This window comes from Panthera onca, chromosome C1 (genome assembly GCF_046562875.1).
Source record: "Panthera onca isolate mPanOnc1 chromosome C1, mPanOnc1 haplotype 2, whole genome shotgun sequence".
NCBI classification, from domain to species: Eukaryota; Metazoa; Chordata; class Mammalia; order Carnivora; family Felidae; genus Panthera; species Panthera onca.
This window is the reverse complement of record NC_138346.1, coordinates 126,356,579-126,500,757: the sequence shown is the minus strand read 5'-3', so window position 1 is coordinate 126,500,757 and position 144,179 is coordinate 126,356,579. Positions and strand designations below refer to the sequence as shown.

The 144,179-nt window shown below is 39.8% G+C and overlaps 1 protein-coding gene and 1 long non-coding RNA gene across 6 annotated transcripts; one reads left to right on the top strand and one right to left on the bottom strand.

Annotated features, from left to right (window-relative positions):
* Window positions 1–51,105: 51,105 nt before the first annotated feature.
* LOC132673790 (uncharacterized) lies at window positions 51,106–64,476 on the bottom strand. 2 transcript variants are annotated; one of them, XR_009608202.2, is made up of 5 exons: window positions 64,391–64,476; window positions 54,497–54,574; window positions 54,198–54,353; window positions 51,792–51,945; window positions 51,106–51,192 (listed from the first exon to the last, which is right to left on the bottom strand). It is a non-coding gene; the product is annotated as an uncharacterized LOC132673790 (long non-coding RNA). The 2 variants fall into 2 exon arrangements; XR_009608201.2 differs by having other exon boundaries at window positions 54,497–54,579; window positions 64,391–64,460.
* A 91-nt stretch (window positions 64,477–64,567) lies between these two features.
* On the top strand, window positions 64,568–143,575 carry RAP1A (RAP1A, member of RAS oncogene family). 4 transcript variants are annotated; one of them, XM_078451560.1, is made up of 8 exons: window positions 64,568–64,672; window positions 122,832–122,915; window positions 127,165–127,233; window positions 130,346–130,402; window positions 132,720–132,860; window positions 134,467–134,610; window positions 139,377–139,492; window positions 142,878–143,575. In XM_078451560.1, exons 2-7 carry the CDS (start codon window positions 122,859–122,861, stop codon window positions 139,461–139,463), a joined length of 555 nt encoding a protein of 184 aa, XP_078307686.1. In that variant the 5' UTR covers window positions 64,568–64,672; window positions 122,832–122,858; the 3' UTR covers window positions 139,464–139,492; window positions 142,878–143,575. The 4 variants fall into 4 exon arrangements, with proteins under 4 accessions (XP_078307686.1, XP_060482599.1, XP_060482598.1 ...); XM_060626616.2 differs by lacking the exon at window positions 64,568–64,672 and adding an exon at window positions 72,320–72,413 and having other exon boundaries at window positions 122,832–122,862; XM_060626615.2 differs by lacking the exon at window positions 64,568–64,672 and adding an exon at window positions 72,320–72,413.
* The last annotated feature ends 604 nt before the right edge of the window (window positions 143,576–144,179 follow it).

Sequence of the window (144,179 nt, the reverse complement as noted above, 5' to 3'; positions counted from 1 at the left end):
ATCTAGTCCCAAAGCCAAGAGCACACTGTATATACTGTATGTTAGCTAACTTGACAATAAATTATTTTTTTAATAAATTTGAAAATTATACATTTTGTATTTGTTTTCCTGCAGATAATTTGCCGCATTTTGATAACATTGACTATTTAGCCAAAAAAAAATTAAAAAGGCAAATTTGCCATTTTTCCTCAAATATCAGGGTCCCGTTCCTAACTTATCTTTGTCAATGAAATTATTCTCTTAGTTACCCAGATGTGAAACCTGAAGGGAATTCATTCATTTTTGATTCATTCCGTTTTAAAAACGGAGCTCAAGGGCACCTGGGTGGCTCAATTGGTGAAGCATCCCACTTCGGCTCAGGTCATGATCTCACGGTTCGTGGGTTCGGGCCCCGCATTGGTCTCTGTGCTGACAGCTCAGAGCCTGAAGCCTGCTTTGGATTCTGTGTCTCCGTCTCTCCCTGCCCCTCCCCCACTCACGTTCTGTCCCTCTCTCTCTCTCAAAAATAAACATAAATTTTTAAAAAAATAAAAATAAAAATAGGGGCGCCTGGGTGGCTTGGTCGGTTAAGCATCCGACTTCGGCTCAGGTCATGATCTCACGGTCTGTGAGTTCGAGCCCCGCGTCGGGCTCTGTGCTGACGGCTCAGAGCCTGGAGCCTGTTTCAGATTCTGTGTCTCCCTCTCTCTCTGCTCCTCCCCTGTTCATGCTCTGTCTCTCTCTGTCTCAAAAATAAATAAATGTTAAAAAAAAAATAAAAAAATAAAAATAAAAATGGAGCTCAAATCCACATAACATAAAATCTAGCATTTTACCAATTTTAAAGTAAATAATGTAGTAACTTTCTGTATATTCACCATGTTGTACACCATCACCACTATCTCATTCCTGAACATTTCCAACTCCCTAAAAAGAAATCATGTACTTCTCAATTCCCTCCTTCCCCCATTCCCTTGCAACTTTATTATTACCTATTATTAACTAGTTAACTATTATTAACTATTTAACTATTAATCTTTATTCTGTCTCTATAGAGTTGACTATTCTGGACATTTCTTTAAATGGAATAATAGAATACGTGATCTTTCATGTCTGAATTCTTTCACTTAGTATTATGTTTTCAAGGTTCATCCATGTTATAGCATGTATTCACACTTCCTTTTTCATGGCTGCATAATATTCCACTGATGGCTGGCGAGACCACACTTGGTTATTCACATTTTTGTACATCACTATCCATTTTCAGAATTCTTTTCATCTTCTAAAACTGAAATTCACAACCACTGAACAATAACTTTTCTCTCCTCTAGCAATCACCATTGTACTTTCTGCATCCATGAATTTGACTACTCTAGGTACCTCATATAAGTGGAATCATAGAGCCTTTTTCCTTCTATGACTGGTTTATTTCACTCAGCACAATGTCCTAAAATTTCATCCATGTTGTAACTTGTGTCAGAATTTCCTTCCTTTTTAAGACTGAAAAATATTCCATTACATGTATGTACCACACCTTTTTTATCCATCTGTCGATGGATGCTTGAGTTGCTTCCGCCTTTAGGTTATCGTAAATAATACTGCCATGACCATGGGTGTACAAATATTTGTTTGAGTTCCTACTTTCAGTTCTTGGGGGGTTTATATCCAGAAGTGAAATTACTGGATCATAGGGTAATTCCGTTTTGAATTTTTGAAGAACCACTATACAGTTTTCCATAGCTGCTGCACCATTTTGCATTCCCACCAACAGCGCACAAGAGTTTCGACTTCTCCCTGTCCTCACCAACACTTGTTACCTTCTGTTGTTCTGCTTGGTTTTGGCTTTCTTTTTGGAACTAGCCATACTAGTAGGTTTGAAGTGAAGTAATGCCATCTTAACAATAGTCCATCCCTAAGTATTTTAATATTTTTGATGGCATTGTACATGGAATTGTTTTTTCAATGGTTTTTCATCTTTATTTATTTTTGAGAGACAGACAGAGTGTGAGTGGGGGAGGAACAGAGAGAAAGGGAGACACAGAATCCGAAGCTGGCTCCAGGCTCCGAGCTGTCAGCACAGAGCCCGACGCGGGGCCCAAACTCACCGACTGTGAGATCATGACCTGAGTCAAAGTCGGACACTTAACTAAGCCTCTCACACACCCTTGGAATTGTTTTTTTTTCATTTCATTTTTGGATTGCTCATTGTTAGCGTATAGAAATACAACTGATTTTTATATATTGATCTCATAGCCCTCAAGGTTGCTGAATTTGTTTACTAGTTCTACATGTGTGTATCTACGTGTATTATGTGTATACCCCATCTGTAAAATGGGATGATAAAACTACCTGTTGTTATGAGGATTAAATGAGTTAACACTTGTCCAGTGATAAGTATTGGCATATAATAAACATATAATAAACTGGCATATAATAAACACTAAAAAACTATTAGACACTAAACATTTATTAGACAGTAAATATTGAAGTCCTATTATATATTTATCTGTAGGACTTGTACAGTGAACAAGACTGACAACAGTCAGTCAACGCGGACTGCTTTAACAAATTACCATAGACTGAGGGGCTTAAATTGCAAACATTTATTTCTCACAGTTCTGGAGGCTGGCAAGCCCAAGATCAGGGTGCCAGCAGATTCAGCGTCTGTTGAAGACGGTCTTTTTGGTTTGCACATGGCCTCCTTCTGTATCCTCACGTGGCGGAGAGAGATCATCGTCTTCTGATCAGATCTTCTGATCACACATTGGAGATTAGAGCTTCAACATGTGACTTTGGTGGGCGGGAGGGATCAACATTAATAGCAACAGGTAAGAGTCCTGATCTCATAGAACTTACACGAAATATCCCAAACCCTTTGTACCCAGATTGTTATTTTTCAGATGATTTCTGCTAGGAACCAATTTTTCATGGGTTTCTCATGTTGCTTCCTTTCTTGCAAGCCTCAAGAGGTACAGATGGCTTGATTTTCCGACTGTCTCCCTCTAGAGCAGAGAATGGGTTTGTGTATCGTCTAGCATAATAAAGATAATATCTGCCCCCCTGCCCCCAGACAAAAGTCAGGCAAGGGTTCTTGAAGACCACTGTAAAAGATTTGAGTTCCTCAGGCTTGGAGTTCCTCAGTCATGGCGTATATAGCATTCACTCTGCATCACCTCTATGGGACCTGAGGAGCAAAGAGAATGGATGTACAACTGAAACTCATGCTGCTCTCTGTGCCATGGCTAAGAAAGTCATTTGTCTCTGCTCAGGAGTCTGGTGTCTTCTGCCAGCATCTTTGCAAGGGGCTAACTTTTTTCATTGTGGGTAGGGTAAAATGTCAAACTCTTCACAGCTTTTGAGAACTTCCATCCAGTATGCCGTTACAAGGCATACTTCCTTAAACTCAATTTCTACTTAGTACCTCTACAGTTCTTTTTCTTTTTCTGGCTTTTAGGCTCCTCCATACCTCTCCAACTAAATTGTCCATCTCTTCCTGAAGAAGACCTACTTCATAGGCCAGGAATTTCAAACACGTATTACCATGCTCATTTCTACTTCTTCTTCTTTTTTTTAATGTTTATTCATTTCTGAACGACAGAGAGAGACAGAGCACAAGCAGGGGTAGGGTGGAGAGAGAGGGGGACACAGAATCTGAAGCAGGCTCCAGGCTCCAGGCTCCAGGCTCTGAGTGGTCAGCCCAGAGCCCAACACAGGACTTGAACTCAAGAACTACAAGATCACGACCTGAGCCGAAGTCACCTAACCCACTGAGCCACCCAGGCGCCCTGCTCGTTTCTACTTCTGACGTGGGGTTCATATTTCCTCCACTTTGGAATTTCTTCCCCATTCCCTTTCCTCCTACTTAGTCTACTCAAATCCATTTCTCAAGACCTGTTTCAAGTCCAAAACCAGTGGGAAACATCCCCATTGATCATCCTTTCTGTGAACATCTATAGTACTTAAGAATCTGTACACATAACATAGAATTTGAGTATATATTATTTTCTAATACTGTTTTCTAGAGGTTCTACATGGGCATGCATTGCCTCCTCATTCTGACTGTGAGCAGGAAGCTGGGCACAAAGCAGAAATTGAGTGTGATTGACCGCAGTGGTAAGTGCATGTGCACTGAAGGCAGAATCCCAGATCAAAATATCTATGTATTGACTTTGTGACCTTGGGCATAATGCTTAACTTTTCTATGCCTCAGTTTCTTCATCTCTAAAATGGGAATAATGAGGGGTGCCTGGGTGGCTCAGTCGGTTAAATATTGACTCTTGATCTCAGCTCAGGTCTTGATCTCAGGGTGGTGAGTTCAGGCCCCATGTTGGGCTCTGTGCTGGGTGTAAAGCCTACTTTTAAATAAATAAATATATATGTATATATATGTATACATATATACATATACATATGTACATATATATATATATGTAAAATGGTAATAATGATCATGGTAACACTATCTCATAGAATTGCTGTGAGAATTAACATAATACACCTAAAACATCCATCAAAGATCAAGTTAGAAACATCACAGAATTTAGCACTATGGAAGCCCATGGAAATACATAGTGTTACAGAGGGTTTCACATCTGAAAACCCTTTCTGCTGTAAACCAACAGGTAAAATTTAACAAGCCTTCTGTTTCACAAGAAAATAAAGATATTCAAAGGTCAAAGGTGAAACCACAGCACAACCCCAAAGAAGAGGGTTAATGTTAAAGCAAGGGGCTATTCTAGAGCATTTGCTGAGACACAGCAATGTCTAGATTACTATCTAAAGCATTTGTTTTAGTGGCCACTTGGAGGCAGCACCATAAGTCTGGAGTCCAAGTGAGTTCAGGGGTAAGATTAGAGACCCAAACATTTATCCAGAAGTTACAAAGGATTACACACTCAGTGAATAGTTCAAAGAGATGAACAGATACCTCTCAAAAGAATATAGTGAAAAATAATAATATCAGTCATGGTACTTGGTACAGGATCCAAAGTCTCTTTTGTGAATTTTTAACCACATGTGAGACCTCAGATAAGTTGGGGGCCTAAATTCAGATTTCCTTTATGTTCCAAAAAAAAATCAAAAACTTAGTCAAAGAGGTCCAATATTGGTAGTACTCTGGCAAAAACAACCACAAATTCTCTCTACTCAGACCTCTAAGAACTCCCACAAAGTTCCAAAGAATGTTAGCTCACAATCAAAAATCACAAAATACATGAGGACATAAAATTCCCTGAGTGAGAGACACAGAAATAATGTATAAGGGAAAAATTACCTTCCAAGTTTTTAAGTATAGATATTAATGGTTACAGAATATTAAGTAAGTATGTATAGTATGTTTACAAAATAAGACCATTAATTGAAAGTATAAGAAACTAAAAATGACCATACATATGTGAAAAAGAACTAAAGAGATATTCTAAAAATGTAATAACTGAGTTTAAAACTCAGTGGACAGGGGCACCTGGGTGGCTCAATGGGCTAAGCGTCCAACTCTTGATTTCAGCTCAGGTCATTATGTCATGCTTTGTGAGTTTGAGCCCCTCATCGGGTTCTATGCTGATACCATGGAGTTTGCTTGGGATTCTTTTTCTCCCTCTGTCTTTGTCCCTCCCCTGCTTGCTCTCACACACACACACTCTCTCTCTCAAAAATAAATAAATTTGTTTAAAAAAACCTCAGTGGACAGATTAAATAGTAAAGTGACCCAGAAGAAGAATTCATAAATTGAAAAACAAAGCTGAAGAAAGTGTACAGACTTAATATCACAAAGATAATGGAGACAAAGATTAAGGAACATGAAGGCCAAACTCCGTGTCTATTGAACTTTCCAAAAGAGAGACTAAGAAGAAAGGAGGGACAATAATACAAGAGATAATGCTCTTTTCAACAAGTGGTGTTGGGCAAACTGGATATTTCACACGCAAAAAAATGAAGTTGGACTCTTATCTTATACCATATGCAAAAATTAACTCAAAATGTATCAAAAACCTAAACTGAAGAGCTAAAAGTATAAAACTCTTAGAGGAAAACACATGGGAAAATCTTCATGCCATAGGATTTGGCGATGATTTCATGGATATGACACCAAAAACAGGTAACAAAAGAAAAAACAAATTGGACTATCTAAAAATTCTAAACTTTTGTGCATCCAAGGATACTATCAACAGAGTAAAAAGGCAACCCATGGAATAAGAGAAAATATTTGCAAATCATATATCCAATAAAGAATATCTGGGAATGCAAGCTGGTGCAGCCACTCTGGAAAACAGTATGGAGGTTCCTTAAAAAACTGAAAATAGAACTAGCTATGACCCAGCGATTGCACTACGAGGCATTTATCCACAGCATACAGGTGTGCTGTTTCGAAGGGATACATGCACTCCCATGTTTATAGCAGCACTATCAACAATAGCCAAAGTATGGAAAGGGCCCAAATGTCCATCGAAGGATGAATGGATAAAGAAGATGTGATATATATATATATATATATATATATATATATATATATACACACACACACAATGGAGTATTATTTGGCAATCAAAAAGAATGCAATCTTGCCATTTGCAACTACGTGGATGGAACTGGAGGGTATTATGCTAAGTGAAATTAGTCAGTCAGAAAAAGACAAAAATCATATGACTTCACTCATATGAGGACTTTAAGAGACAAAACAGATGAACATAAGGGAAGGGAAACAAAAATAATATGGGGACAGGGAGGGGGACAAAACAGAAGAGACTCATAAATATGGAGAACAAACAGAGGGTTACTGGAGGGGTTGTGTGGGGGGTGGTGTGCTAAATGGGTAAGGGGCATTAAGGAATCTACTCTTGAAATCACTGTTGCACTATATGCTGACTAATTTGGATGTAAATTTTGAAAAATAAAAAATTAAATTAAAAAAATAATTTTAAGTCAAACACACCATAAACTAAAAAAAAAAAAAAAAAGAATTAATATCTAAAATAGATAAGGAACTCCTACAACTCAGCAACAAAAAAACAACCCACTATTAGAAAATGGACAAAGAACTCAAATAGACACTTGTCCAAAGATGCACAATGGCCAATAAGCATATGAAAAGATGGTCGATATCATTAATCATTTGGAAAATGCAAATCAAAAGCATAATGAGATAACACATCAGACCCATTAGAATGGCTATTTTCAAAAAAGAAAACCAAACCAGACAGAAAATAGCAAGTGTTGAGGAGAATGTGGAAAAATTGGAATCTTTGCTCATTGCTGGTAGAAATGTAATATGGTGTAGCCACTATGGAAAACAGTATGGTGGTTCCTTGAAAAATCAAAAATAGAATTCTATGATCCAGCAATTCCACGTCTGGGTATATAGTGAAGGAATTGAAAGTAGGCACTCAAACAGATATCTGTCTGCCCATGTTCATAGCAGCATTATTCACAGTAACCCAAAGATGGAAATACAATCCAAGTGCCCATCAATGGATGAATGGATAAATAAGATGTGGCATATCCAGACAATGGAACATTATTTAGCCCTAAAAATGAAGGAAATTCTGACACATGCTACAATATGAATGAACTTGAGGACATTATGCAAAGTGACATAAGGCAGTCCTGGAAGGACAAATACTGCATGATCACACTTATATGAGGTACCTAGAGCAGTCACATTCATAGGGACGGAAAGTAGAATCGTGATCGTGAGGGGCTGGGGGAAGGAAGAGTTAGGGTTTAATGGGTACAGAATTTCAGTTTTAACAAATAAAAGATGTTCTGGAGCTGGGTGGTGGTTATGGTCATGCAACAATGTGAATGTACTTAATGCTGCTGAAATATACACTTAAAAATGGTTAAAATGGGGGTGCCTGGGTGGCTCGGTCGGTTAAGCAACTGACTTTTGATTTCGGCGCAGCTCAGAGTTGGGCTCTGCGTTGGCAGTGTGGAGCCTGCTTGGGATTCTCTTTCTTTTACTCTCTCTCTGCCCCTCCCCCACTCACTCTTTCTCTTTCAAAAGAAATAAATAAACTTTAAAAAATGGTTAAAAATGTAAACTTTGTTTTGTATATTTTACCACAACTTTTTGATTTACTTTATTTTATTTTATTTTATTTTATTTTATCTTTTGAGAAAGAAAGAGAGAGAGAGCAGGGGAGGGGCTGAAGGGGGGGAGAAAGAGAGAGAGAGAGAGAGAGAGAGAGAATCTGAAGCAGGCTCCATATTCATTGCAGAGCCCGATGTGAGTCTCAATCTCACGACCCTGGGATCATGACCTGAGCCAAAATCAGGAGTCTGAGGCTCAACTGACTGAGCCACCCAGGCACTTCCACAACTTTTTAAACTTGACAAAATGATAGCAGTTCATTTTCCAAAACTGATAAAAGACACAAATGTTCAATTAAGGAATTACATGAATCCCTTGTAAAAGAAATACAAATCTAGACACAGGTGAAGTAAAACCGCAGATTAACAAAGAGACGATGTTAAGACTAGTCACAGCACAAAGATATCACCTACAGAGGAATGATATTTACCCTGACAACTGATTTCTCAACACCGTGATGAAAGCCAAGACAGAGAAGTGTGAGGTCTTGCAAAGACTGAGAGGAAAAATAATTCTACCTAACAATGTATGCTTTATTTTTTAAATGTTACAAAAGTAGGACAAATATACCCCATGTCATTCTGTACATAACCGTGAAAACAGCACAGTTAGCATTTCGGTACAGTTGGTTTTGTGTCTGACTTCTGCACCAGAACATAAGGTCGAGAACTGTGTCTTCTGTTAGATTTCGAGAACATAGCACAGAGCTCGGTAGCTTAAAGACTGTTGACTGAGTGGGATAAATTAAATAGATAGCCAAATAAAATGCTAATCATTTTTGGTGATGTACAATAAGACATCTACATTTGTGTCCATTAAATTCTTTGAACAAAATCAAGACACGTGGTCTGAATATGGGGCAGAGGATTTAAAACGGGAAAATACCCTCAAAACTATGCTGCCTTGTGTTCATGTTCCATGACCATACCACCAAGGGAGCCTCTCAGGACTAACATCACCAATCTCCCCTTCCTCTACCCAAACCTACTGCTGTAGTTCAAGTGAAATTTATCAGTTGTCTACCCAAGAAAATCAATTACATTTATGTTACCACTTAAGTCTCTGCCTGGGACAGGAAGCCATACTCTTTCCGTTCCTATTGATACAGGCTGGGAGCTTAAAGCCAAAAATGGCCTTGAGTCACTGTTTGCTTCATTTGCTTTACTTCTAGTTCTCAATCAAGCATTTTGGGAAAACCCATTCTAGTGCCTAGCGTACTGCTAGCTGCTGTTGTCCAGGGAGTACAATTAATTGGGCTCTTAGTGGGTACTAGGTACTGTGTTAAGAACGTTAGATGCATTATCTCTTAATTCTCACGACGATGCTTCACAAATGGCACCGTGATGTCAATATTGTGGGAGATGAGGAGATTAAAGCTTAAAGAGATTGCATAATCTACCCAAAGCCTTACACAGCAAATAAGGCTGAGATTTAAACCCAGGACTGAATGACTCTGAAGTCTGTGTTCTTAACAACAAGCAGCTTATGGTGCATCCGGGGAGATAAGAAACTCACATATGAAATCATTGGAAAACAGTATTTGTTCAAACGCCAAACGTAGCTCCTTAAATCACAGATTATGGTGGTTCTCCAAGGCCACATCGAATTTGTTTTTGTAAACCCCGAGGGACAGTCAAGAGGAAAGGGCCTGAGTTTTACAACAAAATAAAAGTTTACAAGAGCCCTGAGTCATATACAACCAATAAACTCAATGATTGAACATGTGGGGTGGGCAGACAAGAGAACTCAGGAGAAAATGCCCACAGTGCTAATAACCTGTATTTCTCAGAGAACTAACAGCTCACAGAAGAGCACTTTCACAGAGATCATGGCACGTCTTCACAACAACCCCGGGAGATACAACTTACCTCCATTTCACAAGTGATGACAAAGTGTTGAGTGAGTGGCCTGCCCCACATCACCGAGTCATGTTCCAGACTGCCCCTATGCAGACTGAGACCTAGATCTTTGTCCCAGACCTTACATTTTCTGATCGGCCTCATTGCCATTCAGGAGGGCAGCCTGACATCCATTCTGCCTGCTTTCCCCAGAAGCTTCCCTACCTGGTGCCTTTCTGTTCCATGCATCCTGCAGGATCTCTTCCATCAGTCCAGCTGGTGGTCTCCTTTACCAACTGCAGTGGAAGCTTCCAACAATCACATTCCACCCATCCAGCCCTTCTGCCTGTGGAGGATCAGGGGTCCCTTGGTTCTGGGGGCAGAGACTCAGACATACTTGTGAAGCCCTCAGCCTCCTAGAACTTATGATTTCCCTTTTTTTTCCCACAGCAACTGTTACAGCCATCAACCAAGGAAAAGCTGGTTGTTAGGTAACTTTCTAACAGACATTTTGAAACTTGGAAGTGGGAGAAATATTGAAATTTCTGGAACTCTGCTCCTGTGTGCCTAGTTATCTTTTCCCTTTGCCTAAGTTCCCCTACAATAGTCTAACCTTCTTGCAGTCCCTAAATATTTATTGAGCTCCTATGGGGTGCCAGAGACTCTTCTAGGTTCTGGAAATGCATCACTGAGCAACACAGGAAAGCACCCGTTCTCATGAAACTTGCACTCTGGTCGGGAGCATCAGATTAATTAAGCTGATAACATGCGAGGTGGTGATGGGCACTGTCGTAAAAAATAAAGTTCAGGAGTTAGAAAATGACTCGCAGAATGGAGCCCATTATTTTTTATTTGAGAGAGAGAGAGAGGGCGCAAGTGAGCGAGGGGCAGAGAGAGACGGGGAGAGAGAGAATCCCATGAGGAGCAGAGAGAGAGAGAGAGAAGTAGGGCTCATCTGAAACAGGGCTTGTGCTCACCCAATGCGGGACTCGAACTCACAAACCGTGAGATCATGACCTGAGCTGAAGTCAGATGCCTAACTTACTGAACCACCCAGGTGCCCCCGCCTTTTTTTTTATTTTTTAAGTTTATTTATTTATTTTGAGAGAGAGAGAGAGAGAGCTGGGGAATCCCAAGCAGGCTCCACACTGCCAGCTCAGAGCCTGCTGTGGGGCTTGAACTCAATGTACCATGAGATCTAGAGACACTTAACTGACTGAGCTACTCAGGCACCGCCCACCTTTCTTTTTTTTTAAGTCTATTTACTTAGAGAGAGACAAGGAGAGAGAAAGCGAGCTGAGGAGAGGCAGAGAGAGGGGCAGAGAGAGGGAGAGAGAGAATCCCAAGCAGACTCCATCCACCCTGCCAGCATGAGCCTGATGTGGGGCTTGAACTCATGTACCGTGAGATCACTCCCTGAGCCGAAATCTTGAGTCTGACGCTTAACTGGCTGAGCCACCCAGGTGCCCTGGGGCCTATTTTTGAAAGGTTGGCCAGAAAAAGCAGCTTTACCAAGGCGCTTACATACAACAAGGTAGCAAATAAAGTTGATTGGCTCTGCCGGGGAAAGGCTGTTCAGGCTCAGGGCACACGGCACTGAGTGCCTGAGCTCAGCACAAACACGGGGCCTCCATGGAATGGCAAAGAGCCAGCGTGGCTGCAGCAGGGCAAACAAGGGGAGGGTGGTAGGAGGTGAGACGTGAGAGCAAGTCGGGGAGCAGATTTTGTGGTGCTTGGAAGGCCCAGAGAAGATTGTTGCTGTTCAGGCCTCCAACCTCGTTCAAACAAACAAACCCAGCCGCCGTTTGAGGCCAGGATTGCTGGGTGCTGAAAATTCAAAGATGAATAAGACAGAGATCCAACTGGCAAGAGGCGTGGAGTCTGAAGAAAAGCAGAGACAAGCAAGCAGGCAACTATATCACAGGGCAATAAGTGCTCTGATGGGGTGAAGCGCAAAATCCTGTAGCAACACGGGGAGGGCACCCAGTGCACCTGGGGATGCCCGAGAGAGTGGCATCCAGGTTGTGCCGTCCAGTACAGCGGCCACTAGCCACATGGGATTCCCGAGCACTCGAAGTGTGACTAGCATGACCGAGGAAATGAATGTTCAAATGTGCTTAATTTTAATGAATTTGAACTTGAAAACCGAAGCGGTGGGAAATAGTGTCCCATCAAACACAGCTCGGGTGTTTTGGTGGGACTACAATTCCGCACTTGCTGTTCCGTCACGTAAGCTATGATTGTGCCGGAAGGTTCGTGTACTTTCAGCTTCTTACAACGTGGCTACCAGAAAATTTACAATTAACATGTGGCTCCTGTAGCGTTCGTGTTGGATGGCGCAAATCTAAACTGAACGTGGAAGGGATGAGTCAGCGCAAAGTAGAGGGAGCAGCCTCCAGGCAGAGAGCCTACGTGTGCCAAAGCCCAGATGGTAGTGAGAGCTTGGCACCTTCGAGGAATTACAAGTAACTCACTGAGATGAGCCGCGAGATGCCAGCAAAGAGCGGGGGAGACAGGAAGGGAAGGTAAGCAGCGGCCAGGTCCTGAGGGATTTGTGTACCACACAATCTGAGCTCCATCTTGAGTGTAATAGGGAGCTATAGAGGGATCCGGGCACGGGAGCTGCCTGACCGGCTTGGAATTGTTGAAAAGGTCACTCTGGCTCTCATGTGAGGGATGGATTGAAGGGGGCAAGAAGGGAAGGGAAAAGACCAGTTAGCGCCAGTTGCAAAAACCAGGCTGGAGACCAAGGCAGTGACAGGGAGGCAAAAAGAGAAGTGGGCTAACGTGGGACATTAACAAGAGGTCAGGTTGGCTAGACTTTCCATCGAGCGAGTCTGAGGGGTCAATGACTACTGCCCTCAAAGCAGAGGGTCCAGACAAATGACCGAGCTCCTGAAGTACAAGGTCTGACCCTTGTGGCTGCTTCCTCTCTCCACCAAGATTATGAGTAATAGTTGGTGGGAAGAAAACTGTCCGGGAATTGTACTCGGGGCATCTTATTTTATCTTTAATTAATGGATTTCTGGAAGTCTGTATATTCCATGCTGCCAGGCACACAGCTCGAGTATTTTTATTTCCTTCGATCAAAAGATGGCCGAGTGACAAGATTATATCTCTCAAAAATCGTCTTGGAAAGAGACGTGTATTTGAGGTGCTTCCCTCCTTTTCAGTGGCAAACAAGGAAGGGAAAAAATATTAAATACAGCAGAGTGCCACCCCTCACCTTAGCAACCCAGGAACATACCCAGGTTTTGTGGAGCCCAAAATTTATATAGATTTTTTTGAGGGGTGGGATCTTTTTAAAGAAAAGAGTACTAACTTGTGACTTCAAAATTTCCAGGTAGGTCCTCCAGCAAATGAGGGGCCCTGATGCTTAAGCTTCATGAGCACATAAATCTGCCTCAGTATCAACAACTTTAAGATGCCATTTTGTTTATCCACCAGACGTTTATCAAATACCTAATGCGTTATGGGCATTGAGCAGGGTGCTGGGGCTATAAACAGACTGAGATGAGACATAGGCCCTGCCCTCAAGAACTCTACCCGTTAGCGGAGGAGAGAGTTAAACAGGTCACTGTGGCAGTGCATCAGGAAAAAGTAAAGATAAAATGTCTGTCTACGGGGTATCGTGGGTACAGAGAAAAGAGGCACCTGACTCACCTGAGGGAAGAGTGGTCTAGTGTCTTCCTGAGAGGTATGGGTAATGCTTTAAGTTCCATGAAGCTGCAAAATTTGTCAACCAAAAGTAAAAGGGCCTTGAATGGCAAACTCAGTTCTTGCTAAAAGACTCGTCACTGCCGAGATGAACGGCTTATTAATAACTTGAGATCCTCCCCCAAGGCAAAATGACAACCTTGTTATGAACTGAACTGTGTCCTCCCAAAATCTATGTGTTGAAGCCCTAACCCTCAACTGTGACTATATTTGGAAATAGGGCCTTTAAGGAGGTAATTAAGGTTTAATGAGGTCAAAAGCATCAGGCCCTGATCTGATAGGACTGATGTTCTTATAAGGAAGAGACACCAACAAAAGGAAAAAGGAAAAATAATTTTTTTAAGATTTTTAAATTTTTAACAAATGTTTATTTATTTATTTGAGAGAAAAAAAGAGAGACAGAGAGAGCATGCGCGAACAAGTGGGGGACAGGCAGAGAGAGGGAGGAGAGACAGAATCCAAAGCAGGCTCCAGGCTCTGAGCTGTCAGCACAGAGCCCGACGTGGGGCTCAAACCCACAAACTGTGAGATCGTCACCTGAGCTGAAGTCAGATGCTCAACCCACTGAGCCACCCAGGTGCCTCCAAAATAAATTAATTCAAAAAGAAAAAAAAATAATGGGGCGCCTGGGTGGCTCAGTCTGTTAAGCATTCAACTTCGGCTCAGGTTGTGATCTCACAGTTCGTGGGTTCGAGCCCCGTTTCAGGCTCTGTGCTGACAACTCAGAGCCTGGAGCCCGCTTTGGATTCTGTGTCTCCCTCTCTCTGCCCCTCCCTTGCTCATGCTCTGTCTCTCTCTGTCTCTCAAAAATAAATAAACATTAAAAACATTTTTTAAAAATAACAACAAAGAGTAAGAATTTTTTTAAAAGAAGATTAAATAATTAAACAAAAACGTTAAAAAAAAAAAGAGACACCAGGTATATTTCTTTCTCTTTCTCTCTCTCCTCCTTACCTCCTTTTTTCTTCCCCTCCTTCCCTGGCAAGCCAGGAAGAGAGGCCTCATCAGAAACTACATTTTCCTCTACCTTGTTCCTGAACATATAGCCTTCATAAATGGGAGAAAATAAGTTTCTGGTGTTGAAGCCGCCCAGCCTTTGGGCAGAACTTTGTTACAGGAGCCTGAACAGGCAAGACAGACGCCTAGAGCAATGTGGTCAGTTTCTCACTAGGCCGGGTCCCGGGGTGGGAGAACCACTTGGTACCCCTCACCTCCATGGGCTCTCTCCTCTATTCCTTCTTCCAGACGTCTTAGCCCCTCTGCGGTTTTAGAATCATCCCCCAGGGGTCGTGTTCATAGCTAGCAAATGATTCTCTGTTCCTGGATTGAGGAGGTAGCTAATATTGCTGAACAAGTCCTCGTGATACTTAGAAATAGGCCAGGTTGGCCACTGTCTAGGGTACAAGACCCCAGGCAGATCAAGTCCTGATTCTGAACTGTAAAATGAGGGCTGGGCTAAGTCACCCCTAAGCTCCCAGATTCTAAGCTATATATTTCCAGGGTCCACTTTCAAGGGAGTTTGAGGACTGAAATGTCCCCAGAGTCCCACAGAAAGGAATCATCCTCTAAGAGGGGGATGTGCTTCTGGCCAAGAGGCCCCCAGCAGTCTTCAAATCAGCCTTGGGTGCACAGGTGACTGTACCACCTACGCAAAAGTCTTGGAGTTCGCTGCTTTTTGTCACTTTTGGATCCATGAATGTATTTTGGGAGGTGGGAATTCAGAGGTCTCTCTGGAAGGTTCTGATCAACAAGAAATATTAGAGTCTTTTCCCAATTAGACAAGGAGACTCTGTGATGCTTCTTCCACTTGGAAAAAATAAAAATAAAAACCAAGCATAAAATGTCAGGGAGGAAACTGCTTGAGGCCTATGTCCTGAGCATTGATGTGGGGAAGCTTCTTAGTCTCCCAGAGGACATGCCAACATTTGCAACCCAGCCTTCATTTTGGCATGGAGACTCAAATGCTCTATGAGCAAACAATGGCTAGCCCCTGGCCCTCGCACCATGACAGCACTGTGTCTGGTCAGTGTGGCAGGCCTTGGGAGGCAGGCTGTGACACCGAGGGTCTCTGAGGCCATGTGGAGGGAGGGGCCATCTCTTGTCCCTTGCTCTTCTCTCATAGCCCTATAGTTGAGCGTGTTAGAATGCATAGAAACGGAAATCATCTGGAAGTCAGAAGGGACTCCAAGGTCAAATGAAGACCTATTGAGTTATAACAGTTCACTTGTTGGGCACTTATCAAAATGGCTTTGAATTGTGCATTTTTTCATGTGCCTCTGAACTCCCAATTGATTGTCAACTCAAAAAGCCATCTATTGCTTTCGTGTCTCTTCCTTGGTGCTTAGTATGTTCATTGCTGAACGATGGTTCCTGATACCAAATGTGTGGGAGTTTTCCCATGGTGCTCCAATTCTTCAGCACCAACTGGGTGTCCAACGACTCAGTTCTGACACTAACTCCTGCAGTTAGCGTCAGACCCCACCAGTTAAGGGCACAGCCCCCCAAGTCTGCCTCCATTGCAGATGCCAGCCACGAATGGGGTGCTCAGGCTACCCAAGCTTATGCTTAGCTAGCTGCAAGTTCAGAGGTTCCCACAAGCCCCTTCCCCAGTTCCACAACTGGCTAGAACAACTCCTAGAATTCAGGAAAGCACTCTGCTTACATTTATCAGTTTATTACAAAGGATATAACTCAGGAGTAGCCGAATGGAAGACACTCATAAGGCAAGGTACGAGGTGTGGGGGCGGAGAGTGCATGGAACTTGAAGGCTTCTTTGGACACACCACCCTCCCAACACAACAGCATGCTCACCAACCTGGAAGTCCCCTGGGTCCCCTCGTTCAAGACTTTTTATAGCCCATCTCCAGCCTTCCTCTCTCCCTGAAGGTCAGAGAATAGGGCTGAAACTTCAGTGTTTCTGGGGACCAACCTCCACCTTGAAGTTACCACGAGGTCCCACCCTGTAGAGTTCCATTGGCAAAAAACACAGGTGTGGTCAAAAGGGACCCTTTGTGACTAACAGAAGACATTCCTATCACTATGGGAATTCCAAGGGTTTTAGGAATCTGAGACAAAGACTCAATATGTTTTTATCATACCACAACTGCACACAGTAGGCTCTTAGTTAAACACGTATCAGTTGGTTAATTCCTTGACTAACTTGGAACGCAAGAAGCATAACTAGGGATGAAAGATAATAGCAGACCCCCATTTTTGTGACAGTTCCAATTCTTCTGCCTGTCCCAATTCCACTTATAACCTTGAATTTGTTGAAAGAATAGATGACCGGGGCGCTTGGGTGGCTCGGTTGGTTGAGCGTTCGACTTCGGCTCAGGTCATGATCTCTCGGTTTGTGAGCTCAAGCCCCACGTCTGGCTCTGTGCTGACTGCTCGGAGCCTGAGCCTGCTTCCGATTCTGTGTCTCCCTCTCTCTCTGCCCCTCCCCTGCTAACGGTCTGTCCCTCAATAATAAATAAATGTTAAAAAAAATTAAAAACAAAAAAATAATAGATAACCTAGCATTCCTTGTGGCTATTCTTTTGTTGTCGAAAAGCTGAAATTTATATTTAGGAGTTTTGCTAGGTTTAATTAAGAGGCTGCCCGACCATTCTTTACTCCCTGACCCCTTCACTGAAGCCCTAAACCCGAACAGGATGACAAAAAGCAGAGGCTGGACCACAGGGTGCTTAGCACCTCTGCGGCACGCAGGCCTGCCACTGCCAGACACAGGGGCTTTCCAGAAGCCGCATCTACACGGGTCTCAAAGGGTCAGTGAGCAGAAGATACACCAGCACCAGGGAAGAGGCAGAGCAGGTCGTCAGGGCCGTGCTGAGGCCATCAGTTACGCAACAGGATTTGGCTGCCTTTCGGAAGCTGCCTTCTGCACATTCCAAGGGCTCTACCGTCAGACGGCAGAGCAGGCCCCGTTGTCTCCAAGAAGGCCGACTCAGAGAGGACATCCCCGGCCCCCACAACGCACTGCTGTTGGAGTTCCACACGTGCTATGGACTGAAACGAAACTGAAATTATCCAAGGGGGGCTGTGGGCAATTTGGAACTCGGGAATTCCTGAGGCCTCAGCTGACGAACCTGAAGAGATTACTTTGTTGTAATTCCCAGAGCCCACGCTTCCGTCGAGAATAGTGACGCTGAGATGGTCCGTGTATCCCCTGGGTTCAGTTCCCATCTGAGGAGGGAGTGGGCTGCCCCAGATGGTTTCCACTTGGCCAGTAGGGGGCGGCCTGGGTGACACTGAGGCTTCATTGGCCCATCGGTCCTTCTCCATTTGGAAACTGGGTTCTAACATGTGACGTCTTCTCCTTCCTCATCCTCTGTCCTAGCAGGGCACCAGTCGGGGAATAGCAGGGTGACCAACTATGGTGGTTTGCCTGACATGGAAGAGGTTCCTGGGACACAGGACTGCTGAAACCAGGGAAGTCCTAGTCTCAGACAAACTGGGATGAGTTGGTCACCCTGAGAAATGGCCAGGACTGACCGGAAACAAGTACAGTCCCAGGTAGGTGGTTACAGGGTCGATTCAGAACCTGGTTTTGTTTGGAAGGTGACTATATTATTCACTTAAATTTGGTGATAAATAATGATGTGAAACTACACAAAAAAAACGGATCTCTGCAGTCACAGGAGAGTAACCATATAGACTCTAGGATAGAAAATAATCCAGGAAAATGTAAAGTTTATGAGACCAACACCTGTGGTTTCTGTATCCAAATCACATACTACAATGCATAGCTCATGGTAAATATCCAGTAAATATTTGCTACATAAATGAGTAAACAAATCCATGAGTAAACAAAAAATTCCACTGCTGGCTCCATCATCACTAGCTGTGTGACATTAATCAGTTAAGGAACTGTTTAAGCCTCTGTTTCTTCATCTGTAAAATGGGGATGATAATAATTAGCCACTTTATAGCTGTTATGATCTGAACAGCATCCTTCCAAAATTTATACTTTGGGGTCCCAGCCCCTAATACCTCAAAATGTCACCACATTTTGAGATAAGGTCTTTAAAGAGGTAATCAAGTTAAAATGAAGCCATTAGGGTGGGCCCCAATCCAATCTGATTTATAAGAAGAGGAAATTTGAACACACAGAGAGACACCGGACACACACAGAGGCAAGACTGTATGAAGACACAGTGAGAAGATGGCCGTCTGCAAGCCAAGGAGAGAGATTGCAGAAGAAACCAAATCTGCTGACCCCTAGATCTTGGACTTCTGGCCTCCAGAGCTGTGGGAAAATAAATTTTTGTTGTGTGAGCTACCCAGCCTGTGGCACTTTGTTATGGCAGCCTGATAAAAATGAATGCAACAATAATTAAACAAAATAACACATGTAGGTCATCTAGCCCATGAATGCTCGGTAAATACCTCTTGTTTTTATTCCTACTTGCTACTAATAAGAATATCTGTGCAGGACACTGGAAAAGTATATAATACGCACAAAAATATACAAAAAGGATAAGCAGAGTTATTGTCCACACTGGGGGGGGGGGTGGTCTTGGGGGACAGTGGAAATGGACCCTGCCCTGTATACTGACCACCGTGCTGGGATCACAGGAGAATCTCTGTCAGTAAACAACACTGAAGCCCAGAGCTTCTCAAACCTCAAGGTGCACATGAATCTCACCTGCGGATCTTGTCAAAATGCAGATTCTGATGGTGTGTCTGCGTGGGACCAGCAAGCCTACATTTCTAACAAGCTCCAAGCTGATTCCCGTGCTCCTGGTTAGGGGCCCACACCGGGCAACACTGAGGAAATACCCTGCTTAGTCCCAAGGGGAGTTATAAACTATTCGGATGCAACTTCGGCTCAGGTCATGATCTCCCGGTCCGTGAATTGGAGCCCCGCATTGGGCTCTGTGCCCACAGCTCAAAACCTAGAGCCTGCTTCACATGCTGTGTCTCCCTCTCTCTCTCTGCCCCTTCCCCTCTCCCCCCATCAAAAATAAATAAACGTTAAAAAAATAAACTATTCAGATGCACAAGACACAAAACAAAATATATCAAGTGACTTGACAATCCTCGCTAAATTGTATCCTGTATCTATACAATGAACAGAGTTCAGAGTACCCTTTAAGTAGACATATAATCCGGGGCCATCGAGGTAAGGTGCTCAAGCCAGTGATGTTATTTGGAGAATTCCCGGAGGAAGACGAGAAGGCACTTGATTCAGCAGGGGAAATGAAAGCATTCTCTGTAGGGAAACCTCTCTGGGCTAACGCAACCTTTTCTAGTCCAAGCTAGGTTGTATTCAGCTCTTTATTTCCCCATCCAAATAAGGACAGAAGTGGCATTTCGCTGCTCCTTTGAAGGGGTGAGGAGAGGAAGGCGTGGGTGTGTTTATGGCACTGTTTGCTACCAACCAAGCTAATGTTTGGTTTCCTTATCTGTGGAGAGTGTAATGGATGCTGGTGCCAGCTTGGAGGCCACCTGATCTCAATCAGACACTAAAGTCATTAACAAAGCTACCAGGAGGTAAGCGTCCCTGTGGACCCGCAGCCAGCGCTCTGGGAAGAGGGCGCATGTAGGAGGAAGAGCAGACTCGGCCTTGGGGGCCTAGGGAACCTGAGATGAACGTCTCTGATAGATGTTCTTCTGGGCTTGCTTCTCCTGTTGTGCCCCGAGCAGTCCCTTCCAGGTCCCCACCACACCCAGGTCAGATCTTCCTTGTCTCTGGAGACCCACAAGCATTCCTGGGTCGAGCAGGTGTGGATCCAGCAACTCAGGGAAGCTTTTCTAGAGTTGAATGTGCAGAGGGGAGTTTAAGGAGTAGCAGAAATCTCAGCCCCTGAAAATTCGGATTAATCAGGTAACATCAGGGTGTGCTTCTGCAGGAATCCGCGTTTCTGATAAGATGAGTGGTCAAGACGACCCTGACGGTAATTTCTCCCTGCATAGGCTTTTGAGGACTTCATTCAAACCATCAGATCAAGTACATTCTTGTGTTTAGACCAGGAGCTTGGTTTTTGGAAGCTTCCTAGCTGCGTTTTCAGGTCACTTCACCTCATTAAAGTCTCAATTTCTCATATTTACAAAATAATGGTACTTATTTCCAAGTAAATCATGCACGAAATGGGAGATAACGCATGTACAGTGTTTAACTGTTGTTATAACTTCTTTCTTTATTGCACTGAAGCACATGTTTCCATGTTTCCATGTTTCCAGTTGTTACCATGATGCAATCGCAAGCCCCATAAAGGCAGTGTGGGCTGTGGCTTTTGTCCCTTCCCTCCTCTCATCCTGAAGTCTACTGTGCTTCTCAGATAAAATTTAAAGGAGCCTCTCCTATATGCCAAAAAAAAAAAAGACAGAGTCCTTGCCCTGAGGGAATACAGTCTCTTCGAAGGAGACAGATGACTCGACAAAGACGTATAATCAGGTATCGAGTATTTGCCCTGACAAATGTCTAAATGGGCAAAGAGCGACAAAGCAGAGCGTGTTTACTTTTAGTTTCGAAGAGACAAGAAAGAGTTGAGGAGCTTCTGGGTTGATGAACATGAAATCTGGGGAGGGTGATGCCCTCTCCCCATTCGTTGGCCTCCACATCTCTGCCATCTGGCTGCTCATAAACCAGTTATCTAGACTACTGGCTCTCTCTCCTTTACAAGTGCCTGCCCGGCCCCTGAAGTCTTGGCCTTGCAGGCCGCTAGGCTCCAGCGGAAGCCATGCCCACATCGCGTGATCTGGAACAAACTAATAATTTATGTTCACTGCACAAACCACTACAACCACAACTGTGTTATGGATCCATTGCACTTTTTATCATCAACCTGCACCAATCAAGAAAGAAAATCAAACTGGCCTGGCCTCTCAGGGACAAGCTTGTGCACCAGCATCCACTGCAGTGCTATGGGCAGGGGAGGGTCTGAAGGCCAATCTTCTCTCTCTCTCTTTTTTTTTATGGGGGGAAGGGGCAGAGAGAGGTGGACAGAGAATCCAAGGCGGGCCCTGTGCTAACCGAAGCGAGTCCAATGCAGGGCCCGAACCCATGAACTGTGAGATCATAACCTGAGCCAAATGTTGATGCTCAACTGACTGAGCCACCGAGGGGTCCCCAATCTTCTCTCTTTAACAACAATAAAGGAAGGTATGGAGGGTCCCACCAGCCACATCAGAACTCCTAGAGAGGTTGATTGAGTGGAACTCCACAAACATTAATTTGAACTCCTATCACAGGCAAGAAGGCACGAAGCCACTACTAAAATTACAAAACCAGAGAAGAATCCCATCTAGCAGGCAAAATGACCCAGCACACAGATAAAATAAAGCTGAGAAAGGGACATGCTTTAAAAAAAAAAAAATACGTTTCTCTAGTATCCCAAAAGAAAAAAAAAAATGGTACAGAGTAGACATTTAAACCAAGTTTTGAGAAATAAGAATTGATTGGCCATGTGTCCCAGAGTATACGTCTCTGTGTGGCCTTGTGTATGGGCACAGGATGGAAAGGAAGAGGTACAGGGTCAGTCACCAGACAGAGGGAGTTATCCTATGCAGAAACACGCAACTGCCTGCCTTGTTCAGGGATCTGGAAGAGGTTTGGAGTGGTCAGAGCATGTTTTGTAGGGGGAGGTGGAAGAGGATAAACTTACATAACTGGATCAAGACCCAATCACAGGGGACCTTGGAAGCCATGCTGAGAGGTTTGGACCTGACCACGAGGGCAATGAACAGCCAGTAGAGAGGAGTCGTATGATGAGATATGCCTGTAAGAGTGTTTCAGCAAAACTTTTTTCTTTAGTTGCAAAACTAATTTCTTTTCAATGGGAAAAAAATTAGAGAACACCAGAAAAAGATCATTTATAAATCCCACCATACATATACAACTCTTAGTTTTCTGGAATGTGTCTTCCAGAAGAAAATAACCAGAGAAAGGGAACTAACACGTAGTGAGTACCTAGTACACACAGAGTGCTTTACAGAGGTTATCTCATTTAATGTAATACTAAGGTTCCCCATTCCATGTAGGCAATAGCCAGAGGGTTCTGGGCAGGGCAGAGGCGGGAGAGGAACTGACTCAGCCTTGCATGACTAGGTCACCTAAGATGAACATCTTTATGAAAGCCCCCAGTATCTGCATCACCAGGGTCTAGTGCTCACACGGTGCTCCACTGGGCAGATGAGATGGGTAATGGGAAGATGGGAAGAGAAGCAACTTTGGAAATGGGAGATAGGATAAGTTCTCTTTGAGATGTTTATGAAACACACACACACACACACACACACACACACACACACACACGCACACACAGGAGAGAAAGCTGATTTGAAACTAAATGTTTTGGAGTCAATGTTATCTTAGAATGAAAGCCTTGAGAGAGAAGGGAGAAGACCAAGAACAGAGCCCTGGGGAATGACAGACCTTAAGGGGCAGAGCAAGGGAGACTCCAATAAGGTTTGTGACAGAGAGTCAAAAAAGAACCAGGAAAGAGGGGTGCCTGGGTGACTCAGTCAGTTAAGCATCTGACTTCAGCTCAGGTCATGATCTCACAGTTCATGGGTTCAAGCCCCACATCGAGCTCTGTGCTGATAGCTCAGAGCCTGGAGCCTGCTTCACATTCTGTGTCTCCCTGTCTCTCTCTGCCTCTCCCCCACTCACACTCTGTCTTTCTCAAAAATAAATAAATAAACATTTTTTTTTTTTTTTAAAGCAGGAAAGAAAGACATTCTGGAACTTATCAAGTGTCAGATGTCATAGAGGCCAAGCAAGATGAGCCAGGGAAAGAGAATACAGAGTTTAGCCTTTTATCAGCAGGAGCATTGCCAGAGCGCTTCACAGAGGAAGGTGAGGGAAGCCTGGCTGCAGCAGGTGAAAGACTGGATGGAAAGGGACAGTGAATGCAGGCTCTGCTTTTGGAGAGTTTGACTGTGAAAGGAGAGCGTTTGGGGTTTGATTCATTTGTTTTGTTTTGAGAGACTGGAGAAAATATATATTTATGAGAGAAAGGGGCCAGTAGAGGCTAAATACAGAGCCAAGAATGGGGGGATGATAACCAGGGGGGCAAAGTTCTAGAGCAACTTTTCTCAACCAAAGGCAGTCAACATCTGGAGACGTTTTGGGTTGTCACATCTGGGTTGGGGAGTTGTTAGTAGCTTCCAGTGAGCAGGGGTCACAGATGCTACTCAACATCCTGTAATGCACAGACAGCACCCCCCCCACCGCCGCCCCAAAGAAGAAGGGTGTGGCCCAATGTCAACAGTGTCTAAGAAACCCTATTCTAAAGGAAAAACAAGGGGCGCCTGGGTGGCTCAGCCGGTTAAGCATCTGACTTCGGCTCAGGTCATGATCTCCCGTTCATGGGTTCTAGCCCCGCATCAGGCTCTGTGTTGACAGCTCAGAGCCTGGAGCCTGCTTCGGATTCTGTGTCTCCCTCTCTCTGCCCCTCCCCTGTTTGCACTCTGTCTTTCTCTTTCTCAAAAATAAATAAAACATTTAAAAAAATGTAAAAAAATAAAGGAAAAATAAAACATCAAGACAGAAGTGATAGGATTAGTGTCCATAAGATACCATTAAATAAATATACAAATAAATAAATAAACAAATTAAAAATTCCATCTGGAAACCCTATAATTTAAGCATGGCATGAAGAATTTGAATACTATGTAGATATTACAGACTGAGAGATAAGACACAGACATCTCCAAAGTTTTGAATAAAATGATGCTGGAGTATTAAGGAATGCTTGGCAAGTGGGCATGGCAGAAGGAAATTGATATTTATTGAGTGTCTTCTGTATGCCAAGCATTGTATATAGTTCTGTGAATTAATTCACTGCAGTCCAGTGAGCAAGGTATTAGCTCCATAAGCTGAGGAAGAAACACACTACGAAGGTCAAGTCAACTTGTCCAAGGTCACCCATCTAGTGAAAAATGGTTCTAAGATTTAAATCCAGGTATGTCTTACTCTGAAGTCCAAGTACTCTCCACTATGCTGTGCTGTCTTCACACTATAACCAAATCAAGTGATGTCTCAATCTTGAAGGATAAGTAAGAATTTGCCAAAGAGGGGAGAGGTGAGGAATAGGGCCACTCTAGGTGTTGTGGAGCACGTGTAAAGGCCCTGTGGTGTGAAACAGCCTAGCTAGCTTGTGAGGCTATGTGACTGAAACAATTGGTACCCACCCAGGGCAGGGGCGGGGGTGGAATCCAGCACCAAGCAGTAGATGAGTAGTGTGGCCACCATATAGCTAAGTCTTTTCTAGAAGTCAGCAGTTTTCAGTTTTAGCCTTTCCTGAACGTACTCAGCCACCTAGAGCCTCCTTATCCTCTGTTTTACATGGTTTTCCTTTTACCCAGTATTAAAATTTCCATATTCCAAGCACAGAGGTGTCTAAATATTGGTTTAGGGTTTAGAAAATCTTTCCCTTTTCTATGACAGCAAACACGAGCTATGTAACTTACAACTCCCTTGACTGAGACTCATTTTACAAGGCAAAATGAGTTATAGATTAATTTGGGAATATTTAAGCACCTGTTAAACAGCAGTGGGCACACAATTGCCCAGAACATAAAACCAGGGCTGTCAGGGAGCAGCGCTAGCTTGTTAACTATAATGCCAGATAAATGTCATCCTCTGCTCAGGCTTTTTAATAGTTTCTTAAAAAATAAAAATAAGAAGTACTCAGTTGTACTTCCTAAGGCATTTCCTGTTTACAGGGTGTATATTCTAACAGCTGTGTTAGAAAGTGTGACCTAAGGGCCTTTGGATCAAATCGTCCTTTGAAGCTACTAGGTGCCAAGCTAGGGGATTACTCCCACCCAGGCCGGAGCTGGGTCTCCTGGTCCTGATCCTGGTTGTTCTGGTTTCCCAACTCCTACATCCATACAGTCCTGTGTTGACTGCAAGGGGATGAAGGGTTCATGGAGGTCTGGAGTCCACCCTGATTTCATGGAATGTGTCATTTAATTGGGAACACAGGACAGAATGATTTTCACAAAGGATTTTGCAGGGATTCCTGTACTCCCTGGTCACAGAGCAGAGGTTGCCAGGCATAGATGGCCGCTGGTTTTCTACACTCTCCACTCAACCTACCCCCAACTTATTTCACTGCTTTGGAAGAGTGCAAAAGGGCAGAATAAGTCCAAGGCTGCTGGACATATGCCCAATTATTCTTTGGGACAAGGGGTCATCCCCTGATGGTGATAAGTTTGTACATGCTTACAAAACAGACAAACAAAAACCTTGTTTTTAAGTACAGTCAACTTAAACACAATTATTCACTTCTTGGCCACCGAATTTTAGTCCACTAAATTCACTAACATTTCAATATATTAAAAAATACCCAGCCAGCCCAAAAGAGGTGACTCTCATTTCATACAGAAAAAGATGAATGCAAGAAGATGTTCATCACAGCATTATTTGCCATAGCAAAAACCTGAAAACACCCTAACTTACAGCCACAGGAGAATGGATCAAATTTTGAAAGTATGATATGTACACAGGAAGATATTCTGCAAATATTAATAACTACGCTTAAGAGAGCTGAATAAGAAAATGCTTACATAATAATGTTGAATGAGCAAAATAAACTACGTGACTATATATACGATGGATAGTTTAGCTGGGAAGAGGATGCACAAAGGATTGGATCCATTTCCATTGGTTCTTACAGACACTTGCCAGGGAACAGTGCAGGAGATAAATTCATGGTCGTGGGCTTCTCCGCCATGTGATGTAAGCCCTGCAAAATGAACAACCCATTCTTTCGTTCTCTCTGGAAAGTCATCCAGTGCCATGTACCTTAAAGTTGAAGTAGATGTTGATGACCATCAGGACGTTGCTTCAGGGTGTTGAGTCATTGCAAGCCAACCTTCCAATGGTTGGCTTTTCAAAAGGGCCAAAGGTGGGTGAAATTTTCTGGAGCTAGTATGGAAAAACTTGAAGCAGCCATTAATGAGTTAATCTAATCATGTTTTCTGAAAAAAGCATAACTGACCATCAGCTGTTGAAAGTTTATAATTTTTATTGACAAAAAAAAAGATCAGAAAGATGTGTAACAAGATACACTATGGATCAGTTTTACTATCAGAAAAGAGCAAATCTCTCCTACGTTGGAAACACTTAGAGATAAAAGGATCCTGAAAGAGGGGAGAAGAGAGGAATAAGGTCTCTCAGAGCTAGTTTACATTCCTCTAATGCCTTTAGAGCGATTCGTTTATAAATAGGAAATAATTTATAACTGACTAGCGTGGGTAATGACCAGAATGCCATTATTTAGTAAGAACAAAAAGAGTAGCAGCTATTAGAACCAAAGTAAAAAAACCAAAAAACAAATTTGAGTCTTCTTCAGTTAAGATACTGGACCTGAGAAGATGAACTCCAGCTGCTCACCATAAAATTCTCAGCACGAGAGTCTGCAGCTTTCCACTGCAGACTAGAAAATTGAGTATCTTTGATCTTTATTTTCCCACTCTGCTGTATTTGCTTACTAATACTAGGAGTTGAGACCAGTAAACAAAGAGCTTGCTTCTACGATACTATGGGCCAGAAGGAAAGGGGTAGGAAGAGCTACCCATCTCTAGTTACTGCATGGTGGTTCTATCCACCATTGTTCTTGTCTTGATCCTCCCTTTCAAGTTCAGACACCTGCTTTCCGTAACTATCCAGCCCCAGGGGAGCTGGGGTTTTCGGTATTGAAAAAATATTTATCACATCCAATAATAGATTGCTGTCTGTATCTATTTTTAAAACTGCCTTAGGTGTCTTGGAAACTTCTCAAAAGAAAGGAAAAGGACACTGAAAGTGTATGCTCTGTGAAATATTAAAGCTCTGAAGCCAGAAGGCCCGCGATTAAGGAGATAAAATAGATATAGATGATGGGTATACATCAGAAGCATGTTGTCAAAGATTAGTAGTTACTAAAAGTTCCTAAACCTGATTAACACCCTTCCAGTAGGGAAAAAAAAAAATCGAAATCTGAGGATTTTTAATAGAGATCTGGGCCATTAAGCCATTATGTAATTTTTATCTTTTCTTGCTCCTTTTACCAGAAAGCACAGCGATATCCTCTGCAGTAAGTACATTCCCTCTGCCTCTAACGTGCTATGGTGTACAATCCTAAGCCAACCGCCTATCTCTTCAGACTCAGTTTCCTCATTGGGAAAGGAGGGAGTTAGTTGGGTCTGCCATTCTACGTTTTCCCAAAAGAAAATGTTTAGAGAGTTCTAGGACATGAATTATCCTATATCACCCATTCTAAGACACATTTAATTGCAAGAGACACCCTTAGTTTATTTATCACTAAGAGAAAACAAAATCCTGCCAACTCCATTATGACACGATGCCTTACCCATAACCTCCTGACCCAGGGATTAGTCACACCAGCCTCTCACAGTTTTAAAACATGAGACAATTCTCCTTGCCTTCAATTACATTGCTTGGCTTTTCTTAGGCACTTACTTTGGGTATATATCGGTAACAAACATAACGCATTTTTTTCAACCTGTTTGTGGGTATTTCTTCTTTTGTGGGTCCCATAAAATATCTGTCTATTGTCTCTTTTGCAGTTATATGTGGAATTGTGGTAATTTCTCCAATAATAAATATCTACTTCACCAATATCAGATTCATGCCCCACTATTTCCACGCCTTCTTCGAGTATGATAACTTTTCATTTCAATGCCAAATGATAGTGTAAGTTTTGTAATTTAAGCAGCAACTAAGCTCAACGTGTTATTACCAACAGTGTACTTAACGCGATTGAAGTAATGACCGCATGAACAGCTATAACTCAGTGTGAGCCTGGGCAGACCATGCCCGCTGCATCACGACTGCCGCCTGGATGACCTCATCGTAGACAAGTATTCCAACTGATTTCAGAGATCTTTAAAAATAGTGGGGTGGAGTGGGATGTGTGTTTCAGAACCAATGAATTGAGATATGCCTTGTTCACAGTCAGGGATGGGGATTTGGGCCATAGTGAATGTTCAATGAATATTTTCAGGTTGTTGAAGGACGGGAACGAAAGGGTAGGATGAATGAAAGAATGAGTGAACAGACAGACAAGCAGCTAACTAGGCGTGCTGGAAAGACAGCTCACGGCCTTCTTTCAGACTTTCTTATTTGGTGGCAAACTACCCTGCAGGCTTGGATCACCAGGGTCAGCTGGAATCAGGAGTCTCCCTTCACCTAGGACTTGGCATCTGGTTCTCGTTCCTCTTATCCTTCCCCACCACCTCTTACGCCCCCGTCAAACCATGAGACTCCAATGTCCATGTGGAAGACTCATGTCGCAAGGTCTTACGTTGCCCTGATTCTTCAACGCCAGTGGCCTTGACCTCTGATCCTCTCCAGCGGCCCACTGCCAGCCCTCTTACCCTTGCCCTTGTACTTCAACCATTCTAGAACATTGTGGCCTTGATTGTTGCCATCCTGCCTTTTGCACTGGGGCACCCAGGAGGCTACAAGCCACCACGCAGGTTCATTTGCTCCAGCTTCAGGTGGCGCTCAAGTTTCTGCCGTTTCCCCCTTTGCCCTCAAACCCCCGACGCCTCCACTTTCAGCACATCATCTTGCTTCCTACTCCACGAGAAAATGAAAGCCAGAAGGTTGGAACCCCCTGAGCTCCCTTCCCGGTGCCTACACACGAAAAACTCTGACTTGATCTTTTCCTCCTCTCCTGTTCCAGGGTGACTTTTTTCTCCAGTTCAAGGCTAATCCCTTCATCTGGCCTCTGCCTCCTCCTCAGGAAGCTCTTGCTCTATTAATTCTCCCATCTATCTCCTTTACTCCAAGCCTCCCTTCACTTGATCTTTCCTGACAGCATGTAAATATTTTCACCTCTACTCTGCCCTTCCATACCAACGCTCTCTCACTCTCCTCCTAGCAACATCCCTTTCCTTCTCCTTCAGAGTCAAGATTGTAGAGGCTAGCCCATGATCGTGGTCTCCGCATTCGGCTCCCATTCCCTTGAAGGTCTACTTCAACCTGGCGCACATCCTCAGCATGCCAGTAAAATTGTTCTCCAAGGTTATTAGTGGCTTCTGTGTGGCCCGTCAGCATCTCACTTTGTCTCCCTACAACACTTAATGCTGTATAATCTCCTTCCTGGATGTGGCTTCCCTCTTTGGTTTCTGTGATACCATTCTGTCCCTTTTCACATCTTCCTTCTGTGTATTCTTTGACCAGAGAGAAGAAGGCTCTGTCTTAAGGCTTTTGCTCTCCCACTCTACATATGAACTCTCCTTGGTGATCTTCAATCAAATATCCAGCTTCAGCTTCCACATACGACCTCAGCCCCAAATCTTTCCCAAATATGTCAAACTCAAACTTCTGTCCACATAGACGACAACAGGCTCCAATCAAACCCATCATCTTCCCCCATAAACCTGCTTCTCTTTCTGCCTCAGTGATCAACATCACCATCCACACAGTTGTCAAGCTTGAAATGTGGCCGTCCCCTTGTTCTCGTCCCTCTCTTCTCACCTGCACATCTGATCAGTTACTTAGGCTTCTAGAGCCTTCTTCTACCATCTCGTGAATCCACTCCCACTGCTTTTACTTTAGGGAGGGCTTCATCATCTGTCACTTGGATCATTATAGTGGTCTGCTAATTTCTTCTTCTCCAATATACCTGCCACATTACTGCCAGAATAATCTTTCTAAAATGCAAATCAGATCATATTATTTCCCCACTTAGAATGCTTTGATGGCTCCCCAGTAGCTTTCAAGATAAAATTAAAACCTCTTAAACACCTAATCCTTCATAATTTGCCTCTGCCCACATGTTTGGCCCTTATTCCACTAAGTGCCCTAAGTGCCCTTCTTTCTTCTAATCAAACTTGACTATCTGCACAGGATGTTTCATGCCCCTGGGCCTCCTCCTCAGATGCTCTCCTACGCTTTCCTCCTTGGTCCAGCTAACAAAACTGTTAAATATCCTTCTCGACTATCTCCTGCTCTAAGAAGCCCTCTGTAACTCCCCGATTAGCTGCTGCTCCCCTGTTCCACAAGAACATCACCTCTATCATCATTGCTGGTGGTTTCATATGTCAGGTCCTAGAAAACATTCTCCAGGAAGGCAAAGACCATGTATTATTTGGCTTAAGCTGTTATAAATATTAGTAGAAGGAAATGAATGAACAAAGAAATCACTGAGCCTTCAAGTCCAAAAACAAGTTCAAGTGAATAAAAAGTTGTTTCCTACTCAAGACAGGGGACAAAGCGTAGATAAATTAAGTAGCGATAACATTGGAAGAATTATGGGAAAAAGCACTACAAGGGAGCCTGGATGGCTCAGTTGGTTAAGCATCTGACTTTTGATTTCGCCTCAGGTCATGATGTCACGGTTCGTGAGTTTGAGCCCCACTTCAGGCTCTGCACTGACAGGCAGAGCCTGCTTGGGATTTTCTGTTTCTCTCTCTCTCTGCTTCTCTCTCTCTTTCTGTCTCTCTCCCTCTCTCAAAAATTAATAAACATTTTTAAAAAAGAAAAAAAAGCACTACATTAAATTAGAGATCTTCATATGCTTATATATATCTTTCTCTAAAATGTACCATTCCCTTAAATAAGTGTTAAAGCAGTTATGATTAATGTTTTGGTGTCTTACTGACATCCTAATTTTTTAAGTGAAAAAAATCCTAATTCATTAGGAAAATACCTTACACTGAACTCTCAAGGGAATAAATCCAAGTGGAGCCTAAGTACCCGAAACACAAATCCAGGCACCACCAGATACCTCAGGCAACTTCCGTTTTGCCATCCAACACTTCAACTTGGATTTAAATAGCTCCAGGATCTCTTCCCAACCTATTTCCCACCACTCCTCTGTATTCAACCCATATTCTGCTCAAATTGCACTTCTAAATTTCAATGCTTCATATTTTCTCATTGCTGTATCTCTTCTACCTGGGCCTTAACTCCCTCCACCAAGAATCTCTTTGCTCCAGAGCACCCGGGTGGCTCAGTTGGTTAAGCTTAGGATGTTGGCTCAAGGTCACGATCTCATGTTTCATGGGTTCCAGCCCCGCATCAGGTTCTCTGCTGACAAAACAGAGCCCACTTCAGATTCTCTGTCTCCCTCTCTCTCTGACCCTCCCCCCCCTTTCTGTGCCCTCCCCCCATCAAAAATAAATAAACATTAAAAAAAAAATCTCTTTGCTCCACTTCCAACTGTTTAAATATTAAGTGCAGCTTCGGGTGTGAACGCTTCTCTGATTCTTTTTGGAGAGATTAATTTCTTTTTTCTCAGGAGTCTCATGCCCTTGTGTACCTATTAGTATATCTGATTTAACTTTTTAAAATTTTGTATAGCAAAAATTATAATAAATCCTCATACATGGTTTTATATTGACATTTTTGTTTATCTAACATTTTTCAACCTTTTAAAGACAGTACAGATATAACTCTTTTGATGACATATTTTAAGCAAATACATTTTAAATACAGAGAACAATACCATACTCTATCCACATTGATACATGATAGTTCTAACTCATGCATGTTAACTGGTGTATATTATTCCCTTGTATAAATATTCCACAATCTATGCAGCTAGCCTCTTCCAAGTTGTTGCTACTGTGAAACAAGAGACATACTTGGACATGATCTCTCTTGCGTACGTCAGAGAGGTTTCCCAGGATTCCCTCCTATGAATCATATTCTTATGAATGGGCAGTTAGATTACACACATCTTCAACTCTACCAGCTCTCACCCTCACCTCTCTGCAGTGTGAGGCACCTGTGAACAGAAGGAAGTCCCAAAGGGTAGGCTAATAACCGGTGAGACAGAATGGAGAGCCCAGAAACAGTCCCAAACATACATGGAAATTTGCCCTATGACAAGTGGGTGGCATTACACATCAGCCAAGATACGGACTGATAGTTGGTGTCCACGCAGAAAAATAAAAGAAAATCACAGTTACCGCACACCATGTACGATAACTAATTCTAGGTGGATTAGACTCCTAAACATCAAAGACAAACTTCAAAACTTCAAGAAGCTTGGGTGGCTCAGTCGGTTAAGCATCTGTCTTGGGCTCAGGTCATGATCTCACAGTTCGTGAGTTCAAGCCCCACATCGGGCTCGGTGCTGTCAGTGCAGACCCCACTTCAGGTCCTCTGTCCCCCTCTCTCTGTCCCTCCCCCACTTGTGTGCACATGCTCTCTCTCTCTCTCTCAAAAAAAAAAAAAAATTAAACTTTAAGAAGAAAATATGGGAGAATATTTTTATGATCTTGGGAAAGGAAATGACTTATAAAATAAGATACAAAAAGCACAAGTCATAAACGTCCAGATTGATACATTTCATTATATTAAAATTAAAACTTCCACAACAAAAAGGCTCAACATGAACAGTCAACCCAGCAGCTAGCAGTGTATATTTATAATGTATACAGCCCTCCTAAAATTAGCATTATAAATAACATAACCCACAAATTACTGAGAAGAAGACCACTCAACAGGAGAAAAATGGGCCAAAGATATGAACAGATACAGAAAGGAACACTAAGACTGGTGAATAAACGTAAGGGAAAATGGTCAGGCGTATTAGAAATCAGAGATAAATTAATGCAACCAGGTGTCATTTTACACCTGTCAGATGAGTAAAATTAAGAAAAAAATGTCTGAGTGCTGGTGAGGATGTGGGAGCACGTATGCTTACTGCTTTTGTGTCTCCCTCTCCTACTAGAATGCAAGCTCCAGAGAGCAGGGACTTCCTTCAGTTCACAGGTGCCTCGAGCAGTGCTGCACTGCAGAGAGGTGAGGGCAAGAACTGGTAGAGTTGAAATGCCTGTAATCTAACTGTCCATTCGTAAGAATATGATTCACGGGAGGGAATCCTGGGAAACCTCTCTGATGGGTGCAGGAGAGATCAAGTATCTTGTACTGATTTATACTAACTTGATATGTGGTAGGGCACGTTCCCCCAAACTTGTATTTCTTCACAATTGTATTGCTTTTTTATGGCCTTCTGAATGTACTACCTTCCAAATTTATATTGCGCTTGTCCAGCAACACCCAAAAACCACAATAAAACAAAACAAAACAAAACAAAACAACACTTGCAGATTTTGATTGGAATTGCACTGAACTCATAAATTACCTTGTGAAGAGATAACATCTTTTTTTTTTAAAGTAGGCTTCATGCCCAGCATGGAGCCCAATGCAGGTCTTGAAACCATGACCCTGAGATCAAGACCTGAGCTGAGATCAAGAGTCCGACACTCAACTGAATGAGCTACTCAGGTGCCCCTGAAGTGACACCTTATTGATTCTTACTTTCACAAAATATAGTACCTCTCAGTAATTATTTAGATTCTTTTATGTAGAAAACCAATATGGTTTTATAGTTGTTTCCATGATTGTCTTAAACATCTTTAGAGTCTTTTTTTTTTTTTTAATTTTTGCTGCTAGGGAACATCATTTTTTAATTACAGTTTCTAATGATTTGTTTCTCTTACATAAGAACGCAGTTGATTTTTGCATTTTGATTTTTCCTCTATGGATTTTGCTGCATTCTCTTATTTTAATAGTTTGTAGATGGTCTTGAATTTCCTGTGTTATTAAATATATTGTGAATAACAATGATTTGTTTCTTCTTTCCAAATCCTTACACATTTAATTTCTTTTCATCTTGGGGTTGCTTGCTCGGCCCTCCAGTACTCAATTTAATAGAAGCAGTGATGGTAGACATGTTTCTCTTAATCCTGACTTCAAAGGGAATTTTTCCAAAAAACATTATTGTTTGCAATACATTTTGGGTGAACACCATTTACCAAGTTAAAGAAGTTCCTTCCATGATAAATTTGCTAAGAATTTCTATCATGAATTAAATTTTATCAAATGTTCTCTCCGTATCCATTGAGATGATGATTTGTTTTTTTCCCTTTTAATATATGTGTATTGAATTATATTAGCAACTTTTTAAATGTTCTAGTTTTGTGTTCTGTGATATACCCCAACCGAGTATAAATATTAGTTCCAATGCATTGATGAATTTAATTTTCTATTATATTACTTGGGATTTTTACATCTGCATTTATGAGAGATTATAATTTCCCTTTTCTATCTATCCTTATCTGGTGTTGATATCAAAATTCTATCAGCACCATAAAATGAGTTGTGGTCATCCTTTCTTTTTCTGTTCTCTGAAATAGACTGCATGGGATTATGTTTTTCTTTTTCTCAAGTGACAAATCTCTGTCAGATTTGTTTATAAACTACTCTGGCCCTTGTGTATTTTGTTTCATTTCTGTAGGTAGATTTTAAACTACCAATTCAACTTTGTAAAAATAGCTATAGCTCTCTAAGTAGATTTTCGATTTCCTCTTGAGTTAGTTTTGGTAGGTTTCATTTTTCTAGGGAACTGGACATTTCATATAAGTTTTCAAATTTCATTGCATGAAGTTTTAACATTCTCTTATGTTTTTTTAAATTCTACTATATATGTAGGGATAAGAAAACATGAACTTTTCTTGATCATTTTCATTGTAACTTTGTTTTCTATTTAATTTCTCCTCTGTATTACTTCTTTTCTGCTACACTCTTTTGTGTGTATGCCATTGTTTCTTTTATCAGTGTCCTGAGGTGGACACATGGCTCATTAATTTCTAGACTTTTTTCTTTTCTAAAGAAGCATCTTAAAGCTTTTTTAAGTTTCTCTCTATAATTTCTCTGCAGCTTTTGCCACATCAAACATGTTTTAATTATATTTTATTTAGCTTCTATGTTATCCAATCCTAGTTATATATAAGAACATATAAATGTAGTTATTTTTTTCTTTGAACCATCAGTTATGATTTATTCCTAACGTTATTTAGAAGTATTTTTAAATTTCCTAATTTATGGAAATCAACATTAGGGGTTTTTAAAGTAAGTTTTCTTTGGGGTGCCTGGGTGGCTCAGTAGGTTAAGCGTCTGACTTCGGCTCAGGTCATGATCTTGCGGTCCGTGAGTTCGAGCCCCGCGTTGGGCTCTGTGCTGACCGCTCAGAGCCTGGAGCCTGTTTCAGATTCTGTGTCTCCCTCTCTTTGATCCTCCCCCATTCATGCTCTGTCTCTCTCTGTCTCAAAAATAAATAAACGTTAAAAAAATTTTTTTAAAGTAAGTTTTCTTATAACTCAGAGGACGTGACCTATGGGATACTGATTTATTGTCGTCTGGGCTGAGACAGATGGCTGCAATGTGCCATCAAAGACCCGCATCCTTCCATCTTTCTGTTTTGTCATCCTAATACATGGCTTCCATCACATACTTTCTTTGTATTTGTCACAGGAAATGGTTTGCATGTAGCAGCCGTTGGTACAACCTACTGTTGAAACATACAATCCTGCATGAGAAGCAATAAACAGCCCAGACTGAATAATCATGAGATATGTCTTGAAACCCACGAAATGGTCCTCTTTCTATTCTCATCAGCTTCTTCCTGTCAGATAAGAGTTCAGAATCCTGTTCTGGAATTGCCCATCAGAAACCTGGGCTCTGTCCCATGCCCCAGTTCTGGACCTCAAGGACTGCCTCCGACATAAGGCATCTAGGAAATATTTGTCGAAGTAAAGAATGCATAATTTAAAAGGAATGAATACTCTCAGTATGCTAATCTTGCAAGCCCCAAACTGGAAACGGATGGTAAATGTCACAAACAGCAATTCAATACTCCTGCTAAAGAGACTGGAACTAGAACATAACTGGCCTATGGAACAAGCAGAAGCACCATGTACTGCATAGTCTGGAGGGGGAACAACTTAAGGAAAATTCATTTCTAAACAACTTTCTGGAAACCTCTCAGGCAAATATATTCATGAATCTTCTGGCTGACCTGTCACACGTGATTGTTTCATTGTTCACAACATAAGCAGCGTCTGTCTACTCAGGACAGCCGAGACTCCACATGCCGGATGTCGTCCACAAAGCAAACCTAGATAATTGAGCCAAAGGCACATGGATACGGGGGAGTGGGAGACTGACGTTAAGGGAAAATGGTTTGGATTGTATTTTGCAGATGGTGTTGGGCTGTCCCTTAACTGCACTCTTCCTTCCACCTTGCGTCCGAGTCAACACAGCTAGGGTGTGGTCGCTCATAAATATTCCCAAAGAGCAATGACGATTCTTTTGGATTCCTGACCAAGCCATCTCTGCTGTGGGAGAACTATGGGGTGTGTGTGCAGGCCTCTCAATGAAGTTTTAATCAAAGCACTGTTTCCTTCCCATTGTTGCTCTTGGAATGGCCTTGTTCTCTGAGTCCGGGCTCTGACCACGGCACCTCCGCTGAATTTTTCCATAGCAGTTTTGGATTTCTGCCCCACCCCCCTCCGCACTGCACACCCCCATTTCCTCTCTTCTCTGTTTTGGCTCTGTGTGGTTCTTGGTAAAGTAGCTGAAAAGTAACAAACCCGAAATACCTAAGTCGCAAATGAGTCACCACCCTTCAACGGCAGAGCTCTGAAGATCAGTGGGTATGCCAGGGGATAAATAACAGAGAAGGTGGCTGCCCAGAGAAAGAGAGAGGGAGAAAAATAGAAACAAAATGAACAAGTTGGCAGAAGTGGCTGACAGCAGCTGAGTGGGTGGAGCAGGCGGGGAATTTGGTTGGCTTGCAAAGGTGACATCAGCACTGTGGCTTGTCACACCCTGGCTGACTCAGGCTAAGTGCAGGCCCCTCAGGAACTGCTAACACTGAGCTGTCTAGTAAAACTCAGCTGGACCAGTCACCTGACCGCTCTGCTCTTCTGTTTACAAGCTCTGGGTCCCAGGGCTGTGGAATTCTCGGTTCAGGTTGCTGCAAGGCTGCTAATCAGGGACACAAGGATGTTGCTCCGCGGCCATTCCCTCTCTGGTCATGTGGTATCTGGGTGACAAAAGTCAGGCTGTAGCTTAAATGACTTCTTTGTACTTTCGGTTTGTTGGGAGTTTTTAGAATGCGTCATTTTCCTAAGACCTGATCTTGAAGCATCATAGTGGAGCTGGATGCCAGCCTAAGGCTAAGGCTGCGGGCAGGTCGGGAGTGACGTTTGGGAAGTGGGGGAGGGTCGGGGGGGGGGGTGAACATGGTGGCTAACCAAGGCGGTGGCTCTGCTGTGGCATCCAAGAACACTGCCCCATCGGGATGGGCTTGGCTGAGAAGCCACTGGGTGTGTGTCCGGATTAGGACACAACTCCTACTTTTTACACTTTTCTAAGTGAAACAAGAGTAGAGTAGGCTGAGCCCTTGGAACATGTCTAATGGTCTGGTTTCATGGGGATCTGCCTGGCCAGCCCTCAAGTCCCTCTTGAAGACTTTTAGACTGTCACAAGAGACCAGAAAGAAAAACCACGTGCGCAAGGAACAAGGGCCAAGAGTCACGTAGTCCTGTTAATGTGGTATGGCTGCCGGGAGAATCTTCTGGAAAAAGAAAAAAAAATTATAAAATGTCCCCTGAGATAGGCTGTCACAGATCATGGGGATGACAGTATTTGCTCACAAGCTGTCTGGTTCTCATTTTAGGACAAAACCAGGAAGTTTGAGGACTAGCTTAAAAACAGAGGAAAACAAAATAAGTTGATCTGGGTTTTTAAGCCTGCAGGCACGTTCTGCTTCAGTTGGTCCCACAGTGGGGGCTGGTGTCAGCCTTTGGTTTCATCTCCCACAGCCCCCACCCCCCCACCCCTATCCCGCATAAGTGCATAGCCAGATGCCGTCACTTGGAAAGAGCAAAGCTTGATGTCAAGAGGAAGTGGGGCGACTTAAAACTAACAAGGCTTAGCAGCTAGAGAGAAAACGACTACAGCGCCTGTAAAGAAAGATGAGAATTCAAGACTTGAACAGGGCAAACTTTTTGATCCCAATTAAGTCCCTAAAAACTACCGCCTCTGCTCACTTTGACCTTCATTCGGTTGAGCCAACCAGTGAATTACTGCATATCCTCCTTGGAAATGATGCTTACAAATCATCTCAGGTCAGTCCATATTCTTGGCCTCAAAAGTCTTCAAAATGTTTTTTTAAGAGGATGTAAACAGGGGTGCCTCACTGGTTCAGTCAGTTGAGCGTCTGACTCTCGATTTCCACTCAGATCATGATCCCACAGTCGTGGGATCGAGCCCCACATCGGGCTCCACACATAGTGTGGAGTCTGCTTGGGATTCTCTCTCTCCCCCTGCTCATGTGCTCTCTCTCTCTCTCTCTCTAAAAATAAAATAAAATAAAATAATAAAATAAAATAAAATAAAATAAAATAAAATAAAATGGAATAAAATAATAAAATAAAATAATGATATAAACAATATATGCTTGTTATAAAAATAAACGTAGTAACAAAAAATTAGCCATAGTTCCAACACTCAAATGTTAAAGTGTTTCCTTCTAGTCTTTTTTTTTAAATTTTAATGTTTGTTTATTTTTGAGAGAGAGACAGAGTATGAGTGGGGGAGGGACAGAGAGAGAGAGAGAGAGAGAGAGAGTGCGAAGCAGGCTCCAGGCTCTGAGTTGTCAGCACAGAGCCCAAAGCGGGACTGGAACTCGTGAGCCTTGAGATCATGACCTGAAGTGAAGTCAGATGCTTAACTGACTGAACCACCCAGGCACCTCTCCTTCCAGTCTTTTTATAGGTGTAGATTTATTCTTTTAACAGTTACTCTCCTTCTATATACAGAATTTTGTACACTGTTTTTGTTAAATATATCTCACTGTTTTTTCCTGCTATCATATGGAAATTATGTTATTATTATTATTTTATAATAGTTCTGTTATGACTAATATTATTCATTGTTTAAATAATTTTCCTTTATGTATATAGAATTAACATAATCTATAGAGTTAACTTAATCATCTCGTCTGTTTTAGACATTATATTTGTTTCCTTTTTTTTTTTTTTTAATGCTTTTATTTATTTTTGAGAGAGAGAGAGACAGAGCACAAGCAGAGTAGGGGCAGAGAGAGAGGGACACACAGAATCCGAAGCAGGATCCAGGCTCTGAGCTGTCAGCACAGAGCCCGGTGCGGGGCTCGGACCCATGAACCGTGAGATCATGACCTGAGCCGACGTCGGATGCTTAACCGACTGAGCCACCCAGGGGCCCCTATTCGTTTCTTATTTTTAAGACTCTAAGTCTTGGGCGCCTGGGAGGCTCAGTTGGTTAAGCAGCAAACTTGGGCTCAGGTCACGGTCTTGCGGTTCATGAATTTGAGCCCCGTGTTGGGCTCTGTGCTGACAGCTCGGAGCCTGGAGCCTGCTTCCAATTCTGTGTCCCCCCTTTCTCCGCCCCACCCCTGCTTGTGGTCTGTCTCTGTCTTTCAAAAAATGAATAAACATTTAGGGGCACCTGGGTGGCTCAGTTCGTTGAGCGTCCGACTTCAGCTCAGGTCATGATCTCACATTCTGTGAGTTTGAGCCCCACGTCGGGCTCTGTGCTGACAGCTGAGAGCCTGAAGCCTGCTTCAGATTCTGTGTCTGCCCCCGCTCCGCACCCCCTCCCCACCCCCGCTCGTGCTCTGTCTCTCTCTGTCTCAAAAATAAATAGAAACATTTTTTAAAATACTTTTTTAATGAATAAACATTTAAAAAAAATTTTAAAGACTCTCAGGCTTTATTTAACTAATGTAAAAAATTTGGAGACTTTCACATCAGCCCATCAGGTAAATCCTACCAGGATCTGCATCTGTAACCTGAGAGCTTGAAGCACCTATAGGACACAGACAATCAGAGAGGGCTGCCAGTGGACCTCATGGGGGATCTAGCCCCTCTTGGGCTGTAAGAACCATGGATTTCTGGTACAGGGTCTTGAAGGACATAGAAATTGCTTAAGGCAATGTCACTAGCATCTACCTCTGTATTTCCCCGCCAAACGTGGCCACAAATTCCATCTCCAGCCCCACATTTTCAAGCATCCTGGGGATAGTAAAAAACACTTTCAGTGAGTGAAAAGAACTGTAAAATAGAGGACAGGGGCTACACTTAATGTGACAAAGCTGAGGATCTCATTTTTTAAAAATTTTTAAAAATGTTTTTATTTTTAAAAAATGTTTATTTATGTTTGAGAGAGACAGAGCAGGGGAGGGACAGAGAAAGAAGAAGAGACAGAATCCAAAGCAGGCTCCATGCTGTCAGCACAAAGCCCCATGTGGGGCTCGACCCCACAAACTATGAGATTCTGACCTGAGCTGAAGTTGGCCGCTTAACCAACTGAGCCACCCAGGCACCCCAAAGATCTCATTTTAAAACGTAAAGTATCTTACTGTCTCTCATTCTGATTTCTTGCTGGAGCATGCTGATTTCTTTTGGGCTCCTCTGGTCGGGTCATTTGCTAGAAAGGTATGGCTTGAGCTACAGAATGAGGGCAACAGAAGCAGAAAGGGTTGGCACCAGTCAGGATGGCAGCGTCAGCTATGGATATAATTTTATCATTTACCAAATAGCTCACGGTTGTGTATGGTTGTCATTAAATATTTCATGCAAATGCTGTGCTCTTTCAAAGGCGAGACCTGTGTCACATAGAATATAGTTTCCAAGCATCATGGAGGAGAATGTTTCACATACCAAGCATTTCTTAGTGATTATTTAAGAATGTGAACCATCCTGAGTTGAGTGCTATTTTTTCCCATTTTGCATGAGGCAATTAAACTACAGAAAAAGTGAAATCAATAAGTCTCCCAAGGGGAAATGGTTAATAAACGTTTGAGCCAGGATTAGAACCCAGGGCTAACTTCAAAGCCTGTGGGGTCTTTGTACTATATCACGCCACCTCTCTTAAACCTAATAGATAAACATGCTTGTAATAAAAGATGAGCTCATACTCATAGATTAAAGGTGGGGCTTTCTCTGAGTTCTGGAAGTCATCATTATGGGCAGGTAGGATCCTTCGTACCATTTTCTTGAGGCCCTAAGGATAATCTGTGAAGACTAGGAGTCAGCCAAATCAACTGTGGATAAGGAGCTCTTCCATGAGGTGGTTTTAATGAGCCTGTGGAGGCTCTGACAACAGGAGCCCACGAGGAGTGCCCACCTCCCATTTTTCCCAAGGGGAGTCCTTGTGACACATGGTGGTTGATGAAAATGAAAACAATTCGTTTAATGTGTTTTTTAATCCCTGTACAATAGAATGATTAGGTCATAGTGTGTTTTCCCACTGGACTTGAGTTTTGTGAAGTCAAAGACCATACTTATCTTCTTCATTGCTACATTCTCACTCCTAATACCCTGTTTTATCCATAGTAGATGCTCAATAAAATTTGTTAAATGAATGAATGAAAATAGTATCTTACCAAGTCTGTGCCAAAGGTGTGGACCGGAGTTAAGTATGGTCATGATCAACTCCCTGGGTATAGATGTGTTTCTCAGGATGTATAGTTTGAATCAAGGTGGTCCAAAGCAGGGTTGGTCAGGGAGTGTGTGCAATCAGCTTCTATTTAAAAAAATTTCAAAAAAAATTTTTTTAACGTTTATTCATTTTTTGAGAGACAGAGCACAAACAGGAGTGGGGCAGAGGGAGAGGGAGACACAGAATCTGAAGCAGGCTCCAGGCTCTGAGCTGTCAGCACAGAGCCCGATGCAGGGCTCAGACTCACAGACTGTGAGATCATGACCTGAGCCAAAGTCAGATGCTTAACCGACTGAGCCACCCAGGTGCACCCCCCAAAAAAATTTTTTAAGGTTTATTTATTGTTGAGAGAGAGAGAGAGAGACAGAGCATGAGCAGAAGACGGCCAGAGAGAGAGGGAGACAGAACCCAAAGCAGGCTCCAGGCTCTGAGCTGTCAGCACAGAGCCTGACATGGGGTTCAAACTCACGAGCCGCGAGATCATGACCTGAGCCGAAGTGGGACGCTCAACTGACTGAGCCACCCAGGTGCCCCAATCAGCTTCTATTTTTTAAATATCCATAATAAATTCTTGGTTGGGAAGCAGGTAGCCATCTGACTTGGGAAGTGAAGAGTTTCCTTTTTCCCCTGTTCTTACAGCATGGAGGAATAAACTTACTCTTTTTCTCTTCTCCTCGATTCTTCAATCAAACTGGATTTATGCTAGGCTTAGGAAGAGAATCCCTCCTGCAGAGAATGCTTACAGCATCCTGCTTGTTCCCCAAAGGGAAAATTTTGGCTGAAAGAATACATTAAGCCCCATCATTAAGCAATTAATATTGTGCCCAAGAAACAAAAAGCAAGAGCATTACAAGTGGATTTTGTCATAATCCTACATCTCCCAAACGTGTAAACTCCAGGAAAGTCCAGATCCCCAGCAGGAACCCATCTGCTATATTTCTGGTGTGATACTCTTCTGTTTATATTTGCTCATTTCTCTCACAGAGTGCCAGGAAAGAAAAAGTGATATTTAAAAAATTCATCTGCTAGTATTTATGCAAACACATTTCTCTCCAAGTGTGGGTTGAGCAGTGTGAACGAAGCAGATGCAAATGTCTCCAATGGACCACAATGTCACTTTAATGAAGAGAAGAGAGAAATATATATGCCTGGCAGATTTAAAGATCAGAAGACAGGAACTGTCCTCTGACCAGCCACCCTCGATGGGGAGGAGTTGTGGGACTTGAGCCCCAGATTTGGGGGCTCATTTGAATCTGTCAATGAATCTGTGGAACGTCTCTGAGCTAGCCAGTTAGGAGATTATAAAAGCTTAAGATGCCTGGTTGAGGGTGTAACAGTAAACAATTATAAGACACCATGTCACTGACATAAGGATAAAGGAGAAGAAACTTTGGTTAAGCCTCAATTATGTGCCAAACTTTTTGCTGGGCGTTTCACGCACATTATTTTGTTTAATTCTGACCGCTCTTCTATGATACCATCATCCTCGTTTTTCAGAACCAGCATCACAGCAGCCAAATAATTTGCTCGACAGGCTCTTTTGAAAATCAATGCTCTTTCCCCTATATCATACATAAGAAACTTATAAGGCTTCAAATCCAATGTTACATGTGTTTGTTGTCTAAATAGCTAACATTTGCTGAGTGCTTTTTAAAAAAATATTTATGTATTTTGAGAGAGAGAGAGAGCGTGCGCACGTGCACAGGCCCGAGTGGGGGAGGGGCAGAGAGCGAAGAGAGAGAGAATCTCAGGCTCCTCTGTGCTGTCAGAGCAGAGCCCAGTGCAGGGCAGGATCCCATGAAGCAAGGTCAAAATCAAGAGTCAGACGCTTTGCCGGCTGAGCCACCCAGATGCCCCTGTAGAGGGCTTTCTATGAGATAGGCAGAAGTCTAAGTTCTTTATATGTGTTAACTTTGTAACCGTCCTATGAGGTAGATATAGCTATTATCTATCCCTCATTTTAAGGATGGGGAAACCGAGTTTCCATACAAATAAAGTCACCCAAGGCACAAGGAAATAGCAGAACCCAGTCTGGACTCCAAGCCCACACATTTAAGCCACACATGTACTCCACTGCCTCTCCTCTGAGGAGTCCTTCTAAGCACCTTCTAGAATCCCACTCTCCCCTTCAACCACCCCAAGCCTATGCTGATCTGGTGGAGACAATATTCAGCAAACACAGTATTTTGATTCCTCTTAATCCCTCTTACAGCTCGTATCCCAGAGGCCCGCCTGGAGGTGTCATACTTCAAGCAGGTCAGGATGGTTACAAGCTTGAAAAACCCTAGATGATCTACACTCTTTAGAAGTCCAACAACCAAGCACTATGATTTTAGAGTTTCCTCCTTAGTATAAAGAGAAGATTCCTCTGTTTGTGATGGGGGCCGGCAGGCCTCCTCTTCCAGCCCGATGCTAGGAGGAGAGGCTGGCTGCAGGCTAGGCCCAGAGTCCCCTCGTCCTTGCCTGGCTTCTCCTATCCAGGTCTCTGCCTGAAGGAGAATGAGATAAATTAGAAGAATCAAGGCAGGAGAGCTCTTTCCCATTCCCTGTGAAAGCCCTTGTTAGGGCGCCATGTTTAAAAGGGTAGAGCAGTGAGGAGAGGGAGCCAGGGGCCTGGTCTCAGAACCAAAAGTACCACTTACAGAGAAGCAAGCACAAGAAGGGAAGAAACTGAGACTGCGCCTTAACCCAGAGGTACCGAGTTAGGCCTAAAGGAGCTGCTTAAATCATTGAATGACTAAATTTTAAAACCTATTGAACTAAAATTAGTTTTTCCCTCCAGCTACCCAGCAGGTGTAGGATCATAAGGGATATCAGAGTGATTCAGAGAGAAAAGAAACTATGTGTTCTTTACACATCTGAGTGGAGTGAGTAATTGTGAATCCTGGTTTACACATGAAAGGGTAAGCAGATGTGAGTTTCAGCAGTCAAAGTCAAAAGCGGAGGCTCCCATGGCTTCACTCCCTCCCTCCTCCACAGTGGAGTAGGGTGCAATCCCCAGGACCTTTCTTTGAAGACCTGGTCTCTCCCCAGTGAGGTCTACATACTTATATTTAGACAATGTGAGAACACGTTCAATGGGGAGCCTGGCTGCCCCAGTCGGTACAGTATTCTACTCTTGATCTTGGGGCCGTGGATTGGAGCCCCACGCTGGGTATAGATTAAAAAAAAAAAAGAACACGCTCACTAACCTCAACCACCGTGTTCAGTGTGGGTAAACTGCCTGCCTGCCTGCCTGCCTGTCTCTGGTGAGTCGGTGATGACGGTGGCATCCTCTGGGTCCAAAAAGTAGAATTGTAGCCACTTTCTATTGCCTGTGGCTGTCCAGGACACTGACCACCAGAGAGTGGTAACCCACAGCTGAGAATGAAGATCTGGGTCTCCAGGCATCCATCATTCCCATCACAAGAGGAAGGTGCTAGAGGTCCCCTGAGGAGAAGGAAGGAGAGGAACAAGGCTGCAGTGAGAGGGATCAGCCTCAGCAGGCCTCTAAAGGGTTAACGCATCTGTGGGTAAAGGGACCCAGTGCTCTGTGTGGCAGAAGCCTGCCGTTACTCTATAAATGGAAAATGAGAGAAGAAGCCTCTTCTTCTCCATGTGCAGGAGTGACAATTCCTATCTCTGTACAAGCTTTCCTGAAAACAGGCTGCAGAAAGTGTAGTTGATAGGTGCCCAGGTTGGAGAGCTCAAATCCCGGTTTTGTCACTTCCTTCCTGTGTAACCTTGGGCAAGTTACTTAACCTCTCTGTAACTTCCATCTGTACTTTCATCTGTAAAATGGAGAAACTAATAGTACCTTCCTTATAGGATTGTTAGAGGAATAAATAACACATATAAAGCCTAAGGAACAGTTCTTGTCACATAGTAAGCCCTCATTCAATTTGGCTTGATTACTTTTATGACAAGGGTATAAAAAGTATCCTTTTGCAGGTCCTTCCAGTTTAAGGTATCCCTAAAGGTGCTGAAAAGTGACCAGGGGTAAACTCCAATAAGATTTTTCACCAAACAAGTCATCGAGTGTCTCCCTCCATAGGCCAGTGACCTTCAGAGGGACCTGTACTCCACACCCTCGTGTGGCCTTCAGTCAAAGAGGGTTTCAAAATGAGTTTGACATCCTGACCCTTCCTGTCATTGGACATTCTGATAACCATGTTGTGCAAGAAGACAGTACCAGGCTACTGTCCTTTTCCTGTTGAAGGCTGAGTTCAGGATCAGGTCAGTCTTCGTCCAAAACGGGCACATCAGCGACACAATACCCACCGAGGGAATGTGGAGTCAGGAAGCCCTGGGTTTTCAATTCTGGCCTCATGGCTTCCTAACTACAAGAGCCCAAGAGAGTTGTCTTTCGGAAGGGGGATAATAATACCTACAAAGTAGGGTATCGTGAGGGAGAATTAGATTCTTTATATAACGTGACCAGCCTAGAGTTGGCACTCAGTAAGCGTCAGTTCCCACTTCCTCTCGCCCTGTTTCCTCCTGGGGAGGGAGCAGTCATCAAATAATGCGGCAGTTTATTTTTCTCCCACTTATCAGAGGCGAGAGATCGTGAAGATGGGAGGAAAACATGCACCCATTGTTCTAATCTTTTCTACCTGGTGAAAACTGTCCATCCGTCTCTTCCAGCCCTTAACAAAAATGATCGAAGTTCAGCCGATCCTGAATTTATCTACCTACTCTAAGACCTCTTGAGCAACCTAGGAAAAAGTGTCCTGTTGATCTCTATCGAAGGTGGAAACAAATCAGGTCTCAAGAAAATTGACCCCAGGGGCACCTGGGTGGCTCAGTCGGTTAAGCGTCTGACTTCAACTCAGGTCATGATCTCGCAGTTCGTGGGTTCGAGTCCCACATCAGGCTCTGTGCTCAGAGCCTGGAGCCTGCTTCGGATTCTGTCTCTCCCTCTCTCTCTGCCCCTACCCCGCTCACACTCTGTCTCTCAAAAATAATAAATAAACATTAAAAATTAAAAAAGAAAAAGAAAAAGAAAATTGACCCCCATATGGCCCCTCCGAAAGTTTGCAGGATGTGTGCAACATCCAAGGGGGCGGGACAAGGGAGGCCAAGGGTCAGGCCCGGCCACGGCGCTGTGATGCTACATCAGCAAGGGAGGAGGTCATACAAGTCCTGCTAGCTTATTACTAGAGTTTGAAGGGCAAAGATGAGTCTGCCGCCAGTCCCCTCGAGCTACATTAATTCACAATCACAGAGCTCAGATCCACTCAAGCACCCAACTGCCAAACTCACCTATGCTTCACCCCTACGGTCACACCTGCTCCATTTTCTTCAACTGCCAGAGAACTTTTCTGAGGTGGAGCAGAGGCCAAGGACCTGGGGCCTCTGGGATGGGAGTCTTCTTTGCTGCTGACACATACACGAGCTGACATGGAGAAGTGCAGCTGCTGAGTCCAGAAGCCACTTCCCAGAGATGACAGAGGGACCCAGTGCTGGGTTCCTGGAATACCTCTGATTTGGTCCAGAACCTCGAAGCCTTCCGTGCCTGTTTCCCAGCATGTGTGGGAAGGGTAATGACAGCCAAGGCAAATTGCTACCTACTACCCCACCTGTCATCACTCGAAGTTTGAAGAACTTGACCAACTTCAGACTGCTGTGGAGATTAATGAGTATTTACCATGTATTTAGAGATAAAAGGTACCAAAATTACCTTGCAGGGCGGAGGCAAGCAGTAGGGTGTTAGCTAGGCTGTAGTGAAGATTTGACAGACTGTTCCTTTAGCTTGTAAATGGAACTCTAATTTTTGTTAAGGTAGAACATTTTAGATAACAATTGTTTTATTTGTTTATTTTTTCCTTTGCGAGATACTTCAACCTCACTCCTTCCAAGTCCGAGGCTGAACGGTTGTGTTGGAACACCAAACCCGCTCCTCCCAGGTGACTGGTTCAGGACTGAAATTTAAAAAATAGTGAACATCTTTTCAATTCTTCTTCATACCATGCCTGCTAAAGAGATAGTACCTAGCTCCTTCCTCCCTGCCTCTCTTGCTTCCTTCCTTCCTCCCTCCCTCTTTTCTTTTCCTTTCAAAAAAATTTTTTAATGTTTATTTATTTTTGAGAGACAGAGAGAGACAGAGCACAAGTGGGGGAGGGGCAGAGAGAGAGGGAGACACAGAATCCGAATTAGGCTCCAGGCTGTCAGCACAGAGCCCAATGTGGGACTTGAACTTGTGAACCACAAGATCATGACCTGAACTGAAGTCGGACTCTTAAGAAACTGAGTCACCCAGGTGCCCCTCCTTTTCTAAGTAGGCTTCATGCCCAGGGCCCAACACAGGGCTTCAACTCGCGACCCTGAGATCAAGACCTGAGCTGAAATAAACACTCAGATGTTTATCCAAGCCCCCCAGGCACCCCTTAGCGTCTCTTTCTTTTCTTTCCTTCTCTTTCTAACAAAACGAGTAAATATTTCATGGTTGAGACTCTATTCAGCTTTTGCTCCTGTTCAGCTTTTGCCCCAAAAGCTGTCTTTGCTTTTTTCAGACGAGCTTCATTTCACGCTCATTTTGGAAATGCAGATGTTTATTTGCTCCTGGGCCACTTCTTCCTTGCCTCTCTACTCAAACTTCAAGAACACAAAGGAAAAGATCGCAACGATCGTTTGTAATCGGCCGTCCCAAACCTCTGATGTAAGTAAGAGAGGGCAAAGCAGGCTAGAGTAGGCCTCGGCTGCTCTGCTCACAAGAGCCGTGTGAAAAGGAGGAAGTGGGAAGAGGCCCGGTGGCTGTGGTGCAGGCCATCAGCAAAGTCAGCACCTACAGACTGATGAAGACAGCAGAGGAACCTGTGCCTGGTGCCCCACAGTGAAACTGCCTATCAGTCGGTATCAGGGGCCGTCGAGGCCAATTCCTGCACACCGTCTGCACTCCTCGCTGCTGTCAGTGACACAGACATCCTTTGAAGCCGGGAGGCTGCTTCCCGTGGGCCTAAAGTCTCTGCCTCATGCTCTTGTCCACGTTCTCCCTCGGCACCGGGCTTGACTCCAAATTCTTCTTGGAGGTCCCTGCTCCATGCTGGTGCTTCTCGAAATCAATTCCCAGTGGCCAGAGTGTCCAAGGTTTAAAATGAAAATCAAATGAAAGCAAAATCATCAAAACAAATACAAATGAGTCCCCACTCCTGACATAATTTTGATTTCTGGATGTGTTTACAATGCTACAGTTCCTACCTACTTCCCATCTTGCACTGACACTTGCTGCCTCTGGCCCTTTTCCTTCTTCCTCCTTTTGGGCCAAGCCATTGACAACCATTCCACAAAATGGTTGAGCAGTGAAGTCCCTGTCTCATATAAACTTATCCCTAAATCAAGTGTAGTTAAAACAATCTTGGGCTCTTTATCAAAAGTGGTCAGCAATGTGCTTTGAAACATCCAGGCCTGTCACCTCTCTGAACAGACCTAGGGTCATTTTCTGACTCATTAACCTCTCTGACTCTGGTTTTCATGCTGTTAGGCTACCTTGGGGTTAGTTGTGAGACAAAGAGCTACTGACAGAGGTTCGAGTTAGTAGCGATAATACTCCATTAAACCTCAGACGGACGGCTGACGTGGTTTCTTACCTGCCGGAAATCAGCAAACATGGGAGTGGAGTGATTTCCAAGACTCAAGATCTGCTGAGTGGTCGTCATAGCTAACAGCTAACAGAGGAAGGGGACACCCAAAATAAGCCTATCCAGTGAAGTGTTGGGCACAGTTGGCCTACTGAGGATGGTGGTTTGCACATCTTTGTATTTTTGCCATCATTTGGGCAGGATAAACATCCCCAAGGGTCCGTTTACCCCAAATGGCCACCACTTACCAATGCAAAAACAAACAAACTTAAGTTTGTTTATTGAGAAGAAAACCAAAGCTTTGAGAGAGGATAGGGACAATGTCTTTGGATCCCCAGGACCTAATGGCTTCAAAATATAATTATTGAGGTCATTGATTATTCTGAGGGTTAATCATACATGATTCTCCATCCTTTCAGTCTTGGAACTGTCTGTCTCAGAGAGCAACTCTCTGTCTCAGAGTATAGCCAGGTAACAGATTATGGGTCGATCAAATTCTCCATTTTTACAAAACCTGGAAGGAGGAGAAGAGGAATAGGAGCCCGAGCCTCACCAATGCTGAGAATTAATTAATTGATTCGTTCATTGATGTGTTTTAAAGATGTTTCCCTCTAAAATTCAGTGGGGGGGATGGGAGGGGGAAGGCAGGTCCAAAGTGGTCACCAAGATGGCCAGAAACCCAAATACTGTTACAGGCAAAGGTCTCAGTACAAGAGCAAAGAAAATCAGACAGTAGGATTGGACTGTGTGTTTCTGAGGTCATGTCAGCAGTCTCCTGGGCCACAGCTTTCGCTTGCTCAGAATGCAATTTGTTCAGGCAGTGCAGCTGGGGGCAGCAGGGCTAAAACATTGGCTGGCGAGAGAAAATCAAAATAATCCCCATTAAGTTCCCATTATCTTAAAAATTAGAAACCCTAATGAGAGGCTTCCAGAGCAAGCAGAGCAGCAGGGGGGCACCTCTGATGAACGCTGTCCTCTGTGAGGATGTCACTGTCACCGTGGGCAGGCTGAGTGCCTGAGTGCCTGGGAGCAGTTTCCCTGGAAGCAGCCAAGACGGATTGGGCACCCCCAGGACTCAGATGTCATGAAAAGACAGAGAAGCAGCCCAGAAGCGAGGCCAGCACTCGGAAGGAGAGACCCGTGGCCTGAGGCGTGATTGTCTTTAACCCTGAATTTGGTCAACTTGTTCTTCAGACACTGAACATATTTAACTTGGAAGGTCCCAGATTCTAAGTGTGGTGCCCTCTAAAGGCAGGTAAAATGCCCCGTGGAGGTTCTGAACCTGTGATCTCATCAGGTTTCAGGTAGAGGAGCCTCTGATAAGAAGGTAGCTGGGATGCCTACTCCCCTGGCAGTGAGCAACTGGGGACACACTCTACTTACAGGCCTGGCCAATGGCCTCCAGTGTTTTCCGTCTAAAGGCTACATCTCCTCACCAGCTCTGCAACACATCTTGACGCCACGCGGTCCAGTAGTACCACATCATCTGGTGGCACTGGGCCAGGAGCGTGCCCAGATCGCTCAGCACCATACAGGGAGTCTACAGGGCCCGCGGGCTCCCTCCCCCGCACTCCTACTGGAGCACAGGAGATTATCAGGCGGCGAGTCATGGTGTTGTTATTATTACCCTGATGTGTAATAAATCTACATGGTGCAATAAATTAAGGCAAGGCTCTGTTCTCACTTTACATACTGCCAATAGTTTTATTGTAACAGCTTGAAGATGTGAGTTTTCCTTTTTAGGCAGAGCAGAGGAAGCTGTGAAATCTGAAGAGAGAACAAAAGGAGATGAACGTAGTTTGCAAAGACAGGTATTGTACCCCAGCCGGCTCATCAGGACATCCAACACCTAACATTTTTGTGCTGAATGGTATCGGGGGAACTTGGAAGCCTTACAATGCCCCAAAGAATTCATTTGAATTCATTTTCATATCAATGTATCTGCATTCTGCAGCGCTGACTTCTCTAACAAGACTTACAGCACTTTCTTTCAGCGGTGAACCTGAGCTGATTATAAGATCACAAATTGGTTCTGGAACTCATTAAAATCAGCAAATGAACATTAGCGAGATAGCTGCATGGGCTGAAATTGTGATAATCTGTTCATTTTGGCAATGACAGCTCAGGGGATGAAGAGAGGGGAGGTGAGACCCTACAACTCCCCTCCCCCACTCCCCCTTTCCCCCAGGAAGATTATGATTCATTTCAGACCCCTGTCCAGAGATGTACATGCTCTGGCTTTTCTTCCTTTACACCGAGCACCTCTGTTCTATAGGAGGCAAGGGAAGGCCTCGAGAAATGCTTCCCCTCTACCCTTTGCCAAGTTCAAAGCTCAGGCAAGGCCGTCAGCCACGTCCCCAGCATACCTGACACTTAACGAATTTTGTAGGCATCCTGTTCTTTGCTAGCAAATTGTCAGCTATGAGATTTCTTAACACTCTGGTTCCACAGCCTTCCTTTTATCTTCTTCCTCTCAGGTCTCACTGTCTGTGCTTTATGTGTCATTGTATCCCCTGAAAGCTTAATAACATAGTTGATACTTAATATATAAATGTTTATGAACTGACTTTCAAAGTAGTCATCTAGCTCATTCTACAACTTCCAGCATCGTTGCCCTACTTTGCCATCATGTATTGCCCTGCAAAGCCATGGACTCCTTACCACCTTCCAGTCCATAAACAACTACTTCCCTTGGTAATCCCCTTGACAAAACCCTAAGTTCACCCCTCTCTCCTCCTTAGAAAAGCCCATACTCCTTCAGTCAGCAGCAAACGCAAAGACAGGAAATTTCACTCTCTGAGTTTGGATGTTCTCATGAATTCTATTTTTCTCTCCTAGGTTTTTCCCCTAAGACGTTCTACCTCTGGTTAATCTGCAAAAGCCTAATCAGTACACACTCTGGAAAAGCTGAGGTCATAATTTCTGAATCTGGTTTGCATTTGGGATTTGCTTCTGAAACTCAAAATTAATATTGTAAATTTACTGGAAGTGTGTTTTCTGCTTTCTGGCCTCAAACTAATATTTTTTCACACACAAACATCAGTATCTGGCTCAACCTAGTTATTAAATGAAAAAGAAATTTCCAACTCCTTCCCTGACCTTTCCCTGTCTCACCACTGCCTGCCTCCAACACACACACACGCGCGCGCACACACACACACACACACACACACACACACACACACACAGAGTTACTGTCAATGGGAAAGATGCAGTCCTTGCTTGAATTCCCCTTAGGTTGTATCATTGTTTAGAAATTATTGGTTCTCATCCAGAAGCAGACATGGACAAAGTAAGGAGTTACTGTTTTAGCTCAGCCATATAAAGTAGCACAAACCCCAGGCTTCAGTCTTTCTGTGTTCAGTGTTCTGAACTTTCTGTGTTCTGGTGTTCAATCTTCCTTGTAATGAATAAGCAGATTCATGTTAAGAATACTTACGGAGTACTTCTGTTATTCCTAGTACCGTATTGTCCATTACGTTATCTCATTTAACTTGATTCTTGCCTTTTAAGGTGTATTGATGTTTTCATTTTATAAATGAGGAAGCAAATGTTCAAAAGTACCAGGCGACTCGTGTTGAGTGGTAGAACCAGATTTTTGGATACTAAGTCTACTATTGTAGTAATATTTCTGCTTGTCTGATTCTCAACTTTGTGCTAACAGAATCCTGTTATATGCAAGAACTGTAACTCCATACGAAGTGGCTGCTCTTAAGCAACCTACAGAGCACAGAAATCCCATTACAGCAAATACCCTTCTGACAAAACCCCATGCTAGAGCTGGTATTGGCTCCTGAGTTTCACCTAGTAAATACTCAAGTAGTACTTTGCGAAAGTTTCAACACATTTCTCAGAGGAAATTTGGCCTTTAGGACATCTTTAAGATTGGGCTGATGTGTTAGGCCACCAGGGAAAAACAGGAAACCTGATGATAAGATGTTGGTTGTGTGCTCCTTTATGCGATAGATAGCGGTCCTAAAAGTTATACTAATTTCATTGGCTGTAAACAAAATTGAAAATAACGTGAAAATAGGAGACAAAACCATCTCCACCTAGGTTTTTTTGTAAAAGGTACTTGGAATCATAATGTCAACTGAAGAAAACATTTGGAGGTAGTAAATAACCACTTATGCTTCCTACAAAAGTAGCTGGTATTTTTATCAGCATTCACTATGTGTCAGTTACCATTATGAATTTTTATGTATTATTTAATCTTCACAACAATTCAATGAGGTAAATGCTGTTTTCGTTTTATACACAGAGAAACCGAGGCTCAGAGAGGTTAAGTAACATGACCAAGGTCACGTAGCGGATGAGCGGCAGGACCAGATTTTGAACTTACACAGTATGGTTCCACAGTCTACATGTTTAATCACACTTTGAGTTGCAAGATAAAATACAGAATGTCCTGAATTTCAGATAAACAAACCCCAAATATTGCATGGAACATAGTTATACTAAAAACATGTTTGTTTATATGAAATTCAAATTTAACCGGACATCTTGTCTTTTCACTCGCTAAATCTAGCAAACCTAACCACACTATCCTGCCTTCTATAAATTCTGTATATATTCAGGTTGCCTAATTCAGTGGTTTACATGTGCTTGAGTTTTATTACAGAATAAATAATGTTAACTCATATCCACAAAGCTAGGGCAAGCCCTCCTGGATTCCTTTTCCCTCCACTTACTGAAGGCTGGGGACCGTCTTTTCCTTGATAGTGCAGTTAAGTGCAAGCTTTTCTCTTCTGATAAGAAAAAACTTGGCTTACCGTTGGCGCATTCTGGCCTCCTGCCTACATTGGGCTTTCCCTTCAGTGGCCAGCAGTGTCCTCCCTGGTGTTCATCCGTATCCAATTTCCTTGCTGCAGAAATCCTTGATTCTTCCTAGGAGTTACAGTGCCGCATGGCTGAGTAGCTGCTTCCTTCTAGATGACGGTGTTCCCAGAAGGAAATGGAAAAGAATGAGCTGGCTACAACTTAGCAGGAAGGGACCCTGCAGATAAAGTCTGTGGCATAAAACATATAAGTAGGCAATACACACATCACCGAGCAAACAGCTCTTGCTTACCTGTGTGTGCACTCTCCACTAGGATGTACTTCATGCATTTCAGGACACGCACCTGCCTTCTTTTACCGCCCGAGCAACCTGTGCTGCAGAAATAGAAACTGCATCTAATGGCCACATAAAAGACAAGTGTCCCATGGCACCTGGGTGGCTCAGTTGGTTAAGCATCTGACTCTTGGTTTCAGCTCAGGTCATGATCTCGTGGTTTCGTGAGTTTGAGCCCCACGTCAGGCTCTGCAATGACAGCGCAAAGCCTGCTTGGGATTCTCTGTCTCCCTTTCTCTCTCTGCCCCTCCTCCACGCTTGCTGTCTCTGTCTCTCTCAAAATAAATAAACTTAAAAAAATTTTTTAAAAAGACAAATGTCCTCCAAAGTACTAAAAAGCAAATATAAGGGAACTTGGAATTAGCTGATGTTCATTATCTTTTAATAATGTGAATAATTGAAAAGCGACCATCTATTTACAAGCCTGGATAGTTACAGAATCACCTTCATAGTCAATATTTTTTAAATCTTTCAAGCAGCATGAATTTTTATGAGCCCAAGATGAAATGATAGATAATATTTCTTATAACATAAAGCAGCATTTTGTCATTATGTGACAGGCTCTGTGAAAACCACTGTACATGTCTGACCACATAATTTTTACCAAAACCCTGTGAAATTCTGTACTTTTATTATATCACAGATAAGAACACTGAGGCTGCCAGAGGTTTAGCAACTTGCCCAAGTTTGCACAGTCGGTAAGTGGTAGAACCTGTGTTTAAACACAAGAAGTCTCACTCCAGAAACCATATATTTAATTCCTGAACAATGATGCCTCCACAGCATAAGATCAGGAGATATAGCTTCTGTGGTGAAAAGCAGTTTTGTGTGTTTTGTTTTGTTATTTCACATCTGTTGTTAACTCTTTTATTCCAAAGGCGTGAAGTGTTCTCTTTCCAAAAAAGTAAAGAATATCCAGGAGGAGAAGAAGGTGGGTGACAAATAGCCAAACTGGTTAGGATTAAATAGATGATTAAATCCCTAGAAACATGCAATCTACTAAGACTAACTTATGAAGAAATAGGAAATCTGAACAGACCAATTACCAATAAGCAGGTTGAATCGGTAATCAAAAACCTCCCAATGTACAAAAGTCCAGTACCAGATGGCTTCACTGGTGAATTCTACCAAACATTCAAAGAAGAATACCAATCCTTCTTAAACTCTTCCAAAAAAAAAAAAAAAATAGAAGAGGGGAATACTTCCAAACTCATTTTCCAAGGCTGGAATTACCCTGATACCAAGACCAGACAAGGATGCCACAGGAAAAAAAATTACAGTCCAATATCCCTGATGGATACAGTAAAAATCCTTAACAAAATATTAGCAAACTGAATTCAACAATATATTAAAAGGATCATACACCATAATCAAGTGGGATTTATTCCAGGGATGCAAGGATGGTTCAACATCTGCAAATCAGTTAATGTCATACACCACATGAGCAAAATGAAGAATAAAAATCATATGATCATCTCAACAGATGCAGAAAAAGTCTTTGACAGTATTCGACATCCATTTATGAGAAAAACAAAGAGGGTATAGAGAGAACAGAGGGAACAGACCCTTACATAAAGCCTACATAGGACAACCCCAAAGCTAATATCATACTCAATAGTAAAAATCTGAAAGCTTTTCCTCGAAGATTAGGCATAAGAAAGAAAGAAAGAAAAGGCATCCAAACTAAAAAGGAAGAAGTAAAACAGTCACTATTTGCAGATGACATGATATTATATAAAAAAAAAAAAACCCTAAAGACTCTATTGAAAAAGTATTAGAGTAAATGAACTAGATAATACCGCAGGATACAAAATTGATGCACATGCACCAAAATTTCCACACTAACAATAAACTCTAAGAAAGAGAAATTAAGAAAACAATCCCATTTACAATCCCCCCCCATTAGGGAAAAACATAAGAGTGGCAATAATTTTCTAAAATCTGACACCAAAAATAAGAGCAACAAAAGCAAAAATAAACAAATGGGACTACATCAAACTAAAACAACTCTGCACAGAAAAGGAAACCATCAACAAAATAAGAAGGCAACCTACTTACTGGGAGAAAAGATTTGCAAGTCCTATATCTGAAAGAGGTTATTATCAAAAGTGTATAAAGAACTCAAATAATTCAATAGCCAAAAAAAAAAAGAAAAAAAAAAGAAGCAAATAAACAAACCAAACAACCCCCCCAAAATGGACAGAAGATCCAAAGAAGGCATGCAGCTGGCCAACAGGTACGTGAAAAAATGCTCCACATCACTCATCATCAGGGAAATGCAGATCAGAACCACCATGAGATACCACCTCACACCTGTCAGAATGGCTAGCATAACAACAACAACAAACAACAGGTGTTGGGGAGGATATGGAAAAAAGGGAATCTTGTGCACTGTTGGTGAGAATGTAAATTTGTGCAACCACTATGGGAAACTGTATGAAGGTTCCTCAAAAAATGAAAAACAGAACTACATATGATCCAGTAATTCCAATTCTGGGTATTTATCCAAAGACAATGAAAACCTAACTCAAAAGGATACCTGCACCCCCACGTTCATTGCAGCACTATTTATCATAGCCAAATATGGAAACAACTTACATGTCCGTGGATGGATGAATGGATGAAGAAATAGAGATATATACACACACATATACATGTAAAATAAGTCAGACAGAGAAACACAAATATCATAAAATGTCTCTTATATTTGGAATCTAAAAACCAAAACCAAACCAAAATAAACTCTAAGCTCATAGAAACAGAGAACAAATCGGTGATTGCCAGAGGTGGGGGTGGGAGGGGAGGAAAAATGGGTGAAGAGGGTCAAAAGTTTAAAAAAAAAAGTTGGATGCTTTATAACTAGTATCCAGCTCATACCACGTGACTCACCACACAAGGCAGTCGGGCAACACCTGAACTGATTTCTGCCCTGCTCAACTGGACAAGCCTACTGATTGCTTCTTGTATGTCACAGCGATGTCAAGTTGCCACAAGGGATTCTAAATGCTCACTCTCATTTTCTGTCATTAAGGCCAACTGGTGCTAAGATCTGAATGCTTGTATCCACCCCCCAATCTATATGTTGAAATCCTAACCCCCAAAGATGATGGTGTTAGGAGGTGGGGACTTGGAAGGTGCTTAGGTCATAAGAGTGGAATTTCATGAATGGTACTAGTGCCCTTGTAAAAAAAGGTTCCAGAGAGATCCTAGTCCCATCCACCAGGTGAGGACACAGCAAGGAGGCACCACTATAAACCAGAAAGCAGGCTCTAACCAGAACGTGACCTTGCTGACACTTTGATCTCGGACTTGCAGCCTCCAGAACGTGAGAAATAAATTTGTTGCTTATAAGCTATGCAGCCTGTGGTATTTTGTTGCAACAGCCCAAAATGGGCTAAGGCACCTGGCAATAAAAAAATTCATGGACCAGTACCAGTCTTTGAACCATACTCTGAATAGCACTAATATAGAAAAGATCAGCTTAGCATGTAATTAATTAAAATATAAAAATATGCTAATGAATTAGATGGTTGGCTTATATTCTCTCCCCAGCCCTCTCTCCACAACACACACACACACACACACACACACACATTTATTGAGAACCTACAATATGCCTGGTACATTTTGGGCTCTGGGAATATAGTAATGAACAAAACGGATCAAGTCTGTGCCCTCGGGGAACTTATATTCTAATTCAACCAATGTTTTGACACCGAAAGATCTGGGTTCCAGTTTGAGATCTTGCCAATGAATAGCTCGGCTTCTGTGCAGTTCATTTAATCCCTTTGAGCAAGTTTTCCCCTCTGCAAAATGAGACTTAAACCTACTTTAATGATATTTGTTTGTAGGATTAAGTTAGGCACTGTGGTGTCATTTTGAAAACTGTAAAATGGTATACCAATGCCCGGTCACTTATATCTGTAGCAACAAGCATAAAGTAGCAAGCACTCAGTTAAAACTTGTTGAATAAATGTGTGTAAGGTCCTATATGTGTGAGGTATGTTTTTTTGTGTAAAATATGCCTGCTTTTCAAATCCTTTAAACCACCGCACCAACAAGAAAAGTGTATTAGGTATTGCAGGATTTAGCATATGTAATTCTGTTGGGTTACAGGTTCCCAGGAATCCTGGTCTAAAAATACATTTTCTAAACATTTATTGGATGGAAGCCTCTTCTTACTGATTTGTATCACAATCTGAATGCTTCTTAAAGACGTCTTCCATAAATTGACCCTAGGAGTTGCTAACTATGCTGGCCCTGCCAGTTCTAAGTGTGCTGACGACGCTCCCTAGGATTACAAAATAGAACTGAGTTGTAAAAGCACCCTAAGTTTGGAAAGCACTTGGAAGAAATTCTCAGCAAACAGTAGCATGAAAACAAACACAGTCCACTTCTCTTCAAAAGTTTGAATCTCATGTTAGGAAATGTCATGGTTATGTGTTTGCTTTTGTTTTAATTTTAAGGTCAGTTCATCGAGTCCAATGATGAAAGCGATCAAAAGAATATTCTCCTGAAAATTACCTTTTCTTAGAAAAACAGAAAGGCAAATCAATACCCTGTCAGCACAGCGTAGACACAGATGTTGTGGCAGTCAAGTTCAGCAGACAGAAGAGTCCATTTGCTGGTCGAGGTAGGGGGTTGTGGTAAGACTGTCCTCATCACTCAGCCCCAAGTCATCCAACTCCTGGGACAAAGACTCATCTACCTCCACGTTGTTTCCAGAATGCTCTAGAAACTGGCTACCAGATGTGTCATGATTATGATCTATTTCAAATACCTGTTTCTCAGGTTTTTTCCTGCTTGTTCTTCTTCTTTCATTCATTTCTTCTTAATTTCCCAGAGTTCTGCCCCAAACCTGGCGCTCTGACCTAATGAATTCTCAATTGTAACAGAAGTGCCATGGAATGATTGTGGGTTTTTTTGGTTTCTTCTGCTTCTTTTCCGTTTTGTTTCTCCGAGGGTATAACAACATTCTCTCTAGGGGTTAGTGATAGTACTCGCAGTCAGGGAGAGGCATAAATTCGCTTCACTTTCCATGAAAGCGTGTAATTCAATGCAGTGGCTAATTGAGGATTACCTCATACATATAAGGTGCAAGACTGACAAGGGGACACTAACGTGATTAAAACACAGTGATTGGCAAGGAGGGAAATGTAGTGACGGGAATAAAATGAAAACACAATACATACGACAAGGCAGCTTGCAGGTGCCACAGGTGAGGTGAAAACAGAAACTGTGGGATTTCAGAGGAGAGGAAAAATCAGAAAAGGTTCCAGGTAGCTGCTGCAATTTGAGACAGGCCTCCAAGGATTTCAACAGATGTGGGGGCTGGAAGAGGGAATGGGGGGCACTATTCCAGGCAGAGACAATTTAAGCAAACAGGTTGGCTCCTCTGTAAAAAGTTGGTAGGAATTACAGCCAGTAGTTCCATTTTGCTTGAGGAACAGCTCTTTCTAAATAAGGGTGCCGTGCAAGGGAAGGCTGGAAAAGTGGGATGGACGCACATCACGGGGCAAATGCCAGTTTGAAATTGACAGAGAAATAGCAATAATTTTAAAAATAGGGTGGGGTCACAATGTGGCCACCGTTTAGAGAGGTGGCTCTGGCAAGAACACATGACAGATGGCAGGGGAAGTAACTAAGCAGGAGACCAAAGAGGAGACTATGGGAAAAGTCTGGACTAGAGGTAATCAGGCATGGCAGCAGAGGTGGAGAGAAGCAGAAGAGACACTGTGGGGCGCCTGGGTGGCTCAGTCAGTTAAGCGCTCAACTTGGGCTCAGGTCATGATCCCACAGTTTGTGAGTTCGAGCCCTGCGTCAGGCTCTGTGCTGACAGCTCAGAGCCTGGAGCCTGCTTCGGATTCTGTGTCGCCCTTTCTTTCTGTGCCTCCCCCACCCCCACCGCTCATGCTCTGTCTCTCTCTCTCAAAAATAAATAAACATTAAAAAACAATTTAAAAAAATAAAAAGAAGAGACATTGTGTAGGAAGGACCTCTACCCATCTGTCCAATACAGTATCCCCCAGGTATATGTGCCTCGTTAAGCCTAATTTAAATCCGTTAAAGTTAAATAAGATTTAAAATCCAATTCCTCAGTCATGTTAGCCACATCTCAAGTGCTCGATAGCCACATTGGCTGCTGTACCAGACTATGTAGATAAAGAACATGGCATAATGTTCTATCGGATGGCACAGATTGCTACACTTTGGGGACTAACTGGACACAGGGATGGGGAAGATTAAAGGCAGCTGAGGCTTGGCAGTTGAGTAACTGAAAAAGATAGTGTCATAAGCAGAAAAGGGGATATCAGGAGGAAAGATGTCACTTGGTTTCTGTCAAACACCAGGCAGAATAAAATGTCTACACAAATGCGTGGGTGTCCTCGGTGAAAAAAAAAGGCAGGTAAAGCAAAGCACCCAGTCGGCTCCCCAAAGGCTTGTAAAGGGACCTGGCAGAATCCAGGTGGCTTATTCCCTGCTGTGCTCAGTTTCTCCCCAGCTTGTGCAGCTCCCTCAACCTGCTCCCAACCAATGGCTCAAGTGTGCTGCCACAGGGCAAGAACCCGAGGGCCTTGCTGGTTCTTCGGTTCCAAGGCTCCTCCCTGAGCCTATTTTTTCCTCATAGATACCTTCACTTCCTCTTTCCCAACCCCCTCACTCACCCTTCCCCATGCTTGATCCTTGGAAAGTCCCCTTTCCTCACTTATTTCACTGTTTCCTCTTTCTCACAGGGACCACCAAACCCTTGACCCCACTGTTGTATTATTTGCCTCTCTTCCCTCCCAGTGTAGGTTCCAAGGGGCTATCACTACAACCACTCCCTGGTGTAGACTTCCTCACCTTCTCATTGACTTTCATCAGCAAACCCAGCCCTGGTCAAATTCAACTCTCCTTCAATCCCTCAAGCAATGGAATGTGGCTGGAGAGAACCATACAACTTTGCCTAATGGTCTCACTTTGAATATAGGACCACCAGCTCAAGAGGGTCCTCCTCAGTGTTGTCTACACCACACTTCTCTAGTAACTCTTCAATGCTTCAAGAGAAGTCTTGCTCACCTTCTTTTAGCTCCTTAAATAGCCAATAGCCCCTCCCCATTCACAGTTTTTATCGCATAAAGGAAAGCATATAGCCCAGATCTATCTCATCAGATCCAGTGAGGTAGCTAGCACATACAGTACTCAATGTAAACTGGGAAAATATACACACTGTGTGTGTGTGTGTGTGTGTGTGTGTGTGTGTGTAGGAGGGTGGGTCAAATTGCTAAAAGGCACCACCCCCTCCAGCTGGAGTAATTAGAAGAGGTGCCCCTCCCCACCCCTGCTTCCTCCAGATGGGTATGGCCTCATAGCTGCTTGGTTGGCAGTACAGGGGCTGCGTGTTAGCTTCCACCTGTCCCCTTCTGCTCTGCAGTGGCCTAAGCATGCCATCACCAAATGGACTACTTAACCTACCTGCATTTGCACCCACAGACTTTGCCTTCTCTCCAAAAATAGTGTGTGAACATACAGTCCTTATTCCTACCCGAGGCCATGCCCTTCACTAGGACATCATTGCTTCTCTTCTTGAGGACAATCTTTCTCCACTTGTCTCCTATCTTCTGTGCTATCATATTTATCTCTCTAAAGGATCGTTCCTCCCATCTTAAAATACTCTCCCTTGATCCCAAATACCCCTGGGGTACTGCCCTTTTCTCAGTTGCCCTTGACAGCAAAGCTCTTCAAGAGCTGTTTAGACTTGCTATACACACTCTCTCTTCCTCACTTCTCATTCTCTTGTTCACACACCCTAATCAGACTTTCTCCCCTGTGAACCATTGAAACTGCTTTCATCAAGGACATTAGTAACCCTCATCCGGCCAAATCCAGTGTTCAAACTCTGTCCTCAGCTTATTTATTTCAGCAGTATTTGATAAGAGTGATGACTCTCACCTTCCAGAAACAATTCTCTTATCTTCCATCACTCACCCTTTCCTGGTATTCCTCTGATCTGACTGGTAGCCCTTCCTCCTTTTCTACTTAATCTCCAAGTGTTGGATTCCTCTTAGTCCTCTCCTCCAGTACTCTCCCTCCCTAAGTGCTTTTATGTAGACTTAAGGCTTAAAAAGCATCTATGCTGATGAATCCCAAATATATATCCAATTGTTGTACTCAATATTCCATGTGGGTGCATAACAAGCACTTCATGTAACATGTACAAAACAGAACTCCTGATTTCCCCCATCCCCAAATTTCTCCTGTTGAGTCTTCCCCATCTTATTAAATGGCACCACCATTAACCCATCCTTCAGGCCTTGAACCTAGGAATCATCCATGATGTTTGTTCCTTCACACACTCTCTGCCAAATCCACTCCAAAATATATCTGAAAAGCCTTCTCACCGTTTCTCTGCTGCCATACAAGTTACCTACCACCACCAACATCCTTAGGGGTCTTCCTGCAGACATTTGTGCTTCCCTATTGTGTATTTTACACATATTAGCAAGAATAACTTTAAAAACATTTTTTTAAGGTTATTTATTTGAGAGAGAGCTCCAGTACTTGTGAGTGGGGGAAGGGCAGAGAAAGAGAGAATCCTAAGTAGGCTCCACGCCATCAGTGAAGAGCCCAACTTGGGGCTCGATCTTAACAACCGGGAGATCATGAGCTGAGCCAAGATCAACAGTGGATGCTTAACCGACTGAGCCATCCAGGCGCCCGAAGAATACTTTAAAAAAAATTTTTTTTTAACGTTTATTTATTTTTGAGACAGAGAGAGACAGAGCATGAACAGGGAAGGGGCAGAGGGAGAGGGAGACACAGAATCTGAAACAGGCTCCAGGCTCTGAGCTGTCGGCACAGAGCCCGACACGGGCTTGAATTCACAGACCGTGAGATCATGACCTGAGCCAAAGTCGGAGGCTTAACCGACCGAGCCACCCAGGCGCCCCCCAAGAATACTTTTTTTTTTTTTAACGTTTTTATTTTTGAGACAAAGAGAGACAAAGCATGAACGGGGGAGGGTCAGAGAGAGGGAGACACAGAATCCGAAACAGGCTCCAGGCTCTGAGCTGTCAGCACAGAGCCCGACGCGGGGCTCGAACTCACGGACCGTGAGATCATGACCTGAGCCAAAGTAGTCTGCTTAACCGACTGAGCCACCCAGGCGCCCCAAGAATACTTTTTAAAACGTGAATCAGATGTGGTCATTCCTCTGCTCATCCTCCCATGGTTTTCAGTTGCTCTTATAACAACTCACAAGGCTCCATAGGATCTGGTCCTTCTAAACCTCTCTCAACTTAACTATTGCTACTCTCTGGCCAGCTGGTTCCATTTAGCCACACTGGCCTTTTGCTGTTCCTGTAACCTACCAGGTGTATTCCCAACTCTGAGTTTATGGCTGATTGTCTTTCAGCATGAAAAGGCTGTTTCCCTCACACCTCCACACTCATTTGCTAGGCTCATTCCTTCATATCCTATGTATATGACAGGTGCTCAAAGGTCTCCTCTGTGGGGCAGTATCTGGCCAGCAATAAAGTCATTCCATTCCTGGTTTTATTTGTCTTCACACTACATAATACGGATTGAAATTTTTGTTTAGTTTGTTGTCTGTCTCCACTCTCCCAACCCAGTAGAATCAAGCTTCACAAGGGCCTTTGCTTGCCTAGGGCATTATCCCTTGCGCCTAGACAGTGCCTGGCACTTACTAGGTGCTCAGTTAGTACTTGTTGAATGGTTGCATTCCCTTCCAAATTCTATTCCTCCTGAATCGTCGGACTCTCCTTCATTCTGTTTCCCGCCTTTCGCAACCTCCTACTCAGCTCTTCACAATACCCCAACACCTCGTTCCTCCCCATGATCCTCAGCTCTCACCACGCTCCTCTGCGCGGCTCCTTTAAGCGGACTCCGGAAAGCCGTGGGGAAGGCGGGGCCAAAGTCTAGCTGACGGCGACTCGGAGGGGCGGGGTGGAACTGGGGGCGGGGTCAGCGTGCTGCGTGCGTGCGCGTTCTGGAGGCGCCGCCGCCGCCGCCGCCGCCGCTCTCGAGGCTGCTGCCGCCGCTGCCGCCGTCGCCGCGCAGAGCCGGAGCAGGAGCCACGGCCGAGGAGAGGGAGGAGGTGGAGGAGGAGGTGGAGGAGGCGCCGGACCGGGGGGGTGAGTGAGGGGCGGGGAGCCCAGCCGGCCCCAGAGGGAGCGGGGGACGCGGGTCGGCCGAGCCTGGGCTGAGGTGGCTCATGTCGCCGGTCAGTCCCCTGGCTCCCCCTTCCTCCTCCGCGTTCCCTCGGTGTCCGGGGCGGCGGCCCGGGGGCCTGGCCGGCGGGAGGGGCCGGGGCTCCGGGAGGCCCTGCCGCCGCCGCCGGGGCCAGAGCCAACCACGCCCGCGGACCGAGCCGGTCGACTGTGGCGGGGCCTGCGGGAGACGGACGGGAGGGGCCCGGGCCGGGTGTGGGAGAGAAAGAGGACATTGTGTCCCCCACCCTCCAACTCCCCGAGGTGTCATGGCACAAGCCCATTTCCCTCGCCATCTCCTCGGACACAGTGCCCTCGCCACTCACTGCCCGAGAGATGCAGAAGCTTGGACATCGCTACCTTTTCCCTCTTCGTGCATGTCCCCAGACTAGGGTCAGACCTTCCCTCCAACCCAGCTCTCCCCTTGGGGGGCACGCGAAGAGGGGGCTGGAGGGTTAGGTGAATTTTCTGTCCTCCCTCCTCTGCTAGAGAGGTGCGGAGAGTAGGCGGGAACGTTGCCCTCCCTGCGTTCACTTCTGGCAGGGTCGGGGTCTCCCTTTCCTTCCTTCCCCCCTGCCCCCCACCACCCGTGCCGAGGGCTGACATCTCTACGCCCCACTCCACCTCCCTGCCCCTTTCCCGCCCTCTTTCCCCCACGTCTTCCGTAGCTTTGCCATGTGTTCGCCTTTTCGGCGTTGCCCTTCTTGGGTCTCTGCTTCATCCCTGAATTTTGTGAGGGAAGGGGTCACCGTGTGATTCTTGTCTTCCTTCAGACTGGGGCCGGTAGGAATGTCACTTGTCCCCCTCAGGAAGTTAAGGACGGTGTCTTCAGCCGAATTGTGTAATTTACTGCTAAAGGGAGAAGGTGAGGGGGAAGATTCTTGCGCCCGAGAACTGGGATCTCCTCGCAGGGCGAAGCACCGAGAGTTTGGGGGACCTTTTGACCTCTTGTTGGAAAAAAGAACTATGACTGAGTTATGTATTCCTTTTTGGGAGGGAAGATGGTTTTGTCACTGCTTTGAAGGGAGGAGAGTATAAGAGACAAGGGAGTACCAGGGTAGGAGGTTAAGGGGCCAGGGCCTTACAGGTGGCCACAGTTTTCTGCTTCCTGGATGTGGGATGAGGATTCTGTTTTCATCACCGTCAGGAGTAAGGTATCAGCTCTTGGTTTTAAGGTGGGGCTCCTACCTTCAGAAGCATGCTGTAGGGCAGTCTCAGAAGGGATGCTGCTGGAAACAGGATTTGGAAACTTTTCTTCTGGTTTCCTGTCAGTGTGTGGGGGCGGGCATGTGTACGTGTACTTTTTCTTTTCTTTTCGTGTAATTGATATCTGCAGTATTTTGACATAATAATCACTAAATCAGTCCCGGAGCCCCTTTCTTTCTGTCTTTATTAGGATTTCTTACAACACTTTCTGTTTTGACATTATATTTGCATCGGTTGAAGCTGTTTTTTAGTCTGGCGTTTCACTGAATCCTGTCTCCTTGGTATTTTGAATTCTGCACTGCAAAATGTGATTAGGTGCGAGGTATTGAGGATCACACGGTGCCTGGCACAAGGGAGGCACTCAGTAGTTTGTGGATGAATTGAATGATTACAAAGATGTGTCTAGGTGTTATCCATATTCTGTCCTTTTGAGAGATGGCTTATAGTAGAATATTGCATTTTACTTCCGATATAAAATAGTAGTTCTTAACCTTTTCTAGGCCACTGACACCTTTGAGATTATGATGAAATATATAGACTCTTTCCCCAGGAAAAAAAAAAAAAAAAGTACTAGACCAGTTTCAGGGACACTCTGAAGCCAAACATAGATACCTGTCTCAAAAGTAAACTGGAATCCTGAGTATTATTCAGTTCCATATTAAAACTGTTTAAAACTGTTCACTTTCTGTGTGAACCTCAAGATTGACAGTGTTGACACTTTAGACTAAACTTTGGTCTTTAGGAACAAGATTTTGGAGTAATTGTTCTTACAATTTTAGGAGGAAAAGTTGTCACTAATAACTAGTACTAGTCAGTTTTAAATCAATACACTAGTGGCTTCCAAAGAAATAAGATTGTTATAGAGACTTTTGGCAGCCTAAAATCATAATCACAACTGACGTAATTTTTATTGTGTAAACTGCTTAATAATATCAGCACGTGAACATTTTCACAAATCAAACTATTCATTTTTCCTGTTCTCCTCCAATCATATTTATATGCATGGTTTTTCATGTAGTTAAAAATTATTGTATCAACCTTTAATATTAATTCAACAAATGCTTTTTGAATGCCTATTGTGTGAATAAAATCGAGTTCTTGTTGTCGTAGAGCTATAGTCTAATCAGGAGAGATGGGCCGTAACCAAATAAACATAGACTATGTTAGACGATAAGAGCTATGGAGAAGAGTGAAGTAGGGGAGGGGAAAGAGAGAAACGGTGGCAGGGAAGACATGCGACTGGAGCAGAGACCTGAAAGAAGCGAGTTATGTGTGCTGTCTTAGGGAAGAAGGTTATAGGCCAAGAGGACTACAGGCGCAAAGACCCCCTCAGTATATTTGGCCTTTTTGAGAACAGCTAGGGAGACAGTGAGCAGGAGGGAGTGAGAGTTTAGGTTAGAGAAGTAACTGAGCATTATAGGTCATTGTAAGAACTTTGGATTTTACTTTGAGATGAGCAACCATCTATTGGAGGATTTTACGGAGAAGAGTTTCTGAGAATCGTTCTGTGTGGAAATCAGCTTGGCAGGGAGTTGAGGTGGGCAAGAGTGTGAGCAGGAAGACCAATTAGGAGGTTAATCTTTATTTTAAACCTTTTTCGGAGGTTGCAAAGTAGTTCATCTACCCTTTGTTGGGCATTATAGGCAGTTTGTTTCCCCTAACTAAAATAATGAAATAAACACTTTTGTATATGCAACATTTTCTTTCTTCTGGAATATTTCTTTGGGATTAATTTCCGGAAGAAGGACTGCTGAATCAAAGTATATGAATTTACTTGTCTTCTTGATGTATCTGTGAATTCCTTCCAAGAATACGTTGTACTAATTAAAGTGATAGCCACAGTCATCAGTCTTAAGTATCAAGACAGTTGTCACTGGCATTGAGTATTATTATTTATTACTTAAAAAGTCATTTGAGTTATAAAAAAATATCTTTTAGGTTGTTAGGTTGAATTTCCCAATAGCTTGAATTTAGAGTTCATATGTTTGTTCACCTCTCTCTTCAACATTTAACAAGAGAGTGCTGATTGTTCGGGATATGGAGATGAATTAGACAGGGTCTTTGTCCTCAGGGAGTTTTACATTCTGTTGTAACTTAGATTCGAATCGTTAAGTAACTTAAAATCTTGCTATCTTGCTAAAAGTTTACTATCATTTGTGAACTTTGTTATTATATGGCTGTTAATCTTTTATATAAAATAGACTTTCCAATCAAGCATCTAATTCTTCATATTGATAATTACTTTTTTTCTTACAAAGGGAGTTTTAATTAATTTTTAATGTTTACTTTGAAAGAGAGAGAGCATGAACGAATGGGGGAGAGGCACAGAGGAAGGGAGGGAGGGAGAGGAAGAAAGAGAGAATCCCAAGCAGGCCCCATGCTTTCAGCACAGCCCAATGCAGGGCTTGATCTCACAAACAAACTGTGAGATCATGACCTGAGCTGCAATCAGGAGTCAGATGCTTAACTGACCGAGCCATCTAGGTGCCCCTACAAAGGGATTTTTAAATGATATCTGCAATTTGTGTAATTTGTTTTGCATGTCTTTATAATCTTAAAACTGACAGCTCCATGTTTTGTTCTTTGCAATAAATTATGCAACTAGTACTTAGTTGAATTTTAGATTGTTATAATTCTTTACAGTTATTCAAAACACAGAGACCATTGTTTCTGTTAAATAAGGTTAGCATTGCATTGTTGACATTTTTTTGAGTTTCAAAGGGAGAATGATACCAGTCTGTTTGGATAGAAATTATACCACTGTGAGGGCATTGCTTGGAGTTTCTAGTTCTGGAATCTAGATGGTTCGATTTGGCATAAGCAGAGAACTTCACCACCTCTGAAGTGAGTCAAATAATTGAGTTACCTGCAAGCACCTAGCTCTGTGTTTGACACATGCTAGGGACCCAACAAATGTTCCTGCAACGTCAAATAACCTCTGAGTTCCCGGTTCTAAAATTCTCATACTTTAGAAGTTCAGTAAAAAAAAAAAAAAAAAAAAAAAAAAATTGTATAAACGGTTTATATATTAATGTTGTGGTGAGTTTAAAATTGTGAACTTAAAATTACTTCCTCCTAATGTTCTTTTTCAGATTAAACTCATCAGTTTTAAAAAGAGTTATGGCGTATTTCCAAGTATATCCTGTCCATTCTGATGTCATATATTGCTGCATGACTTAATGCCAAATTCACATCTTATGAAAGTGATCAGGGTTAAACATGAATGTATTTAAGCTTTCATATGTTATTGAGATGAAGCATCCATCCCCCCTCCCCTTTTTGCGCGTGAATGTTGGGGATTACAAGTGATAGTTTTTATGTGCTTTTCAGTCTTTCATGTACAGAGTTAATATTGGCCCATTCAGGTTATGCATTTTTGTAATAGTGGTTATGGACACTGAATGATTTCACACACTCTTTACAGTCCCCTTCTCACAGTTTTGAGATGAGTGGTTAAGAGGGCACTTTGTTTCAAAGTTAAATGATCCAGAAGAGTATTGAACCTATAAGCTTAGCTTATCATGATGTACTGATCAGCAAAGCAGTTTAACAGAGAACTATGCCATGCTGTTGTTTCCGCTTGAAAATAGGCCTTTAGGGGCGCCTGGGTGGCGCAGTCGGTTAAGCGTCCGACTTCAGCCAGGTCACGATCTCACGGTCCATGAGTTCGAGCCCCGCGTCAGGCTCTGGGCTGATGGCTCAGAGCCTGGAGCCTGTTTCTGATTCTGTGTCTCCCTCTCTCTCTGCCCCTCCCCCGTTCATGCTATGTCTCTCTCTGTCCCAAAAAATAAATAAAAAACGTTGAAAAAAAAATTTAAAAAAAAAAAAAAAAAAAAAAAAAAAAAAAAGAAAATAGGCCTTTAGAGGTAGAAAGTAAATGTGTGTACCAACAAGAAAAGGAAATTGTGCGTGATGATTATGGTGGAGTTGAAACAAGAAATAGTGTACTTTTATAAGTGGTCTAAAAATAATCGTTTTAATACAATTTTCAGAAGTATATGCTATGCACATGGTGGATTAAATATGTTTTATGAAATTAACTTCAATCATTAGAGAAGTTAATGGCTTTTTTTTAAAGGTACTGATGACTTATTTTTTTAGGCTAATTCCAGATAAGTCTGGGAAAAAATTACTTTACATATTCAGTTTTCTATTTCTAGCCTATTTAGTTGCCATTGATAGAGATTGGTTCAAAGTGTAGAGTGGTAAAGGTAACAGAATTTGGAATTAAATATGTAATCCCGTGTTTGGTTTCAGAATTTATTCAAGTTAGTCCATATTTCATAAGAATAGGAATATACGAAGCTACACTTTGTAACTGGTAAAAGGTACTGTTGGATTAATTAAAACTTGAAGTACCTTACTTTGAACTCACAAGTATATATACCTGTAACATTCATGGTTGTTTGCAGTGTACATTTATGCTGGTTGTATAAAATAACTTTGCTCAGGATAGAACTGTTATAGTTATTAACCACAAAAGTGTAAAAGTAAGAGAGGCACAAAGAACTGGGTGCAATTGTTTCTTTGGGCAAATCCCAAATGTAGCTTGTAAGTTTCTAAATTAGTAGTAGGAAATTATCTCCTATGGCAAACTGAACATTTCAAATTGTTCAGATGTGTAATCTGAAGAGTAAATTCATTCACTGTGTTTTCAGTGATATTTAAAAATGCATTTATAAACAGGATCATTCTGTTCTAGACAGGTTGGCTGTATTATAGAACATTAAGCAAGCAACCATAACTTAATTATTTTAGCAGTTGAAATTTAACACTAATCTTTGGATTTTATGTAGTTTTAGTGTCTAGCCCAAATCATTGATGTCTTTTGATCTACCTTTTCCATTCCATTGAATGCATGTAAAAATGTTGCATGATTTTATTAATAGATTTCAGATTCAGTCATTGAACAGATGTTTGCATGACCCAATATTAAGTTCTTTGATGGAAACTGAGATGTGACGCTGTAGTTTCTACTATAAGGAATTTATAGTCTAATAATTTGTTTGCCAGGACCTGACACATGTTTTATAAATAAATGTTGTATTTTCACGGTAGAGTGGAAATAGAATGATACTCTTTTTCTAAGTAAAATCAGTGTGATATTTTCAAAATTTTCTTAGTAGCTCAACACCTATTTCTGTGGTATTATTCCCCCCCCCACCCATGGTGTTATTTTCTGACAGCTTACTATTACAAGAAAACCAGTTTCCCAGTTTAAAATACAGTAAAGTAAAATAAGAATTGTTTCCTTACTGTCTATTTTACTTTACTCCAAGACCTTTTGGGGGGGGGGGGGGGCGGCAAATCGCTCTCTGCATATATGCCAAACTGTAGCGAAGTCCCCCTCCCTGCCCCCAGTTCAGTTGGCAGTTTTAATTCTGTGTTTAATGCAAGAATGTTTATTTATTTATTGTTGTTTTGTTTTTTTATAGAACAGCTTAATCTTTTTTCTACACCGATGAAAATCATCTTTTGCCACTAAAGTTAACTATGCCCTAGGACAGAAATATTCATGTAGATAAAATGCATCACTGTGCATTTTTAGTGAATGCTGGTAGTTTGCCAGCTTTATTTTCAAGTTCCTCCCCCCTCCAGACTTAATTGTGATGTGCTTATAAGGGAACAACAGTATACATAGTTAATTTGCAAAACCAGAATAGTTTTTCGGTTTTTCCATTTTGCATGTTTTGAGTTAGGATTAATTGGACATTTATTATTCTCAGTAGACATACAATAAAACAGTTCATTTAACTGTGGTGTTTTCTGTTGAAGCATTGGCTGACTTTTAGATAGTGAGCCTAGTGCAATTGTGTGAATACTACTGAATTTTGGATGACATTCTTTACACAGTTTAAAAGTAAGTGTGAGTATAACAGAAGCTGGAAACAAAACCAGTTTGACTTTTTTTTTTTTTTTCACTAGGAAGTATTTCTTTTCCAAGTAATATGCCCTTGTTAGGTTCAGGATCATTTTCAGTAATTATAGCCACTTAAACGTTTTTTTTTTCCTGTTTGCAGTAATTCATGTTCCACCGTGGCAAATTTTGAAAAGAACATAATTGTAAAGAAATGGAAAATCATTTATAACCCATCACCTAGAAATAATTACTGCTAACATTTTAATGTACATTTTTCTAGTTCTTTCGTTGCATGTACACATTTTTTAATTTTTTAAAACATGGAATTATACTTTTATATACATCGTTTTGTTCCTACGTTTTTCTCTGAACAGGATATTGGTCTCCTAGTGTGGGACTTCTCGGTTGATTCTTTATAATATTACTATTTTAAATAACACTGGGGCAAACATTTTTGTACATTTATCTTTGATTGCATCTCTGTTTTTTTTTTTTTTCTTCCTTTAGGATAGATTCCCAGAAGTGGGATAACTGGATCAGAGGGTGGTTACCCTGTGTATAAGAGTGTGTGTCTCACTGCACCTTCAATGGCATTGAGTAGGTCAGTTTTTACAATCTTTGCCAATTTGATAGATATCTGTTACAATTCTTGGGTGGTAATCGCAAAATCCTCTTATTATTAATAATCTGTAAAACCATCACAGTGTATGAATAGTAATTTGCAATCATCTTTGAAAAAGTTGCCTGGAATGAATTTCTTTGAAAATATTTTAGGTGAAAGTAATCTTTGTGACAAGAAAAGACATTCCTTGAAGTTGCAATTTGAGCATTGTTCTTTTATTGGAAAGAAGTAGCATTTTCATGTTCTCCCTTTGCTAAACTGACAAACATGAGAAAGCTTATTGTATAAGAAGCAGTAAGTGGAAATGTCATGTAAAATTAAATCATTTCAGATAGTCACATGGTTCAGACAAAAAAAAAAAAAAAGGCAATGCAACTTAGTGTTTAGAGCAATGGCTCTGGACTTAGGCAGCCTGGGTTCAAATCCTTGCTTTGCCACTTACTAAGTATATGATTTGAGGCAACTTACTGAGTTAACTCAAATTTAATTTGAGATAACTTCCTAAATATATGATTTGGTGTTTCTGAACGTTGGCTTTCTCATCTTTACAAGCAGAATAATAATGCCTACTTCTTAAGTTTATTGAGAGCATTAGAAATAATATGTAAAACTGCTTGGCACAAAGTAAGCATTTAATAAAAGCTAGCTGTTGTTAATTTTTTTTTGCCCGATTGGGGGGGGTGGGTAGGGCAGGAGATATCATCTGTGTGTCCCTGTTTACATGAATAAATGCAGAGACGCAAGAAGGTCATGAGCAGTGGCAGCTGGAGGGGAGTGGTAGACATTCTTTATGGTAGGAATGGCATGAGCCAAGATAGAAAGTTCAGGACAAGTTGGAGGACAGGGGGTTGATTTGACAGAAGCCTAAGCTTGTGTAATTAGAAAATATGGCGATAAGGCTCTAGAGAGATTTATTGGGCTAGACTTTGGAAGTCATTGAATGCTAGGTTGAGAAGTATAGACTTTATTCAGGAGCACAAGATGTTTTGATATGAGGAAAGTGACCCAATCAGCGCATTTATCTTTTGGAAGATGAATCTAGCTACAGAGTACAGAATAAATTGAGGAAGAAAGGGACTGAAGGCAAGGAGGATGGCTTAATACAGGTAAGGCATATCTGAGGGTTTAACCGAAAGCAAGAGGGAAGGATTTGAGGAGAGTTGCTAGGAGTCATTGTTGTGAAAGTCTCTGGGTCTTCAAGTGCACCCAGTTTGGAGATGAAATTCAAAAGGAACAGTCTGAGCCTAATGGATAGACTATGAAGAATTAGAGAACATAGGACTCACTATGTATGCTTTGGTTGTTGCTACTTTTTTTTTTATGTTTTTATTTGTTTTTGAGACAGAGACAGAGCATGAGCATGGGAGGGGAAGAGGGAGAGGGAGACACAGAATCCGAAGCAGGCTCCAGGCTCTGAGCTGTCAGCACAGAGCCTGACGCGGGGCTCGAACTCACAGACTATGAGATCATGACCTGAGCCAAAGTCGGACGCTTAACCGTCTGAGCCACCCAGGCGCCCCAACTACTTTTTTTTTTAACTGAAGGGTAAAAGATTCCTATTATTTCATGTGTGAAAAGCATATGTTTAAGCTTTCTTCGACCAATGGATAGTCTGCAGAAATGTTATTTATTTAGCATTTGGAGTTCTTAGTTAAAAAGGACCCCTCACTTTTAGACATTATATTTCTGGAGGTATTATCTTAAAATACTTCATTGTAAGGTTAAATTCGGAATGTGGTCTTTCAGCGTCAATGCAACTGGACTTTAGAAGCATCAGTTGTGTGAGCAGAAGTGAAGAAAAGTGAAATGCAGACTTCTCGTTAAACACTTAGAATGCTGTGGGCAGTGAAATATGGAGCAATGAAAAATAGGAAATTGAGTATAGAATCTTCAGAGAGAATAATACTTTTAATATTCTCTCCTTCCCTACTTAATTTGTCAATTAAAAAAAATATTTGCAAGTGTCATTCTTAGTCATTGTGGTACCTGGCTCTAGTTCTGTGCTAAATTGTACTTTCCACTTGGCTGAATAATAAGCAAGAAAGTTAGCCTACAGACTGATATTAATGTTTCTTTGTGACTGGTAAGTAAACTCACATGGGCTGTGGATTATCTGCTCCCTGTCTTCTTTTAATACCACCAGTTGAGAAAAGAAGCAACCCCCAGTTTTTAAAAAATAAATAGAGGCTTGTGATAACTTTTAAGGTATTTACATTTTCTATACCTTGTTTAGAAAATTGAATTGTTACACCTTTCTCAATGTTTCTTTTAGTTTTCAAATATTTTCTAAACTCTGAAATAAACTCTTCATTAGTTATTTGTATTAAACTCTTCCTTTTAAAAGTATTTTTAAAAATATTTTTAAATTAGTAAGCAAATGTAGCACATAGTATTAAAGATTGTGTGTGTTATTTACTACAAATACTGTGTTTTTCTTATGTGTAACTGCAAAAGCCCATGTATTGTCAGTCAAATGAGATTTCATTTGCCAAAGAGACCTCAGGTATTCAAAACAGTTATAAGATTCCAATTGAGTCTCTTTTGAATTGGTTTCAAGATCTTTCAACAGAAATCAGAACTATACTCATTCTCCTAGGTCTGATCACTCTTACCCCTCTCTCCTTCCCAGCCATAGCTGAGAGCAGGATCTTCCCTGTTTTGGGCCATTCCAGCACTGTCGCTGTTAGGGCAACTGTGGCCTTCTCAGTCTGTATGTTTTATATTCTTAGAAGCTTTCCTGCAGGCATCTTGGCAGGAAAAATAAGTTATTAGGTTGAGTGGCTAGCAGCTAATGGCATACTTTTTTATAAGAAAATTCACAATTTTATGTCAGTTATACTTGAATGAAACTGAAATTAAAAAATCATTTACTTTTTTTAAAGTTTTTTATTTGGGGGGGTGGGCAGAGAGAGGGAGACAGAGAAGCCTAAGCAGGCTCTGTGCTGTCAGTGCAGAGCCTGATGCAGGGCTTGAGGTCACAGACCGTGAGATCATGACCTGAGTTGAAATCAAGAGTTGCACACTTAACCGACTGAGCCACCCAGGCACCCAAAATTCATTTACTTTTTACATGAGGTGACATACGAAGTGTGTGAAATATTTTCTGTCTGAAAGGATAGACATAAAAGAAAGCTCACTTGTTGAATAGAATGTTGTATACATTTTTCTTATTCTCTGTAGTCAAAACCATTTTTTTAAATTTCTTTTGAATCAGTAATTTTGAATGCTAAATGTAAGTTCTTTACTAAGAAATCAGTCTTTCTCCAGAATAGTCTTAAACAGCTTGGCCAGTGATCCAGCAAATAGTAACTGCATGATTATTGGGTGCCTTGTAGTATTCTAGAAGCTAGAGATAGAGCAGTGAATAAAACATGTTCTCATGGAACTCTTGATATTGGTGGGGTTTGGTGGTGGTAGAGAGAAATAATAAGCAAATAAGGGAACAGGGTAATTTCAGAGGTCACAAATGCCATGAGGAAGCTGTAATGGTGAAATACTAGAGTGATAGGAGGGTTTAGAGTGATAGTAGAGTGATAGCAGGGAAAGCTCTGAGATGGTAACATTTAATCTGAGGCCTGAATGAATAAAAGCTAAATGTGATGATTTGCAAGAAGAGTGAAGTAGGCAGAGGGCCCCCATGGTACAAAAGCCCTGAAGTGGGAACCGGTAGGTCACGTTTAAGAAGTCCATAGTGATAGGCTGAGAAGAGACTGGTGGATGGGATGGGGTTGGCAAGAATCAAACCACATCAGGCTTTGGTGAAGGGTTTGGATTTTGTTCTTATAAATACCAGGGAAGACACAGGGTATCACTACCTACTTACCTTTATGGATAAATATATGTAACTTTTGAATTTGAAGGTGGTGTTATTAATGATACTGGCTTAAAACAAATCCGTAGGGTAACCAGTAGTTTCTTTAGACATAGAAAATCACTAACCTGGTAAATAAATTACGTTTTTCCTAGGGGTCTGCAGAGAAAGGAACAAATTATTCCCATATTGTAAAAAGCCTTATGAAAATTATGTATGTTTTCTCAATAGATTTAAATAGGTGAAATATTGTATGTCTTTGCTTTGACCAATAACTGTATTGACTCAAATCTTTGTGACTGATTATCACAAATCATTATCATATATTGTGATTTGTAAGCTGTTAATGAAATAAAACATGCTTGCACCTCAAGAACCTAACATTGAGTTTCATTAGTATTTATGCCTTTGGCAGTTTGAGACTTCTGATTAGCTGTTACCTATCTGGTTAATTAAATGTCAGTGCAGTTGGTAGACAAAAATCTACCAAAAATCTAAAGATGTGGAATCTGTGGACAAAAGAAGAGATTTTTCAGAGTAAGGTTGAGAACCACTGATCAGTGTCCTAATCTCTAGAGGGATCTACAGGGAGAAGGGAAGTAATGTTTTTTTGAAGGTAAAATTACTGTATCTCACGTAATCTGCACAGCAAATCTGCGAAATATTGTTCACTTTTTACAGATGATAAAACTCAAAGTAATTATATAACTTACGACAATTAACAAACTCTAATTATAAAGGATCATACTGACAGCAAACTTCCAGAAGAGACTACCACAGTTACAAAGCACACAAGTGATCAATAAATATTTATAGTTTACTTATATCCAAACATGAATAAATGAACAAGTAGGTGAATCCCTATATTCTTATAATCCTTTCTTTAGTGTAACACATCATTTTTCTTCCAAATGAGTCTAGAAAATTCCTCAGAAATAATTGGTTTAACCTTTTTTCCTCTGTAAATCTCCCCTCACCCCCCCTCCCCCCGAAGTTTAAGTTACTTAAAATAAATCACACAGTAAAAATCCTGAGGAGGGAAATAAAGACTAAAAACTTGGGAAAGTATAATTTCCACTTTGATTTTAACTGAGTAGTCTATAATGTTTTTAGTTTTTAAAACATTCAGGATATCATCTTTTGTATTCATATTCAAGATACCATCTTTTGGTTCTATGTCTCTTATTTTTTTTTAACTTTAAAAATTTACTATAGTTTTCTGAAAACTATATTCCATTATTCCAACTGATGTTAGGCAGAACGATAGTATGAGATCTCTAAACTGTGTATTTATAAAGCTTCTAATCCTTTAAATGAATTAATGTCTTAATAAATTTAAGCTTAGAGTTTTTTCAAATGAATACCTAATAGGAAGGGATGCCTAAGAGATGAAAACAGATGCAGGTCATCTAGAGAGTGAAACTATTTTAGATGAAGATTACAAAAGAGAATGGATTATGATACAGGATTAACCATAGGAGAATAAATAACACATGGAAGTTGCTATGATTAGAAAAGAAATTTATTTTCCCCGAAACAGAACCAAAATTGATGAAATGTGAGCTGTGAGGAGATAAATTAATGTTGAATGAGTAAAAAGAACACTTAGTTTAGAGATGGTGGCCTATAGGGACCTTCAGAGAGGATATGATGAACCTTACCACGTGTGGCAGTAACATTATTTCATGGAGTGTGGGATCTGTCATGTTGATTTGAGTTGGAAGTACAGTACAATAAATGTAGATAGAATGAACAGGGTTGTTTTTGTGAAGCAGGAACGTATTTTAAAATACTGTTTTAAACTGTTTCCAGTTGTCCGATACTAAGGTTGTAAGACGACTGGTCTGTAAAAAATAAAACTTTATATGACATTTTGGTTCTTGGTATCCTTGAAGTGTTCTTCTTGTTATTTTGGGTTTTTTGCTATATTTCTGCATGACAACTTTTAGACTGCTTTCCTGTACATTCCACTCTTCCATTCTAATCGTAGAATCAGTTTAGTAATGACATAACCCCTGGTATGAAATTTTCATGCTTCCGGACATTGTTTTGCATATAAAGTAGAAGTGTCAGTTTGCCCTGTAGATGTGTATATCTAAAAATTGCAGGTGACTTTGATTAATTTAATTATTTAAGAATATCAGATTAATTTAAGAAAAACCACGGGCAAGTGAGTTTAGAAGGTGAATCTTAGGTCTCAGACTCACCTTTGTTTGTTTAGATTTTCAGGTAGTAGGTTACTTGGATGGTGTTTCTTTTACATCCAAATGGTAAGTCTGGAATTTGAGTAACTCAAATTGGTTGAATAGTATACTCTTTTTAAAAAGTTTTTGTGTCTTTTGAATAGTTTCACACTTAGGACAAACTTCATTGTAAAACATTCCTTTGAACTTTAAATAAATATTCAGTGACTTCTCATAGTACTCCAGTGTCATAGTTTTCACATTGTAATAGGACAGTATTATAATTCAAGAACCAACCAAAATCTGCAGTTGAAACCATGAGTAGAGTGGTTTAGATGATGTAGTCATTCTGTTATTCCCATTTTGTTTTAGACTTGGACTACTGTCATCAATGGGACGAGCTTGAGATTGTGTCACCACTCAGTACCATCTGCTTGCATGCATATGTAAGCACTAGGCCTTCAACACTGGATATAAAGAATCCTCGCTTTGTGGTGTTCTCAGCTGGCTTTCTTGGGTTCCAGTGTACTGGGCTGAGCTTGTGTCTAGAGTGAATTGTCACGGTTTTGATCTTTTGCAGCCATAACACTTCCATAACCATGTCTTCGATATATTGATGTGCTGAAGATGGATGTGTGCCGTTTTTTAGTAGTCCAAAGAAAATGCTTATTTAATCAGTAAAATTTAACGAGTTTTTAAAAACATTCCAATACTTGCAAGAGAGAGAACACTTTATGTAAAAAGTCCAATAAGCCAAAGTGTTTTGTAGAAAATCAATCAGAATTGTATTTGCACGATTTTTAAAAAATTCTCTAGGGGCGCCTGGGTGGCTCGGTCGGTTGAGCGTCCGACTTCGGCTCAGGTCATGATCTCACAGTCCGTGAGTTCGAGCCCCGCGTCAGGCTCTGTGCTGACCGCTCAGAGCCTGGAGCCTGTTTCCGATTCTGTGTCTCCCTCTCTCTGACCCTCCCCCGTTCATGCTCTGTCTCTCTCTGTCTCAAAAATAAATAAACGTTAAAAAAAAAAATTTAAAAAAAAAAAAATTCTCTATTGTTAGGAGAGAAATAAACAGACTACCAGTGTTTATATAGTATAATTTCAGTTCTAAATTTTACAAAATACCTATTCATATATAGGCATAAAGGAAATACCAAAAAGACTAAAGTTATCTTGAAGTTGGGATTATAGGTGGTTTTATTTTTTTCTTTATACCTTTTATTTTCTGAATTTTTATACATCATATATTTTATAATAAGAAAATGAAAGTAATAGGGGCACCTGGGTGGCTCAGTTGGTTAAGCATCTGACTTCGGCTCAGGTCATGATCTCACGGTTCATGAGTTCAAGCCCTACATCTGGCTCTCCACTCCTGGTGCAGAGCTGCTTCATAGCCTCTGTCTCCTTCTCTCTCTGCCCCTCCCGCTCTTTCTCAAAAATAAGTAAACATTAAAAAAAATTAAGAGAAAGGAAAATGAAAGTTCTAAAATGAATTCATTATAGAATATGAAATGAAACTTAGTAAAACTTTTAAAGATGAAAATTCTTACGGGATAAAATGAATTAAAGGCTGTAATGATAAAATCTGTATTTTCATTATTTAAAAAAATTTTTTTTTAATTTTTTTAATGTTTTTATTTATTTTTGAGACAGAGAGAGACAGAGCATGAATGGGGGAGGGACAGAGAGAGAGGGAGACACAGAATCGGAAGCAGGCTCCAGGCTCTGAGCCATCAGCCCAGAGCCTGACGTGGGGCTCGAACTCACAGACTGTGAGATCGTGACCTGAGCCGAAGTCAGACGCTTAACCGACTGAGCCACCCAGGCGCCCCTAAAAAAATTTTTTTAAATGTTTATTTTTGAGAGAGAGAAAGAGCACAAACAGGGGAGGGGCAGAGAGAGAGGGTGACACAATCTGAAGCTGGCTCCAGGCTCTGAGCTGTCAGCACAGAGCCTGATGCAGGGCTCAAACTTTCAAACCATGAGATCATGACCTGAGCTGAAGTCGGACACTCAGCCAGCTGAGCCACCCACGCACCCCTAAAATTTGTACTTTAAAACCAAGCAAAATTAAGTTGCCTTTTTTGGGGTTTAAGGAGCAAGAGAAATGGGAAGAGTATTGTACTATTGATATGATAACTTGGACAATTTTTGTTCAATTCTTCTCACTCAGGTTTGCCTCAGTCACATACATTTATATGATGTTTTATGGATAATTATTTAATTACAAGTTTTAAATTTATTTATATAGAGAGATGATAACACCAAATCTCACTTTGAATATTTGGTCATTTGGTAGTAACATATTTGTGGTCAGCAGGCAAAAACACTCAGTGAAGGTTTGCAGATCACAGATCGCATCTGCCAGCTGCAACTTCACCTCCTTATTTCTCGTTGTTGGTTTTTTTTTCCATCTGTAAAATGGAAAAAGAACAATACCTATTTCTCAGACATGTCTGAAGATTAAATGAGTGTGTGTGGCATACAAAAAGCACTTAATTATTATTGCTGACACTGTTAGTATTAAGACCACCGAAAGTTGGCTTTGGTGGCTATAAAAAATTGGAGAAGATTGCTAGGGACTGGAGCGATATCTTACACTTTGTATGCACTACTTTGACTAATCCAGGTATATTCTCAGTCAGTTAAATAGGACTTTTAGCTATGCACCAAGGTAGTTTCATTTTTTATGTATGCAATAAATCTTGGCATTGTGGTTTAACATTTTAAACCTGGAGGATTTAACAAGGGAGATTTTGAATTTGGTGTAGGCAGAATTTGGAATCCTGCGTATTTGAAGGCCGATGTGCCAAGTTAAGTATACTAACTAGAGAACTGAGTGTGACTGACTGCATCTTAGTTATTATTATCGAACAGTGACTTTTGTTCCTTGTTTAATTTGCATCATAAGAGCAAAGAAAACCTGTGTTTCTTTGTGACTAATGGTGCCTTGAGAAAGCCAATGGTTATGTTGGCCTAAGTGAGTTTATTTGCCCCTAAAATAGGGGCAAAATTTATCAATATTCCTTTTTTGTTTTATATTCTTCACAGTGCCTTGTACCCAGTAGAGATAGTGAATAATAGGGTGTGTTTGAGAGTTCATGAAGAAATTTGAATCAAGTTCCTTAAAGGAAAGGGAGGAGTTTAGCAGGGATTCCTAGATTTCTAGGCTCTTAGTTTAATTTTATCACTTTAGTACATAATTTAAAAATCTCTTAGACTTAAATTAAAATCTATCTGCATTTCATATTTCCATGGAGTGGGATGATGATATAAATATGCCTCATTTAATAAAAGCCACTCGCCCCATTCATAGAAATCTTGATTGGTCTGCAGTAAGGCCAAGGAATCTGTAGTTTACTTCTTCAGGTGAATCCAGATGTTCTGATGCAGTACTTTATCAATTTCTTTATATTTTCATTTTAGTATTATATTTTAAAAACTCTGTATTCTATTTTAAAGACAGTATAGGAATAAATTTTATATTCAATAATGAAAATTAATGCTGTCTTAACTTCCATCGTATATGTCTTTTTAATTAGTTAACTGTACATATATTACCATTCAAACACAAGTAATAATCGAGTTCATTGTAGAAAAATTGAGAGTACCAATGAGGTAGTGTTTCTCAGCCTTTTTATCATTATCGCTCGTCCTGCCCCAGTCTTTTTAGATATTATTTTTCTAATTGTACCCCCTTATAAAATTTTAATACCTCTCTGTTTATGTATTATATATTAATTTGTGTTTTATAAGCAGAAAATGTTCCTTTTCTTTCCTTTTTTTTCTTTTGCCCTCAATAGCCAATTTTCATCCCCTTGGGGGCGATAATGCCCCTTTTGAGAGTGCATGAAATAAGCTAAAAAAAAAAAAAAAAACCCTTAATTTTACTTCTCAGCCTATTAGTATTTGGTATATATCTTTACCAGTGGTTTTTAATGCATATGTATTTTTTTCTTTTAAAAAATGAGATCACGGGTGCCCGGGTGTCTGAGTCAGCTAAGTGTCCGACTCTTGGTTTTGGCTCAGGCCATGATCTCAGGGTTCGTGGGTTTGAGGCCCACATTGGGCTCTGGGCTAACAGTGCCGAGCCTGCTTGGGATTCTCTGTCCCCCTGCGGGCTCTCTGTCTGTGTCTCTCTCAGAATGAATAAATAAATAAACTTAAAGGAGATCAGAAGCATAATGTTTCATTTTCCTTTTAAAAATATATTGTGGGGGTGCCTGGTTGGCTCAGTCGGTTAAGCGTCCGACTTTGGCTCAGGTCATGATATTGTGGTTTGTGAGTTCGAGCCCTGCATTGGACTCTGTGCCAACAGCTCAGAGCCTAGGGCCTGCTTCAGATTCTGTGACTCTCCCTCTCTTCCCCTCCCCTGCTCATGCTCTGTCTCTCTTTCAAAAATAAATAAATGTGAAAAAAATAAAAATATATTGTGAATTTTTGTGAAAAATGAGTATATTTTAATAATATCTAAGAATAAATAATATCAGTGCATAGTATTCTGTTATATGAATTTGCCGTCATTTAAATGATTTCGTATACTTTTCAGTTTTTTTATTGTAAGTACTGGTCTGAATATCATTGCAGTTGAATTGTTCCATGCAGTCTTAATTGTTTCCTTAGGATAAATTCCAAGAAGTAGAATTATTTTATTCTGTACATTTAAATATTTTTGGTAGGTATAGTTTAGAGGGTGAAAATCCCCTTTCCCCAAGGACAACCACCAGTAATGATGTCTAGTAATTTATCCATTCTTCTATTGAAAACCTTTTGTTTCCTGGTTTTTTGGTTTTGTTGTTTGCATACACCTTTGTTTGCTTGTGTTTTTCTGTATCAAAAATTCCCATTTGTGTTAGAATTGCTGGATCATTTAAGAATTGGAAATAAAATACATGCTTGAGTTTCTTTTTCTTTTTTCTTTTTTTAGTTTTTAGGCTTGCTTTATTTGCCTACTCTGATGTTGCTACTAGATTTTAGTTACTGTAACTTTGTAGTGTTGTGCTTTTATACCTGGAAATGTAAAATGTTCCATTAAGTAGGCACATGTGTCTGTATATTTTTCAGATTATAAGTTACAGTTTGGCTAGCTTTTTTGTTTTATTGTTTTTTAAAAGCCAAGCATATGTATTTTAACTAGACTAGAAAATTATAGATTTCTGAAGATTTACAGTTTTAGGGCTTGAGAACTTTTAGTGCCTAGCAGTGATTTAGAACTCTAAAAGCACCTCTGAATTGCAAAGTAAAGAAAAAAAGCTGTTGAGCTGTGAGCTTTCTGGAATATTTGGAACAACATTTCTGTCAAATATGCCTTTTAATCTTTGGTTTATTGATTGAAGTATCTCGGGCATATTCTTGTTTGCAATCCAACTTTCCTTCCTTTTAAACTTGGTAACTAGGTATAAAGTTATATATAGGAGATACATTCTCTTTCTCTTTTTACATTTCTGGTACGTATTTTAGATATCTCTCACTATGCTATTCCTGCTTATTTTTATAGAGTTCCATTATATATCATCTTTAGAGTTATTCATACATTTTTTCTGAGGGTTGGAGTCTCATAAAGTTAAAAATATATCAGAATAGTTATTATATTAGGTAACACTTGTGAACCAACACCCGATTTTTATAGAATCTTAATCTAATTAGTGTTTTTGCTGGATTCAGGTAAGTTTCTTTATGAGAAGCCGTTTAACATTGCAAAAAAAATTATGCTTTGGTTTTCAAAGTAGAAATGTTTTTTGTTTTTTTACAAAAAGGGCTAATTTTTCTCAGGTACTTTCACCTTTAAATTTAAATTGAATTGCTGACACCATCACTAAAATCTTTAAATGTTGGTCCTGACCCGACTATAATTATATGAGCTAATTTTCTTTTTTAAGACACACTCTTGAGTGAGACTTCCAAATGCTCTTAGTGTTCTGAGAGAGTTAGTTTACCTTTGTAATGAAAAATCCCTCCTGTGGGTACTACACTCGCCACTAGGATGAAGGCTAATCATAATAAATGTAATAAATGCTAACTCTACCTAGGCAGTTCATACAGGGCTATTTTCTATGAGTAGCCTCTCCACGTTGACTTGTCTACAGCTAGCCCCAGTCCATTGCAGAGGTTTACCTTGCTTTGGGTCACGGTTCTTTTCTCCAGCGGATTGAAAAACCCATCTGTTTTCCCTCATGGTGATGGTCTTTCTTTTTGCCTGCTATGTTTTAAAAAATTAGCATTGCTGATGTGATTTTGTCTCTTGAGACTTACCATTTAACCAGGTTGGAGATTCTATTCTTTGGTGATTCTATTTTATTCTATGCTTTATGAATATACACGAAGCTGGGTCCTTTACCGAAGTATCACAACAGCAAACAAATGACAACACGTTTGAGCATTAACTCATTATGGCTTTAGACCTTTGGCCAAGCCCTTTGATTGCTCGGGTACTGCTTTACCACCCCCATTGCCTACTTCTTTGTTTTCTGAAGCTGGAAGCCATATGAAAAACTTAAAATTCATTTAAATGTGTAATCCATATAAGGAGGCTATTTTAACTAAATTGAGACTACTATAAATATTGTAAAAATTAGCCTGTGTGATAGACATTTGTGTTAGTAAAACTTCAAAATATTTCCATTTTATTCTTATTTAAAATATTTTCTTCTCACATTCAGTATTGTTATAAATTAGTATTAGTAAGACTTTAATTAGTAATAGCCATTTGGTGGGAAAGATTTATTAATATGTTTGTTAGAATATAGATCTCCACTGCACAGGGAAGTAGGGAGATTTTATGTTTTGTGTGCTGACAAAAAGTAAACTGCTTTTCAGTAAAAAGCACCAAGTAATTTTTACTAGTTTTTTATATAATTATTTTTCTATTCAAAGTATAATTAAAGTAATCTTTGAAGATCTTTTTAGTCACACTGTTTTTAAAAAGCTCATTATTTTGAACTAAACAAGTCATGCATTATGAGAAGAAATAACAGGTAACATATAAAGTACAGATCAAGAAAAAAGTACAGATAAGGCAAAAAATAATAGTTAACAGTTTGCTGTGTACCCTTACTGAAATTTTTTTGTGTAAACATATGTATATGCATATATACAAATATTTTTGTTTTCATACCTGCTTTTTTTTTTTAATAAAGTTTTCAGATGGTGAGGCAAGAAGACTAGAAATGTTCTTTACTAGCATACTGTAGCACTAAATAAAAATTCCATTCTTCAAAGACAGGTTTTGTCAAGTTCCCATCTCTAGCCTTGCCCTTCCCCTTACCTGGATTCTTTTTCATCACTGCTCTTCTTGAAAGGAGAGAAGTATACTGATGTGTGGGTCTCCATTCTGGCTTGGCCATATGTTAGAATTAACTGAGGAGCTTTGAGAAATAACCACATCCTGGCTCCACCATCCAGAAATTCTTTTATTTATTATTTTTTTAAGTTTATTTATTTATTTTGAGAGAAAGAGTGTGTGTGCACAAGTGCTCCCCAGTGGGGAAGGGGCAGAGAGAAAGAGGAGAGAGCAAGAATCCCAGGCAGGTGCTGCAGTGTTAGTGCAGAGCCCACCGTGGGGCTTGATCTCCCAAATCATGAGCTCATGACCTGAGCTGAAACCAAGAGTTGGACGCTTTACCTACTAAGCCACCCAGGCAGCTCCACCATCCAGAGATTCTTAATTAATTGATCGTGATGAGGCAAGATATGTGAGAAGAGAATGTGCTTTATCTTAGCCTGAGTATGGAAACCTGCCTAAACTTTTGAGTTCAAGCATGGGATAGGGGAAAGTGATGATTGAGTCCAACGGGTGTCTTCCTCACTTTCCTATCTTTAAGAAGGGTGATAGGCATAGGTCTTGGAAATCCTTCATGTTCTCAAAGGAATGTACTGCCACAAACTTCTTCATTTATTCTAGTATTGATTCATCTACAGAGTTTGTAATATTTCAATTCTAAGGAAAATCAACTCATTAAATTAATGCAGTGCAGATGAGATAGACCAGAAGGTCAGTGGTAAAGCAGTATGGTGTTGTTGGTTAACCTCACAGGTGCTAGAGCCACACTGTCTGTGTTGCAATCCCAGTTCTGTAATTTATATCTGTTGAGCTTGGGCAAGTTTGTTTTAGCCTCTGACTCATCTATAAAATGGGGATAATAGTCTCTACCTCATAGGAATGTTGCGAAGATTAGAAATATTAATATGTAAAGTGCTCAAAACAGTATTTTGTAGGAGCACCTGGGTGGCCTAGTTGGTTGAGCATCCGACTCTTGATCTTGGCTCAGATCATGATCCTAGGCTCATGGGATCAAGCCCTGCATCTGACTCTGCAGAGCAAGGAGCCTGCGTAAGATATTCTCTCTCTCTCTCTCTCTCTCTCTCTCTCTCTCTCTCTCCCCCCCCCTCCCTCCCTCCCTCCCCCCCACCTCTTTCCCTGTGCTCCTCTCCCCAACTTGCACACATATGTGCTGTCTCTCTCAAACATAACAAAACAAACCCAGTGTTTTGTATATGGTAAATACTCAATAAATAGTAGTACAATTAATATACTCTTTTTCTTGTATCTTCTTTTCTAACAGTTTTACCCTTTTCTTGCCCATTTGCCAAAATTCATACTTTCTTTGAATTTCTTTACTGGAGCAGGGGTCAGCAAACTTTTTTCTGTTAAGGGCCAGATAAGAAATATTTTAGGTTTTTAGGGACATACGGTCTCTGTTGCAATACAGTAGGGCAGAAGCAGCCATAGACTATATGTAAACAAATGAGCATGACTGTGTCCACTTTATTTATGGACATTGAAGTTTACATTTCATACAATTTTCACATGTCATGAAATACTAATTTTCTTTTGATTTAAAAGAAAGACGTTTAAGACTGTAAAAACCATTCTTAGTTTATAGGCCACACAAAAATAGGCAGTGAGCCCTATTTGGCCTACAGGTCAGAGTATACTGATTCCTGAACTAGAGTAAAGGAACCCACCCATTCTGCCTATTTTAGACACTCTTTCTTTCTTAAGTATGCCTTCATTCTTTAATTCCCTGTACTTTGGAGGAATCTAGAAAATTATTTTTGTTGCCATTAGGTTTAGAATTTAAAAATTGTACTCCTAGCTTAAACGATTAGCACATGGATAAAACAGGGAGCTCTTTGTGAACTCTGTCCTTAGTCACGTATATAACAGTACTTAGGGTTCTTTGGTTGCAAGCAACAGGAACAGACTTTGTCTTGTTCTTAGCACCAGTAGGTGTGTGTATTTGGGGTCTCCAAAGAACAGGCCAGTAGGATACACACACACACACACACACACACACACACACACACACTTATTTATGCATATATGCATAAATAAGTGTGTGTGTGTGTGTGTGTGTGTGTGTGTGTGTGTGTGTGTAGTGGGAGATATATTTCAAGAAATTGGCTTATGTTGTTGTGGGGCCTAACAAGTCCAAAATTTATAGGGTAGGGCAGCTGGAAACTCTCTGGCAGCCACATGATAGAATTTCTTTTTCATGGAACCTCAGTTTTGCCCTTAAAGGCTTTCAACTGATTGGATGGAGCCTTCCCTACATTATTGATAATCTCCTTCACTTAACGTCAATTGATGTTAGATGTTGACCACATTTACGTAATACCTTCACAGCAACACCTAGATTCTGTGTTTGTTTGTGTAACTGGATACTACTGTATCCTAGCCAAGTGACACCTACAGCTAACCGTCACGTAATTCAATAAATATTTTTCCAGTAAAAGGATGAACAAATGGCTAAAATGGTTAATTTAAGCAGAAAAATACGTGTATTTGAAGGATGTTGAATAATAGAATGTAAGAAAAAAATAAGCATGCAGGCCTCAGGAAGCCTCAAGAAGCACCAGGGCAGTCAGTGTGCAGGGCTTGAGACCTAGGTAGCAGGAATAAACAGCGTCTTTAGCGTAGCACAGTCAGAATGAATCTACTTTAACCATTTCCCGCCTTTATATCACTCTCCTCAAATTTCAGCTTCTTAGGAAAATCTGCCTGAATGGCCTACCTTGAGGGGTAAGAGATCTCCTTTGCCCACTGGAGGGTGGGGCATCTTGATTGACAGTTCCACCAAAACTGCAGTGAGGGAGATGGGTTATTTCCCAACAGAGAGTCAGGATGCTGTTACCAAAAGAAGGAGGAAGGGATACTAGACATGCAAAAATAACAGATGTCTACTTCACCAATTCTTGATATCTGCCCACATAGAGGGACAGCTGGTGAAGCTGACATGGACCAGGGCCAGATCATGGAGAACTTTACAGGCCCTGTTAATGAGCTTGGTCCTAAGTCCTCTAGAAGAGTGGACCTTTTTGGAGTCGTAGACTCCATGAGAATTGAAATTTTTGGACCAAATTTTGGATCCTCTTCTATTCTTCAGAAAATTATATTTAGTCTTAAAAACAAAAAAAGGTTTTTTTTCTCCTATCTTTTGAAGTACATCCATGGTTGATGGGAAGAAGGGCTAGTCTCTTAACCTGAATGGTTAAGAATTCATAGGGAGAGGGTGGTATATACTGTTCAAGGATTTTAGGCAGGGGAACCACAGTAGGGTTGCATTTTAAATAAATCGTTCTGGCTTGCATTGGAGGATAGATTCAAGGGGTGTAAGGCTGGGTGGAGGCTAAAAAAGAATGTCAGTATTACTGCTCTTCCCTCAGCTTCTGATGTTGCAGTTTTTTGATTCTCCTTAATCTCTGATTGCTCATGGAAATACTTGGTTAAGGGATGATGAGTGCTTTGATTAACAAGTAATAGGCATGAAAAGGGTAAACAATTTTAAGAAATATTTAGGAGGTAAAATCCACAGGACTTAGCTATGGATCATATTTGGGGAACAGATTGTACATGGGCATGCATGTTTCTAGCTTGCGTGACAGAAGATTGCAGAGGGATTAGTAGAGAGCAGGTAGAGGGATTGACCTTTAAATGTGAGGAGGGACTTTATCTTCTGAGTGGGACTTGAGGAAAAAAGATGATAGTGACTGGACTTGATACTAGTAAGGGGGGGAGGGAATGAGGGAGGAAGTATAACAATGATTGGTAAGAGGATTGATGTGCAATACTGAAGGTCCAGGTGAGATTTCAGACCAGGAATGTGTCGTAGTGATGTCAGTTACATAATGGTGTTGTCTCCTGCAATGAAGAAAGATTTTAAGATTCATTCATGGTTGATGTTACATTGGCTGATTTGGGGGGAAACACAGGAATACACAGAATAGAGGTAGCTGGTCAAAGACTAACCTCAAAAGGGTATAATTATGATGAAGAGCGGACACATATAGAGCCCATACTCTGTGCTAGGCACATTTATACATATGCACTAGGGATACTAACTTATTTACTCAGAGTAACCCTCTGAAGTAGGCACTGTTATCCTAATGATGAAACTGAGGCACAGAGAGGTTAAGACATTGCCTACGATTACAGAGCAGGTAAGTGACAGAGCTGGACTTCAGACCCAGAAGTTAGGTTCCAAAGTCTATGCTTAGCTACTAAGCTACACTGATGACCGCTCTTGGAATCTAGATTTAGGAGAGAAGGAGAGGAGCTGATAGGTTGGGAGATGATGAAGGGATCGACGTGTCTGAGATTTTATTTTAGTACGGTGGGAAACCTGTGCTGTGGGATTTTCCTCGGATTACAGACACAACGATTTATACCAGGCCAGGTATTGAAAAAAAGGAAATTAATTTAGACATTTACTAATAATTCTTAATGATCAGGAGCCTTTTTCATGAATTGTATTTGGACTGCCCAGTTCTTTTTGCTTCACTTTTGTGTGCTGATAACAAGATATTCTTGTAAAAGTAAACCTCTCCGTTTCCTTTTGTATGCTTCATTACCCTAGTTTTGACAGAACCTTTAATAAATGACCAAATTTTTTCTACTCTTTCTCTTTGCTCTCATAACATTAATTTGGCAGGCTTTTTCACTCCAGTGTGTTTGCGTCCACTGCACTGCTGCTGTTTAGTAGGGGAGCCCTGCCAGTTAGAGCTAGAGAGGTTTTGTTCTGATTTGGAGAGACAGCATGTATCTGTCTTTCAGATTTCCTTTTCTTTCCTTCACCCACCCTCCCCCCGCACCCCGAACTTGGTGCCCAATTTGTAAATACATTTCAGCAAATGCAGACTAAGGAATAAAAAATGAATGCATGCCTCAGAGTAGAGCCACTTCTCAACATAGAATTGGCTTTTGGAAAAATGTTTGGCTTTTTCCAATGGTTGTTGTTACCTAGAGGCCATACAATTGATAAATTAATCAAACTAACACTTTGCACAAAGGCATTATAATATTTTTGTCTTACTAAATTTAGTCAACTGGTCTTATTTTCTTTTATCACTGCCATGTATTTGTAGTAGATCAACATAATGGATATTTGTAAGATTAGGGACCACTGTAATACTGTTTTTTTTTCCCGGTATTAATCCAGATACTGAGTTAAGTTTGATGTTTGCTGGGCTCAGTATGCCTTAGATTGATTTAGGCAAATAAATCAGTTATTTACGTCTAGCCAGTAAAAGGCATTGTTAGAAACAGGGCTCTAGATCTAAATGTTAAGATTTTAGCCTCTAGGAAATTTAGTCATATATGTTTAATTGTAGTATCTGCCTTTGAACCCTGACCCTCAAGACTTTAGTAATACTTAATGTTTTTCCTGTACTCAAGTGGTTTTTGATTTGACTCTAAATACTTTTTCCCAGTTAACAAGCTTAGTCCAGATCTAGGCCTCTAAGTTTTTTTTTATACTCAGAGAATTTTAATAGTTCTTATTGATTGGTATCTTTTAACTAATATGAAGTTATTTAAATTGGTAAATTTTTATCAATAAAATATTATAATTCATTTTTGAAGAACACTGAAAATTATGTGAGTCCGAAAGCATTAGACTCAAACACAATTGTTAAGAGTTGGTAATTTTGTAATTTACTTGTATGTAGCATTTTTCAGATTTTGCAATTTATATATGCTGTTGTTCTGATAGTTTCATATCTACCAAAGGATTAAGATCAGTCTAGATACTGAGAAATTTCTAATCATTGTGAATGTGTATGAATGTTGTAGGTAACCTATTGGTCTTTTAGTTTGCTCTATATTGAGAATTCTGTTTTTCAGTGAAAATATCTGGTATACTTGTTGTCAAGAATTCTGCATAGAAATTCCTCTATAATCATATTTTCTGGTGTTTCATGACAAAGGCACTGCTTAACTGTGCTATTGTTTCCATTTATTTGTGGTATTTTGTGTATGTGGTTGTTTGGAAATTTTATCATATATCATGGAAATATTTCTTTTATGACAATTTAAAGATTGTTCTTGTAACCCTGCATTTTATTTTTGTAATTTTAATTTTTTTATTAAATGTTGCTTCTTTGGCAACTCTTAATATCCTTAAATGTTTCCATGTTTGTGACCTCTGGTCGCTGTCTTTCAACATATTGTTGTCAAATGCAAGATTTGGGAGTTATTTTCTCCTTGTACGATATTCTTTAGGTAAAAGAAAGATAAAAGCTGTAATTCATTCAGCCCTAACTTTAAAATAGAGTTAGATACTACTATTAAGCAAATATTTAGCAGGATTAGTTTTCTTTCTAGTCAGAATTTTCTGGGCAGAAATGTTGTACTCAAAGTAATTTTCAGAGTTGGAAGTATTTTAAAGCTTTGATCGGAATTGCATTTTCAAGGAGATTGTTGTAATATATTGATTTCTGTAAACATGCAGACTCAGTATGTACCAGACCTTGCATTGATGTATATATACATAAGTAAAAACGGGAGTAGGGAAAGTGGAGGTGGGATCAGTTGGTTATGCTGATGGAATGTGGGTGGACCTGGGTGATAATAAGTATTTCTTGGTGGTCATTTCTGTCAATGAACAGTATTTCAAATATTTGAAGTGCTCCTTCTCTGAGGCAGGTATTCTAGCACATTTCAGACCCATTGGAATGGGTTTTCTTAAAAGAATTGAGCCACTGTGAACAAAGAAACCTGCTGAAACAAGGCTTAATTTTGAATTAAAATTAAATAGAAGCTGATATTAGAATGAGTACATACAAGATATGTTATCTCAACGCTTCATTTCATCACCCTATTTTGTATAGTCTTCTGGCCATTGACTACTTTTTATCAGTTTTGTAGTAGTTGGACATGGAAAGAAAATGAGATGAAGCACACATCTGGAAATTTTGCCTTTTTAAAAATTTTGTTCTTGTTTTGTTTTTACTATGGAAAATAAAATCTGGTAAACAATTTAGGAAGACAGCATAGAGTTGAGGTTAAGAATGTGGGCATTGGAATCATGTTGCCTGAATTCTGATCCCAGCTATGCAAATTACTGTGTGATCTTTGGTTAAGATACTTTTCTTAGCCTCACTTTCTTTAGCTATAATATGATATAATGGTAACTCTACCTTAGGCCATGAAAATCACATGGTATGGTCCATATGAACCACTTAGCATGGAATATTAGATATTATCATTGTTCTATTATCCCTTCTTTTCTCTTCATCAGAACTTTACTATGGATTCTGACTTGATTTTTGAGGTTACTATTTGGTTTCCACTGAATTTTAGCAGGCTGTTTAGTGTTTAAAGGAATATTTAGTACATTTTTCTTTTAGCTAGAGTAAGCTAAAGATGCAAAATGTTGTGTTAGATTCCTGAGACCTGGGAAACCGGTCTGAATACTTTTATGCACTTGGTTAACCTTTATGCTATTCAGAATGTGAGACCAGTTTGTGCTGATTTCCATTCCTCTATTAGTCTTTAAAAAAATGAGTCACCATAGTGTCCATTGATGTCATTGGGACCATTAGGAGAATTGCTTGTTATCTATGAAGATCCAGGGAACTCTTGTTTGTACTTATTTTAATAATCAAAGCTTGGTTTTGCTTAATTCTTCTAACAATATGTGAGTAATGTTATTTGTAGAGTGCTTTTTATAAACTTTTATAAACTTTGTCTCATTTGATCTTCACAGTTATGTGAAAAAGGTAGGACAGATGGAATCACTCCTACTTGTAAAGATGAGAAATCTGGGCTCCAAAGAAGTTCAGCGACTTGCCCAGAGATAAATAGTTATGTCTGCTGTCTCTTATATTAGTTTTCATTGTACTATATCAAAGAGTTTCTTTGTAGAACCAATCCCTTCTATAATGGTCAACCTATAATTTCCAGAACATCAAATTCAAATTGTTGAAATTACTGGATTTTCACATTTGCTAGAAATATGTACCTTTTGTTACGGTTTCACTTTTTTTTTTTTTTTTTTTTTTTTTACTATATATCAACTTCTGCCGAAGTATATTACTATAATTTTAATCTTATTTGTAGGTATAGGATTTAGAGATACTTGATTTGGAAGTATTCCCTTAAAATACATTTGATGCTAGAAAGTTATTTTAATAAGTAAATTAACTATAAATATAATTTTGATTTCAGAGGGCATTATGAAAGACTTTTTTTCTCTGATTCTTATGGTACTTGTAGTCAAGCTGACCAATTTCAAAAGAAAAAATGACTTTTTACTTTCTGGAATCATTTTAAAAACTAGTGTACTTTATATTGTGTAAATACCTGTGGGGAGATACATATATTTTTTTTAATTGAGGACATTCTTTGTGTAAGAAGTTCAGTTTAAGTAATTTTAGATCTTCTGCTCTTGTATTCATGAGCTGTATACAAATCACTATGAAGGAATACGAAATAGTTCTTAACTTGCTTTCAACAAAGTTGACATTGATACAAGAGAAGGTAACACTAATTATGACACAAAGTAGAGGTTGTCAAACTACAATATAAGACCTGGTTTTGTATGGCAATCAAGCTAAGATGGTATTTGCTTTTGTTGTTTAAAAAAACAAACAAAAAAACCCAGGAGAATGTGTGACTTAGACCATGTGTGATCTGCAGAGCAAAAATAAAAATATTTACTGTCTGGCTCTTTACAGAAAACATTTGCTGACTGTGAATTAGGGGAATATGTATTGCATAAGATAAAGTGTAGCTAGAGACATTCGGGAAGGCAGACCAAAACCACAACGTGATACCGTTTCATACCCACTAGGATAGCTTTAATCAAAAACTGGACAGTAACAAGTGTTGACAAGGATGTGGAGGGATTGGAACTCTCATGGTCTGCTGGTGGGAATGTAAAATGGTATAGCCACTATGGAAAACAATCTGGCAGTTCTTCAAAAATGTTAAACATAGAGTTACCATATGACCCAGCAATTCCACTGTAGGTATAAACTCAAGAGAATTAGAAACATGTTCACATAAAAACTTGTTCATAACATTATTAGTCACAATAGCCTAAAGGTCCATCAGCTGATAAATGAATAACTAAAATGTGGTATAGCTATACAATGGAATATTATTATCCAGCCTTAAAAATAAATGAAGCACTAATACATGCTACAACATAGACGAACCTTGCATTGTATGTGAAAGAAGCCAGACACAAATTATCACAAATGCTATTATTCCATTTGTAGAAATGTCTACAGTAGTCAAATCCATAGAGACAGTAAATAGAGTAGTGGTTGCCAGAGACTGGGTGGGGAAATTGGGAGTGACTACCACTGGATGTAGGGTTTCTTTTTAGAGCAATGAAAATGTTCTGGAATTAGTGGTGATGGTTGCACAGCCTCGCGAGTGTAATTTAAACCACTGAATTATATACTTTAAAATGGTGAATTTTATGTTATGTGAATTATATCTCAACAAAAGAAAATGTAACTGGAGACTAAGTAGTTTTATAAAAGAAGTAATGAGAGGTCAGGTAAAGAAGAGAAGACTATAGGCACAAATCGATTGATACAACTTTGAAGTTGGGGCTTTAAATGCACCTCAGAGGGCGTGGAGGGTTTGGATAGAAACAGAGGAAGGTAGGTAGGTAGGTAGGTGTGGCATTACAGATCTTAGGGAGGGGTATAAACCGAGTTCTTGGTGTTTGACCAGAGATGAAGGAGTGGCAAGACTAAGAGGAAGAAAGACCACTTGAATTTGTTTTCATGAGGTTTGTAAACTGGCATATTTAACTGATTTGTCTTGTTAGGGATCATGCTTTGCACTATCATTTTTATGGAACTAATTGTGTATTCTTCTAGGCTAAGGCAGGAATTTTTTATTCCAGCCAGAAAGCAAGAGCCTAAGGGCTCCATGGTACCTTTAACAGGTTACTGTATGTAAGGATTTTAGTTCTCAGTATATGCTTTGAGGAATTTGTTACCATCTTTTTTTTTCTTTTTCAAGCTTTTATTTAAACTCCAGTTAGTTAACATGTAGTGTAACATTAGTTGCAGGTGTAGAATTGAGTGATTCATCACTTACACACAATACCCAGTGCTCATCACAAGTGCCTTCCTTAATACCCATCACCCATTTAGCCCCTCCGCACCTCCCCTGCCCATCTCCTGTCTAGTAACCCTATTTGTTCTCTATTGTTAAGAGTCTGTTTTCTGGTTTGCCCCTCCTTTTTCTTTTATACCCTATATTCATCTGTTTTGTTTCTTAAATTCCACATATGAGTGAAATCGTATGGTACTTGTATTTCTCTGACTTATTTTGCTTAGCATAATACTCAGTCTCCATCCATGTTGTTACAAGTGGCAGAATTTCATTCTTTTTTTATGGGTGAGTAATATTCCATTGTGCATATATAACACTTCTTCTTTATACATTCATCAGTCGATGGATGTCTGAGCTCTTTCCATAATTTGGCTGTTGTTGATAGTGCTGCTATAAACATCAGGGTCCTTGTATCCCTTCGAATCAGTATTTTTGTATCCGTTGGGTAAATACCTAGTAGTGTGGTTCCTGGGTAATAGGTAGTTCTATTTTTAACTTTTTGAGGAACCTGCATACGGTTTTCCAGAGTGACTACACCAGTTTGCATTCCCACCAGCAGTGTGAGAAGGTTCTCCTTTTTTTGCTTGTTTTGTTTGTAACCAATTTTAAGTCATACATAGTATCTGATTTTTTTGTTATTCACAAAAATCCTTAATAATATGGTTCCTTATATTTGCCACTTGATACTTTATAAAGTTCTTTCTTGTATATCCCCTCATTTAATCCTCTCACCACAACCTGTGAGATAGATAGTATCATTCCCATTTTAAAGATGAAAGAGGCCATATAATAATAATAGAGTGATTTGGAGGCAGGATGGGGGTACTGGAATCAAACAAAATGCCTAGGTTCGAATTCTGGTTTTGCCATTTACTAATTGTGTATGAGTTTTGAGTTATTTTAACCTGTCTGGGTTATACGTTTTCTCTTATGCAAAATGGTGTTTGTAATCTTGTAGAGTGATATTTGAATGTTACAGAAGTAAAATTCTTAGAATCGTGCTTGATGCATAGTAAGCCCTCAGTAAGTGTTGTGCTGTTACTATAGATCATGAGAATTGAGTGAGATTAAGAAGTCCAAAGTCTTGGGGCGCCTGGGTGGCTCAGTCGGTTAAGCGTCCGACTTCGGCTCAGGTCATGATCTCGCGGTCTGTGGGTTCAAGCCCCGCGTCGGGCTCTGTGCTGACTGCTCAGAGCCTGGAGCCTGTTTCAGATTCTGTGTCTCCCTCTTTCTCTGACCCTCCCCTGTTCATGCTCTCTCTCTCTGTCTCAAAAATAAATAAATGTTAAAAAAAAAAAAAAAAAAAAAGAAGTCCAAAGTCTTCCAGCTTAATAAGTGGTAGAGCCAGCACTTAATTATTGGTGTTCTGAATCCAAGTCTTGTTTATCTAGTTGCTTTCACCAGATTTTATTATATACTTATTTATTGGCCATACATTTATAAATTTTCTAAACTTTCATTTAAGTGTAAACCAGACAATAATCCAGGTATCGATAGCACAAGAGATTTTCTTCTATGCCCTTTACAACAGAACTTTCATTCCTAAATCCAGTCTTTTACTTTAATCCACTAACACCCAGTCCTTAGCACTTATAAACCAAATTATGAACTAGGAAGGGAAGATGACAAAGGAAAACATAGATTTAACATAGTAACAAAAATTAACTTGGATATGATAAACTATTAAAAGCAACACACCTAGGGGGAAAACCTGGAATAATCAAAAGGGTGGCTGTCCTTAATAAATAAGCAGAAAAGACTGATTGATTGGAAAAATAACTTTTTTCAAAGACAAATGAGGAAAGACTAGGCAGTTAGCTAAAGAGAAAAGATGTGAATGATAAATATCTGAAAAATAGGTTAACTTCAGAAGTTAATCAAAGAAATTTAAGTTTAGGGTAATACATTTTTGATAATACAATTAAACTAAGAACACTTAAATTTTTTTTTTTAATTTATTTATTTTTGAGACAGAGACAGAGCATGAGCAGGGGAGGGGCAGAGAGAAAGGGAGACACAATCTGAAGCAGGCTCCAGGCTCTGAGCTGTCAGCACACAGCCTGATGCGGGGCTCGAACTCACAAACTGTGAGATCATGACCTGAGCTGAAGCCGGACACTTAACCGACTGAGCCACCCAGGCGCCCCAAGAACACTTAAATTTAAAACTAAGTTGAAACTCTGCTGTTAGGGATATAGTGAAATGGGAACCACATATTTCTGAGGGAAATGTCAATGATAAACCCCAGTAGTCTCCATGAAAAACCTAATCTTAGATCTAGTAACGATCCATTGGAGAATGTAACCCAGAGAAAAAAATGATAACTTTGGATAAAGTTTGTGCACAAATATTCATTGCATCATTATCTATAATAACATCTGGACATATCCAGCCAAAAGAATAGTTAAATTATTATACACTTATTACAATATTATTATTGAAGAGTTTCATTAAAAATTTTAATGCCCTTGGGAAAAGATGATGACATAATGTTTGGAGGGTTTGGAAAAAAGTATGATTCAAAATTGCACTAACCTCTAGTGTCAGGGGGAAACTTAAGTCTTGAGAATAAATAGTTTCTTCTGGACAAACATTTACTGAGTAGCTCTCAAATGTTTGATGTATTTGACTGTCTACCTACTGAAAAAATAGAATAAATAACACAAAAGACCTCTTAAACCCAAATCCTCTTTCCCTTGTAGTAGTGACTACTCATTTCTCTATTCTTTCAGCAAACTCCTAAAAATTTTTTCTACAGTTGTTTCTGATTTCTCACTCTTTCCTGAATCCAGACGGGCTTTTGTCCCTAGGTTAGTCCACTGAAATGAGTTCAAGTCTCCAGTGACCCCCAGTGGTCAGTTCCCAGCCCTCCTCTTCCTGGAATCAGCAGCAGCATTTAGCAGTTGATCACTTCTTTCACATGTTTTCTTCTCTGTCTTCTAAAGCCACACACATGGTTTCCCCTACCTCACTGGCTGTTGCTTGTCCTCCTTTGCTGACTGCTCTACTTAAGGGTTTTTTTTTTTAAGTTAGTGTGATGAATTATATATTTTTAAAAATTGTGATAAAATACACGTAATACAAAATTTACCATTGTAACCATTTTTAAGTGTCCAGTTCAGTAAAGTACATTTACATTTTTGTGAAACCTTTCACCATATATCTCTAGAATTTTTCTCATCTTCCCCAGCTGAAACTCTGTGTCCGTTAAATACTTAACTCCGCATTCCCTTCTCCTCCCAGCCCCTGACAACCATTCTACTTCCTGTCTATAGATTGGACTATTGACTGCTCTAGGTATTTCATGTACCTTGGAATCATACGGTATTGGCTCTTTCGTGACTGGCTTTTTTCAGTTAACATAATATTTTCAAGGTTCATCCATGTTGTATCATGTGTCACAATTTCCTTCCTTTTAAGGAAGGAATGTATATACCATCACATGTATATACCACATTTTGTTTGTCCATTCATCTGTTGATGGACACCTGGGTTGATTCCACTTTTGACCTCTGTGAATAATGGCCGCTGTAAACATGGATGTACTACAAATATCTGTTTGAGTCTCCGCTTTCAGTTATCTTGGATATATATCCAGAAATAGAACTGCTGGCTTTGGGGGGATGGGGAGAGGAGCGGGGCGGTGCCTGGGTGGCTCAGTCAGCTGAGTGGCTGATTCTTGATTTCAGCTCAGGTCTTGATCCCAGGGTTGTGGGATTGAGCCCTGTCTCAGGCTCCACTGGGTATGGAGCCTACTTAAGATTCTCTCTGTCTCTGCATCTCTCCCCCACTCACGTGCTCACTGGCTCTCTCAAAAAATAAAATAAAGAACATAAGAAGTAGAACTGCTGGATCATATGTTAATGATTCTATATGTAATCTTTTGAGGAACTGCCATACTGTTTTCCATATTCCCACCAGCAGTGCACAAGGGTTCTAATTCCTCCACATTCTTACCAGTATTTATTATTTTCTGGTTTCCTCTTCTGTTTGTTTCGTTTATTTTGGTTTGATAATAGCCATCCTAATGGATCTGAAGTGATATATAATTATGGTTTTGATTTGCATTTCCCTGATGATTAGTGATGTTGAATGTCTCATGTGCTTACTGGCCATTTGTGTATCTTATCTTCTTTGGAAAAATGTCTATTTAAGTCCTTTGTGCATTTTTTATTTGTGTTATTTGGTTTTTTTGTTGTTGAGTTGTAGGAGTTCTTTATGTATTCTGGATATTAACACCTTATCAGATATATGGCTCACAGATGTTTTCTTCCATTCCATCAGTTGCTGTTTTACACTGTTGGTTGTGTGCTTTGATTCACAGAAGTTTTAAATTTTGATGTACTCTAATTTATCTTTTTTCTTCTGTTGCTTGTGCTTTTAATGTCATATCCAGGAAATCATTGCCAAATCTAATGTCATGAAGTTTTTTCCCTGATGTTTTCTTCTAAAAGTTTTATACTTTTGCTCTTACATTTAGGTCTTTGATCCATTTGAATTAATTTTGTATAAACTGTAAGATAAGAATCCAGCTTAATTCTTTTGCTTGTGAATACCCATTTCCCAACACCATTTGTTGAAAAGACTGCCTTTTCCTCATTGAATGGTATTAGCAACCTTGTCAAGTCATTTGACCATTTATGTAAAGGTTGATTTCTGGGCTCCCTATTCTACAAATTTTGGTGTGTTGTATTTTCATTTTCAGTCTGTTCAAAATACTAATTTCCATTTTAATTTCTTATTTGAATCATGGATTATTTAGAGATATGTCATTTTGTTTCCAGGTATTTGGGGATTTTGATGTCTTTCTATTATTGATTTCTAGGTTAATTCCATTGTGGTCAGAAAACATACTTTGTATAACAAGCTTAAATGCCTTTAAATTTATTGAGACGTGTAGTCTAGATTATAGATGATAGTCTGTCTTGGTAAATGTTCCATGTGCACTTGAAAATAATGTGTTTTGTTGTTAGATGAAGTATTTTATAAATATCAGATGCAATTGATTGATGGTATTGTTTCATTCAAATACGTCCTTACTGATTTCTGCATGCTAAATCTCTGAATTACTGATAAGGTGGTGTCGAAGTCTCCAGGTGTAATAGTGAATTCATCTATTTCTCCTTGCTGTTCTATCAGTTTTTGTCTCCTATATTTTGATGCTCTGTTGTCGGGCACATATGCTTTAAGGATTTTTATGTCTTGGAGAATTGACTCCTTTTTCATTATATAATATCACTCTTTATCTCTGATGATTTTCCTTTCTTTGAAGTCTGCTTTGTCTGAAATTGTATAGCTACTCCAACTGTTTCTTTTTTGATTGGGATTAGCATGGTATTTCTTGCTCCATTTACTTGCTCCTTCACTTGTTTCTTCTTCTTTTTTTTTTTTAAAGTAGGCTCCATGACCCTGTAATCAAGACCTCAGATCAAGAGTTGGATGCTGAACCAGCTGAGCCACCCAGGCACCCCGTTGCTCCTTTACTTTTAATCTGTCTGTATTTTATATTCAAAGTGGGTTTCTTATAGGCAACATATAGTGGGATCTTGTTTTTTGGTCCACTTGGCAGTCTTTCTTTTAACTGATGTGTTTAGACCATTGATGTTTAAAGTGATTTTTGATATGCTGGATTAATAGCTACCATAGCTGTTGGGGCACCTGGGTGGCTCAGCTGGTTAAGTGCCCGAATTCGGCTCAGGTCATGATCTCACAGTTCATGGGTTCGGGCCCCACGTCGGGCTCTGTGCTGACGGCTCAGAGCCTGGAGCCTACTTCGGAGTCTGTGTCTCCCTCTCTCTCTGACTCTCCCCTGCTCATGCTCGCTCTCTCTCTCTCTCAAAGATAAATAAACGTTAAGAAAAATAATGACTACCATAGTTGTTAACTGTTTTCTGTTCATTGCTCTTGTTTTTTCTTTTTTAATCTTTATTTTCTGCTGCCTTCTGGTCTTAATTGAACATTTTATGTACTTTCATTTTTCTCCTCTCTCACCATATCAGTTATACTATTTTTTGTTTTTTAGTGGTTGCCTTTGAATTTAAAATACACATTTACAGCTAATCCAAGTCCACTTTCATATAACACTATACTACTTCACAAGGCATTACAGGTACTTTATAACAGTATTCCTAGTTCCTCCCACCAATCTCTTATAATATTGCTGTCATTCATTTCATTTATCCATAAGCTGTAGTCACCTAATATATTGTTGCTATTATTATTCCAGACTGTTATCTGTTAGATCAATTAATGATAAGAAAAATAAAAGATTTTATTTTACCTTTATATGTTCATATTTATGTCCATGTAATCTGACCTAACTCATTTTCCTTCCTTCTAAAGAATTTCTAACATTTCTTGCAGGGCAGGTCTACTGGAATTTTTATTTGAGAACATCTGTATTTATCTTTCATTTGAAGGATAATTTTGCTGAATACAGAATTGTAGCTTGATGAGTTTTTTCTTTCAACACCTTAAATAGTTCACTCTCTCTACTTGTGTAATTTCTGAAGAGAAATTTGATGAAATTTTCATCCTTAACTCCTCTTGAGTAAAGTGTTTTTTCACCTCTGGCTTCTTGCAACATTTTCTTTTTGTCTTTGATTTTCTGCAGCTTGAATATATGCTTGGGTGTAGTTTTTCAGTATTTATTCTGCTTGATGTTCTCTGAATATTTTGGATCTGTGGTTTGGTGTCTTATTATTTATTATCTTTTGCTTATTATTTTTCTGTTAATTATTCATTTTTTTTTCCTTCCAACTCCTCACTCCTTTCGGCCCTGACTTCCCAGTGTATCTGGAAGATAACTAATTCTTACCACTCCACCGCTACTACTTTGGTCCAGGTTACCATCTTTTGGGTTGTTTCATTTGCTTTCACATAGTTCTCCTTACCTCTGTCCTTGACTTCCTCCTTCATTTCAACAGCAGGATACCTGTTCAAAATTTCAGTGGGAATCTGTCATCCTTTCCTCACAACCAGCCAGTGATTTCCCATCTCACACCAAGTAAAAGCCAAAGTCTTAACCATGGCCTGAAAGTCTATATTTAGCTATCTCTTACTTTATCTCCTACTAATCACATTGCACTCCTGTTAGGGTGCCCTTCTTTCTCTTTGGAAGTCAGCAGACCTCTCAGAGATCTGCATAACTCCATTGTCTAACTTCCCATTGCCTCTAGGTGTTTGTTCAAATATCACTTCTTTTTTTTATTTTTAAATTTAAATTTATTTATTTATTTTTTACATTTCTTTATTTTGAGAGACAGAGAGAGACAGCATGAGCAGGGAGGGGCAGAGAGAGAGGGAGACACAGAATCAGAAGCAGGCTCCAGGCTCTGAGCTGTCAGCACAGAGCCCCATGCGGGGTCGAACCCACGAACTGTGAGATCATGACCTGAGCTGGACGCTTAACCAACTGAGCCACACAGGCACCCCTGTTTTTAAATTTCTTAAGTTTATTTATTTTGAGAGTGAGAGAGAGCACAAGCTGGGGAGGGGCAGAGAAAAGGAGAGACAGAATCTCAAGCAGGCTCTATACCATCAGTGCAGAGCCCTATGTGGGGCTCGAACTCACAGACGACGAGATCATGACCTGAGCCAAAATCAAGGGTTGGACGCTTATACCAGCTGTGCCACCCAGGCACCCCAAATACCATTTTTTTCTAATTGTAAATCTCCATGCCCTATGAACTCTCTGTCTTCCTTTTCCTCTGTAATATTTTTCCAAAACACTTTACCAGCCAGCCTGTGTCTTTGGCAGGAGAGAGCATGGCACACTGGAGAATATTAAAGCCAGTTTGGCTGGAGCATTGAGAATGAGAGGAAGTGTATTGTGAGGTGAAGCTAGGTAGGAGTTAGAGACTCAACTGTGCAGACCCTTGTAGGCCATGTTAACATTTTTGGTTTGTACTTAAAGGTAGTGGAAAAAAACTGAAGTATCTTAATTAGAGGGATTTGGGAGGAGGGTCAGTAACATGATTAAATTTATCTTTTTATACTGATCGTTCTGGCTTCATTGTGGAAAAAAGATTGGAGAGGGAAAAATTGGATGTGGGGAAACCAGATGAGAGGCTATTACAGTAATCCTGGTATAAGCTGATGGTAGCTTATCAACCTGGGGTTGATGGCCATACAGAAAAAATGTTTGGAAATGTTTGATTCTTATGAAAAAGCCATTTATAAACATACGTGGCCAGCGATTTGTAACTCCTTATTGCCAGATTAGGATCTCTCATTTATAAAATCTCATCTGATTCCATTATGAGCAAATAAAATTGTTTTAACTCTTTAAAATAAATCCTAGAAGATCAATAGTCTTCTATCTTTTTGTAGATTTCTTCATGTTAGGCACAAAATTAAAGATCCCTAATTAAGTTATTTATTCTTATTTGAATGGCCAGTTTCTAGGCCTGATCAAACTGATTCATCTCTCATGAAAACAAGACTTTAAATAATTTTATTATAGGGTGCCTGGGTGGCTCAGCCAGTTAAGTGTCCGACCTCAGCTTAGGTCATAATCTCACGGTTTGTGAGTTGAAGCCCCACGTCGGACTCTGTGCTGACAGCTCAGAGACTGGAGCCTGCTTCAGATTCTGTGTGTGTGTGTGTCTCTCTCTCTCTCTGCCCCTCCCCCTACTCATGCTCTGTCTCTGTCTCAAAAATAAACATTTTTTAAAAATTTAAATAATTTGATTATATTTTTTCTGACTTCCTCTTATCTCAAAAATTAAGAAGTTGATTTGGACTAAGATTGTCCTCACCAGGAGTTTTAAAAGACAAAGATGGCTGCCTGTGTTATTTCTTGTCACAAAGCCAGCAACCTCTGACAGCAGGAAACTGTAGAGCTTCACAGTTTATGAGAATCAGAAACTCATGAAATTCTAGCCATGCTAAGATAGATTAAAGTTCTTAAAGCAAACAAACTAATAAACTAGGATCCTAACAGTAGTTTTCTAATGTGGCAATATTTTCATCAAACCAGAATGTTGATCCTCTATTTGTTTCACTTTAGGAGGGAAAAACATTTAACCTGTCCCATGCTACGTATTTTATTTTATATGTACCTAAAATATGTCATATTGTTTAATTATCAGAAACAAGTGAAGTTATCTTAATCCAGATTTGTTTTGTTGATACACAAATTGCATATCAATCAGGGCAAATAACTTGTCCAGGCTCACACAATTTATAGAGTTTGGTTTTGGATCCAGATATGCCAGCAAAAAGATCTTCCCTTTCAATCAGGGGTGTTAATTTTGGGTTCCTTGGTCTCTACTTCCCCCTCTGTGTTTATGGTTTTCAAAGAGCTGTGGACCCTTCAATAAAACTCAAAGTCAATAAATTTTATTATTCTGCCTCCTCATTTGGGATTCCTAATCTCATAGTGCTGTCCACTCGTTTTATTTTATTTACTTTATTTACTTTTTTAATCTTTATTTATTTTTGAGAGAGAGACAGCGTGTGAGCAGGGGAGGAACAGAGAGCGGGAGACAAAGAATCTGAAGCAGGCTCCAGGCTCTGAGCTGTCAGCACAGAGCCTGACGCAGGGCTCTAACTCACGAACTGTGAGATCATGACCTGAGCTGAAATCAGACACTCAACCGACTGAGCCACCTAAGCGCCCCTGTCCACTCTTGTTTTATATTACCTTTCCACAATTCTTGTCAAAATACCAGTAACACTCTAGTTACAGTAGTAAAGCAGCGATAGTAGTAGTTATTTTTTAGTGGATAATATTTGCCAGGCATTATATGGCAAGTATATTTGCCAGGGCTATATATGCATTATCTTATTTGATGTTCACAGCAACGTTGCTGAACTATGCCCTTTAAGATTAACCTTCTTTTATCTCCAATCCCAGCCCATTCCTTGCTCTCCTAACTGATCTCCCTGCTCCAGTTTCTCGTTCCTTTGTTCCAACCTACACAATTCTCATCGAGCTTTTTTTTTTTTCTTCCTTTCCTCAAATTACTCAAAAGCCTTAGGTGGCTTTCCCCCACTGTTAGGAAAGCAAGTTCTTAAGATATCAAACAGGGATTTTGGTAGTTTACTAGCTTATTGTTCAAACAATGACTATACTCATTCCTTTCCCACTGCCTCACTGCCTTTCACTGAGAATATTCAGCCACCTAGCCTTTTTTAAATAGTTTTTTTCATTAGACTCTTCATTTTCCTGAGTCTGCCTTTTTAAATGGAACTCCATGTCTGCAGTACTCTCTACCCGTCCTCTGGCCAGACTTTCAAGAAATGCACGCAAGACATACAGTGAAAAATCTCCCTTCTTTCCATATCCCTTCATTCCTCCAAAGTTTCCTTCCAAAGATAGTCTATGCATTTACAAGTTTCCATGTACATACGTGAGTATAGAAGCAAGTTAGCATGTTGGTTAATGAGTGTGAACTCTGGAACTGGGCTGCTAAGTGTGAATCATGGCTTCTCTTCTAGATGTATGGCTTGGGCAAATTACTAGTTCCTACCTCACAAGCTTTTTGTGAGGATTTCTTAAAACAGTGCACGGCATGTGGTAAACTCTCAGTAGGTGTATGCTATTATATTATTGTTGTGGTGTTATATAACAGAGCATGATACATTGAAAAGAGAATGGCATTTAAAATTGGGACAGCCTTCTAGTTATTTTGTGCCTAAGTCATTTAATCCAAGTTAAACCTAGTATGGTTTCCTCATCTTTAAAATTGGGATAATGGAGGGGCACCTGGGTGACTCAGTCGGTTGAACGTCCGACTTCGGCTCAGGTCATGATCTCGCAGTTTGTGAGTTCAAGCCCCGCGTCGGACTCTGTGCTGACAGCCCAGAGCCCGGAGCCTGCTTCCGATTCTGTGTGTGTCTCTCTCTCTCTGCCCCTTCCCCACTCATGCTCTGTCTCTCCCTGTCAAAAATAAATGAACATTAAAGAAAAAAAATTTTTTAAATAAAAATAAAATTGGGATAATGGATTTGATTTTGATGAACAATAAAAGGAAGGAGCTTTGTAAATAATACTATGTGAAGTTTAGTTGTTGGTCACATCATTTTATTTTCTCTTTTGGTGAAAGGTCATAACATTTCAGCTGGTGATAAGAAATGAAGTCATCTTTAAAGGATAAAGATATCAGAAATTTAGTGATAGTTATGCTGTTTTGCTTTACCGATTTTTCGAAATTCATACTTTTTCATTAGCTGTGGCTTGCTTTTGGTGGGTTAGTCTTAAATTTTTAAATTATGATTATATAATTTATGTGTCAGTGCCATTAAGAGAATAATGTTAGAATAAATACCTCTATTTATGGAAATGTATCTAGTTTACAGAATTGATGTAATTAGCTATACTTAGCATAAATTAGTAAACCTTATCTGTAAACCTTCTCTTTTCAGGAAAAAAAATTTTTGTCAACCTAGAAAATACTGGTCACTGCCTCTAACATTTTTTTTCGTGGTTTGCAAAACGTGTTATTTGCCTATGATAAGAGTTGCTGAAGAATATTTGTTTTACTAAGTAGATGGTGATACATGTAAAAAGAGGTTCCTGTTGATGCTCTTTTTGATGATTTATGCTGTTGCTAAAAGAGAGGCATTTACTCTTTTAAAATAACTCCTGGATGCCACAGTGCATATCAGTACCCAAAGACACAGAGAATGGGATATTTTTGGGTACTATGATACTCTCCCTTCTTTTGTTAATGAGAGGCATTTCCAGTAGGAAATGTTCAGGAGGAAAAATGTAGTCAGAGGTCACTAAGTGGTAGAGCAGAATTCTGGCCAGCAGTATGGATCCTAAGTTCAGGCTTTAAAACATTTCAGTATATTGCTTCTGAGAATGAGACTATGAAAAATTACCAGAAGACAAAGGAAGGGGGAACTTCTAGAAATAATATAAATTAAAAAATTCAAGCTTAATAGATAGCTTTAATAACAGATTAATCTAGAGAGTTAGAGAACTGGAAGATGATCTAAAGAGTAAAGCAACCAAAATAAAGCGACAGGGAGAGGAAATATGCAAGCGAAGAAAAGAGAATTCGAAATCTCTAGTTTTCCTTGATTCCTTACTAAGTTATGGATGTATTAGTTGGATCCTTTGCTGTCCAGCTATAGCTTTCATTTCACTACCTTTCTGATAGTGAGGTTTGACTATGTGACAGAGTTTTGCTAATTTAGATGTAAGTGGAAGTTATGCGTGCATAGGTTTTTTTTGTTTTTAATTGTTTATTTTGGAGAGAGAGAATGAACAGGGGAGGGACAGAGAGAGGCAGAGGATTTGAAGCATGCTCTGCACTCTCAGTGCACAGCCTTATGTGGGGCTTGAACTCACAAACCACAAGATCATGACCTGAGCTGAAGTTACTGAGCCACCCAGGTGCCCTCGTAGGTTTTAACCTTATAGGATATGCCTATAAAAGGAAAGGGATATACCTTTTTTTCCCGTGGACTGGAATGTGTACATGGTAGTAAACTATTTTTAGCTTGTGGGAGAGGGCAATACTCTAAGGACAGTAGAGCAACAAGATGTGAGAACTTAGCTGACTAGTAAACTGCCCCCTGGACTATATCCCTTCTGACTTTCATATGAGGGAGAAGAAGTTTGAATTTTGTTTAAGCCACCCTAGGGTCTCTTATTATAGCAGCCTAGTCTGTGTCCTAATAGAAGAGGAGCATGAGAAAATACAACAAATTTAAGCAGAGTCCACATAGGAAGAAAAGTGATGTAGAAAGAATATTTGAGATTATGCTTGAGAATTTATAAAACTGCAAAAAGATACAAATGTAAGAAGTCACATAAAGGTTAATAAAAATCTAAACCCAACTTCATAGTTAAAATTGCACACAATGAAAGATCTTAAAAATAGCCAGAGAGTGGGGTGCCCACGTGGCTCAATTGGTTGAGCATCTGACGCTTGATTTTGGCCCAGGTCATAATCTCAGGGTCATAAGATCAAGTCCCCGCATTGGGCTCTGTGCTGAACGTGGAGCCTGCTTAAGATTTTCTCTCTCCCTCTCTCTCTGCCTCTCTCCCGCTGGCTCTCTATCTTTAAAAAAAAAAAAAAAAAAAGAGCCAGAGGGAGAATACAGATTATTTTCAGAAGATCTACAATTAGGCTAATTTATGAAAAAGAAAATTGAAACCAAAAGAAAGGAGAATAATAACTACAGTGTGCTGAGAGTAAATAACTCTTAGAGCTAAGAATATAGGTAATATAAAGTTTTTAGATAAATGAAAACTGAAGAGATTTTACTACCAATAGAACATCTCTAAGACAACTTCAAAAAGACACACTTCAGGTAGAAGGAAAATGATCCCTGGTGGAGGGTCTGAGATGTTAATTAGAAAAGAAAAATGAAAATTAAAGAGCCAAGCATCCAATCTAAGTTAGGAAAAGAACAGAATAAAGAAAAGAATGAAGTAATAGGCATAAAAGCAGATATTGAAGAAACATAAAACAAGCTTACGGTAAGCCAAAAGTTGATTGCTAGAAGACAAACCTGATAAGATTGTTAAAAAAAGGGGGGGACATAATAAGAATGAAAGAGGAGCTACAACCACAGATACATAGACATCATTACACAAAAGTATACCTAAGTAAATTTTTGTTTGCAGAATAATTTGAAATGGTGGATGATTGCATAGGTTACCACAGTAGTATAGTAAGCCTTTCAAGACCACTTGTCAAATTTGCTCTCCTGAATTAAGAGGATTGGATTTAAATTTTTTTTTTTTTTTAAAGAGATAGCAAGCAGAGGAGAGGGAGAAAGAGAGGGACAGAGAATCCCAAGCATAGCCTGTGCTGTTAGTGCAGACCCTGATTCAGGGCTGGAACCTACAAACTATGAGATCATGACCTGAGCCAAAATCCAGAGTCAGATGCTCAACCTACTGAGCCACCCAGACGGCCTTGTATTAAATATTTTAATCCTTTACTTGAATTTTTGGAGAATTTCAAAGGTGCAATGAATGGGATGGTTGTCTCAGTTATATTTTACTTAAGTCATATAATCTTAAGATTTTGGTGGATTTACTTGGGGATAATTGACGGATGAATTAATTCCTTTTAAAACAATAGAGTTTATGTTCGCTTTTAATATATAAAGAAGTGGGGAAGTATCAGTAAGGAATTGCAAGAACATAAGCAATTGTAGAAACCTTGTGTTTGTAAAATTGTTTTTTTAAAAAGTGTTACTGATAAGTTTTGGATGCTTGTACCAGAAAGTGGTGGCACAATACTGAGAATGATCTGTAATTGAGTGTTTCTTTTCTTTCTCTGTAAATAAAAAACTTGTTACCAGCCCTATAGTACATATTCATACTGTTCAACTGAATTAAACAGTGTGCTTATTAAAGAAGATTTATTGGGGCAAGTTCCTTATTTTCTGGAGGAGCAGTAGCAAATGGTAGTGATAGCACTTTGTGGATAGGCATTTTGAAGCACAGTGTTCTAAACGAATACATAAGACAGTCCTAGGTTGACAGACATCTGCAAGTCGAGAGAGCAACTGACACAGATTTCAACAAGCTCTATGAAGGGTGAGGGGTGGGGAGGGGAGGGGAATGAAATTGATAGGTTATCTGACAAGTTGGTTGGAAAATTACGTTGATAGAGAATTCCAGAATAAACACAAGTTCTACGAAAAAGGACATGTAATCTTAATATACTACTTTGCTGTGTGTTAACGAGCACTAAAATTCTCATCTACCATAATAGCAATACCTAAAACTAAAAACCAAGAGATAGTAGTATAAATACCTTATTTAGAAAATATGGAAGAAAATACTCAAAGAAGCTAGAAGTTTGAAGTAACTGTTTTAAGTGAAGGGGATACAGAGACTGCTTTTTTGTTTTTTTAAGCTTTTCAGTAATGCCTGCTAATACTCCTAATTAGCACATAATGCTTTTATCTTAAGAGAGAGTAAGAACTAAGTATTTTGCAGAGGAAACCAGAATGATTACAGAATTTGAAACTTTAGCGTTTGAAAAAAGAAATAAGACTGCTTTTTTAAAAAAGAGGATGTGTGGGGGGGAACAGCTGTTTTCAAATATTTGAGGAATACAGACTTCAGAAAAGGAATTCTCTTTATCCTGTTTAGCATCAAAGGACAGAGACCCAGTAAGTGGCCACTACTAAGAAACAGTGGTGTAAAGAACATTCTAACAGTTAGATTACCCAGAAATGGAATGGACTGTTTTGTGAAGGTAGAGTTCAAAGGGCTTAGATGACCTTATCTAGAGATGTTTGTAGAGTGAGTTGCCACAGACGAAACCCTATATTTCAGGCATTCTATTGTTACATACTCACTTCACAGTATGTAAAACAAGAAAAGGTGGGGTAGCTGGGTAGCTCAGTCAGTTAAGCATCCAACTCTTGATTTCAGCTCAGATCACGATCTCATGGTTTGTGAGTTCAGGCCCCATGTTAGGCTCTGCGCTGACCTCACAGAGCCTATTTTGGATTCTCTGTCTCCCTCTCTCTGGCTCTCCCCTACTTACTCTGTCTCAAAAATAAACATTTAAAAAGAAAAAAAAGGCGCAAGGGGTGCCTGGGTGGCCTCAGCCCTTAAATGTCCAATTCTTGATTTCAGCTCAGGTCATGATCTCACAGTTGTGAGATCAAGCCTCCACTTCGGGCTCTGCGCTGACAGTGTGGGACTTGCTTGGGATTCTCCCTCTCTCCCTCTTCCCCTCTCCCCCTTTTGTCTCTCCCGTTCTTGTGCTCTTGTGTTTCTCTCTCTCAGAATAATTAAATAAACTTAAAAACAAAGGACAAAACCAGCTATTCATACAACATGTAAGATTTGCTGCATGGAAGTTACGTTTATTGTTTTCCAAGCCTTACATGTGTCATCTTAGACTTCATAAAATAAGCTTTTATCATTTGTGGTTTACAGACTAGGATTTAGGAAGACTTCTTTTTATTAGGACTACTGATCTATTTTGTCTTACTCTTACTATCTTTTGTTTACGTTTTGTTCCAGTTGTTTATTTTTCATTTTCTAACTCTGGTTGAATTGGTCAAGTCTTTGTCTATTTTTCCTCTAGTGATTCTTAAATTATGTATAATGTAGTTGTTAACATTACATTTTTCACATTTAGATTTATATTTTTTCAATCTGGAGAGAGAGAGAGAGAATCTTTTATTTTCCCAATCAAGAGAAAAACTTCAACATGCCTTCACTTTTCCCTACTAATTCCTCTCAAACCAAAGTGTGGAGATAATCACGAAGTTTTATTTCCAGGTTTTTAAACATATTTTACAGTGATCATTAGACTTCTAACCACAATTTTTACTGATTTGTTTGCCATGATTTCTTGTTCTTACGCCTTTTGATTTCCTGAATCATTTTCCTTGTTTTGTTGGCATACCTCCAACAAATAAGTTTTGATATATATTTTTTGTCGCTTAGTTCTAATTGCTTACTTTCCATTTTGATTTCTTCTTTGACCTGTGTATTTAGAATTGGGTTGTTTAACTTACAAACATTCTGATATTACGTAGTTATAGTTTTATATTGATTTCTAGTTTAATTCCATTGTGGTTAGTATATATACTCTGTGTGATTTCAGTTCTTTGAAATTAGTTGAGACCAGCATGGCCTTACTAGTAAATGATCTATGTGCACTTGAAAAAAAAAATGTGTCATTTGCAGTTGTTGGGTGTGGTGTTCTATATATAACTATTGGGTTAAGTTGATTCATCATTTGGTCAAATCTTATATGTATATCATTACCGTTTTTATACTTTTCTATCAGTTGCTGAGAGTCATATTAAAATCTAATCATGATTGTGTATTTCTCTAGTTTTCCTTTAGTTGTGTCAACTTTTACTTTATATATTTTGCCTTATGTTTTAATTTTCATTTTTTCCCTATTGAATATTTATGGAATTAGGGAGTGGCTCAGCTGGGTGGATCTGGCCTAAGGTTTCTTAAGGTCTTGCAGTCAGAAGGTGGCTGTCCGGGATCGTCTGAAAGTCTTCTATATTTACAGGTCTAGGGGCACTGAAATAGGAGGGCTGTTCAGGCAAGTCTGTCTCTGTGGTCTCTCCAAAGTGGTGGCTTCAGGGCAGCCTGACAGCTCTGGACCCATGCCTGGCTCCCAAAAGAGAGATCCAGGAGGAGGCTCTGTTCTGGCCACCCTTTCTAGCATCAGAAGTCAGATAACACTTTTGCTATATTTTGTTTAGTAAAGCTGCCCATATTCAAAGGGAGGGGAATCCATTTTTCCTCTTTAGAAGCTTTTTAGGATTTTGTCTTCACTTTCAGTGACTTGAATTTTCAACTACTATATGTTCAGTTTTGGATCTTTTATTGTTAAAATTACAATTTTTGGCATTCATTGAGCACTTTAAATCTGAAGATTTCTGATTTTCTTAATTTACTTCTGGAAATGTCTTTCTGTTATTTCTTCAGTTCTTCTGTTTCTGGACTTCCTGTCAGATGTAGCTGGTAGAACTTTGAGATTTATCTTTCTTACCTCTTTCTTTCATACATTCCATCTCTCCGTCATTTTGTGCTGCGCTCTTTGGGTAGGTTCAGTATGTTGGTTCACTGACTTGCTTTTCAACTACATCCATTTTTCTCTTCAGCCTGTCTACTGATTTTTTTTTTTTTTTTTGATGATCATATATTTTATTTCCTAAATCTCCAAGTGTATCTTTTGCATAGACTTGATAATCTCAGGAGTTTCTTTAGGGATATTTCATTTATTTCACAGTGTTTTATAGATCCTCTTAACTCTGTTTTCTTTGGTTTTTGTTCTTGTGATTGTGGAATTCTTGTGATGTTCTTGTGACGGTGATGCCTCTGTCAGAATGTTTGCCTCATCTATAATTGTCTGCTCATCTTGAGAATCCTTATGACCTCTTAGTCTATTTATAAGAGCTTATCTCCTTTCATTGTAGGAAGGGGTAGGAGTGCTACTGGGGATATGTACCTGGTTTTAGACTGTGAAGACTAATTTATAAACTTCATTTACAAGTATGTGACGTCTTATCACTTTATCCCTATATCCTACCCCCAGAGTGCTAATCTTGAGAACAACAAGAGGAGAAAGTATCAAGGAAGAGATTCTTGCATTGAGATAATAATGTGATTTTATGTTACAAAAAAAGTTGAATTTCCATTATGATGTACTATGAAGAACATTGTTTTTTATTTTAGAAGATTAAATCTTACCATGATTTCCATATTTATTCACTACCCCCCCCCCCCCCGACCCCTTTGTGTGGTCAGTTGTCAGTTTTAAGATATTCATGGCTTCTGTAAATATTTAAATATAATCAATAATATATCTACTTGTTCCTTAAGGTAAAAATTGTTTTCTTCAAAATTTCTCATCACAACCAAATTTCCTTAAGTGAATTTTGTTTTGTAGGTTCGGTTGTATATAGAAGAAACTATTTCATCTTATAATTAATTAGTTTATATATTTAAAAACTGAAACAACAAAATTGGGATTGATTTGTGTCACAAAGACAGTCAAATTATGTTATTTTGTGAAACTTAGAGGTAGTTTTGCTGAAGGAAGAATGGAAAAATTGTTACATTATAGCTTGGACTATAATGTTAGGAACTCAAGATTGACTTAAAATTTAAACATAGCGTAGTGTTTATTCTTGTGCTCCTTATTCGTCAGTGAATCTTAACCAGAGTGAGAAATTTTCTGGTGCTGTGTTGGGAGTGCAGGGCACAAGAGATTTCCATAAAAAGGCATGGGATTTGCTTGGAAGAACATAGTGGTTTTCTAACTTGGCAGTAATGAGTTAGAACTAACCCCCTTTCAAAAGAAAATATTAATCCACATTATTCCTTATTGGGTATTTGTGTGTGTGTGTGTGTGTGTGTGTGTGTGAGTGTGTGTGTGTTATCTGAGCTGTATTATTTTTGTATTTGCATGTGTGCATATTGTATACATTCATGACCCATGGTATTTGTTAGGTATAAAGAAAATTTTCTGTACATGGAGTATTTTTGAAAAATGGCTTTGCGACTTGAATATCTTACCGCTTGGGTAGAGGAATAGGGGCCAAATATTTTGTTGTTGCAGAATACCCAAAATAATTTGGCCATGTCTGAGCGCTTTCCTCAAATTCTGTGGACCTAGGAGGCAATTTGGGGACTATAAATTAGTCTTGCTATATTAGGATTCCCTCTTGAAAGATCCACATTTTTGGATTAGAGATGATACATTTACATCTTTGACAGCAGTCCCCAGCTAAGAATCACCAGGGGCCTGAGAAGGGAGTTGCAGTTAATGTAGATTTGTTTGCATGAATATATGCTCTTGTGTTTAATAGTCAAGGTTAAAAGTAGAGGGTAGGATAGAGGTATAGGATGATTAGTGTTCAGCACAAACCACTCCTGAATCACATTTTCCTCAAGTTCCTGTCCATCTACATAGATGTGGTCCTTTCTCAGGTCTCAATTCTTTAGCTTTCTTCTGTTTTCACTGAATAAATTCTCCTTGGTTGATTTCATCTGCTGTGATTTCAACTACTAACATTTCTTAAAACAATTCCGAAATCTGTACCCTCTAACCCTTTGGTTACTACTGAGCTTTCGGACTTGGATTTTTAACTATCATATGTCTCTACCTGCTTTTCTCATAGAAATCTCAAACTTAATTTTGGGCAGGAATATTAACTTTTTAAAACTCCTTTTAGCCACCCAATTTGTCCAGACCTAGATCTCTAGGAGTTATCCATGATTCCTCTTCATTCCCCTAAATAATGACCTCTAACCAGCTATGGAGGCCTGTCAGTTTCACCTTCGGAAAACTGTAGTCTGCTTTTCAGCCCTAGTGCTGCTGTGCAAACGTGTATCATTTCCCACCTGAGCTATTTCAGTAGCTTCCTGACTATTCTCCCTGCCTCTGGTTCTTTCAGTCCATTTTATATACTGTTATCACTTATCTTTCCAGACTATATATCTGACTGAATTACTTAAAAAACAAAACAGGTTGCTGTTTTCTCCCCATTGCTTACTAGATAAATTGTAGACACTTTCATGGTAAGTGCCTTTGCAAGCATAACTCAGGCTCTATACCCTGCTCCGTTTTCTGTAGCTTGATTTAAAACCCTGTGTTTTGGCCACACCCAGCTGTGTGGTATTCCCTGGATCTTGTGTATTTAGTGATTTAGAGTGTTTGCTCAAGCTGTTTCCTCTGCTTAGAATGCCCTTCCCTACTTACCTGGAACATTCCTATTCAGTTTTTCACTAAGTTCTTATGTAACCTCCACTGAAAAACTATCCTGCTCTCTCCTCTGTTCCTCCATCCTTCCCCCACCCTTTAATCTCCACTGTGTAATAACGTTGTTCACATGATATTGCAGTTATTTATTTTTTCTCCTCCACAAGTTCCTTGAGGATGGGAAACATTTTGTGTCCCTGGCACCTGGTATAGAACTGGTACCTACCTGGGAAATACTTTGTAAATGTTTGTTGGTTCAGAACAACAATCCTAACTGCCACCATGTCTGTCGCATAGTCTACTATAATTTATCCTTACTGTGTTTCTTGGTCAGTAAGGGCTGCTGGAACCAATTGCCTTGGACTGGGTGGCTTAAACCAGAAATTTATTTCTCATAGTTCTGGAGGCTTGGAAGTCCAAGACCAAGCAAGGCACTGAGAGATCAGGTGTCTGAGGACCTGTTTCCTAACTTTCAGATGGCTGTCTGTATCTTCACTTGGTGGAGACAAAGAGAAGCAAACTCGTGGGACTCATAAGGACACTAATCCAGTTGTGAGGGCTATGCCCTTATGACCTCATCTAATCCTAATTACCTCCCAAAAGCCCCACTTCTTAATACTATCACATTGGGAAACACATTGTTTATAAAACTATGTATGTAACTGGCATTCTGAGAAATATTCCTTTTTTCCTCATTGGATTTTCTTAAATTAATTCTATTGAGCTATAATTTACATGTAATAAAATGGTTTTTTTCGGGGCACCTGGGTGGCTCAGTTGGTTGAGCTCCGACTTTGGCTCAGGTCATGATCTCACATTTCGTGGGTTCAAGCCCCGTGTCGGGCTCTGTGCTGATGGCTTAGAGCCTCGAGCCTGCTTCAGATTCTGTGTCTTCCTCTCTCTCTCTGCCCCTCCCCTGCTCACACTCTGTCAATCTCTCTCTCAAAAAATAAATAAGCATTAAAAAATTTTTTTTTAATTTTTTTCTTTTTAAATTTTTTAAATTGTATCTTTTAATTTTAATTCCAGTATAACATTCAGTGTTCTGTTAGTTTCAGGTGTATAATATAGTGATTCCACAATTCTGTATATTACTCTGTGCTTATCATAAGTGTTACCCCTCCCCACCCATCTCCTCTCTGGTAAACCATCAGTTGTCTATATTTAAGAGTCTGGGTTTTTTGGGTTTTTTTTTTTTTGTTCATTTTATTTCTTAAATTCCATATATAAGTGAAGTCATATGGTATTTCTCTTTGACTTATTTCACTTAGATTATACCCTCTAGATCCGTTCATATTGTTGCAAATGGCAAGATTTTATTTTTTATGGCTGAGTAATATTCCATTGTACACATATATACCACACCTTTTTTATTCATTCATCTATCAATTAACACTACAGTTGCTTCCATAATTTGGTTAGTATAAATAATGCTGCAGTAAACATAAGGGTGCATAATTCTTTTTGAATTAGTGTTTTCGTGTCCTTTGGGCAAATAGCCAGTAATGGAATTACTGAATCACGTGCTAATTCTCCGTTTTCCACAGTGGCTGCACTAGTTTGGATTCCCACCTGATAGTGCATGAGGGCTCCTAAAATGTACCTATTTTAAATAAGATTTGATAAATGGAAACACCTAGGTAACCACCACTGTAATCAAGGTAGAGATCATTTCTATCACCCAGAAAAGTTCCCTTATGCTCCTTCATAGTCATCACCCCTGCCCTACCACCGCTGTCCCCAGGTAATTTTTTGGCACTATAACTTAGTTTTGTCTTTTCTGGAATTTTATATAAGTGGAATCATACAGTAGTCACTCTTTTGTGTATGTTGCTGGGTGTGTTTTAAAGATTCATATCCAGGGGCACCTGGGTGGCTCAGTTGGTTGGGCATCTGACTTTGGCTCAGGTCATGATCTCATGGTGTGTAAGTTCGAGCCCCACGTCAGGCTCTGTGCTGATACCTCAGAGCCTGGAGTCTGCTTCGGATTCTGTGTGTCTCCCTGTCTCTCTGCACTCCTACCCCCTCGTGCTCTGTCTCTCTGTCTGTCTCTCAAAAATAAATAAACATTAAAAAAAAAAAGATTCATATCCATCTTGTTGAATCTTTTTATTACTGAATAGTAGTAGTATTCCATTGATTGGATATACCATAATTTATCCATTCACTTCTTGATGGATATTTCGGTTGTTTCTAGATTTGGGCAATTATGAACAAAGGTAAGAGTTGACATTCATATTTTTCTGACTTAACTTACTCAAAAGACTATCTCTTACATACTGAATTACTTTTGCCCCTATATTAAGTGATCTATTCCTGTGTAACAGTTTAACACAGATCTTACTGGGATTAAACCAACAATAATCATTTATTATCTTAGTTTCTGTGGATCTAAGGTGTTTCAGAGTGGCTTGACTGTAAGGTTCTGATTCATAGTATCATGAGACTGCAATCCTCTGAATTAATAAGTAAGACTTGACTAAAACTGTAAGATATACTTCTGAAGGTGGCTCACTCACATGTTTGGTAAATTGTGCTAGCTGTTGGTAGGGGTCCTCAGTTCCTCTCCAGTTGGGCCTCTCTGCAGGGCTAGTTAAGTGTCCTCATGACTTGGTGAATGGCTTACCTTGGAGAGAATGATCCCAGAGACCATGGTACAAGCTGCAGTGCCTTTTGTGTATTTTGCCGATTGTGTATTTTATTTTTTTAATGTTTATTTGTTTTTGAGCACATGCTCGGGAGAGAGCACAAGCCAGGGAAGGGCAGAGAGAGATGGGGACAGAGGATCAGAAGTGGGCTCCATGCTGACAGCAGAGAGCACCATGCGGGACTCGAACTATGAGAGCATGACCTGAGCTGAAGTTGGACACTTAACCGACTGAGCCACCCAGGTCCCCTTGTTGAGGGTGTTTTTAAGATTCATCCATCTTGTTGATGGATGAGGAGCTAATCTTAGAAATCATATATGGTCACTTCTGCCATATTCTCTTGGTTGGAAAACCAGTCTTAGGAGGAAACTACACAAAAGGATATGAATACTGAGAGGGAACAGTTCTAGTTATGAATACCAAGAGGCCAGGATCATTGTGTGTGTGTGGGGGGGGGGGGGTATCTTGAAGGATGAGTACTACAGTCCCTTTATCAAAAATGAACAGAATATGTATATCCAGTTTTATGTCTGGGTTTAATTTAGTGCCATTGATCTGGTTGTCTTATGCCAATATAACAGTATCTTTATTACTGTAGTTTTGGATTATGTCTTAAAATCAGGTAGTGTAAGACTTTTTTTTCTTCTCCATCTCTGTTAACTGTTCTGTTAACATTTTCAAAAAAAAAGGTTATAGTCATCTTACCAATTTTTACAAAAAAGAAACCTGCTGATTGTGCTTGCACTGAATCTGTAGATCCAACTTGGAGAGAATTGACATGTTAATAGTAATATGGACACATCTTAATATAATATGGCATGTCTCTCTGATTACTATGTCCTTAATTTCTCTGAGCCATGTTTTGTAGTTTCAGTGTATAAGCCTTACACGTATTCTGTTAAATTCATCTCTTGAGTGTTTTATGTCTTATTGGATGCTATTTTAGATGGTATTTTTAAAATTACATTTTTCAATTCTTTGCCTGTATGTAGACATATGATAGTTATTATTTTTTGTCTCAACCTTTTATCCTGAAATCTTGCTACATTCACTTATTAGTCTGGTAGCTTTTTTGTATATTCTGCACAGGATCATGTTATCTGTGAATAAAGACAATTTTCTTTATTCCTTTTCCATAGTCTAGACCCTGCTATTTGTAGCTTAGAACAGTGTTGAATAGAAGTGGAAAGAGCAGATGTATCAGTAGAAGAAAAAGAAAAACTGTATAATACCAATAGGTGCAGAAGAAATATTTGAAAAAATCTAACATCTATTCCTGAGAATCCATATAAATGAAAGCTCTTAATAAAGTAAAAGTGTATAAAGAAGATGTGAAACAAAAAAGTGTAAGTTTGATTAGAGTAACCAAAAATGCTGTTTAGAGTAGATAAGGATTTATAATCTAGGGCCTCCAACATTTGCATAGGAAAAAAAATCTTTATTTTTCATAACTTCTGAAATTAAATTTAATATTTGTTTCTATTTTGAATGCAGGCAGCAAACCACAGTAGTAATATCAGCAGCAACTGTGACTTTGTCACCAATAAATATTACTTTTAACTTTCCGTGTATCTTTAAAGTTTCTTTTTTAAAATATTGATTGATTGATTGATTGATTGTTAGAAAGTGCATACATAGGCCAGGGGCAGAGGGAGGCAGAGAGAGAGAGAATCCCAAGAGTCTCCACATACCCGCGAGTGGCCTATCTTATAAACCATGAGATCATGACCTGAACAAAAATCAAGAGTCAGGTGCTTAACCCACTGAGCCACCCAGGTGCCCCTAAAGTTTCTTTCTTGAAGATAACATATGGTTAGGTCTTGCTTTCTTGACTTTGAATTGGAATGTTGGAATATTGGAATAGATGATTTACATTTATGCGGTTACCTTTTAATTGTATTGTTCTGTAGGTTTTATATTTGTCTCATCTTTGTTCTTTTTGCTTGTTTGTATTCTTTTCTGCTGTTTTTTGAATGAATCAGAACCCCACCCCCCACCCCACCCTGGCTGCTCTAGGTTTTAGAGTATGCATCTTTTAACATATGACAGTTTATCTTCAAATAGTATTATACTACTCCACATACACTGTAAGAACCTTGAACAATATACTTCCAGTCCCCTTCCCTTTTTGTGCTATTATTGTTAATACTTTTTACTTCCATATGTGTTGCAAAACCTTGTAGTACATTGTTACTAGTTTTGCTTTAAGTGGTCGAAAAAGTCTTGTAGATTTACTCTCACCATTTCTGGTACTTTTTATTCCTTTAGTAATCTTCATTCCTTTATTTAGATCCAATCTTCCATCTGTTATCATTTTCTTCCACCTGAAGAACTTCCTTTGCTTTTTATAAGTGTGTACTGGTGAACATTTTCCCCTCGCTTTTCCTCTTTCTTTACTTCTTTTGTTTACTTTGTCTCCCTCCCTCCCATCCTCCTTTCTTTCCATCCTTCTTTCCTTCCTTCCTTCCTGTCTATCTATTTGAAAAAAAAAAAAAAGCTTTATTTCACTTTCATTTTGGAAGAATAGATTCATTGTATTTAGCATTCTGGGTTGACCATTTTTTCTTTAAGCATTTTATTTTTATTTTTATTTTTTTTAATTTTTTTTTTTTAAACGTTTATTTATTTTTGAGACAGAGAGAGACAGAGCATGAATGGGGAAGGGTCAGAGAGAGGGAGACACAGAATCTGAAACAGGCTCCAGACTCTGAGCTGTCAGCACAGAGCCCGACGCCGGGCTCGAACTCACAGACCGCGAGATCATGACCTGAGCCAAAGTCGGCTGCCTAACCGACTGAGCCACCCAGGCGCCCCTCTTTAAGCATTTTAAAGATACTCCATTTTCTATTGTCTTGCATAGCTTCTCAAGAAGTCTACAAATCTTCTGGGATTTCAAGTGAATTGCCTGTTTTTCAACAAGGAGAACTTTAAAAACAAAATTTTTTTCAAGTTTTATTTATTTTTGAGAGAGCACGAGCAGGGGAGGGGCAGAGAGAGAGAGGGAGACACAGAATCTGAAGCAGGGTCCAGGCTCTGAGCTGTCAGCACAGAGCCCGACGTGGGGCTTGAACTCACAGACAGTGAGATCATGACCTGAGCTGAAGTCAGTTGCTTAACTGACTAAGCCACCCAGGCACCCCATGGGAGAACTTTTCTGATCAGAACTTCAGTCTTTCTTAGCACTGTGGTTCAGCTTTTAAATCCCTGTTTATTCTTTGCCTTTACCTCATGGAGTTTCATCCTGCATGCTGTGATTAGTGTTTGGCCAGAGACTCAAGTGAAGCCCTTTGCAGATTCCTAGAATTTTCTGTACCTGTCTCCCTCTTTTTGATATACTTTCTGGTCTCTGCTTGGTTCTTCCTCCCTGTACCACAGTCTGAAAAGTGCCTTCAAGCAGAAAGCCAAGACAGATGTAGGTCTTACTTTATCTTGTCCCATCTCTTAGAAATCACAGTCCTATACTGCTTATTGTCAAACATCCAAAAAACAGTTGTTTCATGTATTTTGTCTGTTGTTTTAGCTGTTGACAAGGGGATGGAAAGTCCATTGATACTTACTCCATCATGGCCATTGGAAATTCTTTCCTGCCCTTTTACCTTTTAGCATAACTGGAGATAAAAAAAAGTTTGTATTTCTTTTCTTTTTTTTCTAGCAATTTGTGTCTTATGGAGTATATTGCTAATACCTACCTATAAAATTTTAACAATTTCATCAACAATACTCTTTCATATCCTAAGTATTTTCAAGGTAACATTTTACATGGTTCAGCTGTAATAGAATAATGAACAAAATAGTATATGAATCACTGTATATTTTAAGCAAATTAAATAGCATATACATTAAAGCTCATGAGTGAACTTTTCAAAAAAGTATGTTACGCCATTTAAACAGTAGCTTTGTAAAGAATTGGGTTCATGATTGTAATTATAAGACAACTACTAGTTTTAATCACCTTATTTTCTGATCACTCTTGGAAGTAACATGAACAGACTCGAATGACTTGTGCCTAGTCAAAGATGATCTTTAATGAATTAAAATGCCTGGTAGTAGTCATTACAAACTTAGGTTAGAATCTTCATGGTTTTGCTATGTAGCCTGTCTTCCGCCTGATGACCTTAAGGGAAAAAGCAAACAAAATCCAAAATACCATATTATTTCATGTAACATTTGTACATTCTTAGGCTATTCTTAGCATGTTTATTGATCTTTGTGGTTTTTTTCTTTTTTCCAGATTGTCAGTATTTAAACAGACCACATCATGCGTGAGTACAAGCTAGTGGTCCTTGGTTCAGGAGGCGTGGGGAAGTCTGCTCTGGTAAGTTAGCCACCTAACTCTAACTTAATTAGCATAGTATAGGAAGAACATTGATATTTGCTTGCCTTAAAACTTTTAGTCACTAATGAGAAAAGGTGACAGTATTTTTTATATGCCTAGTATCTGTCTCATAGGGGCCGGGGATTCATTCAGCAACCACAGATGTGTAGTTGTAAACTAGTGGCTCACTCATTCTTTCACTTACCCAGTATTTATTGACTACCTACCATATGCCGAGCACTAGTGAGTGGGATTCAAAGAGGAATAAGATCATTCTCATTTTTTAAGGAACTTACATTCCAGTAGGGGAGACTAATTATTTCAGATACCAGTGGAATAAGTCCTACCTACCTAACCCTCAGCCCAGACTTAAGTGAAACAAAGGGTATTTTTTGTATACATGCTGTATTTATTAAGTATTGAGCTTATATGATGTCAGATGCCAGGGTTACAACAGTGAACAAAAACAGTCACAATCCCTCAGAGCTTATCATATAGTGGAGGAGACATAAGAAATACACAATTAAACAAAGAACTACCTTATTATAATTGTGAGAGATACTTTGAAAGAAAAGTACAGACTGTTAAGAGAGACCCCATGACAAATGAACTTAAATTAGCATTTGAATAACTAAGGTCATAATTGCTGAGGCAGGAGTGAACTGGAAGGAAAGTAGAGGGAAATGAGGTGAGAAGCAGGGGCCAGACCATGACTTGAAGACCATGTAAGAGCTTGAAACTTATTCCTAATGACAGTGAGAAACCATTGAAAGTTAGTTTTATTTTTTTGGACGAGAGGGAAGGGGTTATTGACAGAATTGGATATATGTTTTAAAGAGAGTACTTTGCTATGTGTGGAGTGACTTAGAAGAGAGGCCGAGTGGACACAAGGAGACCAGTTGGGAGTTAATGCCAAACCCCAGATTAATGTTTGTGGGAGCTTACATTGGGGCCATGGCAGTGAAGAAGAGAAAAGTAGATGTTTTGAGAATTAAATAACTTAGTGCTGGTTTGATGTGAGGACTAGGAGAGAAGGAGCTGTTGAGGATGACTTCCAGAGTTCCAGTTGAGCTACTAATTTTATGGATGGATCCGTTAAGTAGAAGGGAAACACTGGAGAATGAGCAGATCTGAGCGTGAAAATCAGGAGTCATGTCACATTTGATATGTGAGATGCTAAAGTAAATACATCACATAAGAAATTGGGTCCTCAAGATAATAGCTTAAAAGAGAGACTTGTGATAGGATTTGGGGTGCCATGAATATATCAACAGTATTTAATTTCATGAGAATTATGTTACTCTTAGCAATGTAAATTAGTACCTCTGAGGTGAATGAGGATATCTAATTTAAATGCGTAGAACTTTCAATTCAGCAAGTCTCTTTAGATTTCACATATAAGTTCATATGTACAAAATAGCATGGTCAAGGATGTCCACAGTAACATTCTTTATCGTGGTAAGAGTTTGGAAACCACCTAAATGCCTACCAGTATGGGCTGGTTAAATAAGCTTTTAATACTAATGTTTTGAGTAGAATAATACAGAGCTATTAAAAAGAACGCAACGGGTCTGTATATACTGATAGGTAGTGATATGCAAGATGTATTATTTAGGGGTAAATAAGGTAGCAAGCAGTGTAGACTACCGTTTGTGTTTATAAAAAAAAAAAAAAAAACGGGTGAGGGGGAAGATAGTATAAAATGCACAGACTATCCCTGCGAGGTAAAATAAGCTTACAGATGACATACTGGTTACTTGGGAGTGGAATTGTATAGTTGAGAACAAAGGAAGGTAGGTAGGGTTGGTCACCACTGCCTACTCTTTTGTGTCTTTTGTATTTCGTCCTATGTTCATGAATTACCTTTTCAAAAATAAATGATCAAAAATAAAAATCGATAGGAATAAATGAGATTGTCTAGGGACAGACTAGAGAAAGAAAGAGCTCAGTACTGAACTCTGGGTACCTCTCAACCTTTAAAGAGTAGGTAGAATTGAAGGATCTAGCAGAGAAGAGTGTATGTTATACTTAAATGTAAAGAGTGGATCTCTACCTGACTGCTCAGAAGTCTAGTAGAGGAAGGAGATGATATAGGAATATGGAGGTAGCTGGGCTTCGTGAAATCAACTTCAGTAAGGTTATGGTGCTGTAAGCGTCCTGAGGTGGGTTGAAGAGTACATGAGAGCTGAAGAAATAGAATCACCATTGTAGATAGTTGAAAAAGTTTGATGATGAGAGGGAACAGGGAAAGGGGTCGGGGGTGTGGGGGAGTGAAGCTAGAGGGGTCATGGAGTTCAGGGGAATATTTATTTCAGGGTAGGAGATGGTAGAGCAAATTGTGTGCCGGAGGCAATAAACTTATGTGGAAAGGAAAATAATAGCCCAGGAGAGGAAGGGAATCATTGTCACAGGTGTCAAAAGTTCAGAAATAACAGAAGTAAAATTAATGAATCATAGAAGTAGTAATTAGTTTATTGTGCACACACCAGAAAGACAGTTTCCATACCAGACACCTTCAAACCAGAACACTGAATGAGGCTGAGGGTATATTGTTATAAAGCAGCTTATTGTGTGAGAAAGCAGTGGCTGTTTATTCTTCACAGTGACTGGTTATAGTGTTAGAGTTTTCTTCAATGACTGAAAATTGGTTAGTGGTTACCTCATACCCACCTTGGGAAACAGTTGTAAGTTTCGCTTTTGATTTCCAGAGGCATAAGCAAGAAATGATCCCTAGGTCAATTTAGCTTTGCTAAATAAACTAAATTAAGCTTTGTTTGTATGACCGAACTGGTTATTATCTGCTTAGGGAATTTTCAAGGCTGGTCTCCGTTTTTTATTTTAACCCAGAAATGACAGTAGGTAAGGAAGGAAGAGGAGGGTTCAGTAGAAAAACTACAGGAATAGAATAGAAGTCGGTATGGATGAATGAGCTGTCCCTGAGAACTGAGAGGATGAGATTCAGAGCAATGATGAAGGATTGCTTTAACAAGAAGGACACGAAACCTGTGAGACTGTTTCTCATTTTTGCAAGTCTCTGACAATGGCTTATAGAAAGCACTTGGGTTCTCATACCTGCTTCTGCATCCAGTGTCTTGCTATAGCATATGTTACATACCCGTGGGAAAACTCCACTGTAAATTTATGAGACAAGGAGAGTATGTCATGGTATTATGAGATACTTTTTTTCTAATCATCTGCTCTAGACCATTATTTTGAGAACCTCTGTTCTAGAATAAAGGATTTAGGAAGTTTTCCATATTTGAATTATATGTAGTACTAAGAGGATGAGGTGATTAAATCCTTGATAAAAATAGTAAAAGATGTGTAATTCTGTCTTGAGTCTCTTTTGAAGAACAAGAGCTTAGAAGAAAGAAGTTTGAAGTTGACTGTATTTTGGTTCATCTGTTTAGCTCAAGCTACACTAGTGCATAATTAAGTGTAGGTGACCTCAGGCCATATTCTTACCCTTCCTTGCTTTTAGGCAACAATATACCAGACCCGGTTTTAAATCTGTCCAGGCAATATTTCACAGCCATCTTCTGTACTTTTTATTTACCACGTGATAAAATACCTCGTTTCGTAAGTCTGTGTTTACAGGAATCTTAGAGAAGTAGAAAATCTGAAAAAGATGAGCAGGAAGTGTTTCCAATGAAAAAAGGAAGTCTTTGGAATCAGGAAGATTGTATATTTGAATCTCAGCTGGCAAACGGGAAAAATAACTACTTCTGGGGAGAACGTGAAATTCGAATGAGACTGTGAATTTAATAAATTCAGTGCCTGTAAATTTCTTTTTCTCTTTCCCCCACAATTAGAGAAACTGTTTTAAGGTTCTTAAAAATTTAGACCCTTTTGTCTCATTGCTTTAAGGGCATGAGATAAAAGTTACATAGATAATGCGAAGGAATATTAGCTTAAATACTGGTTAATTTTCATTTTTTCATAAATTAGGAGGTATGTCCTTCTTATTTGTATCTTCATTGTATTTTGAAACTTAATATAGTTTCACAACATGAGTTGGCAGCAGCCTTGCTGATGGCTTTTAATATGAACACCTCCCTTCATAATGTGCCCTCTTGGTTGTGGATGTATCCTTGTGTTAGAAAATAATGAGACTTTACATCTGCATGTTTACCCAGAATTTTCACATAATTTCATTTAATCTTTGCCACTTTGTAAGGGTGTAAGTAGCATTCAAGAGTAGTTGATTTTTCTTTTAAGTTCTTAACTTTTCTCTGCTTTTTTTTTCTAGACAGTTCAGTTTGTTCAGGGAATTTTTGTTGAAAAATATGACCCAACGATAGAAGATTCCTACAGAAAGGTAAAATGTGAAACTTGTATACGCATGCTTACAAATAGTTCCTTAGGGCTTTAAAACTTGATCCACAGAACTGGTTTTTAAAAATAGTTTTTGAGAAGTGATACAGATGTTCTGTATCTGGTTTTAAAAATTTCACCAAGGGGCGCCTGGGTGACTCAGTTGGTTGAGCGTCTGACTTTGGCTCAGGTCATGATCTCGCAGTTTGTAGGTTTGAGCCCCACGTAAGGCACTGTGCTGACAGCTCAGAGCCTGGAGTCTCCTTTGGATTCTGTGTCCCCTCTCTCTCTGCCCCTTCCCTGCTCACTCTCTGTCTCTTTCTCCCTCCCTCAAAAATGAATAAACGTTAAAAAAAATTAAAAATAAATAAAAGTTTCTCCAAGACAGACTATTTCTCATAGAATACTACTTAGCTACAGAAAGCTCCGTGTTTGGTTACTGGTGAGTAAGGTGTTCTTTAGTGTGCACATTTTCCTGTTTTTTTTTTTTTTGTTTTTTTTTTTTTTAATTATTATTTATTTATTTATTTTACCGTTTATTTATTTTTGAGACAGAGAGAGACAGCATGAATGGGGGAGGGGCAGAGAGAGAGGGAGACACAGAATTGGAAGCAGGCTCCAGGCTCTGAGCCATCAGCCCAGAGCCCAGTGCGGGGCTCGAACTCATGGACCTCGAGATCGTGACCTGAGCTGAAGTCGGACGCTTAACCAACTGAGCCACCCAGGCGCCCCTTTAATTATTTTGTTTAAATGTTTTTTTGAGAGAGAGAATGCATGCATGCAGGCAGGGGAGGGGCAGAGAGAGAGAGAGAATTCCAAGCAGGCTCTGTGATGTCAGTACAGAGCCCAGTGCTGGGTTTAATCCCATGATCTGTGAAATCATGACCTGAGCCAAAATCAGGAGACAGATGTTCAACCAACGAATCCACCCAGGAGCCCCGGGGTTTTTTTTAACGTAGCAAAATTGCATAGGAATATAGGTGTATTTTTGACAACTCTTTTTTTGTGAACTTAATTTTAGTTTAGATCACTTTTGTGCTTGAAATTATCCAGTGACTGAATGTTTTTATTTTTGTTTAGTTTTATAGTAACTTTTAAAGATATTTCATCTTAGCAAAAATTAGATACAGGATTCTGTATGATACTGTAATGGTGGGTACACGTCATTGCACATTTTCCCAACCCGTAGAATGTACAACACCAAGAGTAAAACCATAACATAAACTGTGGACTTTGCGTGATAATGATGCCTGTATGTAGGTCCATTGATTTTAACAAATGTACCACTCTGGTGTGGGAGGCTGATGGTAGGAGAGGCTAGTGAGGAGCAAGAAGAAGGGTATATGGAAACACTGTACTTTCTGCTGAGTTTTGTTTTGCACCTAAAGCCCAAGTTCTAAAACATAAAAGATTATTTAAAAGGAAGAAAAAATAGTCTTGACAAAAAATACTATTTTATTTCATTCTAAGACTAGAATTGTGGGGAATTTTCATAACTTTATTTCCCAAGTATGTTAAGGAGGGAGGCAGGGAATTAAACGTACCTTTCAACAAAGTGGAAAGGATTGAGTTGTTAGATGTTATAGAATTTACCTTTAATAGTGTTATAAGTTTTGTTAAATTAAGTAAGCTCATCCAGCCATACTGGCCAGAGCAGTTTCATTATCTGCAAGTTGGAAATAAACTTGTGTTCTAGATACCTTGAGAAACTGCAGACCTCATTCATTATTCATTGAGCATGCCCATTTACTGATGATGCTGATTATGCCACATTAGTCCCGTTTAGTGGTAGGACAGTTTGTAGCACCAAGCGGTGCTTCTCATCAACCCCTGATCTGACACAGAAGCATTTAAAATAGGCCTTAGGGGGGCGCCTGGGTGGCGCAGTCGGTTAAGCGTCCGACTTCAGCCAGGTCACGATCTCGCGGTCCGTGAGTTCGAGCCCCGCGTCAGGCTCTGGGCTGATGGCTCGGAGCCTGGAGCCTGTTTCCGATTCTGTGTCTCCCTCTCTCTCTGCCCCTCCCCCGTTCATGCTCTGTCTCTCTCTGTCCCAAAAATAAATAAAAAACATTAAAAAAAAAAAAATTTAAAATAGGCCTTACATGTTTAGAAGATAGTGTTGCAATACTAAAATTTCCCCCAAACAAGTTGCCGCCTAACGTTGTAACTACAAACAGATCTGTACCTAGAGTTCTGAAGATTTAACACTTTTTTAAATCCCTTCTTGATTAAAAATTTTCTGCACAGTTGATAGTTCCTGCTGTCTTTAGTCCAACCTTCTTTTAGGTTATAAAACACTGGGGAACTACAACTCAGTATATAAAATTTCACCTAATGCACACAGCTTTTCCAAAGAAGTACCTTTTTCTTAAAGTCTTGAGGACTATATGAGTTCAGTGTTACTCTTTTTAGCACCTCTGTGTTCCCCTTACCTCTTTTTTTTTTTTTTTTTTAAGTTTATTTAGTTTGAGAGAGCATGAGTGGGGGAGGGGCAGAGAGAGGGAGAGAGAATCCCAAGCAGGCCCGACGTGGGGCTCTGTGTCACGAACTGTGAGATCATAACCTAAGCCAAAATCAAGAATCTTAACTGACCACTTAGGTGCCCCTCCCCTTATCTCTTAAAATTTTCCAATGTATTAAATTTAGGGTATATTTTAGTAAAACTTTAGCAACTTGAACGTGGTAAGTTGGCTGAATTTTCTTTACTCTAAAATCTTATCTGTATTTTGAGCTATTTAATACTTTTTCTTCAAAGATCATATAAATATACATATTTTTATACATTTTTATTTCTGTCAGAACTGTACCTATTGTAATTTTTCTTAAACAGAGAATATAACCATTGCCTTCTAATAGTAACAAAAATCATTACTCAGTTTACAGTGGTCAGAAACTATCTAAACTCAGCATTAGCGGTCCTGCTTCTGTAGTATTAATAGAACATGCTTGAGACCTCCTGCTCTTTATTCCACTAAGTCAAGTCTCAACCAGTATAGCAAACTCCTGGAGAAAGACTTTGTAGTTGTTAATAGGTACTTGGAGTGAAGAGGTGGCAGGAAAACAGACTGACATTTTGATTTGATAATACTTTTCATTTTTCCTCCCTTCTCCAACAGCAAGTTGAAGTAGATTGCCAACAGTGTATGCTTGAGATCCTGGACACAGCAGGAACAGTAAGGATGTTTTCTCTTTTTTTGATAAATTTTAGTTAGTGAACAGATTTTGTCATCTGAATAGTTCCTCTGAGTAAAGTAAAAGTAATCACTCTGATTAAGAAGAAATTACCTAAAGGTAGGGCTTCTTAGATTTTCTTACAGCTGCTTCCAACATGTACTTAATACCCACGTATCAGTCTCAAATTGTATGTCAGGTTTACCTCCCAAATGTGTGTGTTGGGTATCTTCTCCTTATATGGAGGTAAAGATTATCCTATTACTGCTTTTAACAAAAGATATTTTAAATCCAGAATTGTAATTAAGGTAGGTATTTCTCTGGGTTCATTCCTACCCTAAGGTAGGAATCTGTCTCTTGGCACCATAGTCACTATTTTTTATCAGAATTGTTTTTGCTTTTTTATTAGCATTTTAACATTCCAGGGGGCTGGTGACAGAAAATCTGACAAAAATCTTCAGGATTATTTTGAGCCTCATTTTTCTCCTCTTTAAATGAGTATTGTATAATGACATTAGTATATCATAGCATGCTTATAATGATCAAATGAGATAATGATTATAAGTCACTTGGCACAATGCCTGTTATGTAGTATGAGCTCCAAGTATTTGCTTTTATTTTCATTGCCTTCCTTTGTCATCTCCTGTATAATTTTGTTATTAATTACTGATGATTTCCTGTTATACTGCCACAAAAGAATGCACACATTAAGCGATTTTTTTTTTTTTTCTCCATATACATATATATAGACTTTCCCTGTTAGGCAGTTCTAAGCTTTAAAATGGATGCTATTCTTAAATGTTATAAGTTGTTTAAAATTTAGCACAAATTTTCCAAACAATTTCGTAGATGATATAGTTTCATGTCATTAGGAAAAGCATGTAAGTAGGCTGGAGCAGTTGTAATACTAATTAAACTGTATGTTTCCATTCTTTTGTGGGAAAATGGGTCTTGATTCCAGGAGAAAGCTTGGGATCATTAGAACTACATCTTTCTTAGATCTGCTGACTCACTGTCTCCCCCTTTTGTAATTCCATCTCCCCAGTTTCCTTAGCTTCTGAATCAGCAGTCATTCCCCTGTGTTCCCAGACACCCCAAAAGTTAAAGAATACTTACCCATTCATCACCTCCACAAGTGTGCGAGGATTCTTTTTTCTTCCTCTTGTCCAAATTAAGAAGTTCTTTACCGGAGATATCTTTCTCCAGTATCTTAGTTGTCTGTGTCCCCAGTGCCTTGCATGAAGCTTGGAAAGTAGTTGATGTTCATTAATCGTGTCCCAGATCACTCCTTACTCCTTGAAGATTTTGGCTCACTTTCTCCATCGCTGCTTCAGTTAGAATTCTTGGTGATTTTAGTATCCAAATAGAATCTATATGGCATTATAGATGATCCATTTCCCTTGGCCTATCAGTGTCTTTTCTTTCCTTTTTTTCAACCGACGGAGCCACCCAGGTGCACCGGTCTATCAGTGTCTTGATCTCCGTGCTGCTTCAGCCATTCACGCCCATGGTCTTCCCTAAACTTTGTGATTACCAGTAACTGTGACACAGCCTTCATCTTATTTTCAAGCATCCCTCTCTCCACTCACCACCTCTTGTTTTTCCTTCTCACTTCCTTTTATACCTTCAACTTCCCTGGAACCTGCAGTACGTTTATCCCATCGTCTTTGATCATCCTCATATCCTAACCCCCTTTTCACATCGATTCAAGTCTGTGGTGGACTGTCATTATTCATGATCTGCCCTCTGCATGTATCCTCAGCTGCCTTGGACTTTTCAGCAACCTCTGACTCAGTTGATCACTATCCTCTGTACAAATTGTATTCGTTTGGCTTCCAGGAAGCAACACTTGGTTGGCTTTCTCCCTCTCTCGTTGGTTAGTCCTGAGTCTCGTTTCCTGATTCGTCTTCATCTCCCAACCCCTTAGTATTGGAGGCCCTAAGGATTCAGTACTTGGGACTTCTCTTTTCTAGCAATACTTCTTGGAGGTCATCTTTAGTAGCATCAAAATAATTTAATTAGGATCTATATGTAAAAGGGACCTACATACAGTTTTCTGAATGACAGAAAAACCGTGTTAAAGTGGTTTAAGATCTCCCTTCTGATTCTTCAGTTCATTGTCATGGTTTCTAGTCATGTAAGTAGGGAACAAGAACATTCACCTCAGTTTCTAGAAACTGTAAAATAGGTCTTAGGTTTCCTATCATGATAACGTGTAGGAAAAAATTCAGTAGCTCACTTTTGTGATTATTCTGATATAAATTGTTCTAGTATTCACTCAAGAAATCATATTTATAATTGCACTTTTTTTTATTATAGGAGCAATTTACAGCAATGAGGGATTTGTATATGAAGAATGGCCAAGGGTTTGCACTAGTATATTCTATCACAGCTCAGTCCACGTTTAATGACTTACAGGACCTGAGGGAACAGATTTTACGGGTTAAGGACACAGAAGATGTAAGTATATTTCTCTCTATAAGACATACTGCTCTTTCTCTGTGGCCAAATAAAAAGTGTCTGTTTTTCTGTTAAGAGGATTTGGAGGGTATCTACCACATACCTAAAAGAGTCCCTGTGATCAGAAAATTTTTACAACTTTCTAAATTTACTTGCAAATTATATGCTAAGATAGAAAAGGAGGGCATGTATGGTAAAGTGCTCATTGTGCTGTGTGTTAATAAATGCAGTAGGCAAGGAAGAGGAGTCAGAATACTTGGTAGAAGAAGTGGGGGACTCGAGTTGAGCTTTGAAAGGTGGTAGTTATGTCAGAAACAGTGTTCAGAGAACATTAGTAAGAACCATAGTGGTATGTTCCATTTCTAAAATTCTGTTGGTAGTGTTTACTTACAGTGTTTTCCTTTGAATTATGTTGAGGATTTTCATTAGCTGCATTTTTATATTTTGTACATTTTATTTTTGTTATAGAATTCTTATTTGATGAATGGCATCATTGCTGTTGTACCTTTTTGCAAAGATGAAATACATACTTTACATGTTTACCTCAATTTTGAACTACAGAGGGTTCCTTTTCAGTTGTCTAAATTGGGATATAAAATTTCATGTGTACCTTTCTTTCTGTTTTCCTGTGTTCTCTCTCATTATTAATGGGAACATATGCACCTGCTCAGGACCTCAACTTTGGGTAATACTGTAGGCGGAAGGGATTTCTACCATATGACTCATTACCAACCGTAATCTAATGAATAGTTCTCTTCTTTGCCATGACTAATTTATCGAAGAGACTTCTGTTTTCGTAGGCAATTACATGCAAATCACTGAACTCTGGTAATGTGAACCTCTCTATCCCGTGTAATAACTGAAAAAGATGGAGCTGTAGGTCTAGTATGTTTCGCCTGACTTGTGATGATTGTTTGGGACACAAGATCCACATGTGCCTTCAGTCCTTTCTTGGGTGTAGTGTCCATCACCTCACAGATGACTTTGTTCTGTGGACACCTTTTATCTAAGGACGTTACACAGTTTTGTTAGCGACTTGTTTAATTGGCAGTTGGGACAGCATTTCTGGCATGGGGAGAAAGGGAAGGCATAGCTGCTTCGCGGCTGTATTTTTATTGTTTGTCCTTTTTTAGCATCTCACCTAAACTGGTCTTCAGATCTGGACGTCAGATACAGAAGTAGAACCTGTCGCTTGGGTTGGTCTTGCCACTACTTCTGGTGTTCGTTGGACCTGTGAGGTGAAGCACTTAAACCACGCTTAGGACCAGTGGAGACATTCTTCTCTGTATTGCAGGAGCTGCCTTTCCCTTCAGATTTTTGTACTTGGAATTCAGCTATTAGTAGTAGTCCACATGACACTGTTGCGATTATAACCTTAAAATAATTTAGCAAGTGAGCATAGTAGGGTCTCTTCCATATTTTTTCTGTCTCTTCTCCCTCCATCTACCTTCTTTCCCTCAATACGCATACAGTACATATTATTTCTTTAAGTACTTGGTGAAGCTTACGATCCTAATTAATCCATTTCAATTGGTGACAGGTAGTTGCTTACTTAGAAGAGTAACAAGTATGCTAGTGCTCATATTATGTTTTGTCCTTCCCACAGGTTCCAATGATTTTGGTTGGCAATAAATGTGACCTGGAAGATGAGCGAGTAGTTGGCAAAGAACAGGGTCAGAATTTAGCAAGACAGTGGTGTAACTGTGCCTTTTTAGAATCTTCTGCAAAGTCAAAGATCAACGTTAATGAGGTAACCTACATCTGCTAGGCAGCACAAACAAGTGCCTTTTTAGTTACCTTTCTTTTAAGTTAACAGCCAAAACCAAGTTTTTTGAAGAAAAAATTTTGTTCTAAGCAGTCTTGATTCTGTCAGTCTATACAGAACTCTAGGTAATTGCTAGAAACCATATTCCTTCACTTGCATAACATCACTTTGATGACTAATGAGGACACTTATGTTTACCTGATCGGCATGGAGAAAGTTTAAGTTAAACAATGTGTTTAAAGTCCCACTAAGCTTCTGAATGATATGCGGTAGGTGAGAAGTGTCATATTACCCTTGTATTGTAACAGTTACCTATGCACATATGTGTGAAGAGGTTGTAAAGTCAAGTAGGAAAATACAAAAATCAAAGTAGTTATTGAGCTTATCAACTTATGTTATACAGTTATTACCTCATGGATATCACAGAGTTGGGTGTTTTGAGTCCTGCTTTCCTTTGGTTTCTGACTCAAAAGGAGGTTTTGGGAGCATGGATATGGAACTGTAGTTCACCCAGTCATTGAGGCCTGATACAGCAGGTGCACAAGGCTTTTTTTGTCCATGACTCAAGCTTTCCACTATCTTGAGAACATAGCTGTGACAGGAATGCTTAACAAGTACACCCGCCTGCCTGGGTGTAAATCCAGTACCCTACTGGATCCCTAAAAGATCAGCCCAGGTCCACCTGCCCCCACCAACCAACCAAAATTTAAGAGATTGTCTTTGCATCTGTTAGTTTTAACATAAGCTTTTTTAAAAAAACAAAAACAAAAACCAGAGTAGGCTTCTTTCTTCCACAGTAGCGCAGAAGTCTTCACTTGCCAGTTTGCTGGTCATTTGTGGCATCACAGGCAATCAGGCAGAATTCAGTTCATTTACAACATGGGTGAGAGTTGAGAGTGCATTAGGTTATCCGCATCCTGTGCGTTTGCTATTCCTCTCTGGCCTTTGCTTCTGTAGGTCACTTTTCGTTGACTTAATATTATTATAGTTGTGGACTACTGTCTGAGTTTTTTTTTTAATATTTATTTATTTTGAGAGGGAGAGTGCAAGCAGGGGGAGGGGCGGGGGGGACATTGACAGAGGATCTGAAACGGGCTCTGTGCTGACAGCAGAGAGCTCTATGCGGGGCCCAAACTCACGTAGCGGGAGATCATGACCCGAGCTGAAGTAAGACACTCAATTGATTGAGCCACCCAGGAGCCCCACTGTTGTCTGAGTTTTAAAATGACTGAGTTACTTTCAACATCTGACAGGCAAAAAAATTAAGCTTGCTGCAAATCCTGTTTTCAAATAACCAAGAATGTCAAAGCTTGCTCTTACAGGTAAAACCAATTTTTATAAGCACATAAGAATTGATAAATTTCATTTTTTGTGTGCCTCTGTGTCTGGCAGTGTGTTAGGCATTGGGGTAGTAGTCATCCAGACACTGTTCCTGCCCTAAAATTTACCTCCTAGTGGAGAACAAGTCCTAGTGAGATCTTCACCTGTCATTTCTTTTTCACTGCCAAGTAAACAAAAAGGAAGTATGATATGCTTTTAGCTTCAGCTTTCTCTGTTGTGGAATTACAGCTTCACAGATGTTATTTTGAAAAATGTGGCTCATAAAATTTTAAGTTTTAGTGCAGTCTTTTCTCAAAAAAAGCACTTTGAGATAAAAAGCATTAGGATTGATGCATGAGCTTGGATAGGGAAACAGTAGAGCAGGGTCACCATCTGCAGGATGATTGGTCTTAGGGATCTGGCTCCTTGCTGTCCCTGTTCTCGCTCTCACTGGTACCTACCTACCAAGTTCATAGGGCTCAGCTGGGGCTGGGTTGGGCCAGGGTCCAGTGAGCACAGCAGACAGGAGGTGTTCCTTACCTTTTAAGCATCCCATGTTTGTGGGAACCCCCGTGCCGCTTGCTGCACCTCTCTCTGGGTGCAGTTTCCAGTGCAGCAGAGGTCCTTTTTCAGGACAGTCTTGTTCCAGTCAGCCCTCGACGTGAGGCTTTATTAGACAAAAATGGAAGCAGTAAAACAAAATGGAATAGATTAGCTAGTTTAAGGATCTTAACTCTTTTGAGGGACATACAAATTTCATGCTAGAGTATAATGTTTGAGTTTCTTTTAATGTCTCTCTCTTTATAGCCTGATAATCCAGCTACAGAGTTCCTTTGATAGAAACAGCTATCCTCCGACAGCTAATGCTTTGTAAATATATGAGTGATTTCTGTTGGACTTAAAAATTTGAAATCACACGGGGACATACTGCTTGGCTAAGTAGCCCTCTAATTCTCTGATACCTACATCAGAATGTATATATGTTTTAACTCTTATCCACACCATTTTTAGTATGTTCTGGAACTAGGACATAGCAATACCAGAATCACATCAGTCTTAATCAAGAACTAATTGTTCTTTGCTGAGGCTGGAATAATAATCTTGAAATACATCAAGACATCCCAACTGAGAATGGCAGAGGGTTTGAGGAACTCCTCTGTGTTCCCTTTAGATTTTTCTGTAGTTCAGAGAAATGGGGAAGAACCTAGGCTGAGGACCCTGAGCATATCTAACCAAATACTTAACTATAGTTCGCACTTGCCTTCATCATATAACCAGCCGTGGCTGTGAGGTGGGCAGTGTTTGCCAAAGTTGTTGAGGATATTATTACAAAATCAGTCAGTGTAGTCCCAGACACCCAGAACTGCTGGCATGAACAAACGTGTGGTTTTGATTCTTCGACTATTTTAGTTTATCCATTTACTTATTTTTTATCTTACAGCTTCTTCATTGAGGCTAGGGAACAAAGGAGAACCTGTTTGTGGCTTTTCCACATTAGGTTTTTAAAGGGTTTCAGAGTTGTGAAACAAACTGCCATGTTGTCCATATATCCTGTGTTTTTAACTTTCTTAGAAATAAGATAATAGAGAAGTTAAATGGTTTGAAGAAGATGGGAGTGGGGAGGATAAAGCAGAAAGAAAAAAATATAAACGAATCACTTACAGCTTTGGGATAAATCACTGAGTAGTGTTTTTTTTTTTTTTTTCTTTTTAACGATTTAGTCTTCTAATCTGAGGACCATTTTAAAAAGTAAATAGAAATTGTTTTATCTGAGCACCATCTTAAAGAAATGGAAACCAATGATTTAAAAAATATTTTAAAATTTATTGAAAATATGTAAGAACAATAAGAATTTCTGTTTACTCTTCCTCCAGATTCACCAGTTAACATTTTGTCAGTGTTTATATATCACACTTCTTTACTCCTAAATATGTTAGTGTCTGTACTCTTAGATCAAAGACATTTTCTTACACAACCACAACACAGTTATTAAAATCAAGAAAATTGTTATTCATACAGCCCATGTTCAGTGCATATTCAGATTGTGTCATTTGTCCCTATAATGCCCCTAAAAGGTAGGACCTTTTGATACACTTCTACAAAGCACGATTTATCACAAATCAGTAATAGTAAGGAGATTCTGCGGTATTTGCTTCTATTCCAGGTCATTAGTGAGTATTTGCATTTCATAGCAAAGAACCAAATTCAGCTGATTTGTTTAATTGTTCCAACACTTTGGCATACTTAGCACTATGAAACATAGAAATACATCAGAATTAAAATAGTCTGCTTCTGTGAAATAAGTACTGTTGTATTTTTGTCTTTGATGCCTTGCATTTTTCATCCAGAATGAACCCAAAAGATGTATTAATAGAAATGTTGTAATGAAGATGTATTTGTCACTTCAAATTGTGGTCACACACTTTTTTTATTTTTCACTTTAGCCAAAATTAACATCACCAAAAAGCGGGAAACGAAAACCGTGTGCTTTTTTACGTATGATATCCTGAGAGGAACACATTATCCCCTTTGTCCTATTACAGCCCAAAATCTATAACGTGAATCTAATCATGAGGAAACATCAGACAAACCCAAACTGAAATTCTATAAAGTTACTAGCCATCAGTTTTCAGAAATAACAATGTCATGAGAGACGAAGGCTGAAGAACTGATTTTAAAAGATTAAAATGACATGCAGTGTGTGATCCGATGATGGATCCATTTGCGGTGGTGAGGAGAAGGAATTACTCTCAAAGACATTATTGGGATAACTGATAAGATTGGGATCTGCAGTGTAGATGATACAGAGTAACATATCCGTGCTTAAATGTAGTAAGCATGATAACTAACATGGCTATCTAAGAATATCCTTGTTTTTAGGAGGTACATACTCACCCATTTAAGGACCCATTGTATGCAGAGTGCTCTCAAATGGTGTAGAAAATAAGAGAGAATATGTCTAGAGAGAAATGATAAAGTACACATGACAAAATGTCATTGGTGCATCCGAGTAAAGAATATACACCAGTCCTTGGTATTATTCTTGCAACTTAGTGTGAATTTGAAGTTTTCTAAACATAAAGTAAATGTGAAGATTCAAGTTGAGCATTAACTATTCCCTTAATAATTATGTTTTGAAGCATAGAAGATTCCATGAAGAATTTAACTTCACTACCATATTTTTCACAACTAATTTTTTTTTTCCTTAGGTTGATATTGAATGTCTTAGAGTACATGTATTTCCCTTATGGTAAATTGGTGAGTCCTGCTTTACCCTGAGGTCACCTGGGGCCTCTAAGAAACCTGCCATTAAAAACAAAGCAGCAAACAGAGATCCAAGAGCAAAATAACATCTACCAGAACCAGGATTGTTTTGTGAGCAAGATCTCAAATGGTTGTTGAATAAGACTTTTTTTCTTGTTTCTATTTAGATATTTTATGACCTGGTCAGACAGATAAATAGAAAAACACCAGTGGAAAAGAAGAAGCCTAAAAAGAAATCATGTCTGCTGCTTTAGACCCACAGTAAGCAGCAGCTCTGAGCCAGGTAAGGTACCAAAAGCAGAACAGATGCCTTTCTCATGCTCTTATTTTGGGCTTTCCCCAACCCAAACCACTTCCTGTTCCACCTGTTAGGGTATTTCCAGTTTCTGTAACTTGTAAATGGGACCTATAGCTCGTAGATCTCTTCATCTGTTGATAATTTGTCTCTCTCCCTGTGAGAAGAAGCTGTTGGAGGGCAAGGACCATGTATGTTTTGTTCACCACTGTGTCCCCAGTGCCAGGTACAGAATGGGAACTCAAAAAATAGTGTTTGAATGAATAGAATGCCATCCAGGGTGACTCCTAAATTCATGCCACATTAAAGTGGAACATGGTTCATTCTGAAACAAATTGCTGAAGTGCACATTTGATTAATTATTTCAAAGTGAACACCCCTGTGTGTATCAATAATGGTCATTCCTACCATGGGGTGCTTGGGTGGCTCTGTCGGTTGAGCATCCGACTTCAGCTCAAGTCATGATCTCATGGTTTGTGGGTTCGAGCCCCGCATCAGTCTCTGTGCTGACAGCTTGCTCAGAGCCTGGAGCCTGCTTCAGATTCTGTGTCTCCTTCTCTCTCTCTGCCCCTCCTCTGCTCATGTGCTCTCTCTCTGTCTCTCAAAAATAAGTAAATGTTAAAAAAAAAAAAAGTCATTCCTATCCAATGTAACCCCTACCCTGATTCCTAACATCATAGTTAGTTTTGCCTCTCTTTGAACTTAACATTTAGAAAAGCCAGTATTATGTCTACTTTTACTAAAAATATGTTTTCGAGAATTATCCTTGTTGCATATGGCAGTAGTTCATTTTTATCATGTAACTGTACTAGCAATATATTTATATATTCTGCTACTAATGGACATTTGGGTTCTTTTCAAGAACCAATATGGCTAATTCTGTGCATTTTTGCATGAGTCTTTATTCACATGTGCATCATTTCTGTTTGGTGTGTTTGTGTGTGTGTGTGTGTGTGTGTGTGTGTGTGTGTGTGTATGAATGAAATGACCAGTCTAATACCATATAACTGATAGTTTTAGCAGATACCTCTAAAAAGGTTTTCAAAGTAGTTGTACCAGTTTACACGTCTAGTAGCAGTTTTTGAGTTCCATATCCTCCCCAGATTTGATATTGTCAGTCTTTTAACTCAAGCCGTTCCACTAGATATGTGGTAGTATGTTTTGGTAGTCATTTCTTTATAGGTATAGGTTGACTTCTTTGAAATGTTTTGTCTCTAGGCTTCTAAGTAGTAAGTACCACTTAAGTTTCCATTAAGTGAAACCATTGGAGAGAAATTAGTGGCAGCATTGAAGCTGCCTACCAATTGAGAAACCAGGCCCTGCGGGACCATTTGGGGTTTTTTTCTCTATTTATATTAAATCCCCTGAACAGTTTCTGCTTTGTCTTCATGAACTCTTTAAACCATACCATAAAAGAATATTTTCATGAAGTGGATTTATGATGTAATTTAATGCTGGTTATGTGCCTATTACTAATTTTGTCAGGTTAGAGGAAAGTCTGCTGTTCCCACTTGAGAGTTGGTTACACTGTTTTGTAAGTCTCTTGGGTCCATTGAGCAGATTACCTCTTTCAGAGCACCAGATTAACTAACACGTGCTTCCTCAGAGACTTGGTTGAATCATTCTCTTCAGGGAAACAACTGAGTAATTGTATCCCCTTCTTAAATGAAGGTAGAGGAAAATGGGCAGAAAGGAGGAAACAGTAGGGGTTTGCCTTCGGTACTTGGATTTGGGAAAGATAGCTTCTGGTCGAATGTTTGCTTTAGGCTCTTAGTGAAATCTTGATTCAATAACTGTAAATCATTAGCTCCCTGAAGGTGATTATTTTAAAATTTGCTGGTGTGTGTGTTTGGGTAAGGGTACACAGGTAGGAAAAAGAGGACTCCAGTTCCTGTTCTGATCTATATTCTTTAACTCTCTTGTAGTTGGCTGTCTTGTTGATGCCATTACCTTAGCTGACCCTAGTTTAATTTCCAGTTCTCAGAAAATCTCTTTTAGCTTACGTTTAAGGGAAGAGGTGCCGTCTCCTGGCCTGTTGTGAAGATTCCTTCATATGTTGTGTTTTACCTTAGATGAGAGAGATCTTGGCCTAGATCTGGAAACAAGACTTTCATCCTGTTGCATAAATTCTTAGGCTTTGATATATAATTCAGCTTAACAATATATTCAATAAGTCACCTGAGATCTCTGTGGATGTTGGATAATAACAAATAACAAGTCATTTCTTTAGTGATCGGAATACTTTGCAGAGCAAAGAAATCACAGAGTGGTTATAGACTGGAAGTGCCATGTTGATCTCATTTAAAAAGTACAAAGGTCGGGGGTACGTTTAAGTAGTTCTGTATATGTTTAGTAAGAGTACATGAATGTTGAGGGCAGTTTATCTGGCTTTACCCTTTAAGCAAGATTGTATTGAAGCATGTTAATCTCTTTTCAGTATGTCCCATTTTTAAAGACTAGGAGAGAAGAAATTCATTTTCAGGAAATTCTTTCTTTAACCTAATTTTTTTCTACTGAGCAGTACCACTAACGTTGAGTCTTCCACCTTTGCACACGGGGATCAGCTCTTTCTGTGTCCTCTCTTCTGTCCAGTATTAGAGGTGGTAGTCCTGGGCGCCTGGGTGGCTCAGTCGGTTAAGCGTCTGACTCTTGACCTCGGCTCAGGTCATGATCTCACGGTTCATGAGTTCAAGCCCCGTGTCGGGCTCTGTGCTGTCAGTGTGGGGACTGCTTGGGATTCTGTCTCTTCCTCTCTGTCCCTCCCCTATTCATTATCTCCCTCCCTCCCTCCCTCCCTCTCTCTCTCTCTCTCAGAATAAATAAACTTAAAAAAAAAAGAAGTGGTAATCCTAATATTCTATAGTACTGAAATGGTTAAAAAAATTTTATGCACAGGTGTCATTTCCTTTTTGGAAAAGGAACTTTTAAAAATAAGATGATAATGGGATAGAAATAAAGTAATCACTGTTTTCCGCTTTACAGACAGGACTGTCAGATTGTGAAAGCAATCAAACTATTTTTTAAACATTTTTAAAGGGAGTTTAAAATTGCCCTGTTACTGTAGCTGTTTAGTATAATTTGTCAAGTAACAATCAGCCAACGTCTGTTTCTTTGTATATTATTAAATATCTGCTCGTTCACTACCATTTTCTGACCTCAAGAGATTCATATACACATATATACATATATACACATATATACGTGTGTGTGTATATATGTGTATGTATGTATACGTGTATATATATGTTCGTATATGTATGTATGTATACATATATATACATATGTATATACATATGTGTATGTATGTATCTGTATATGTATACATATATATGTGTGTATATATATGTATATCTCTATCTATTCGATGTTCTAGATTACAGGAATGAAGAACTGTTGCCTAATTGGGAAGTGCCAGCATTCCAGACCTTCAAAAATTAAATCTGATGAAGAGGCTTCTCCTGTTTTATATATTATGTGAAGAATTTAAATCTTGTATTGGTTTGCACAAACTCCCTGGAGAAAAAAAATTGCTCTGTGTATATCTCTTGGAAAATAAGACAATAGTATTTCTCCTTTGCAATAGCAGTTATAACAGATGTGAAAATAAATATACTTGACTCTAATATGATTATACAAAAGAGCATGGATGCATTTCAAATGTTAGATATTGCTACTATAATCAGATGATTTCATATTGACCTTTTTATCATGATTCCTCCCTGTCAAGCACTAAAAAGTTGAACCATTATACTTTATATCTGTAATGATATAGATTATGAAATTTCCCCTCAAACTCATTGCAGCAGATAACTTTTTGAGTCATTGACTTCATTTTATATTTAAAAAATTATGAAATATCATTCTGTCATTATATTCTAATTAAAATTGTTTGTGCATAATGCTTTGGAAAAATGGGTCTTTTATAGGAAAAAAAAACTGGGATAACTGATTTCTATGGCTTTCAAAGCTAAAATATATAATATACTAAACCAACTCTAATATTGCTTCTTGTGTTTTACTGTCAGATTAAATTACAGCTTTTATGGATGATTAAATTTTAGTACATTTTCATTTGGTTTGTGTGTTTTTGTTATTGTTTATAGATTTAAGACTTTTATTTTATAATGGTCACATTGTTTCAATGTGCTTTTATGCCTGGTACCTGCACAACACTTGGCTTTAAACCCCTCAGTAATTGCTGGTTTCTCTAAGAACAGACATCACACTTTCTGTTCCAGATGTATTTATTCCTACTATACAGCAAATCACATCAGACTACATAGAATAGTTTTGTATATTCTCTCTTGATCTTAAAGATTGTATCTTATTGAATAAAATATCCCACTGTGTATTATTTTTATATGTAAAAATAAGTTTAATACTGTATCAGGGGTTAACTTTACTATTTCAGATCTTCCACAGCTTGTCATTTCATCAGGGGAATCCTTCTGTCATTGTTAATTTGTTGGGTAGAAGCCCACCAACGAAATGTTATGAAAGAATTTTCAAATTTGCTTTATGATAGATTGAAGAATTTGAAAGAAGTAGGAAAAAGTGAAAAAGCATGTAAAGAATGTTGTCAGTTTGCTTTTGCTTTGACTATATGTGAAATAGTATAGTAGTCATAGTGTGGAAACGATTGCTAAGTTAAAAGTTTAGCTGGCTGTATAGTGGT

Bases quoted from the DNA above. Each gene is read 5' to 3' on its own strand.
- RAP1A (XM_078451560.1), top strand. From the start codon at position 122,859: ATGCGTGAGTACAAGCTAGTGGTCCTTGGTTCAGGAGGCGTGGGGAAG. The intron at 122,916-127,164 runs GTAAGTTAGCCA...TTTTTTTTCTAG, and splicing joins GCGTGGGGAAGTCTGCTCTG to ACAGTTCAGTTTGTTCAGGG. The intron at 134,611-139,376 runs GTAACCTACATC...GTTTCTATTTAG, and splicing joins CAAAGATCAACGTTAATGAG to ATATTTTATGACCTGGTCAG.